The following is a 129,022-nucleotide window of genomic DNA, read 5'->3' as shown; positions in this document are numbered from 1 at the left end:
GCTTGGTGTGCTGTGTGCGTGTGTGTATATGTGTGTCTGTGTGTGCACGCTCATGGGGTGAGTGTGGGCTTGGTGTGCTGTGTGCATGTGTGTGTATGCGTGTGTCTGTGCATGCTCATGGGGTGAGTGTGGGCTTGGTGTGCTGTGTGCATGTGTGTGTATACATGTGTCTGTGTGTGCACGCTCATGGGGTGAGTGGGCTTGGCTGTGCTGTGTGCATGTGTATATGTGTGTCTGTGTGTGCACGCTCATGGGGTGAGTGTGGGCTTGGTGTGCTGTGTGCATGCGTGTGTATGCGTGTCTGTGTGTGCACGCTCACGGGGTGTGGGCTTGGTGTGCTGTGTGCATGCGTGTGTATGCATGTGTCTGTGCACACTGACGGGGTGTGTGGGCTTGGTGTGCTGTGTGCATGTGTGTATGTGTGTGTGTGTGCACGCTCACAGGGTGTGTGGGCTTGGTGTGCTGTGTGCACGTGTGTATGCGTGTGTCTGTGTGCACGCTCACGGGGTGAGTGTGGGCTTGGTGTGCTGTGTGCATGTGTATGTGTCTGTGTGTGCACACTCATGGGGTGAGTGTGGGCTTGGTGTGCTGTGTGCATGTGTATGTGTGTCTGTGTGCACGCTCACGGGGTGTGTGGGCTTGGTGTGCTGTGTGCATGTGTGTGTGTCTGTGTGTGCATGCTCACGGGGTGAGTGTGGGCTTGGTGTGCTGTGTGCATGTGTGTGTGTCTGTGTGTGCACGCTCACGGGGTGAGTGTGGGCTTGGTGTGCTGTGTGCATGTGTGTCTGTGTGTGCACGCTCACGGGGTGAGTGTGGGCTTGGTGTGCTGGGTGCATGTGTGTGTGTGTGTCTGTGTGTGCACGCTCACGGGGTGAGTGTGGGCTTGGTGTGCTGGGTGCATGTGTGTGTGTGTGTCTGTGTGTGCACGCTCACGGGGTGAGTGTGGGCTTCGTGTGCTGCCTGTGGCTCTGAGTGCCTGTGGTTTTCTTCCCAATGAGCCGGGCTGCCTGGAATGTTGAGTCACCAGAGTGGCAGCCTACATCAGGTCCTCAGCGTGGGCATGGGGCCAACTGACCCCCCTCGCTCCACCCTGCCTCCTAGAGGAGGAGGGTCCAGGGCACTGGTTTGTTGGGGGCTTGGCCAGGGCACGGCGATGCCAGTGGCTTTGTTTTGTCCTGGTCTGTCCTCTTCCCAGAGGGAAAAATGCCAGGCCAGGCTGGGAACTAAGTCACATACTCACAACTCTGGCCACGTCCCCGGCTAGCAAGGGCTCCACAGTCCCAGCCCAGGAGGGGACAGGAGGGCACGGTCAGTGGCCATGGGAGAAGCAGGTGGTCTGGTCACTGCCGGTCCTGCTCGCTCCTGTGGCCGTTTCCTGCTGAGGACCTAACAGGCAGGGGCAGGGAAGAGGCCTGGGGCCTCCACGGCCTTTCGCTCCTTGCCCAGGGCCCTCTCAGACTACAGCCTCTGGCCTGCCTCTCAGTTGGCTGGAGCCCACTGCCCAGAGAGGGACGGCTCTGCAGGGCGTGTGCCGTGCCCTGCCCCGAGGCTGTCGTGTGCAGCAGGTACCCCTCTGGGCCTGGAGCAGACCTGGCTCCCCTCCCAGGCCCGCACCTGGAGCCAGGCCCTTCCAGACCCGAGGGCTGACCCTGTCCCCCCACCCGACTCATCCTCCCTCCACAGCGGGGAGAGAGAACAGGGAGTGTGACCGAGGGAGCCAGAGCCGGCAGAGGCCGAGGCCCCAGGGTGTGCGATGGAGACAGACGTGCGGGCAGGCCGCCAGCACTAATAGAAACCAGTTGGAAAAACAGGAGGAGAGGCCAGCGGAGGCCAGGCCTTGAGGCTGCCCAGGTGGGGCTTGTTTTTCCAGAATGAAAGGCCCAGGGAGGGAGCGGGGCTGTCCCGGCAAGTTCCGCCCAGAAGCCGGTTTGGAAAGGGGCCCCGCCCACCCGGCCGGCCACGAGTCTGACAGGTCGGGGGTGGGGGTGGGGGTGGGGTCTTGTGTCCTAACGAGGTCCCTCCCAGCCCTGCCCGTTGCCGCCCCCCCCACACCCTCTCACTGGGGCAGCAGCAGGGCCAAGACTGGTCAGACTGGGTTTCCCACTGTCGGAGGACTTGGGGACCAGAGCGGGGTTCAGGGGCGAGTCCCCCACGCACCCGGGGCCATAAGGAGCTCTCACTCCAAGTGGGAGGGGTGAACTCTGCGCTGAGCGTTTCTTGTGGTGGTTCAGATTTTTTTCTTCTCTTGAGGTTTGCTTAACTAGAAGGCGTGGGTTTGGAACACAGTGCGGCTCTGTCATTTTGCATTTGTTTATGTGACTTTGTGAGTTTTCCCAGAGTTTCAAATTTGTGCTTTCTGCGGTGGGGGCCCACTCTCCCCTTCCTGCAGGAGCCCCTAACCCGGGACCTGGTTTCAGGGACAGCAGGACAGCCCCGGGGGACGGGTCCTGCAGGGGAAAGGTCTGCCACCCCCAGGACCCCCAGGCCTCCCCGTACCAGGGCAAACCCTCCCTGGCTGACACTGCAGGTTGTACAGGGGATGACTGGCCAGCAGCGTCCAGCATCCTGTCCCGAGAGAGTCCACTGTGGCCTCCGAGGACACGGTACCAAGGTCATGCCGGCTAAGGGTTGCAGCTGGAAGGGAATCTGGTCTGAAGGAGGGTGCCAGGGTGTGCAGTGGGTTGGGGGATCCCAGCACTGGGAGGACTTTCTGGGGTCTGGAGCAGGCAAGGGGCGGCCCTGCCCTGAGGTGGCTCACGTCGGGGGAAGCCAGAGGCAGAGCTGAGGGGACACCCGACAGTCCCAACTCTGCGCAGCCCAGAAGGCTCCCAGATGTCAGACACGCCCACACAGCAGCAGAGACCCACGCCCTCCGACCGTCTTGTTCCTCCAAGGGCAGGGTCACTGACCAGAGAAGGGCTGGGCCTCTGCTCCCACACTGCCCCTCCCCAATAGCACAGCAAGGTTGGGGGAGCCAAGGGGCCGGGAGGAGCCAGAGGGGGCGGTCCTCAGGCGGCCGACCGGCCCAGGGCTCCGTGACGTCACCGCGGGTGCTAAGGCGGGGGAGGGGTCGGGCTGTTTTTCTGGAGACAGACTTAGAGCTGAGTGGGACCAAGCCTGGGGCTGGGCGGGGGGCCATGGCGCTGCCACCCCGAATCCTGCTGTGGAAACTGGTGCTTCTGCACAGTGAGTGTGGGGCGCTGGGAGGCGGCTGGGGGGCAGCACATGGGGCCGAGCAAGTCTGTTTCGGACAAAACCGCCTGTCCGAGCTTGGGCCAGGAGGGGAGGGAAGGCCCCACCAGGGAAGAGGACAGGGGACGGGTCTGGGGGCACTCAGGAGAGCGGATCGCGGAGGGTGTGACGTCCTCAGTTAGCCAGCCTCCCCCTGCTAGGGAGTGGAGCCCAGAGGGCCAAGAAGGGCCAGGCAGCCTCTCCCTCAGGGCCCCTCCCGCACCCCAGCTTGCTGGGGGTCTGCGCTTCTCTGAGTTTTAAGGAGTGCGTCAGGGATTGAGGGGAGCCGCAGAACTGTGGGGCCTGAAGGGTCTGTTCCAGCCCCCGCTCCCAGGCCCGGGCCGGCCTGCTGACCGGGCACATTCCTCTGGGAAGCTCCCAGGCTCCCAGCCACATCTCTGGGGCAGTTTGCATGTAGGATCTATGGGAGGGAGCAGCCCCCAGTATCGAGTCATGGGATGGAAGCAGCTTTTATTATCCACAGGCCCCGGGGCGCAGGGCCCGCTGGGAGGCTAGGGAAGTGGGGAGAGACAAGGACCCCCAGCCAGTCCTTTATCACCCAGGGCTTCCTGCACACACGTTTCCCTCAGGGAGCTTTTTTTTTTTGGACAGTGTCTCTCTTGTCACAGAGGCTGGAGTGCAGTGGCGCGATCTCGGCTCACTGCAACCTGCACCTCCCAGGTTCAAGCGATTCTCCTGCCTCAGCCTCCCGAGTAGCTGGAACTACAAATGGTCACCATCATACCTGGCTAATTTTTTATATTTTTAGTAGAGACAGGGTTTCACCACGTCGGCCAGGCTGATCTAGAACTCCTGACCTCAGGTGATCCACTTGCCTCTGCGTCCCAGAGTGCTGGGATTACAGGGGTGAGCCGCCATGCCTGGCCGGGGAGTTTTAACTGGTGGGTTTAAAGCAAGCGGCACGAGCCTGTGGGGACACACTGTGACTCTGTGGGGACTCTGTGGTGTGGCTGTACAGTCCATGTGGAGCTTGGGGTCTTTCGGGACACAGGGGTTGGTCACCAGAGGACGGTTGCGTTGGGCGGGTGTCTGGGTGGGCCAGCTTGGTCACCAGAGGACGGCTGCGTTGGGCGGGTGTCTGGGTGGGCCAGCTTGAGGAAGGGGGACACAAACTGGAGCCTATCTCGGGTGGCAGCCCTGCTTCCGGTCGGAGGAAGTCCAGCCTAGACTCAGGATGGATGCTGAGGCCGCCTAAACCGATGCCAGTTCCCTGCAAGCAGGAACGTGGCCTGGGGGGTGGCCGGGGTCACCACCCACATTCACCCTTCAGCCTCTGCCCCTATGGAAGCACCTCAGGGGCTGTGCTGAGCCTTGGGTATGGTGTGGGGTCCCCATTGTCTGAGGGTCTGAGGACTCTGGGGGCTGGGGCACAGCCCTGGAGAGGGGCACACACTCCCCAGAGGGAGCCTGGGGGACCTCACAGACCCAGCCTCGGTCCCAGCGTTGGTGCTCTGGGTGACTGGGCTGCAGCCGGGCAGAGTAGTTCCAGGGACAAGCACACACCCCAGAACCAGCCGGCTTGGGGCCTGGCCCTGGGGTCCACACCCCCGGCCTGGCTTCCCCACCCCACAAGGGCAGGTGGCATCCACAGCCCAGCAGGGTGACAGGGAGGGCTATCTGGGCTGTGTGAGAGGTGCCCTCCACGCACCTAAGTGGACCTCACAGCACCCACCTTGTCCGGGACCACAGGAGGGACTCGGGGGGTCAAGGGGGGCCCAAGGCCGGGTGGGGCTGCGGGTGGCCTCTCCAGCTCACTCCTCTCCTTCCAGGCTCTGCTGTCCTTCTGCACTCAGGTTAGTGACCCTGGCCACAGCTGCCTGCCCCCAGTCCCCCTCAGCCCCTACCATCTTGCCAGGCCTCTCCCGCGGGGTCATCGGGCCTCACCCCTCCCCACTGACTCCCCCATCCTCCTCAGGACCCTGGGGCCCACCCCGCCCCAACGAACCCCTCTTCTGCACCAGCACCCTCGGCCCGCCCCTCCCCCGCTGACTCCCCCATCTCCACCAGGGCCCTCGGGGCCCGCCGCAGCCGGCAGTTCCGTGGTGTCCGAGTCCGCAGTGAGCTGGCCGGCGGGCGCCCGGGCCGTGCTGCGCTGCCAGAGCCCGCGTATGGTGTGGACCCAGGACCGGCTGCACGACCGCCAGCGCGTGCTGCACTGGGACCTGCGCGGCCCCGGGGACGGCCCCGCGCGCCGCCTGCTGGACTTGTACTCGGCGGGCGAGCAGCGCGTGTACGAGGCGCGCGACCGCGGCCGCCTGCAGCTGTCCCCCGCGGCCTTCGACGACGGCAACTTCTCGCTGCTCATCCGCGGTGCGGGGGTGGGGGGCGGGGACGGGCGGGGGGGCGTGGCCGGCGGGGGGCGGCGGGGGCGATGGGGGCTGCCGGGTCACCGCCGATTTCACGCGCGGCTTCCTCCCGGGTGCGCAGCGGTGGAGGAGACGGACGCGGGGCTGTACACCTGCAACCTGCACCACCACTACTGCCACCTCTACCAGAGCCTGGCGGTCCGCCTGGAGGTCACGGACGGCCGTGAGTGCGCCCCGGCCCACGCCCCCCGACCCCGACCCCCGCCCCCCGACCCCGCCCCCGACCCCGCCCCCCGCCCCCGACCCGCCCCCCCGCCCCCGACCCCGAGCCCGACCCCGACCCCTGACCCCGCCCCCCGACCCCGACCCCCGACCCCCGACCCCGACCCCCGACCCCGACCCCCGACCCCCGACCCCGCCCCCGACCCCCGACCCCCGACCCCGACCCCCGCCCCTCGACCCCCGCCCCGGCCCGCGCGCCGCTGACCGCGCCCCCTTCGCAGCCCCAGCCACCCCCGCCTACTGGGACGGCGAGAAGGAGGTGCTGGCGGTGGCGCGCGGCGCGCCCGCGCTGCTGACCTGCGTGAACCGCGAGCACGTGTGGACCGAGCGGCACGTGGAGGAGGCGCAGCAGGTGGTGCACTGGGACCGGCAGCCGCCCGGGGTCCCGCACGACCGCGCCGACCGCCTGCTGGACCTGTACGCGTCGGGCGAGCGCCGCGCCTACGGGCCGCCCTTCCTGCGCGACCGCGTGGCCGTGGGCGCGGACGCCTTTGAGCGCGGCGACTTCTCGCTGCACATCGAGCCGCTGGAGCCCGCCGACGAGGGCACCTACTCCTGCCACCTGCACCACCACTACTGCGGCCTGCACGAGCGCCGCGTCTTTCACCTGACGGTAGCCGAACCCGACGCGGGGCCGCCCCCCCGGGGCTCGCCTGGCAACGGCTCCAGCCACAGCGGCGGCCCTGGTCCAGGTGAAGGAGGCCGCCCGGGGACCCGGGAAGGCGGGAGCCCACACCCCGGGGCTGCTCTGCCCCCGCCGGAGCCCAGCGGGGGTGGCCTGGGTGGGGCGCAGGTCGCGCTGGGGCCTGACGCCGCCCCCTGTCGCCCCCGCAGACCCTACGCTGGGGCGCGGCCACAGCGTCATTAATGTCATCGTCCCCGAGGGCCGGGCCCACTTCTTCCAGCAGCTGGGCTACGTGTTGGCCACGCTGCTGCTCTTCCTCCTGCTGCTGGTCACCGTCCTCCTGGCCGCCCGCAGGCGCCGCGGAGGTGAGGCTGCCTCGCAGAGCCAGCGGCCCCAGGAGCCTCGGGGGGCGGGGGCGGTCTTCTGGGCTGGGGGACTCGTGGAGAGGGCGGCACTGCCCCTGATATCTCTCCTTCCCAGGCTACGAATACTCGGACCAGAAGTCGGGAAAGTCAAAGGGGTGAGTGGTCCCCTCCCGGCCCTCCTAGGGACCAGCCCCTCGAAACCAGCTGTAACCTCCTCCCACCCTCGCTTTCCAGGAAGGACATGAATTTGGGAGAGTTCGCTGTGGCTTCTGGGGACCAGATGCTTTACAGGAGTGAGGACATCCAGCTAGGTGAGGGGAGCTGGGACACCAAGGCACAGGTGCGGCTCTTAGGCCTGGGCTGGGAAGTGCATCCTGGGAGAGGGGACCTCAGCCTGCTGTCCTCCCACAGATTACAAAAACAACATCCTGAAGGAGAGGGCGGAGCTGGCCCACAGCCCCCCACCCCCCAAGAACGTCGACCTAGACAAAGGTGGGGGGCACCTCAGCCCATCTCAGAGCCTGCCCCTCTCCCCACTCCACCTCACCCGGGACCCCCGAGGGCAGGCCCCAGCCAGCCCCGGGCCCTGCCACCTCCGGCTCAGAAGCTGGGGAGTGCTGCTGGGAGTCTGGGTGCCTCCCGTTGGGATGAGGTGGAGAGCAGACACCAACCCCTGCTACCCTTGGCTTCCAGGATTCCGGAAGGAGTATTGCAAATAGGGCGGCCCTGGGCTCCTGGCTGGACCAGCAGCTGCGCCTCTCCTGTCTGTGCCCCTCAGGGCGTCTCCTGATGTCCCGGGCTCGCCCCCTTCTAGCGGCTGGTCCCGCTTTCCTGGAACTTGGCCTGGGCGTGTGCAGAGGTCGCTTCCACACCCCTCTTCCAAGGGTTTGGTGGCCGCATAGCCCCCGCCCCTTCAGCCTTTGGTCGCGGGTGGCCCTGCCCACCCCTGGCACAACAAAGATCCCCCTGATGCCCATCAAGCCCTCAGACCCTCCTGGCTTCTGCCCGCTGGGGGCTGAAGACATTCCCGGAGGGCACTCCCGTCAGAGCCTGGCAGCCTGGAAGCTGTCATCAGCCTCAGGGAAGGAGTCCCCACTCCTCCCGGGACGCTGCCTGCCACCGAGGGCTCCCAAGGGCTCCTCTGCCTGTGCCATGCACAAGTCCAGGCACCATCTGTTCTGCCCGGGGACCTGGTGACTTGGCGAATGCCAGCCCAGCCCTGGCACGACTGTGCTGCTTTGGGCCACCTGGGGCTGCACACCCCCCCCCCCCGCCCTTTCTCTGCTTCCACCCCTACCCTAGGCTTGCTCCCAGCCACCTGACAGTCACTGGGCTCCCTGTGACTTCTGACTTGACACTCCTCCCTCGGCCCTGCCTGGGCTGGAGTCTGGGGCATGGGGCCACATTTGGCTTCTGTACTGGCTGAGGACAGGGGAGGGGGCGAAGGTGGTTTGGGGTGGCTGGTGTTGCCACCCTCAGCACCCCATGTTTGCACCTGCTGGTGGAGCTCCCACCATCACAATAAAGGCCACATCTGATTTTTGGACTTGGCTCTGGTATGCCTCTGAAATCCCGCCTCATGGGAGTCCCCGCCATTCTCTCTCCACCTGCCATAGCGCAAAAGGTCTGGGTCTGGGTCCTCTGGGAGCCAGTGTCCTGGGAATGGGACATTTGAGCTAGTTCTGTGTGGCCTGCCTCTGGTCGTGAAGGAGTTGAGAGCCTCTTGAGGGTGGACCTGGACGTCGGGAGGGGGCGTGGTGGTGGCTGTGAGGACCCAGGGGAGCAGCTCTCCGAGACACACCAACGGGATGTACTGGGAGTGGGAGTAGCGGGATGCGGGTCAGACGCTTGTAAAGGGGGCGGGAGCAAGGAGGCTCCGGCAGAGGCAGCCGGAACAGCAGGGCAGCTCCAAGCGAGTCCTGGCCGGGCCAGCACGGACCCAGCCCTAGACTCCTTTCCCGCTCAGTTATAGGCTGGCCGGGCCCAGAATCTCAGCACGAGTTCAGCGGGGGAGGCGGGGGGAGAGGTGGGGACAGGAAGGCCCGCGGCCCCGGGTCCTGGCAGCACAGACCAGCGACAAAGGGCTGCTGCTTGAGGCCGGCGTCACCTCCCAACCCCATCCTCCAGTCCTCCCGGGACAGTGGGGGTGGAAAAGGGTATGGTGGCCCACGAGGACCCCACAGCAGCACAGGTGGGGAGGGAGGCTGATCTGGGGAGGTGTGGCTTGAAGATGCACCTCCCTCCCAGCCCGGTGACCTCTGGCCCCACCAGTGCCCACAACGTCACTGGACAAGGTCCCTCCTGGCAGGGCCCCAGCTGGACCACTTCTGCATCAGCACCGGAACCGGCCTCAGGCCTCGGCTTCCCGCCTCTCTATTGACTTGTCTGGGGTGGGGCCCGGCATCTGTGTGGTTCCTCCTCTGCTCTGTGGCCGCTTGCGTCTGGCCTGGGGCAGGGACCGGCTTCCTCCCTTCCTAGGCCCTCAGCGGACGGTCCTCTTAGGTCTTCCCGCCTGGCTTCCGACGTCTGGGGAAACCGAGGGCTGCGGGAAGGCGGCCCAGGCTCCAGGCAGGGCCAGGACACCGGGTCCAGCCTGACCGTCCAAACGCGGGGGCCTGCACTGGGTGATGGGTTTCTCTCCGAGGCGGCGCAGCCCCGGGCACGGTCATGGCCCAACGGATGCGAGAGTCCCAGAATCCTGCCGGCTTTCTGGGACGGGGCCTAAAGGGCCCCACGCGCATCCACGCGCCCCCTTCCCCATCGCTCTCCCCAGCCTGGGTCGCCCTCTAGTGGCTTCCGCGCTGCCTGCTGGGGTCGGGCCGGGAAGGCCTCCAGCCCCGCGGGCCCCGGAGCAGCGATCCCGGACGCCCAGTGGCCTTAGGGGGCTGCTCGGGTCCCCCCTGCCCTGCAGAGGACCCCAGGACGAAATCCCTCCCGCCGCCGCGCGCTCCGACGCCTCCGTGCACGCCCGTGCCCACGCGCGCGCCGCTTCCGCCCGGCCTGCGGCCCGGAACCCTTGGGACCCGGCTGAGGGCCCGCGAGCCGGGAGCCTTGGCGAAGGCGCCGAGGGACCGGGCGCGTCCCCAGGGTCCCTCCGCTCGCCCCGCGCGCCCCGGTCGTCCGCAGGCCCAGGGCCAGGCCACACCGGGCCGCACCGGGGGAACTGCGGGCGCCCGAGCGGCGGGGGCGGGGCCGGGGCGGGGCGAGCGGGCCGGGGCCGGGGCGGGGCGAGCGGGGCCGGGGCGGGGCGAGCGGGGCCGCCTGCGTCTGCGCCTGCGCAGCCTCGCCCCGCCCCCGCCGCGGACTCCCGTGACGTCACCGCCGCGCGCTCGGGCGCCCCCCCGCGGCCGCGCTCAGGGCCCCGGGCCGGGCGGTCCCTTTAACGGTGCGGCCCGAGGGGCGCGGGCGGGAGCGCGGCGGGGCTGAGCGCGGCCTCCGTGCTGCGTCCCTCGCGCCGCTCCCGGGCCGGGGGCGGATGGGCGGCCGTGGGCCGCGGGGCGGCAGTCGGGGCGCGCGCGGGAGCCGGGGGCGGCGGCCGAGGCCTGGGCGGGCGGGCGGGGAGCGCCCGGCGTCCGAGCCCCGGGCCGGGCACTGAGCGCGCGGGCCCCGCGCCGCCGCCGCCGCCGCGCCATGGCGGAGACCAAGATCATCTACCACATGGACGAGGAGGAGACGCCGTACCTGGTGAAGCTGCCCGTGGCCCCCGAGCGCGTCACGCTGGCCGACTTCAAGGGCGTGCTCAGCAACCGGCCGGTGCACGCCTACAAGTTCTTCTTCAAGTCCATGGACCAGGACTTCGGGTCAGTCGGCCGCCGCGGCCCCGGGACCTGCCACCGCGACGCGCCTCCGCCGGGGGCGGCGGGGGTGGCGGCCTCGGCCCGCGAGCGGCGCGCGCCCGCCTGTCCGGGAAGCAGGGCGGCGGCGGGCGGGGGTCCCGGGGTCGGTGCGGGCCGCGGACAGGGGCGTGTCAGTGGGAAGGAGGCAGGGAGGGGTCTCCAGCCGGGATGGGGGACGTGGGGGGACAGGTTCACCGACCTGTCCGCTAGGGTTTATGGAAGCTTCGAGAGGCCCAAGACGGGCAACCCCGGTCCCCTTCTCGGTCCCTCTGACAGGGCCGAGGCCAAGGGCCACTGCTGGCCATGAAACTTTATTCACTCACCCCTGCCCTAGCTCCCTGTCGGCCCTTGTCCCCACTGAGCCACCGAGCAACTCAGGCCGGCGGCTGTTTCCGGGCAGCCCGGGTTAGCGTCTCGGCGCTGGGCCTCGGTGGTGGCAGTCCCGGGTGAGGAGACCCCCGCCGTGCTGAGCTGGGCCCTCTGGGACAGCGAGCAGGAGGCTGGCCCTGCCCGGCCAGCGGTAACCCGAGTCCCGAGTCCCAGCTCAGCCGCACCAGGGACGGTAGGCCCCGTGGGCCTAGCAGGTGAGCCCGGCCGCTCTCCAGCAAGCCGTGTCCTTGCGTGTGGCCGTGTCCTGGGACCGTGACATTAAGGCTGTTTCCTGGAGTCTCTGGTTGCAGGGTCCCCGGGCAGCCCCAGGTCCGGTCAAGCTGGGTCCCCATCTGGACGGCTGTGCTCTCCCCACCCCCCACCAGGGCGAAGCAGAGAGGGCAGGGTGCGTCCTTGGCAGCCTCTGAAGGCCGGGCGCTCCCCGCTCAGCCCGGCGGCCCTCCTGCCCGCTCCCGCGGTTTGTTTTCTGAGTCTGGTCGGTGCCTCCCCGCTGGGGGACCTTGCGGTCCCTGCCTCTCTGGGCCTGGGCTTTGGCCTTGAGCATGGGGTTCGTGTCCGCGCACTTCTGTTTCTGTTAGTGTATTATCATTACGAAAGTTAGCAGAGTCACCAGTGGTCTTTGTCACAAACGTGTGCTGCCAGGAAATGTGTGGTGAGGAGGTGCCCAGCCCCCAGGTTCCCGCCCCTGGACCACGCTCCGGGTGAATCCCTGGGAGAGCTTGTCTTCTGCTTCTGACACCCACCAGGAGCCGCCCAGGGGAGAGACAGCCCGGCTGCTGCCCTGTGCCTGCTGGGCACACGTGGAGGGCCTGCGGGTGCCTGGGCCTGGGAGCAGGGTAGGCAGGTCTGGGTGTTGAGGCAGGTTGGGGATGAGGGCAGGGAAGAGACGGGAGCTTCAGTGTACGGCTGTGGAGGCTGCAGGCTCAAGGGGGCTGGGAGGCACTGGGGCTGCGGAGGTCGGGGCTGGGCTGCCCGTGGGGGTTGGGAGGGACGTACTGGGGTGATGCTGGAGGCACGAGACTGGGGCTTGCTTTGTGTCCTCTGGCTGGTGGCCTCAGGAGCCTACACAGAACCCCCATCAGCTGCTTGCTGGCTGGTCTGCGGTGGCCTCCACGAGAGAGGGAGCCTCAGGCCGGAGACCTCCAGAGGCCCCGAGTCGGGGGTTCCTGTGCCAGCCCCTACTGCACTCAGCCCGGCCCTGGTTCCAGAGCACGGCCGACCACCTTGCAGTTCAGGGAGCCTGGGTCGTGGCCACAGCCGTGTGCTCTGGGCTGGGCCCTACTCCCCGTGCACGGCTTTGGCCCAGTGGGGGAAGGTCCCCCGCCTGCCATCTACTTTTCATGCCCTGGTCACGGGTATTCTGACCCCGGAGAGCAGAACTAGGGAGGTCTCTGCCTGATGCTGGGTTTAGTGGTTGGCAGGGGTCTCACCCAGCCTTTGGCTGAGGCAGAGGAGGGACAGTGCTGGGCTCCGGGTCCCTGCTGCCGGGTGTGTGGCGCATGCGGGCCTGCTGCACTGGGCACTGAGCCCGTCCGCTGGGGACAGCTCCCGCAGTTCATCTCTGAGGCGGGGGTGACCCAGGCCAAGGGGCTGGGGGCTGGGTAGAACCAAGACTGTGGCCTCAAAGCCCCGGTCCCCGGGGCCACCTGCCGTGGGCCTGGGTGCTGTGACAGCCCCTTGTGCCCTGGCTGGTGCTGTGTGCACTGCGGAGTCAGGGAGGCTGTGCCTGGCCTGGACGGCTAGGGGAGCTCCCGCTCCACCCTCCCTGTCCATGCCGCCTGGGGCCTGTAGCTCAGCCTCTCTGTGCCCCGAATGTCTCTCTGGTGTTGGGAGAGTCCAGGCAATGCGCCCGCTGCCCTCAGAGCCACGGCCCAGCAAGGGCACTGAGCCTGTGTGGCCTGAACCTGGGGAGGGGCTCAGAGAGACCCAGGGGACAGGCTGCTGGGAGAGCTGCTGGTTCTGGGGTCAGGGATTGGGAGGCCACAGACCCCCAAGGCTGAGGGCCCCGACCTGGGGGATGCACAGAGGGCTCTGAACGCATGGATGGCTCTGTGCCTCCTGGCCTGGTCCAGCTATCCCCGCCAGCTTCCTGCTCCACCTTGGGAGAACGAGGTGCAGTCGGGGCCATGCCACATGGGGGGCAGCTGGCTGTGGCCTCTGGGAGATCGGAGAGTCTCCTGTGGCCGGCATGGCCATGCTGGCTCCCGTAGCACTGCCTCTGAGTGGATTCCTCCCCGGGGTGGGTCTGTGGAGGCAGCACGCAGAGGTTAGCTGGGCCTCACGGGGAATCCTGAGGTGGGGGCACAGCACTGGCGGGGGCGGCCCTGTCGGCTGCTCTGAGTTTCAGCAGAGGCTTCTCCAGAGGTGCAGGGAGCCCGGGTGGTAGGTACACCCCCATGCCTGGCCAGCCTCCGGCACCCTCCCCCTTCTGGCTGGGGTGGGGAGGGCAGGGCTCTGCCTGAGGCCTGGGTCCCTGCCCCCTGGAGCCCCAGGCAGGCCCCACCCTTCTGCGCTGTTTGGGTTCGGCTGCTGTCCTCCCGACCCAGCCAGGCTGGGGTCTGCACCCTGCCACCGGGGGCAAGGCAGCACTCGTTACCTGGCTGGGCTGAAGAAGTTGGAGGTAGCAGGGCCTCTGGGCCCTGGCTGGGTGTCTGTGCAGGGGCGGCAACAGGGACATCCCGGGCAGCCTGGGGTCTTCGTGAGGCCCTGGCGGGGTGGGCCATGGGGGCTTGGGCCACTCTGGATGGTGGGAGGGGTGGGGCCCTCTGCCGGTGAAGCTGGGTGTGCGCTGCCCTGGGGTCCTGCATGGCCAGGTGTCTCCCTCAGATGAGTCAGAGGGTGCTGGGGTTGGGTGCGGCAGTGGAGAAGCTGCCGGCCGGGCCACCTGCAGCCATGTGTCAGGGGCTGAGGTGGGGACCCTGCCAGGGTCTCTGCTGTGGCCAGACCCCTCAGAGGTGGGGCCTCACTGTGGGCCCTGGCCCCCTGGCTGCAGCTGGCGGTGGCCTGGTGTCCATGGGGCCTGCCTCACCCTGGGTTGCTCCAGCCTTCCAGGTGTGACAGCCCCTCACGGTGGCGCCCTCATCCTGGCATAGGGTCATGGCTAACCTGGGAAGCTGGCCCTTCTCCTCAGGGCTGTGACTCCTGTGTGGGGCAGCAGACGTGAAGGGGTCTGAGAAGTGATCCTCTCTGCACTTTGGGGGCACCCATCTCATGGCGACAGCCTGGCCCTGGGAGGCCTGGGGAAGTGGCTGCAGGACCCCAGAGGGCTGCGGAGGGGTGTCTGCTCCCACTCAGGCTGGCCCTGCCTGCTGTCCACTGTGCCCTGAGGCCCGGGGCCTCCTCCCAGCAAGTGGGTGGGCCAGGGCTTGGGCCCGGGTTTGCTGCTTTGCCAGGGGCTCCTGCTACCTGCTGCTGCTGGGGCCTGGCCGGAGCCAGGGGGCCTGGAGCGGCCAGTAGGGGTGGCCCTGCAGCTGGCAGTGGGCATGGCAGCCACAGGCCACTTCCTGCCAGGTGTGCGCCAGGCTGAGCCCAGTCTCTGGGCTCCCATTTCTCTACTGGGCCGAAGTCCCAGTGTGGAAAATCCTGCTGTGCTGGGCACGGCAGGGTGCCAGGAGGCACGCGTCCAGATCCTACCTGGCCTGTTGCCTGGGCCCGCAGAGGTCACGGTGTGAGTGTTGGCCCCGGCCCTGCCTGCCTTGCCCCTTGGCCCGGGGACCTGCTTCTGCCCAGCCGCCCCCTGCGCTGTGTGAGGTACCACCCTGCCCTCTGAACTCTGAGCTCGGGTCACCCAGCCTCCTCCTGGTTCGTGTCCCCTGACCCTCTGTAGCCTGCCTGGGTGCCCTCTGCCCTATTCCTAAGCCCATCTGACTGGGGGGTGGCATCTGGACACTGGGTGCAGCAGCTGGCCAGCTTGCTCTCCTGGCAGCTCTCCTGGCTCTGCGGCCCCTGCTGCCCTTCTAGGTCTTGAGGTCTGGGGAGGCCTAGTGAGGGGGGTCTTCATGTCCCTGGGTAGGTGGACAGGACACAAGGATGGTGGGCTGCCTCTGGGGGTCTGTGTGCCCTCCCAGCCCACCAGTGTCTGTCTGTCAGGTCTGAGCGTCCTTGTGTGTGGACTGTGAGCCTGACTTGGGGTGCAGGGCAGGAGCCAGGCAGAGTCCCGCCCTCACAGAGCCTGACTCCGGGCAGGCACAGGGCCTGGGACCTGAGGGTGCTCCCGAGACGCCAGGAGGGCAGAGCAGGGCGGTAGGGCGTGGCCGACCTGATGGAGAGGAGGCTGCTGGGGGATTTGGGCTCCTGGTTCGGAGTGCAGGGTCGGGTGCATGTGGCCTGATGCCCTGAGTGCTGAGGGGTGGGGGGCTGGTCTGGAGCTGGCTGGAGGTGGGGCGGTAGACCTGTGGTCCAGGGTGAGAGACAGGGGAGCCTTGGCCCCGGGTAGGTGCAACTCCTGTTGCTGAGGAGGCTGGGGCCCGGCCTTGAGGAGGCCCCGTGTGGGGGCACCCCTGAGGGCTCGTGGCCTCCAGGCCCAGGGGCCAGATGAGGTGGGGGTGGTTAGAGACAGGCCTGGACGGCGTCTGGGGCCACCTCATGGATGAGTCTGAGCTGTGGGAAGCTGGGCACAGGGGCTTTCCCAAGGAGTCCTTACCTTAGTCGTCCCCCACCTGGGGGCTGGGAGCCTTTGGCCGAGCCTCCTCTGTGGGTCTGGCGGGGTGGGGCGGGGGCCCAGGATGTGACGGAGAGGAAGGACGGTTCCCGAGAGGAGAATGCGGTCGTGGGGGCGTCCACAGAGTGACGCTGCCCAGGTGGGGGATGCGCCTGCTCTCCAGGCCCCAGGCTTCGGCCTCGCCTGTAGAGCTGCGGGGTGGGGCCCCCAGGCAGGGCCTCATGGCCACATCTGCCCACAGGGTGGTGAAGGAGGAGATCTTGGACGACAACGCCAAGCTGCCCTGCTTCAACGGCCGCGTGGTCTCCTGGGTGAGCCCCTGTGTCCTGGCCCCGACCGCTCGCCCGGGGGCGTTCCAGGATGGCGCTCTTCCTGGGGAGGCGGTGCGTGTGGGAGGCCCTGGCAGGCTGGATGCAAATAGAGAATGGTGCTGGTCCCTGTGCCCTGACTGCCCTGAGCATGCCTGCTCCCTCCACAGCTGGTCCTGGCTGAGGGTGCTCACTCAGATGCCGGCTCCCAGGGCACGGACAGCCACACAGACCTGCCTCCGCCTCTTGAGCGGACAGGTGGCATCGGGGACTCCCGGCCCCCCTCCTTCCAGTAAGGACATCGCAGCGGCTCAGCTCTGCTACCCCAAGCCATCATGAGGGGCGCTGGTCCAAGGGAGGGAGCCCTGCCTGGGCCAGTGGGCGGGCGTGGCACCTGCTGGGGCTGGGGTCCCATGGCCGAGGGGTGGCTGGGCTGGGAGGCATCTGAGGGGCTGGGGCCGTGGCCTCCCCACCCCGCCCTGCTCTCGTTGCACAGCCCGAACGTGGCCAGCAGCCGTGACGGGATGGACAACGAGACGGGCACGGAGTCCATGGTCAGCCACCGGCGGGAGCGTGCCCGACGCCGGAACCGTGAGGAGGGTACAGTGGTCACGTCTGCCCAGCTGTGGGCCCCCAACCTCCCTGGGACCCCGTGATACACCCACATTCCTACCACCCCATTCCTGCCCCCCGGCCAGCGGAGATGCCTGGTAGAGGCTCAGACCCAGCCGGCGAGCTGTCAGCTCCCAGACCCACAGGCGCGCAACACTGTCCAGGCGGCCCCAAACCCGTGACCTCTGGGAGACCCCCCAGTCAGCTCCCAACCTGCTGCACCCACAGCCGCCCGGACCAATGGGCACCCAAGGGGAGACCGGCGGCGGGACGTGGGGCCGCCCCCAGACAGCACGTCGACTGCCCTGAGCAGTGAGCTCGAGTCCAGCAGCTTCGTGGACTCAGATGAGGACGGCAGCACGAGCAGGTGTGTGTACATGATGCGCGTGGGTCTTCACACTGCACGTCTGCGTGTGCACGCCTGCGAGGTGGTGTGCAAATGTCTGTGTACATGATGTGCACGTCTGTGAGGTGTTTTCACACTACACGTGTGCATGTGTGTCCGTACACATGTCCCTGTGTATGTTGCTCATGTGTCCGCTTGTGCACGTGTGCATGAGGTGTTTTTCCCTGTGCACGTGCCTGCGTGCAGATGTACGTGAGCACGTCTGCTTGTGTACGTGTCTGCGTGTGAGGTGTGCGTTTTCACAGTGTGCACGTGTGTCACCTCACAGCCCCCACAGCTGCGTCTCCCCGAAGTTCCCGCAGACCCAACCGTAGCCTCGTGTGCGCACAGGTGTGTGCTTGCCGTGTGCCTGTGTGCAGGTGTGTGTGCCAGTGTGCACGTGTGTAGGTTTGCGTGTGTGCCAGTGTATGTGGGTATGTGTGTGTGCACTTACGTGCATGTGTGCCAGTGTACATGTGTCGGCAAGTGTGCATGTGCAGGTGTGCTGTGTGCAGGTGTGTGTGCACAGGTGTGGGTGTATGCAGGAGTGCACAGGTGTGTACACACCAGTGGGTGTGTGAATTGTGTGCACGCCATGTGCAGATGTGTGCCAATGTACTGTGCAGATGTGTATAGGTGTGCGTGTGTGCCAGTGTGCATGTGTGTAGGTATGCGTGCATGCCAGTGTGTGCAGGTGTGCGTGTGTGCAGGTGTGTGTCCACTTATGCACATGTGCCAGTGCATGTGTGTCACTACCTGTGTGTGTGCAGGTGTGTGGGTGTACAGGTGTGTGTGCCCGTGTACTGTGTGTAGGTGTGCGTGCCAGTGTGTGCAAGTGTGTGCGTGTGTGTAGGTGTGTGTTCATGCCAGTGTGCACTTATGCGCGTGTGCCAGTGCATGTGTCAGTGTACGCATGCGGGCATGTGTGCAGGTGTGCGTGTGTGTGCAGGTGTGTCCGTGTGCAGATGTGCTTGTGTGCAAGTGTGCACAGGTGTGAGTGCACACAGGTTTGCAGGTTTGCAGATGTGCATGTTTGTGTGCGGGTGTGTGTGCAGGTGTGTGTGTAGATATGTGTGCGTAGGTGTGTGTGCACAGGTGTGCGTGTGTGTAGGTGTGCATGTGTGTGCATGTTTGCCGGTAACAGCTGGCTACATTTGTGTCCCTATTTGCCTATCTCTGGGGTTTTTGTGTGTGTCCATACGCACATCACGTGTGCAGGGCATGGGGTGTGGATGTCGGGCACTGAGCCTGCTCTGGAGCAAGCCTGGCCTGGGCCCCCCAGTTCCCAGATTCAGCTCACCCAGCACTGGGGCAGGGTTCCATCCCCCATTTATGTTCCCAGCTCCTCTGAGCTCTGATGTCCTGTCCCCAGGCTGAGCAGCTCCACGGAGCAGAGCACGTCATCCAGGCTCATCCGGAAGCACAAGCGCCGGCGGAGGAAGCAGCGCCTGCGGCAGACGGACCGGGTAGGGGGCGGCGCGGGGTGGGGCAGGGTCTGCGGGGGTGAAGGCGGCGTCGGGCAGCCCTGTGCCCCTCACACGCTCCCCACTCCCGTCCACAGGCCTCCTCCTTCAGCAGCATTACGGACTCCACCATGTCTCTCAACATCGTCACCGTCACGCTCAACATGGGTGAGGCCTCGGGGCGAGGGTTGGGGGGCGGGGGCGGGGGCTCGGCCATGGCTCACTGTCTTTCCCGCAGAGAGACACCACTTCCTCGGCATCAGCATCGTGGGACAGAGCAACGATCGCGGAGATGGCGGCATTTACATAGGTTCCATCATGAAGGGTGGGGCAGTGGCCGCCGATGGCCGCATTGAGCCCGGGGACATGCTGCTGCAGGTGGGTCTGCAGGGGCCGCAGGGAGACGCGAGGCCGCGGGTGGGGCTGCGGGGTGGCATGCGGCCGTGGGGGCCGTGGGCCGAGCTCACACCCTGCCTGCCCCACCCTAACCCCGGCCTGCAGGTGAACGACGTGAACTTTGAGAACATGAGCAATGACGACGCTGTGCGGGTTCTGCGGGAGATCGTGTCCCAGACGGGGTGAGGGCTCGGGGTGCTGCAGCGGGAGGGGCCGGGCAGGGAGGCGGGGCCGGGCAGGGAGGCGGGGACCGGGTTCTGTGGGAGATCGTGTCCCAGACGGGGTGAGGGCTCGGGGTGCTGCAGCGGGAGGGGCCGGGCAGGGAGGTGGGGCCGGGCAGGGAGGCGGGGACCGGGTTCTGCGGGAGATCGTGTCCCAGACGGGGTGAGGGCTCGGGGTGCTGGAGCGGGAGGGGCAGGGCAGGGAGGCGGGGACTGTGACACCCTTGCTGTGTGACCACCACTGCTGCAGGCCCATCAGCCTTACCGTGGCCAAGTGCTGGGACCCAACGCCCCGAAGCTACTTCACCGTCCCAAGGGGTAAGTGGCCCTTGGAGTACTTGGGGCAGGGTGGGTATGGGGCGCCTGCCCAGCCTGAAGGCCTCTCTCCTCTACCCTGTGCTCTGCCCTCCCACCCTATCCATCTGTCCGCCTGTCATCGCCACGTGGTGGTCACCCAGCTGACCCGGTGCGGCCCATCGACCCTGCCGCCTGGCTGTCCCACACGGCGGCACTGACGGGAGCCCTGCCCCGCTACGGTACGAGCCCCTGCTCCAGCGCCGTCACGCGCACCAGCTCCTCCTCACTAACCAGCTCCGTGCCTGGCGCTCCGCGTAAGTGGCAGCTCCCGAGGGGCCCAGCAGAAACTGAGGCTTGGAGGGCGAGGCTCTGCCAGCCTCCAGCATGGCCTCCTGGGCTGTCACAGGGCCTGTCCCCAACTCCCTGCACAGATGTGTGTGTGCAGGCACCCGTGCCCACCCTAGGCAGCACCCCCCCCCAGTTCACCATCTGTGTGTTGGGAGCAGGAGATGTACGTAGGTCCCTGTGAGGGGTGCACCCAGGGGATCAGAGGCAGCCCCCGGTATCCGCTCTGCTTCCTGCCGCTAACACGACTAACAGCCTGCGTTTTCAGGGGTGGGGCCTGCCCCGTTCTCATTACGCCCTGGTCTGCAGGGAGGGGTGTTCTCAGTCCAGTTTGCACCTAGGATCCTGATGAGAAGTGTCTGCAGGAGTGGGAGACAAATGTGCAATCCCCATGCCCACATCCCAGCCTCACGGGGGTCCATCCTGTGAGGGGTGGGGCCTTGCCGCCGCACAGGCTCCGCCCAGAGGCTGCCCTGGGTGTGCAGGGCCCTGGTCCGGCTGCCTGTCTGCACCGGGGCTGAGGGGGCTGTGCCTTGCAGAGCTGGAGGAGGCGCCGCTGACGGTCAAGAGTGACATGGGCGCTGTCGTCCGGGTCATGCAGCTGCCGGACTCGGGACTGGAGATCCGTGACCGCATGTGGCTTAAGATCACCATCGCCAACGCCGTCATCGGTGAGCGGCCGTCCCCAGGGCCGACGGCACCGGGGGTGGGGATGCGCGCCTCGGGGCTGCGGGCTGACTGCTGGTGCTGGCCAGGGGCGGACGTGGTGGACTGGCTGTACACGCACGTGGAGGGCTTCAAGGAGCGGCGGGAGGCCCGGAAGTACGCCAGCAGCTTGCTGAAGCACGGCTTCCTGCGGCACACGGTCAACAAGATCACCTTCTCCGAGCAGTGCTACTATGTCTTCGGGGACCTGTGTAGCAGTGAGTGGGGGTCCGGGATCGGGGCGGGGCGCCTCGGCCCCTGCGAGGCCTCACCCGCCCTCCCCCGCCAGATCTCGCGGCCCTGAACCTCAGCAGCGGCTCCGGCGGGGCCTCGGATCAGGACACGCTGGCCCCGCTGCCCCACCCGACCGCCCCCTGGCCCCTGGGTCAGGGCTACCCCTACCAGTACCCGGGGCCCCCGCCCTGCTTCCCACCTGCCTACCAGGACCCGGGCTTCAGCTATGGCAGCGGCAGCACTGGGAGTCAGCAGAGTGAAGGTGAGAGCCCCGCCCCTGCCCTGCCCTCTCCTGTCCCACCCTGGCTCTGCCCCACCCCACTGCTGCTCTGCCCCCGGCTATATCCTGCCCCCCAGCTCCGCCCCACTTCGCTGCTGTCCCCCACCCCATGCTCCTGCTGTGTGCTTGGGCCCGGGTGGGCTTCTTCTGGAAGGGGCAGGTGCCAGGGGGACCAGAGAGCCAGTGTGAAAGGGGAGGGACAGGAAAGCGTCTCACACAGGGGCAGCCTGGACCCCACCTCATCTGGGTGGGGTTGGGAAGGGGTCTTCCGGGAGCCTGAAGGCCTGGGTGACTATGCCTGGCAGGGGTGGCGACTGGTGCTCTTCCTGTGGTAGAGGCAGGAGGAGGCCACGTGGACAAAGGCTGTGTGACAAGGACAGGGCGGGGTGGCCACGGTCAGGCAGGGTCACTTTCCAGGCCTCAGGACACAGGAGGGTGGCAGCTGCAGCCCGGGCAGGGAGCCCGACGTGGACGATGCCGTGCACAGCTGCGCGCCCGTGGCTGGGATGTGCTGGGGGGGCTGGAGGATCCAGGGCGTCCCTGAGGCGTGGCCTGGTGGATCAGAGGCCCTGGTGGGTGGGGTTGTCGAGGCCAGTAGGGTTTCTGCAGGCCAGGACAGGGTGCGGGTGGTGGCCCGGAGGGCCTTGGAAGGACGGAGAGAGAGGAGAGGCCCTAGAGGGTGTGGGGCCGCAGAGAAGCTGCGCTGGGGGTCTGCTGACCCTGGACTGGCCCTTGCACCCACTTCAGCCCCACCCGGCCCACAGTCAGGCCCCACTGGTGGCGGGTGGGTGCCGGGTGGGTACTGGGCAGCGGGCGCGTAACTCGTGCTATTCCTTGCCTTGTGCTGAACAAGCCTTAGACTGAAGGACTAGCGGAGTGGAGCCTTGGGCCGGTAAGCCAGGGTCCCTCCCGGCGCCCCTCTCAGCATGTCCCCACCTGGCCACATCCTCTGGCTCCCACTGCATCTCGGGAGCCCGGGACGGGGCTGAGCTGAGTTGTCCGTCGGCCAGGGCCCTGGGTCGGGGGGACAGTGGAGCCTCGGGTGGGGAATCCAGGATGGCCATGGGGGCACTGGGCACACGGGGCCCTCACTGGCACCTCAGTCTTTCAGCCGCAAGACCAGGCCCTCAGCTCAAGCATCAGGGTGAGGCGTGGGGGCGCCCAGCTCACTCCGGAACCCTGCCCGCCTGCCACTACCCCCAGCAGCCCATGCCTGCCGCAGCTGCCCCTGCAACCCTGGGGGTGCTGCCCTGTCCTCGCACCTGCTTGGCTGTCACACCTACCCGGCCTGCTCAGGCCACCGCTCCTGCCCAGTCACCCGGCGTGGGGGGTGGTTCTGGACGTGACCGAGCCTGGCACCGATGGCCTCCTTTCCCTTCCCGTTCTCACCCCCAGGGAGCAAGAGTAGCGGGTCCACCCGAAGCAGCCGCCGGGCACCGGGCCGTGAGAAGGAGCGGCGGGCGGCGGGCGCTGGGGGCAGCGGCAGCGAATCGGACCACACGGCACCGAGTGGGGCGGGCAGCAGCTGGCGGGAGTGTCCAGCTGGCCAGCTCAGCCGTGGGAGCAGCCCACGCAGTCAGGCTTCAGCCACTGCCCCAGGGCTTCCCACACCTCACCCCGTGACCAAGGCCTATACGGTGGTCGGGGGCCCACCCGGGGGCCCACCTGTCCGGGAGCTGGCTGCTGTCCCCCCGGAATTGACCGGCAGCCGCCAGTCCTTCCAAAAGGCCATGGGGAACCCCTGCGAGTTCTTCGTGGACATCATGTGATCTGTGGTGCATGCCCACAATCCTGCCCGAGGCAGGGAGCCGGCCGTCCTGGTGCACGCAGAGCTCGAGAGGGTTTGCCTTAGTGGGGGCCAGGCTGGGAGGCAGCGGGGGCAGGCTGGACCGTCGCAGTCATCTGCCCGGCTCCTGGAAGCAGCCGCGTTGGGGTGCTCCCTCTTTGCTCCTCAGTGAGAGCCTCAGGGACCTCCCAACCCCTTGTGTCTGGTGGTGACCCCTCCTAGGACGAGGAAGACCCCCTTGGGCTCCTGGCTGACCCCATCTTCTGCACAGCTGTGCACAGGTCCCCCGAGTGACCCATGAGGTGCAACCCTGCAGTGCACAGGCCCATCCTTCTGACCCCGACGGGGCCTCCTGGGGGTGAAGAGCCCCCAGGTCCCTCCTGCTGTCTGGGGTAGGGATCTAATTTATTTATTTATTGCCTGGCCGGTGCCTCAGCAGAGGAGGTGGCCCTAGCAGCTGTCCCACCCGCCCCCAACCTTTGGAGCAGCCTGCACTTCCCCCCTCTCCTTCAGCCACACAGTCAAGACTGAACGTGTGGAGGACGGGACAGGAAGAAAAGAGAGGGCCGGACATCCTGCCCACCGCATCCCAGCCAGGGCAGAGAGGGACTGTGGTCCTCGGGGTCAAGGGGCCCTGATGTGCACAGCTGCCACAGGGAGGGAGGTCTTGGGGAGATGAGCGGTCAGCCAGCCCGTCCTTGGTGAACACACACACACTGCCCGCACACACCGCGGCCCGCACACACCGCGGCCTTCCTGGCGTCTCTGGCCCCCTGTGTCTGCGCTGTAGATAATGTATCAAAGTCCCAGCGTCTAGATGGTTAACATAGAGCTGCTTCTGTGTAAATGCTGCTTATTTTAAACACTAAAAAGCGTTTAATTTTATGGGACGGATGTGTGGCCTGTGCCCCTTCTGTCTGGCTGGGCTGTCTTGGAATGAGGCGTGGGGGACTTGGGTCAGGCCTCCACGAGGCCCTGCTGGGAGCTGACCCTGGGACTCTGACCTGAGACCCTGCGTGGGCCTGGGGGGTTGCTGACCTCGGACCCTGGTGTGCAGTTTTCTGTCCATGGTGCTGGCTCCTGGCTCCAGGCCCCTGCCCCCACCCCACCTGGGCTCCGTCCCTAGTTCTGGTGAGTCATGACACTGTACCCACTGGGCCAGGGGCAGAGAAGGAAGCCAGGTGCCAGTCCCACCTGGGGGTGGTCTGCCCTGTGCGAACACCTGTGTCCCCACACCCAGCCTCCGCCTGCTCTGGTGTCTGGGCCCGATGCTGGGTGGGTGGGCCCCCCCCAGGGGGCATGGTCAGGTTAGTAGGGCCTGGCATGGGCTTCCAGCCATCTGGCTAGGGGCCTTCCTGCGTCTTTTTCCTGAGCTCACAGGGTGGGTTTCGGGGATGCTGGAAGCCCTCCAGGTGTCCTGGAACAGTGGGGCTGGGTCACCTGGGCAGGCCTGGTCTGGGTGGAGAGGGACAGGGACAGAGCTCAGCTCTGGGGCCCAGATGGTCACAGGGGCGTCTACATGCTGCAGGCTCAGGGATCACTGTGGGGTCAGGGTCAGGGTCAGAATCTAGAGCTGGAGAGTCTGCAGGGGACACTGGTCATTGCTGGGTTAGGGAACATCTCAACTAGTTCTGGGTTCGCCGGGGCTGAGGACACAGGGTCAGGGTCACTCATTTTTTCCCTGAGCTTCCTCTGTCCCCACCGCCATTCCAGCCTTGGGCATCCGGGCCCCTCCCAGGAAGAACTCGGGGGTGTTCAGCCCCGGCTGCCACAGGAGCAGGTAGCACCTCGGTAGGTGGAAGGCGGCCAGGATGCCCAGGGTGCAAAGCAGGAAGGCGCCCATCTGCATGGCGGGCCTGAGGGCCACCTGCACGTTGGCCAGGAGGGGCACGAAGGAGACCCAGGTGATGAAATAGGCCAGCGTGGCGAAGGTGAGGCCACGGGCGCGGTTGTAGCGGCCGGGCTGGCTCTGCACCAGGAAGGTGCCCAGGAAGCAGAGGAAGGCCAGGATGGCGTTGGTGGCGTGCACCAGGCCGAAGCTGACCCAGGATCGCGTGCGACAGTGCACCAGCGCCTCCGTGGGCAGCACGCGCCAGTCCGTCACCACCTCCGGCGGGAAGGCCAGCAGGTACCAGGCGCACAGCGCAGCCTCCACCAGCATGGCCAGCAGCACCGCCAGCCAGGCCCGGGGCCCCCGCAGGCAGCCCCGCAGCCGGTCTGCCCAGCTCTGAGGCAGCTCCGACTCCACGAAGGTCTCGGCCGCCTGCAGGAAGAGCGTGCTCAGGCAGCCCGTGAGCGGGAGCTGGGATAAGGGCTGCTGGGCTAGGCAGCGGGCAGGGCTGGGCTGCCCAGGGAACAGGAGGACACTAAGGCACACCAGGCCCAGACAGACCAGCCCGAAGCAGGCCAGGGCCCCCCCCGAGGCCTGAACCAGTGGGCTGTCCCGATGGCGAACGAACAGCCCCAAGGCGGCCAGCACAAGCCCCAGTGCCAGGCCCAGCAGCAGGAGCAGCAGCAGCACAGCCGGCTCGCCCCATGTCAGGAACCGGGGCCTGCGGCGGAAGCAGCGTGTGCTCCGCTCTGGGGACCACTGGTCGTGGCGGCAAGGGGTGCAGGCGGGGTCGTCTGTGGGAGGAGAAGAGAAGGGGGCTGGGGGCTGGCCTTGCCCCGCCTCCCCCGCGGGCTCTGGCCTCAGAGCCAGGACTCGGCGGGACCCCGGCGTGCTGCGCTCTGCCCGCGCCTGCTGGGAAGGCGGCTCACCTGGGTTGCGTCGGTAGCTGCCTGCCTCGCAGTCTACGCAGTCGTAGCAGCAGGAGTGGAAGCCCTTGACCCGGCGCACCTGGCCCTCCTGGCACTGCCGCGAGCACTGGGACACGGGCTCCTGGGCACGGGCCTGGGGTCGGGCTCCGCTCGGCTGGGCACGCCCACCAGAGACTGGGACGGCCCCCACCCCCCGGCTGCGCCCTGCCGTGGAGGCTGCCCCGGGGCACGGCCAGCACGCCCGCCCTCACCTGATTGCCGGGTGTGTGCCAGCGCATCTTGAGGCGCTCCGGCCAGAGGCTGCCGTTGAAGACGCCCACGTTGTGCAGCTCGGGCACCGGGCCCCGCCACACCCACAGCTTGAGGTCGTACTCCGCGTCCACGTTCCCGCTGCCGTCGAAGCGCAGCGCCAGCCCGGCCGCGCGGAAGGTCATGTTGTACATGTTGTGCAGGAGCTGTGGGCGGGAGGCGGGGCTGTGGGCGGGGTCGGGGCTGTGGGCGGGGTCGGGGCTGTGGGCGGGGACGGGGCTGTGGGCGGGGTCGGGGCTGTGGGCGGGGACGGAGCTGTGGGCGGGGGACGGGCTGTGGGCGGGGGACGGGCTGTGGGCGGGGTCTGGGGCTGTGGGCGGGGGTCGGGGCTGTGGGCGGGGTCGGGGCTGTGGGCGGGGTCGGGGCTGTGGGCGGGGACGGAGCTGTGGGCGGGGGGCGGGGCTGTGGGCGGGGTCTGGGGCTGTGGGCGGGGTCCGGGGCTGTGGGCGGGGTCCGGGACTGTGGGCGGGGGTCGGGGCTGTGGGCGGGGTCGGGGCTGTGGGCGGGGTCCGGGGCTGTGGGCGGGGGTCGGGGCTGTGGGCGGGGTCGGGGCTGTGGGCGGGGACGGAGCTGTGGGCGGGGTCCGGGCTGTGGGCGGGGGACGGGGCTGTGGGCGGGGTCCGGGCTGTGGGCGGGGTCTGGGGCTGTGGGCGGGGGTCGGGGCTGTGGGCGGGGTCGGGGCTGTGGGCGGGGGCAGGGCTGTGGGCGGGGGTCGGGGCTGTGGGCGGGGCCGGGGCTGTGGGGGCGGGGGACGGGGCTGTGGGCGGGGGACGGGGCTGTGGGCGGGGTCGGGGCTGCGGGGGCGGGGGACGGGGCTGCGGGGGCGGGGGCGGGGCTGCGGGGGCGGGGGCGGGGCTGCGGGGGCGGGGGCGGGGCTGCGGGCGGGGGGCGGGGCTGAGCCGCCAGCCACCCCCAGCCCAGACACCGTGGTCCTGCCCGGCGGCCAGGCGTCCCCCTCCCGGGCCCACCTGCCAGGGCTTCACGGGGTCCTGCGTGGGGCAGCCCGAGGCGCTGCAGCGCAGGGTGTTGTGCAGGGCCTGGGCCACGCCGTACACGGCCGCGTAGACGGAGAACGTCCGGTGGTGCGGCAGCCCGGCGGACACGTTCTGCAGCGTGACGTTGTCACACTGCGGGCAGCGCGGGCCCACCACGTGCTCCTCCAGGCCCTGCTCGCTCTCGCCCAGCGAGGCGCAGAAAGCCGGGTCGGCGGCCAGGGCCAGGTGCGTCTTCACGTACTGGGAGAACTTGGGCAGCGGGGCACCCCTCTGCAGGAAGCCGAGCACCGTGCCCACCTCGGCCATGCCGGGCAGCCCCATGACCAGGTCAGAGGTCAGCCAGGCCTCGCTGGCCACCCACACCTTGGGCAAGAGCCTGCGGCTGATGCTGTAGCTGAAGAAGGCGTGGGCGGCGCGCGCGGAGGCGAACAGCAGCACCACCTGGACGCCGCTCTGGTTCACCTGGGGCAGCAGCTCCTGCACCTTGCCCGCCCACGGGCTGTCGGCACGGGGCAGCGGCACCAGGCCCTCGTGCGCGATGCAGATGCCGCGTGCCGCGGCCAGGCCCGAGAAGATGCTCAGGCCCTGCCGGCCGTACTCGTCATCGCTGCCCAGGGCGGCCACCCAGTTCCAGCCGAGCCGCTGCAGCAGCTCCACGGCGGCCGTCAGCTGCACGCGGTCACTGGGCACCGTGCGGAAGAAGGAGGGGAAGGTCTCCCGCGTGCTCAGCAGGTCCATGCTAGCCCCGTAGCTGACCTGCAGGGGCCGAGAGGCGTCTCCTGACGTGGGGGCTCCCGCGGGAAGGGCTGGGCGGGGCGCGGTGGGGGGGCGCCCACCTGAGGCATGAGGAAGAAGCCGAAGAACTTGCCCGTGACCAGGGCGAGCTCCGACGAGTGCGGCCCGATGACGGCCAGCACGCGGGGCTGGTACTGCGTGTAGTTGCAGTAGGCGGCGATGTCGTGGCTGTTCGCCTTGGCCAGGAACATGAGGCTGGGCTTCATGGTGACCACGGACTCCGAGCACGTGTCAAAGAGGTCGTAGCCCAGGCGCAGCCCCGGCAGCAGGTCTGACCGGTTGTTGATTTCCTCCACTGCCATCTTCATGGTCAGCGCCCAGAGCAGGCCGTTCCAGGAGAACCTGGGGCCACACGGAGCTGCAGGCGGCACCCCAGGCCTGCTCACCCTGACCCCCACCCCGGGCCGTCTCGCCTCCGTACCTGGTGCACACGAGGCTCGTGGGCCGCGTCCGGCTGTGGAGGGCAGCCTCCCCGGCCTCGCCTAGGGGGAACAGGCCCCCCAGCATGTAGTCTCCCTTCATCTTAAGTTGCCGTGACAGGCACAATGGGGCCCCTGTCCTAAGGTGCAGGAGAGCCCAGAGGCTGAGGCCCAGGAAAGCGGAGCCCAGCATGGCAGGGGCAGCTTCCAGCAGGCACGGCGGGTGGCTGCCCCGAGTGGCGCCTTACATGTAGTGAGACCGGGGTGGGGGTCGGGCAGAGGATTTGTTTGGCAAAACCCTTGCCACGCCCTGGGGCCCCAGTGGCAGTCCTTGCTTTCCAGGCCTGAAGGTTCGTGCGCCTCAGACTCTTCCTGCGGCCAACACTGACCTGCAGGCGGGCTGTGCTCAGCCATTGGCCGTGGCCTTGTTCCCTGCCTGTGCCCGAGCCCCTTGGCACCCCCCATTTCTGGAGTTGCCCTGCAGGCTGTGGCGAGGAGCAGGGGCAGGGGGCCTGTAGGGCTCCAAGGTCTCAGCTGCCACGGGAGGGATGCAGAGACACCCAGCTCTGGGCCTTTCACAGGCACACAAACACCTCCTACCCAGCCCTGGGAGCGTCAGGCTTCCAACTCAAGGCTGTGCTGTCAGGAGTGGGGGGCTGCAGACCAGCCAGGCAGTGAGCAGCCGGCCGGCCAGGCCTCCACCCTGCAGCTGGCCGGGGAGGGCCCTGCACTGCGGCGGTGACCTCACAGCCTGCCTTGGAGCAGTGTTCCTTGAGGGTCTCGGCCCTTCTGCTGGGGTCTGACAGCCTGGAAGCTGTAGGAGCTGCATGGCCAGCTGTCCTCATGCTGCTGACCCCGGCCTGGGCCACTCCTGCCTGGCAGGCACACAGGTGGCTCCTGCTGGGGAGAGAGCTCAAGGCTGGGCCCGAAGGAGGGGGCCACGCAAATGAGGGAGGAAGGGCCACAGGCAAACGAGTGGCAGCTGGAACGGAACCAGGTGTACGGGGCGGAGGGGGGGGCCTCTGCCTCACCTCCTGCTCCTCTGCGCAGGGGGGCTCCGCCTCTGCCTCTGTCTCACTTTGGGGGTGCCCTTGGGGACACACCAGGCTCCAGGTGCAGACCCTCCACCGAGGAGAGCTGAGGGGCACTTGACTTCAGCTGGGGCCTGGCAGACCTTGCGGACATTTACCGAGAGGTGCACCCTGGCTGGTGCCTCTTCCCCACAGTGCTGTGAGGGAGGACCCGTGAGGCACACGCATGACCACAGCACACACATACAGCACACAAACTGAACACACGTGCACACACAGGAACATGGTGCACACACAAACCCGGTACACAGGAACACAGGAATGTGACACATGGCACACTGGAGCATAGCACACAACACACAGGGCACATAGGAGCAGGGCACATGCACATGGCACACAATACACGGCACATAGGAGCAGGGCACATACACATGGCACACAACACACGGCACATAGGAGCAGGGCACATGCACATGGCACACAACACATGCATGGCACAGGAGCAGGGCACATGCACACGGCACACACGGCACACGGGAGCAGGGCACATGCACATGGCACACACACATGGCACATGGGAACAGGACACATGCACATGACAACACACACATGGCACACAGAAGCAGGGCACATACGCTCACGGCACACACGAACCTGGCACACGCACAGAAGGCCACACCCAGAGCTCTGCTCTGGGGCCCATCCTGTAGTCAGCAGCCTTTGCCAGCACCACGTGCAGCTCCCACAGACCCTGAGGTTGGGTGGCGTTCAGGAAGACCCCGCCGTACTGCATCCCCTTTCTATCCAGGCCACCGTTGTGGCTGGGAGCAGCCCCCACCTCCACCCACACATCCCACGCAGGACTCTCCTGTTTTGCACGGACAGGACGACCTTCTCTGCCTTCCCAACCCAGCCTCTTGGCTCTGGATGAGTCTGCTTCTCTCTTGTCTCACCTGTAACATGGGCATAGTGACAGGGACCTCTCACCTCTCTCGGGGGGACGGGCACACAGCAGCCCCAGCCCCAAGGCTGGCCTTTCCTCAGGGCGGTCGGCTGCACCTGCCTCAGCTGTGTCCCTGGGGTGAGGACCCTCCCCACCCTCACTGGGTGCCCCTGTTCCCCCCAGGCAATCAGGCGCTCAGCACACCCCAAGGTCCACGTCCTGGGGTGCTGTGATTTATTAACGTTGGAAGACGTCGCACGGGTTGCAATCTAGAAGCCTGCGCACCTGCCGGGTAGTCGGGGCTGTCCCTCTGCCACCCCGAGGCGCTGCGGTCCACTGTAAAGAGCCAGTGGCCAGGCCCCAGGAACGGGCCGGTGGCTGGGCTTGGTGTGGCTGGCTGGTAGCCACTGGCCAGGCCATGGCGTCCAGGCCCTCCTGCTCCATGCCCCTTGTGTCTCCCGGGAAGAGGAAGCGGAGAAGGACACAGCGTTTTGTTGGGAGTAGCAGCGTCCTGGCTGCTGGGGCCTTGGGTGTGCTGTGCAGACCCGTGGCAGCTGCGGGAGGCAGCCTGGTACCCTGCAGGGGCTGCAGGAGACTGTCCCAAGGGCAGGGCCTTCTCCGGCCCTTCTGTGAGGAGCCTTGATCTCAGCTCCTGGCCATCCCACGCCCAGTCTGCCTGGCACGCTGAGGGGCAAACAAGGCAGTGAGAGGTGGGGAGACCCCAAGGGCCCAGACCGCTTGCTGTTCGGGGCTTTCTGCTAGCCTGGGCATGGAGGGGGCTGAGGTCCCTGGACTCAGCGTTGCCCACCTGGACAGACACGGTGTCCCAGGCCTGGGCCTGAGAGGAGGACACACTGGCTGGCAGAGAACGGGTGGAGTCTCCACACCCCGGGACCAGCGACTTCACGCCAGTCCGCAGATCTGCCCCACAGGCTGGGGGGTGGTGACCTTTCGGGCTTTTGCAGGTCCGGCCCCCGCCCCCGCCTCCTCCCCCTCCACTTTCTGCACCTGGCCAGGCCTGGCTGGGGGGAGCCGTGGCTGAGGCGTCCTGTTCTGGAGCGGGAGGGCAGGTCTCTTTGGGCTGGGTGCCGCCTTCTCTGCCACAGTCTGTGGCTCCTAATGAGCTCAGCTCACAGGGACAACAGTGGATCTCCTGTTCCTGGGGCCCCCAGAAAGTTCTGCTGTGGGGCTCGCAGCCCAGATCTGCAGCAGGAAAGCCCGCGTGGCCCTGGGTTCCTGCCACTAGGGCAGGTTCAGCAGGGAGTGCTCCGCATACAGCTTCTGGGAGACATCATAGACGCGCTCGATGAAGGGGAGGGCCTCACCCAGCATCTGCACGGCCTGCTCCGGGGGCCCCACGTTCATGGCCTCCAGGAAGACCTTGCGTGTGGGCAGGGCGCAGAAGGCCACGGTGACGGCGCGGCGCACGATCCAGGGGTGGTAGGCGGCCAGCGAGGCGTTGTAGGAGTCGCTGCAGAGCACGGAGGTGCGCGCGTCCTCGGGGCTGGTGCGCAGGCTCTCCAGGAACAGCTGCAGCCAGTGCAGGGCGCGGTGCAGGCGCAGCACGGTTCGGCAGCCGGACTCGGGGTGGTGGGAGCGCCGCTCCAGGTCCACCAGCTGGCTGCCCAGCTCATGGGCCACCATGGCCTGCAGGGAGCAGTACTGCTCGTGCTGTGGGCCGCCCCTGAGGCGCTCCATGATCTGCAGCTTCGAGACCACGTCCTTGGAGATGAACGAGAAGACGGCGCCCAGGCTGTTCAGAAACCTGCGGGAGGGAGCAGGGCTCGAGTCCTCGCCCGGGCCCGGGGCAGCCTGCCGGGGCGCAGGGGACGCCGCCCAGCCTCCCGAGGACTCACACCCGTCCAGAAACAGGCGGCAAAGCTGGTGAGGACAGCCAGCGGGAGGCAGATACCACATACGGGACTCGGCCAGGTGAGCCCTCCTCAGGCAACGGGCCCTGCGGACGCACCTGACCAGGCCCTTCCAGCTGGCGATGTAGGGGTCCAGCAGGACCTCTTCCTTCTCATTGAGACACTGCTTGAAACTGACCAGGACGACTTTCAGATTGAAACCTGTCTCCGAATCATCCATTTTTTGATAGGAACGGCAATACGGCTGGGCTGGGAAATAGTCTCACCAGGGTCAGCTTGATCTGTGGCTCGTTTTCTCTGCGTGTGGAAGGGAACAAGGGAGCTTCGATCCCACTGCTGCCCACTGAACACTCACGCCCCTTACGGAGCTTCCTCCGAGGAGCTGCCTGGCTCTGCTCCCAGCCAAGCGGCAGGCTCTCAGGCACACCACCCAGACCCACCCTTCACCAGGGTCTCGTACCCATAGACCTTGGCACGGCCCCTCCTGTGGGTCAGCCCCTGACCCCTCTGGCTTTATGAGACCACTCGATCGCGCCGTCTGCAGTGGGCGTCTCTGCTGATGCTTTCCTGCTTATTTGGTTTTGTTTCTCTCACTAGAGGCTGTATCTGTTTTTGCCAGCTGAAGAAATATTTGCCAAGCCCCTGCCTAGAGCCAAGCACTGTCCTAGGCACCCAGGTGCACGGGGCGGGGGGGGTGAGTGGGCAGACATCTGGGGTGGGTTCAGATGACTACAAAGACAGGAAGTTCTGAGGTCATGCGCAAGGAAACAGACACGGCAGAAAGCAGAGTGGGGGGAGCAGGGCGGGGGGGCGGACATGCTGCTGGGGGTGTGGGGCGGGGGCGGACATGCTGGGGGGGTGGGTGGGGCGGGGGCGGACATGCTGCTGGGGGGGTGGGGCGGGGGCGGACATGCTGGGGGGGTGGGTGGGGCGGGGGCGGACATGCTGCCAGGGGGGTGGGGCGGGGGCGGACATGCTGCTGGGGGGTGGGTGGGGCAGGGGCGGACATGCTGCGGGGGTGGGGTGGGGCTGGGGCGGACATGCTGCGGGGGGGGGGTGGGGTGGGTGGGGCGGGGGCGGACATGCTGCTGGGGGGGTGGGGCGGGGGCGGACATGCTGGGGGGGGTGGGTGGGGCGGGGGCGGACATGCTGCCAGGGGGGTGGGGCGGGGGCGGACATGCTGCGGGGGGGGGTGGGGTGGGTGGGGCGGGGGCGGACATGCTGCTGGGGGGGTGGGGCGGGGGCGGACATGCTGGGGGGGTGGGTGGGGCGGGGGCGGACATGCTGCCAGGGGGGTGGGGCTGGGGCGGACATGCTGCGGGGGGGGGGGTGGGGTGGGTGGGGCGGGGGCGGACATGCTGCTGGGGGGGGTGGGGCGGGGGGCGGACATGCTGGGGGGGGTGGGTGGGGCGGGGGCGGACATGCTGCCAGGGGGGTGGGGCGGGGGCGGACATGCTGCTGGGGGGGTGGGCGGGGCGGGGGGCGGACATGCTGGGGGGGGTGGGTGGGGCGGGGGGCGGACATGCTGGGGGGGGTGGGGCGGGGGCGGACATGCTGCCGGGCAGACTGCCCCGTCTTCCTCAGTGCCGCATCCCCGAAGCAGAGGAGAGGCAGTGGGGCCAGCGCTTGCTGGATGGATAAACGCAACTGTTTTCACTACCGTTGCTGAAACTGAGTCCCACACGGATGGGTGGCCGGGCTAAAGGTGTTCCCACACTCAAGATTGCCACAGGGCCCTCCTAGCAGGCCTAGGGAACTTTCCGTGAGTGGCCCAGGCCCTGCTCTGCATTCTGCTGGCATTCACACAGTCACTCCCCAGACATCCAGGCACCCATGCTTTGTGTGGGTGTCACCAAGCACCCTTGCCCCGTCTCCCCAGGTGCCCCAAGGGCCCGAGCCTGCTCTGGGGACCCTGGGACTCAGCTGCATCCCCGCCTCAACCAGGAAGAACCCTCGCCCCACTGGGCCTGGAGGTTCCTGGGCCTCTTGACGCTGGGAACCCTGTCCTGACTTCCCTGGCTGTAGGGACTCCAGCAGGGGCGGGGAGGGCACCCAGCCGTGGTGAGCACTCCTGGCCAGGAGCAGGTGGGCAGGTTGCTGGGCCCTTCATCACTGGGGAGCACAGGCTGCAAGCCCTGCCCGACCCAGGGCCCAGGCTGCTGGAGCACTGTGGCCCAGAGGTGCTGAAGCCTTGCCTCGCAGGCCCCACAGGTTGAGTTGCATGCTTGGCACCAGGCAGAGGCCCCAGATGTGAGCTCACCGGGTTTCAGGTGTGGGGGATGGCTGCTCCTGGGCCTCAGGAAGACGGAGCCCCAGAGACTTCCAGCACGCCCCTCCCCTCCTCGGGCCTCTGTTCTGTCCACTGAGAAGATGGTCTCTGAGGCTCCGGGGTTTCCTTCTTGGTCGCCAGATATTCTTTGGGCCTCGCTTTCCTGCCCAGATCTGAGCCAGTGGCCAACAGGAGCTGCCAGGAGCCTCTCGGGGCTGTGGCTGGTGGCTCAGGGACAACAGGAAGGGCAGTGGCTGAGCAGTAGGCGGGCAGCTCGCCAGCCCAGGAAGGTGACCCAGGGCACCTCCAGGCCTTTCCCAGGGCAGCCCACCGGCCCAAGGTCAGGGCTGGGCGCAAGGGCCGTCTGCGCACACAGTCCTGTGGGGGCCAGCAGGCTGGGAGGCCAGCAGGAGACGCGCCCCCACGGCGCCCCAGGCCTTGGGTGGGACCAGGGCCCTGTCCAGCGAGCGCTGCGAGTCTCACCTGGGAAGGGGCTTCAGATGGTACCGGACTGGGTGGTCACTGGTTCGAGTCCTGCTCCGCCGAGGGGCCCAGGAAGGGGCTGAGGCGCGGGGTGGTGGTGGGGAGGGGCCGACCTGAGACAGCTCTGTCCTGCGCGGGAGCCCGGTCCTTGGCCGCCCGCCCTCTCCAGCCTTCTAGGAGGACGTCCCCTCCCGCTCCCGGCCCCTCGGCGACCGTCGGACCCCACGGGTTGGGTCAGGCAGGTGCGGCCGCCGAGCTCCAGCCGCTCACCTGGGCCGCATCCGGGTCCCGCCCACCGGCCCGCGTCCGCCGCTCTGATTGGTTGGATGCTGCCCAATCAGGGGACCCAAGACGCCGACTTCATTTCCGGCAAGAGCACCGGAAGTCGACGCCGCGGCGGCTGGGCCTGTGCAGCGCGTCTCCGTGTGTGCGGCTCGCGGGTCCGGTATCGCGGTGGAGAAGATGCCTGAGATCAGAGTCACGCCCTTAGGTGAGTGGGAGTCTCCCGGAGGGCTGTGGGGCGGGCTTCGGATGCGGCTCCCGGCGGGCTGGGCGCCCCGCTGCCTCGCGGTTCTCGCCGCGGAGCCCGGTGTGCGTCGCGGGCGTCCGCCCGTCACCTCCTCCCCGCGCGGGCGCTGGTGGGAGCCGGGAGGCGGCCTAGTCCCGGTACCCAGGGCCTCCCGCAGTGACGCGAGAACGCGAGCCCCGAGCTTCAGGCGGCCGTGAGGGGACGACGCAGATGGGGCCGCGGGGCCTCCGCGTTCGCTGTGCGCTTTCCTCGGTGCGTTGACCTCCCTGTGCCGCGCGCTGCCGCTTCCAGTTCCTCAGCCCGCCAGCCCGCCAGCCCCCCAGCCCCCCAGCCCCCCAGCCCCCTAGCCCGCCAGACCCCCAGACCCCCAGACCCCCGGACCCGCAGCCCGCCAGACCCCCAGACTCCCAGCCCGCCAGCCCGCCAGCCCGCCAGACCCCCGGCCCCCCCAGCCCGCCAGCCCCCCCAGCCCGCCAGACCCCCAGACCCCCGGACCCGCAGCCTGCCAGACCCCCAGCCCCCCAGACCCGCAGCCCGCCAGACCCCCAGCCCCCCCAGCCCGCCAGACCCCCAGTCCCCCAGCCCCCCCAGCCCCCCCAGCCCGCCAGACCCCCAGACTCCCAGCCCGCCAGCCTGCCAGACCCCCAGCCCCCCGGACCCGCAGCCCGCCAGCCCCCCCAGTCCCCCAGCCCCCCCAGCCCACCAGACCCCCAGACTCCCAGCCCGCCAGCCCCCTAGTCCGCCAGACCCCAGTCCCCCAGCCCCCCAGACCCCCAGCTCCTCAGCCCCTTGGTCCCCCAGCCCTTCAGCCTTCCACTCTCGCAGCCCGGCTTCTGCCTCCTCACCTCTCACGTTCTGTCCACCACCCTTTGTCCTTACATCTCAGTTAAATCAACGGTCAGTTCAGCTCTTGTTCTCCTTGATCCTTGCAACACTGAAAAGATAGAAAACACAAATGCATACTCCTAAAGGCCCTAACAGACTGGGCACTGTGTCTCACGCTTGTAATCCCAGCACCTTCGGAAGGCAAAGGTGGGAGGATCGCTTGAGCCCAGGAGTTGAAGACCAGCCTGGCCAACATGGCAAGACCCTGTTGCTCCAAAAAAATAAAATAAAAAAGCAAAAATTAGCTGAGCGTGGTGGCTCACGCCTCTGGTCTCAGCTATTGGGAGGCTGGGGTGGGAGGATCGCGTGAGCCCAGGAGGTTGAGGCTGCAGCGAGCCATGATGGTGCTACTGCATTCCAGCCTGGGCGACAGCAAGACCCTATTTCAAAAAAGGGTAAAAGTCGTGCACTATAGAACAATACGAAGAGGGAAAGAATTAATCAAAGTCCAGGGTCTCAGAAACAACTTGGGGGACGTGGTGTTGGCGGCCAACCCTGCCGGTGTCCCCGGGCTTTTTCCGTACATGCCTGCCGTGTGCTGTCTTGGAACCTGGGCCTTCCACTGGGGAGGAGGTCGAGGGCGTCTTCCAGTACAGACACCTGGACGGGACTCCGCGTCCTTCTCTGTGGCGTCAGTGCTTCCTCAGAGGGCGCACCCGCCCCAGCAGGGCCACGGTGCTGTTATTTTAACTTTATTGAGATGGAGTCTCCGTCACAGGCTGGAGTGCAGTGGCGCGACCTCAGCTCACCGCAGCCTCCGCCTCCCGGGTTCAGGTGATTCCCCTGCCTCAGCCTCCCGAGTAGCTGGGACTACAGGTGCGCGCCACCACGCCCAGCTAATTTTTGTATTTTTAGTAGAGACGGGGTTTCACCATGTTGGCCAGGATAGTCTTGATCTTTTGACCTTGTGATCCGCCCACGTCGGCCTCCCAAAGTGCTGGGGTTTCAGGTGTGAGCTACCATGCCTGGCCTACGGTGCTATTAATGGCTGCATTGAACACCCCGGCCTGCCAGGTCAGAGTTCATATCCCATTTTGCAGCATTTCGCAGCTGTTAGTGTGGGCTCTGCTGCCCTCCCCTGCTCTCTGAGGTCTCTGCAGGGTCCTCCCAGCCTGCCCCTTTCCCATTGGGCCTCCTGGCTGCCCACTATCTGGACAGCCCAGTCTTTCTTGTGGCTTCAGTTACCCCAGACTTGCACCTGGGTATCTTCTCAAGTTACCTCAGCCCAGGGATCGTCAAAGCAGAACCCGTCTCACCCTTCCCTGCACCAGGTACGCCTCTTGGGCTCCATGGTCCCTGGGCCAGTGCTGTGTCCTTGCGGTCACTCCCACGCCCTGGCCTTTGTGTGGCTGCTCTCCCACCCTGCCTGTCCGTCCCCACCCTGCTCAGACGTTGGCTTCTCAGGGAGAATTTTTCGTCATGGTTCTGGAAGTTTCAGGGCTTTCTTGTATTCCTACCTTGCTCTCCCTGTCACAGAAGCCTCCGTCTGGCACGCTCGGGACGCCTCGTTGACTTGTCTGCCAGCAGTCTCCTTGCAGACAGGGATGCTCTTCTCTGTCTTCTGAGCCCTGTCCCATCCTCTAGCTCCAGGCTCTATTCCTGCACCTCTGCCGTCTTTCCTTCCTGGGATCAGTTTGGGTCCTGCTGGGAGGCAGGACTGCCAGTGCCTAAGGACTGGGCTTTGGAATTCAGAAAACCAACCCGAGCCCCACATTTCGGGGCTGTGTGCCATGAGTGCCTCTGTGGCCTCAGGTCCTTGCCTGGAAAGAGGGGCAGCCCTCTCCTCCCACAGATATTGGGGGGCCTCTACGAGCCTGGCGTGGCTTGGGGCAGGAGATGCAGAGGGAGGAGACAGCTGAGGCCCCGGCCTCAGAGAGCCCAGCGAGGGCAGGAACAGGCCTGTAAGAGAACCTGAGACCCCCATCTGTGGCAGGCAGGCCCTTGGCCCCATCACCCTGAGGTACAGTACTGGCTTTGGACGCTTCAGGTGGCTGGCAGAGGGAGGTGGGTGGGATTCAAGGGGAAAACCAGGCCGTTTACTGCCATCAGACTCCTGCCCAGGCGCAGGCAGGAGCAGAGGTGCAGAGGCTATGGCCCTTTCCTCATGGGCCCCCAGGCCACATGAGGGGCTGAGTGTGCCTTGCCTGGCCAGGGCCTCTGGCTGGAGCAGCTGGGCAGGGCTGCTTGGTTGTCAGGAGTATGGGAGGGGCGCAGATTAGGGTCTGTGTTGGGGGCTGCATGGTGCCCAATGGTGTGGGGCTTGTGTTGCCCACACTGACCACTGCTGGACTGCCGGCACTGTGTTCGCTGTGGCGTGGCTGAGGCTGCGTGGCATCCCTCCACAGCCGCACCACCAGTAGGCACCCAGTTGCAGCACGTAGGCACCCAGGCCCTTGCCTGCCTGGGGACAGATCCTGGAGGAGGCAGCCTCATTGGTCTGCAGCTCTACTGAGGGTCTAGCCACAGCCCAGGAGTGACCCCGATTGAGATCTTGGCCCCATAGACTAGCACTTGTCTCTGTTGGGCACCAAGGACCACCACACAGTGCCTACTACTCAGCCAGCAGTCCTCAGCCGCTTTGAGAGGCCAGGGGAAGCTGGCAGGGGAGGGCGTGTGGGCTGCTGGCCTCAGCCCTGGGCGTGGTGGCGTGGGGCCGGGTCCCGTGTCCCCCTTCCTGTGAGTGGAGGTGGCCCTGCTTCTTAGCCCAAGTGTCTGTCCACACAGCAGTGCCTCTCACCTGCCCTCTCTTGAGTAGGGGCTGGCCAGGACGTGGGCCGAAGCTGCATCCTGGTGTCCATCGCAGGCAAGAACGTCATGCTGGACTGTGGGATGCACATGGGCTTCAATGACGATGTGAGTCCCTTGGGCAGGAGGCCCAGAGGTCGGGAGGGTGGACCGTCCACAGCAGGACGCTGGGCCTCGGATCTTGGACAGTGGGGCAGTGGGCAGCAGTGCTTGTGCCTGGACGGCTGTACCCTGCAGGGAGCAGGGATGGCTGGGCCCGGTTGACATGAGTCCCTACATGGGGAGGTCCCCTTGTGCTGCACTGGGCCCCAGCCCCAGGGTCCTATAGGGTGGGCTCAGCTTCCAGCTCAGATCTGTCCGTGAGGTTGGGGGGAACCTTGGCCTCTCTGGATGCTGTGAGCAGCCGGGGATCCTGATGCTACCTGCGGGGTGGGAGTGCCCAGCCTGGCCTTGAGTCTGCACACAGAATCCTGCTTCTTGGGAGCCGCTTCCTGGGGTGTGGGTGCTCCCACATGCTGCCTGGAGACCACAGCCACAACCTGACGCCCTCATGCCCTTCCCAGCGGCGCTTCCCTGACTTCTCCTACATCACTCAGAATGGCCGCCTCACAGACTTCCTGGACTGTGTGATCATCAGGTGGGCACCCGCTAGGGGCCTTGAGGGCCCCACGTCTGTGTCTGTGGGGCCTGAGCCCCCGTACTGGGCCTCGGCAGCGTTTGGCAAGGGGCCTGCACCATTCTTGATCCTCAGGGGTCTTCTGGGCCGCAGGATCTGCTCCCTGCTTGCCTTACTGGTCACACACGTGGCCTGGTCTCTGCCTGTTCTTCTGGCCCTGCCCTCTGAACCCGGCCCTGCCCTCTGAACCCGGCCCTCCAGGCTTCACTCTCTTCCATGCCTTCACTGTCTTAGGAGCTTTAAACTCCACTGTCTATTGGCGATTCCAGAGGTCCAAGTCTGCCCTGACTCCAGCCTTTAGGGTCCAGCATCTTATGACCCACTGGTCTGGGTGGCCTTGCCTGGATGCCCACAGCACTCCTGCTGGTCCCCCCTGCCCTGTCCGTCCTCCCCCTCGGCGTCCTCACCCTCGTGGTTGTGGTTTCTTCTCGGACACAGCAGGGCCTCTAGTGCCTTTTTGGGGCTCGCCAGGCACTGTCCCTGCCCTCGGGTCTGTGCCGCCTTCACCTGCAGCTCCACTCAGCCTGTCCCGACCACCTGAAAAGCCAGCGGCTCCCCCTCACGGTTCCTTAGTGGCTTTGCACTGTTTTGCAGGCGTGTCACCATTACTAACACGTCCAGTTTCCCGTTCGCTTACTGCCTTGCTAGATTTTCAGACTGAAGGTTCGAGGGAGACAGTTTTGTGTTTGCTCATTCCTGACTCTTCAGTCCTCGGGACGGGGTCTGATGCACAGTAGGCACTCAGCGAATGAAGGGACGAGTGACCCGCAAGCCCAGGGCGGGGGTGAAGGCTGGGGTAGGGTGGCCCAGGCTGACCTGTGCTTCGTCCCCCCAGCCACTTCCACCTGGACCACTGTGGGGCACTCCCCTACTTCAGCGAGATGGTGGGCTACGACGGGCCCATCTACATGACGCACCCTACCCAGGCCATCTGCCCCATCTTGCTGGAGGACTACCGCAAGATCGCCGTGGACAAGAAGGGTGAGGCCAACTTCTTCACCTCCCAGATGATCAAGGACTGCATGAAGAAGGTGGTGGCCGTCCACCTCCACCAGACAGTCCAGGTCAGGCTCCCAGGGCCACAGACGGCACAGTCACTGCCCACCCCACACCAAGCATGCCTTCTGCGTGCTCTGCACAGCCTTGGGAAGGCTGGGCCTCACTCTTGTGCCCAGCACCATGGGGACACCAGGAGGGGGCACCCGGTGAGCATGCGGGTCCCGGACCAGACTGGGTGCTGGCCCCAGGAGAGTGCACGTGGGGTGGGGGTGTGCCCTGGTCTCTGACCACCGGGCTCTGTCTGCATAGCATCGAAGAGGCCAGAGTGGGAACTCAGAGCACTCGGAGTTGCCAGAGACTCGCTGGAGCTCCTGGGGTATCACCGGGAGGGAGGCAGGGCCCGGAGGGGAGATGGGCCGGCTCTGAAGGGCGCCCGGTTCTGGGTGTGGTAACTCGTGTGTGGGTCAGGGAGGAAGTGAAGTAGGCAAGTGACAGCTTGGATTCGTGACATTTCTCCCAAAGACGATGGATTTGTCTGTCGTACTAGTCTGTGGGCGTTGCTTTCCTATCTTTGATACTGTATTATGTTCCTATATATTTTGGACCATTTCATCTTTCTGCTTGAACTTATCAAAATCAAGTGCATTTATCTTCTTCGGTTTGAAATTTTTTTATTTTTTGAGACAGGGTCTCTGACTCTGTTGCCCAGGCTGGAGTGTGATCTTGGCTTACTGCAGCCTCAGCCTCCCCAGCTCAGGTGATCCTCCCACCTCAGCCTCCGGAAGTACTGGATTACAGGTGTAAGCCATCGCACCTGGCAACTCCCTCACTGTATTTCAACCCAGCAAGGCATGATCTCTAATACCTGGTGACATCAACATGTGCTTAATCTTCTTTTTTGGGGGGGACAGAGTTCCACTCTTGTCACCCAGGCTGGAGTGCAGTGGCGAAATCTCAGCTCACTGCAACCTCTGCCTCCCGGGTTCAAGTGATTCTCCTGCCTCAGCCTCCTGAGTAGCTGGGCTTACAGGCACCCGCCACCACGCCCAGCTAATTTTTTTGTACTTTTAGTAGAGACGGGGTTTTGCCACGTTGGGCAGGCTTGTTTTGAACTCCTGACCTCAGGTGATCCGCCTGCCTTGGCCTCCGAAAGTGCTGGCATCACACGCGTGAGCCGCCGTGCCCGGCGCTTAGTTTTATTTATGTTTGTTTTCTTGGTCGTGCTTCCTGCGTTTTTTCCCATCTTTTACGTGGGATACTTTGCTTTTTGCCTGAAGAATATCAGCATGGGTCTGCTGGTGATTCCGTCAAGTTTTGTTTGCCTGCAAGTGGATTTATTTTACCCTCGCTCTTGAAGGACTTTTTCCTCTCAGGTGTGTAGACTTTTAGTTGACCCTGCACTTCACACGCATCGTCCTTTTTCCTGTCTCAGAGGCCATCTCTGGGCACGGGCACCTGTAGGGTTACGGCCTTCACCTTGGTTTTTGGTGCTTATGCGCTGATGGACCAATATTTTTTTTGAGACAGAGTCTCACTCTGTCTCCCAGGCTGGACCACAGTGGTGTGATCTCGGCTTACTGCAACTTCTGTTTCCTGAGTTCAAGTGATTATCCTGCCTCAGCCTCTTGAGTTGCTGAGACTACAGGCGAGCACCACCACACCGGGCTAATTTTTGTGGGTTTCACCATATTGACTAGGCTGGTCTTGAACTCCTGACCTTGTGATCTGCCCGCCTCAGCCTCCCAAAGTGCTGGGATTAGTGGCGTGAGCCACCGCGCCCGGCCGCCAACGTTCTTCATCTCGTCTTTCATCTCTGGTGCATTCGGAGTCCACGCTGGAAACTCTGCCTTTAGCGCCCTCAGTCTCCGTCTGTTGTTTCCCGTTCTTGGTCCTTGCTGCCTGTCCCTCATGAACTGGGTGCTGTGTGAGAAACAGGGAATGAAGGGCTCAGTGCGGTGCCCTTGCTTCCCACCCCTGCCCCTCTGCTGTGATGGCGGAGCCTGAGTGCGGCCCTGTCCTCCACAGGTGGATGACGAGCTGGAGATCAAGGCCTACTATGCAGGCCACGTGCTGGGCGCAGCCATGTTCCAGATTAAAGTGGGCTCAGAGTCTGTGGTCTATACGGTCAGTGGAAGGGGCTGGAGGCTCGGGAGGGGCTGCCGGGGTGGGAGGCACCCTCGCCATGGCGGCCTCGTTCATTCACCAGGGTGATTACAACATGACCCCGGACCGACACTTGGGGTAAGTGTGCCGAGGCCCCTTGGAGCTCGCGACCCTTGTAGTTGTGGGGATGCTAGCCCTCGAGTGGACAGCCCAGCAGTGTCTCCCAGGTCTGGTGTGGCCCGGAGAGCCCCTTCCTTCTAGGCTCAGTTTCGCGAAGGCACAGGGTCCAGGCGGGGACCTCTGTGCCTCCTCTCTCTTCCCAAGTGTGCTGTCCACAGTGTTTTACCAGCTGGGTCTTTCCAGCCAGAGTGGCCTAGGAAGGCGGCTAGGGTGGGACCGGGGTCCAGCTTGTCACACCCAGCCCTGCAGCTGTGGGGACAGTCAGCCTCGGCTCACAACCCCACCCGTGTTCCAGAGCTGCCTGGATTGACAAGTGCCGCCCCAACCTGCTCATCACAGAGTCCACGTACGCCACGACCATCCGCGACTCCAAGCGCTGCCGGGAGCGAGACTTCCTGAAGAAAGTCCACGAGACTGTGGAGCGTGGTGGGAAGGTAGCCGCGGCAGGGCTGGGACGCGGGCCCTTCTGGGAGGCTTGGCTGCCCTTGGCATGGGGCAGGGTCTCAGGGTGTGGGGTGCTGCATTTTCAGGTAGGGAGAGAGGAAAGTTTGCTCAGCATTGAGGAGAAAAGCTCAGAGACCCTTCCCTAGGGAGGCCCTTTGCCCCTCCTACCTCAGATCCCGAAGAAGCCTTGGCCAGGGCCCCCATGCTGTTCTCTTCTGTCGCCGGAGAGTCGCCGGGATGGAACTGGGAGCAGATATGAGAGGCTCAGGTCCACACGGGGCCGCAGCCCTTGGGCGCCTGGCCGTGCCCTCACTGGACGCTGCCTGCTGTGCTGAGGGGCCGCGAAGCCAGGGCTCCTGCTTGGGCCAAGCCTATGTGTCCCCGCAGGTGCTGATCCCCGTGTTCGCGCTGGGCCGTGCCCAGGAGCTCTGCATCCTCCTGGAGACCTTCTGGTAGGCGCTACCCGGATGGCTGTTTCAGGAGCCCCGCCCCGGGTTGGAAGCTGCGGCCGTGCATTAGCCCAGCGTGCACACAGTTCAGGGCACAACAACTGCTGGGTGTGGTGGGCAGCCCTGCCCAGGGTGCCAGCGGAAGCTCAGCGCCGCTCGCTGCTGTCCTGTGGGGGAGGCCTGTGACGTTCCATCGGTGCCACTGTTTGTGGCTCTTGATGGGGTTCCTGGTCCTCCACCAAGCTGGGCTGCTACAGGGCTTAATGGGACATAGGATGCAGGCACTGGCCTCCTGTGGTCATGATGGGAGACTGGGCTAAACCCGTCCTGTGCATGGGTCGTGCAGATGAGGTTGTGGGGGTGACCTGGCTGAGTCCTGCCCTGCAGTGTCCTCCTGTGGTCCCCAGGGAGCGCATGAACCTGAAGGTGCCCATCTACTTCTCCACGGGCCTGACCGAGAAGGCCAATCACTACTACAAGCTGTTCATCCCCTGGACCAACCAGAAGATCCGCAAGACTTTTGTGCAGAGGAACATGTTCGAGTTCAAACACATCAAGGCCTTTGACCGGGCTTTTGCTGACAACCCAGGGCCTATGGTGAGGCCGTGGCGGGGCTGGCAAGTGTGTCCACATCAGTTGGCCTGTCTACAGGTCCCTGCCCATGGGTCTCTGGGCTGGGCCTGCAGCGGGGGTGGGGGGCATCTCCTGCCCTGACTCGACCCCGCCCCCGCCCCCGCCCCCGCCCCCGCCCCCGCCCCCGCCCCCGCCCCCGCCCCCGCCCCCGCCCCGTGTCCCACAGGTTGTGTGGATGGGCCTCCTGCGGGGGGATGCGGGGCATCTGCTGCCCTGACTCGACCTCCCTGCCCTCTGTCTCTCGCAGGTTGTGTTTGCCACGCCAGGAATGCTGCACGCCGGGCAGTCCCTGCAGATCTTCCGGAAATGGGCGGGGAACGAGAAGAACATGGTGAGGGCCGTGGTGCGGTGCAGAAACCTGGAGGCTAGTGGGTTGTCCTGACACGCTCTCCCTGCGCTCTTGCTGGCCTGGCCCCATGCTGGCCGAGGGACGTGGCTGCTGCCACCAGGAGATGAGGGTGACGTGCCACTGGGGCCTTTGAGTCTCCCCGTGACGCAGCCCGTCCACCTCAGGCAGAAGAGCCCCAGCCCAGCCCTCGACACTCTTGTACCAAAACCTGAGCCCTTTGGAGTCTGCAGCTAGGCTTGGGAGGGCACCACTGGCAGGTGGCAACAGCTTCCAGGGGTTCAAGTTGGGGCATCCCAGGGAAGGCCATGAGGGGCCAAGGCTGGGGTCCTGTGGCTGTGAGCTGTGCCCACCCCCAGGTCATCATGCCCGGCTACTGCGTGCAGGGCACCGTGGGCCACAAGATCCTCAGTGGACAGCGGAAGCTGGAGATGGAGGGGCGGCAGGTGGTGAGTCCCGACCCCCCGCGGACTGGCAGGGCCGAGGGGCACCTCCTGGTGGTAACCGCTGTCCGTGCCCTGTGGCCTGCAGCTGGAGGTCAAGATGCAGGTGGAGTACATGTCGTTCAGTGCCCATGCGGACGCCAAGGGCATCATGCAGCTGGTGGGCCAGGCAGAGCCGGAAAGCGTGCTGCTGGTGCACGGCGAGGCCAAGAAGATGGAGTTCCTGAAGCAGAAGATCGAGCAGGAGCTCCGTAGGCAGCTGGGTGGGCGGCGTGGGGCCCACCTCGGGTCAGCGTGGGCAGCCTGCCCTGAGACTCTCTTCCCCGGGGTTCAGGGGTCAGCTGCTACATGCCGGCCAATGGCGAGACGGTGACGCTGCCCACGAGCCTCAGCATCCCTGTAGGCATCTCGCTGGGGCTGCTGAAGCGGGAGATGGCACAGGGTACGTGGGCAGGGCAGGCCGGGTGCTCGGGGCGGGTGGCTTGGGGCGGCCCTCAGGTTGATGGCCCCTGCTGCCTCCACAGGGCTGCTCCCTGAGGCCAAGAAGCCGCGGCTCCTGCACGGCACCCTGATCATGAAGGACAGCGTGAGTGGCAGGTGGCCTCTGGAGGGGGGAGGGCCGCCGCTGTGCTCCCTGACCTGCCCCTGTGCTCCCTGACCTGCCCCTGTGCTCCCTGACCTGCCGCTGTGCTCCCTGACCTGCCCCTGTGCTCCCTGACCTGCCCCTGTGCTCCCTGACCTGCCCCTGTGCTCCCTGACCTGCCTCTGTGCTCCCTGACCTGCCCCTGCCCCACAGAATTTCCGGCTAGTGTCCTCAGAGCAAGCCCTCAAAGAGCTGGGCCTGGCCGAGCACCAGCTGCGCTTCACCTGCCGCGTGCACCTGCACGACACGCGCAAGGAGCAGGAGACTGCACTGCGTGTCTACAGCCACCTCAAGAGGTGGGCCCCCGGCCCCGCCCTCCATCCCCTCGGGCCCCCGGGGCAAGGCCGGGCCTCACGGAGCCTCCCCACAGCATCCTGAAGGACCACTGTGTGCAGCACCTCCCGGACGGCTCGGTGACTGTGGAGTCCATCCTAATCCAGGCCGCCGCCCCCTCCGAGGACCCGGGCACCAAGGTGCTGCTGGTCTCTTGGACCTACCAGGTAAGGGGGGCCCCCACCCCACCGAGCTCAGCTCAGGTGTCACCACCCCCTCCCTGCCCTGCACTGCCCAGCCCATGGTGCTCTTGCCTCTGCTCTAGGACGAGGAGCTGGGGAGCTTCCTCACGTCTCTGCTGAAGAAGGGCCTCCCCCAGGCTCCCAGCTGAGGGCACTCGCCCAGCCACCCAGCCCACCCACCTCTGCCCTCACCTAGCTGGAGAGACCTGGGCCTGCACTTCAGGACTGCGGGTGCACAGGGCCTGTGGATCCAGTCCCTGGGGACAGAGGCTGTGGGTCATGTGCCCGCCCAAGTGGCTGTTTGCAGCTGAAGAAATTAACTGACCTCTGGGCTGCTTTGCCTTTATTCCTGTTCCTGGCCCCCAAAATGATGGTTAGGGCAGGGGGTCCCAGACAGCAGTTTCCAATAAAAGCTGAACAAAAGACCACTTGCTGCCCCCGACTATGTCCTGCACTGAACCCCGCCCCGCCCGGGACACAGATGGGCATCCAGGGTGGTGGGACCCAGGCAGACGAGGTTGGAGGTCAGGCAGCAGTGCTGTGGGCCCCAGGCGGCCGTGACTGCCCTGGCTTTACGAGCACAGGGCTGGGCCTGGTGTGGCCTGATTTTGGTTGAGCGTCCAGGGTCAGTCGTGGCTCCCAAACTGTGGCCCCTGCAGGGTGCAGGAAGCAGCATCTGTGGACACACCAGACACTGCGTCAGCCTGGGGCAAGGTCAGCCCAGAGCCGTCCCTGCCACTGGGACCACTCCCAGGGCCAGGGCAGGATGGGCTGGGCTGAGGGGCTGCAACCCTGGGGGGACACCTTCACTCCTGCAGCCTCCCCACCCCACACCTTCACTTTCTGGTTGGGCAATGGCCAGATTCCTGCCTGGCTGGGTGGCAGGAAGGCAGTGCCTTCCCCCGTGAGGACTGGGCCTCAGCAGTCAGCGGGCATACAGCAGAGCCCTTCTTCGGCCCGCTGCTCTTACCAAGGCTCCCATACAGCACTGACTTCAGGAATAAGCCGTGGGCTGGGGCCAGGCGTGTCTGGTGCTTGCCCAGGGGGTCTTGGCTCTCCAGAATTGTCTTCACTTGGGCAGGTGCCAAAGCCCCCAGCCCCACGGCCACCAGCACAGCTGTCATCCTCCGTACCTGTGACCCAGAGCCGAGACTGCACAGGGGCCTGCACACCCTCAGCCCCACCCCCAAGGGAGGGCCCAGAACAGAGCCCACCTGTCTATACAAGAAGGACCGGCTCTCAAACTCTAGGCTCCAGAACTGCAGCTTCCTGGAAAAACAAGTACCTGTAGGTGCCTGTGGGGCAGCTCACCAGCGTCAGACACGGAAGTGATAGGACGGGGCCTCAAACAAGCCTGGTTCCCACTAGGTCGTCCACCAGGGGCCCTGGCTGACCCCATCCCCAGTGAGGCAGGCGGGCAATGCCCAGGCATGGAGGTGGCAGGACTCCAGAGGCTGGGCAGGTAGCCTGGCCATCCCTGAGGAGCTTGCCCTGGGACCTCACCTGCTGTCCTGCTGCAGGAACTAGGAGTGTGGCCCGTGCATGTGCCAGAGGCCCAAGCCCTTTACCTGCGCTCTGCGTGGGAGTCTGGGGCTGGCAGAAGTCCTTGCTTCTCTCAGGGCTCACCCCAACGGGAGGTTCTGTGGTCAGAAGCTGCCACCTTGTGAGTGGCTCTCTGGATAGTACCGGGGGCAGCAGAAACCAGCCATGGCAGGCTGGGCCAGAATCACTGGCCCCAATGAAACCTTTCCAGTAGCTGCCAAGATTCTTTCGTTAGGCAGGGCAGGGGTTTTTCAAAGAAAGGCAGCCTTCCCTGTGCTCTGTTGCTCAGCCTGAGGGGAGGGCACAGCTGCAGGCTGGGGGGCGTCCTGGCCACTCGAGTGTCCCACATGCTCCAGCTGACCAAGCTCTGAGGATGCCTGGTTGTCCCCGTCCCCCCGGCCTTGCCTCTGCCGAGGGAGGTGCTGGAGCTAAAATTAGTGCTGTCAGCCTGAGGGCAGGACCACAGCGTATGGGCCCTTCCTCACCTGCTCTCCTGGGGGCTAAGCAAAGGGCTGGCCAGGCCTGGGGACACAGAGACACGGCGCAGTGTTCGCACGGGGCTTGGTACCGGGCTGCCGGCCGACTGGAAGGCGCTGAAGTCGTGTGTGCCGAGGAGGTGCTGGGCCGCTTCTTGCATGGCGGCCACGTCTAGGCGGCTTCAGGGGTCAGGGGAACTGTCAGGAACGGGGACCGGCCTGCCCCCTCCCCGCTCACCGTCAGGGCCACACTCACTCTGCCCGGAGAGCCCAGCACAGGTTGCGTTCAAACACGGGCAGCTCGTCAGACCGGTGACAGCCAGTGACCAGGCGGTACAGGTAGGTCCGGGACGTGGCTGCGTGGCGAGCGTGGAAGTCGCTGGGCACTCGGAAGGCCCGCAGGACCCTGGGGCAGCAGGTCAGGCTCGCGGGGGAACGACCCCGCCCACCCGCCCGGACCTCCGGCCTCGTCCGCGACAGACGGAGTCGGGAAGGCAGAGCCCCGGGGCCGCTCGGTTCGCGGGCTCACCTGATGGCCGGGTGCCGCAGGTGGGTGTTGAGGGCCTCGGTCAGGACCTCAGGCGGGAAGGGCGGCCGGCCTGAGCGGCGCTGGACGTCCAGGTGCGCCGCGTTGCTCAGGGCGTGGACCCCGGCGTCCGTGCGGCTGGAGATGGTGAACCGGACCGGCTCCACGGAATTGAGCCGCTCGGCGGCCTCCTGCAGGACCGAGCGGCGGGGGACGGGCGGGTGGGCGGGGGCCTCCCCCTGCCCTTCGCCGGGCGTCCCGGGACCGCCGAGCTCACCTCCAGGTAGTTCTGGACTCCGACGGCGCGCTGGGCGCCCCTGACGGCCGCCACCCCGCTGCGGGTAGAGGCGGGCGGAGGTTACCGGGGCCGCCCGCCCTGGGGTCTCAGCCGCCCTCTGAGGCCAAAGCCGCTCCCTCCCCCGAACGTTTGGAACTCGCTTCCGGAGACCTCCGTCTGCCCTCCCGCGCCCTCCTTCCCGCCTCCACCCGGGCCCACGTAGTGGTCCCCGCCGCGCCCGCGAAACCTACTTAAAGTCGGTGCCCACGTACTGGAAGTACACGAGGTAGCGCGCGCGCACCGAGCCCGCGGCCGGCGCCGAACCCATGGCCGAGCGCAGCCGGCGGCGCGGAAGGCGGTCTCCAGCGCGCGCACGCGGCACGGGTACGCTCTCGCGCATGCGCGGTTGCCCCGCCCCGGCAGCGCGCCACGGCGGCCTGGGGCGGGGAGCGGAGGCGGGGCCGGGCTTAGGGAGCGGTTGCAAAGTGCGTGCCCGCCCGCCGCCGAGCGCAGGGGCTTTACCGCCACCGCGGCGCCCCGGGAGGCGCGCTCGCAACCACGCGGTGACCCCGCGCTCCCGCGGGCGTGCGTTCGTTAACTCGCTCATGCATTCGCCGCCGCCCACACTCCCCGAGCGCGCTCGTTTGCCGCGTTGCGGCCAAGTCCTCCCAGACGTGGTTTTTGCAAACGCCCTGAGTTGCGCAACGGTCAGGATGGCTGGAGCGGGCGGGGTCCGCGCCCTCCCCGCGCCCCACGGCCCGGCCGACCCTCCCCGAAGTCGACCGTTGTGGTCCCCGCCTCACTTCCGGACCCGGGTGGTCCCTGGACGCTGCGAGGGGCGTTTGGCGACGCTCCCCGGCGGTGACGTCGGGCGGCGCGCGCGGGCGGCGGACTTTGGCGACGCTCCCCGGCGGTGACAGCGGGCGGCGCGCGCGGGCGGCGGACGTTGGCGACGCTCCCCGGCGGTGACAGCGGGCGGCGCGCGCGGGCGGCGGACTTTGGCGACGCTCCCCGGCGGTGACAGGCGGGGCGGGGCGCGGTGCGGCGGCCTCATTCCCGGGCGGGCGGGCGCCGAGGCGGCGCGGGCGGGACAAGCGGGCCGGGCCGGCGCGGCTGCCGCTCGGCGCCGCGGTCCTCGTGCCAGTGAGCGCCGCGGCCGCCGCAGCCATGACCGTGGAGTTCGAGGAGTGCGTCAAGGACTCCCCGCGCTTCAGGTGCGCCGCCGGGGGCCGCCGGGGTGGGCGCGGGCCGGGGCCGTCGCTGCCGCCTTTGTGCCCGGCGGCGGGCTGGGGAGGTCAGCTCCGGGCCGGGCCGCGGCCGCCGGGGAGGGGCTGGAGGACCGGCCTCGGACAAAGCGGCGGCCCCGCCCCGCATGCCCCGGGGGCCGGAACAAAAGGCGCCCCTGTGCGGCCACCCCGGGACCGTCCGCCCCCGCTTTGTGTCTGCACCTCCGCGGAGCTGAGCCCCTCCCGGGCCCTGCGGTCCAGCCCTGGCCGGGGTCGTCTGGGTCCGTGGGGGCGTCGGCCCCTGGTCTGTGCTTCGATCTCGTGTCCGGAGCAGCGCGCGGGGGACAGTCAGCTGGAGCCGCGTTTAAGGCCTGGGGCGGGCTGCGTGGAAGCCTGAAGCGGTTTGAATGGCCCAGGGGCCTGCAGGGGAGGGGCTGAGCAGAGCGGCGGGAAGGTGAGGTGGGGGGCAGGGGCGTGTCCACCCTGAGTCTGAGTGCTTTCCATCATTCCTGGCGTGCAGGTGGACACACCTGCGGGAACCAAGTGTTCACAGACGTGTGCACCAGGGTGCCTCAGCCTCGCTTGGTGGACATTTGGCAAACGACAACGGAGGCAAAGAAGCCTCTCTCTGTCCTCAAGGGCGCACCTGCGTGAGGCCCCCACCTCTGCCCATGCTTGTGCAGGGCGCGCCCTTGTGAGCGCCGCCCCTCTGTGCGCCTCCGTCGGGGCGCCAGGCCTTGCACAGCACGTGGGGGTGAGCTGTGCCACTGGGCTGTGCGTGGTGCCTGCATGTAGCCTACCGATGGATGCACGCAGGCGTGTGCACGCGCCACTTCTGTGTGGGTTCACGTACTGTTAGCCACGTCACCAACAGACACACGTCAGCATGTACACGCGTGTGCCACCACTGGGTGTGCGTCGGTGTGTGTGCACTCTCCTTAGACACACTTGTATGTGTGGTGCCACTGTGCAGGCATGTTTGTGCATGAACGTGTTTGCACATGCGTGCTTGGTCGTGTGTGTGCGTGCGTGCGTGCGTGTGCTGGGTCTCTTGGGACCTGCTGGCAAGTCAGCCTGTGTGTGGAGGCATGGGGGGCCTCAGGATCCCTGGAGCCGTCACCAGGAGGCCGCAGGAGCCTTGGAGTGGGAGGCTCGAGGCCAGCCAGAAGAGTGGTCCCTGGCCCTGGGCAGAGAAACTGGGGTGCCCTGTGCTCTCCCGTCTTCCACTGTTGACCGGGGAAAGGGGTTGAGCCCGGCACCCCACGATCCTGTGTTGAGGACCCAGGCTGCTGTGGGGAGACGTGGGATGGCCTCCCTGCTGGGGGCTGGGCCCTGGCTGAAGTACCCACCTTCTCCCTGCATCCTCTCTCAAAAGCCTAATGGACCTCCTTGCCCACACAGAGGGGCTGCGCTGCTCCTGCCCGGTCAGGTGCGGGTGCTGGAACCCACTCCCCTCCGACGGGCTTCTGTGAGAGCAGGTTACAGGAGCTGGTTATGGGGCCCGTGGGGCTGTGGTAGGTGCTGCGGGGCGGCTGGCCAGGCTTTTGCAGGGGGGCTGCCATGGGAAACTGCTTCACCCCCAACGGGCACGGACTGCACTGGACGCTGTCTTGGGCCGCAGAAGCCTGGCCCAGTGAGTTTAGGGGTTAGGCTGTGATTTACTGGGGTTTAAGGGGCTCCCGGAGGCTGACCTGGGGGTCTCCTGAATTGCCCATTCTCAGGGGCCCCTGAGGGTGTAACTTGAGCTTCCTGGCCTTCCACGGGGCTGGGAGGCCGGGCAGGGTGGGCCAGAAGACGTGGTCAGTAATGTGGAGTCTGGTCGCCCCCACCCTGGAGAGGGGGACCCTGCCTGCACCCTCCTGGTTTGGGGAGGGCCTAGTGGCAGCCCGGGTACAGTGGGCGGGTGGCCAGGGGAGCCTGCCTAGGGGAACCGCCTGGCCTCTGTTCAGCGTGCCCCTCCCCTGGGTGGGGCTTCAGGCGCTGAGTCACGACTTTGGAGGTGGGGGCAGCCTCACCCTCCTCCCCATCCTCCAGGCTGCTGAGGAAGCCTGGGCTGAGCACGGTAGAGGAGGCCTAGGTGCCCAGGGCTGAGGATGGGAGAGCTCAGGGGCTTCCAGCAGTGGGTACAGCCCTCAGGGCTTCTGCCAGTGACTACCCTGTCCGCATCAGCATGACTGTGAGCTCCGGGGTGCAGTCCCCCTTTCCAGCTCTCCAGGGACACAGGTGCTCCTGGCCCAAGGGCAGCAGCTTTGGGTGCAGCTGTCTCTGCATCCGGCCCTGCTCAGGGGTGGCTGCAAATTCTGGGGTGTGGCTCTTTCTGCCACATTCTCCCAGGCGATGGTCTCTTCTGGGTTCTGGGATCCTCCAGGGGAGGGGAGAAGCTGAGGTAGAGGCCGGGCTCCAGGGGGCTGCAGGCTGAGCCCCGGTGTCAGCAGGTACCACGGCTAGCTTCCCTCCATTGCCCCCTGCTTTGGGATTCAGAGTCCTTTTAGCCATTTGGGAACAGGTGAGGGCTGCTCAGAGAGGACCTGCTGTCCTGCTGGGGTGGTGGGACCCTCCGAGGTCCCTGGCTGGGGCAGCCTGGCGCCCGAGGCCCCAGCTCTTAATTGAGGACACGCCCCATGCAACCTGAAGGCCCCTCCCCAAAGGCCTGGGACACTTGGCAGCAAGGGGTGAAGCACCGTGGGCCCCGATGGCTTCTGCTGCCCGACCCCTGCCCTGGACCTGTCCCTGGAGTCCTGCGCCCCGTCCTGGCCCCAGCCCGGGCCCTGTGGTGCCCAGTCCCCAGGAGGCCAGATGGCCCGGCCGGCAGCTGAGCTGATTGTATGAAGTGCGCGGCTGCCGGGATCCTGGCCCTGTTTCCCTGTTTCCTGCTCCCGGAGTGGGGTGGTCACGTGCCGATCCGTCTGCCTCCCGTCTTCCGGGGATTCTCCCGCTGAGGCGTCTCTGGTGATGTCATGGCTTAACTCCTCTCTCCCCAGGCAGCCCCACTGTCAGGCTGTTCTGGTGGGAGTGGCTCTGAGGAGGACGGCCCACCCCTCCTTCTGGACTGCGCCGCTTTGCAGTTGTGAGGTTGGGGGAGCCGGGGGTGTCTTTCCTCAGCTGGTCTGAGGCCATCTGGCGCTGCCAGGACCAAGAGCAGCCACCCTGCTGCCCCCACCCCGTCCTACAGTGCACGGGCACCAGGCCTGGGTGGGCTGCAGGAATGCAGAGGGGTGAGGGGCAGGCGCCGCAGGGTTGGGGGGGTCCAGATGGGTCCAGGGTCAACTCTGACCTCCTAGAGGAGGGGCCGGCAAGGCTGGCACAGCCCTTGGTGCGCACTGTCCCTGAGGGACTCCCAGCAGCTGGCTGTCCTGGTTAAGGCTGGTCCATCCTTCTGCCCCAAGGGCACAGCAGTGCAAGTCACAGCCCATCCCACCTCTTCCTGCCTGGGGTGGGGGAAATGCGCTGGATGGGCGTCCCAGTCCTGCCCCGGGAAGCAGGCAGGCACCTGCGTCTCCCAGCCCGTTTCCTGAAAGCCCCTTCCCGTGGCGGAGCCCCTCAGGGAGGTCTAAGGGGGGCGAAGCCAAGCCTGACCCCAAGGGGGCCAAGGCTGCAGGTGACCCCAGCCAGCCCCCTTCTTGCCTCAGGGCGACCATTGACGAGGTGGAGACGGACGTGGTGGAGATTGAGGCCAAACTGGACAAGGTGAGGGGGGCCTGGGGCTCGTGTGTCCAGGACTGCTCTGCACCCCATGCCCAGCCAGACTTAGGATGGCCACGGGGCGGGACTGGCCCTCCGGGCCTTACTAAGCCACACCCCCCATATGTGGAGCACACTCTGGTGCTCCAGGACCTGGCCAGTGTGTCTCAGCACGTGTGTTCCAGGGTGCACACGTCACACACACATCCGTGGCTGACCCTGAGTCTCATCCCAACCAGGAAGGGCTGGGCCGTGGTGAGTCCCCGACCCACGGTGACCGCCTGTCCCTTCTGCTGGCTGCTGGGCTGGGGATGTGGGGACAGCTGCTGTGTGGGCCCAGTCTTGTGTCTCTGGGCTGGGGCTGGGGCGGAGAAAGGAGCTGGGAGTGAGAAGCCTCGTCCACGAGCCCCATGCAGGCCGGTCCTGCTGGCTCTGGGTCCTTTGCTTGGCTCCCGGTCCCTTCCGGCTGAGTGAGGCCCTGGCGGCCCCACCCCCTCCTCGCAGACCGGCCTCCCAGCCCCAGGCAGGCCCAAGTGTGAGAAGCCTGAGCAACAGCCGGGAGCTGGGCTGCGGGCACTGAGTCCTGGGTGCCGACAGCCTGAGCGGAGCCCACCCTGGGCGCTCTCCCTGCCTGTGAGGCCGGCCCGTGTGGTGGCGAGTGCAGGCGCCAGTGCCCACCGTACTCACCACGCCCTGCCGGCCCGCAGCTGGTAAAGCTGTGCAGCGGCATGGTGGAGGCTGGCAAGGCCTACGTCAGCACCAGCAGGCTGTTCGTGAGCGGCGTCCGAGAGCTGTCGCAGCAGTGCCAGGGCGACACTGTCATCTCGGTGAGGGGCTGACTGACCTCTGACCTCAAGGTGGGGTAGGGGAGAGGCCGAGTGAAGCAGCCCCTCGAGGGCGCCCAGGCCCGGGAGCAGGCGGGTCTGTGCGCTGTTGAGGGGGCTTGGAGGGCGTGGCTGGGTGGCCTGGGCCGGAATTGCCATCTCAGCGCAGGTCCTCATCTGCTCCTCCAGGAATGTCTGCAGAGGTTTGGTGACAGCCTGCAGGAGGTGGTGAACTTCCACATGGTGAGCCTGGCCTGCCCAGCCTCCTGGCCACCTGCGGGCCCCGCCCAGCCTGGAACTGAGCTGCGTGGGCTCACTGGGAGGCCATGTTTCTGCTCCTCCAGTCTGGGGGCGGGGGGCGTCCCAGGTTTTCGCGTCATTATGGGATGGGGAACAGCCCCGGGGCTCTGCCGTGTCCCAGGCAAGGGCTGCACTTGACCCTGGGGTGGGGGTGGTTTTCCCAGGGCTCCCCCAGCTGGGCAGGGCTCTCATCCCAGGCTGGCCTGGCTGCCATTTGGTTCTGGGTGGACCCCGGGGACGGACACAGGACAGGCTGTGAGATGTGGGGCCGAAGCCTGGGAGCCTGAGCCACAGACTGAACAGGGGCCCTACCCCACAGGGGAGGTCCCGAGGTAAACCCAGCAGGAGGGCTCCGCGGCCCCTTTGCTCCTGGTCATGTGCGGCCCTCCTCTACGCAGGGCTCTGATTCGGAGCCCAGGATCTGGCTCCGCAGTCCCAGCCCCAGGTGCTCCCGGCTCTGACCCAGTGCTCCCTGCTGCAGGGATGGGCACCCCAGGGGGGCCGCCCAGAACCAGGAGGCAGTGGGGCTCAGGCTGTGCCCTGAGTGCCTGAGCTGTCTGGGCCACATGAGGGGCCAGGTGGGGCAGAAGGGCAGGGCCACAGCCACCGCCACTGGGTGCCAACTCAGGCCTGGGGGCTGCTCCCCTGACCCCCTGAGGCCGGTCCTGCCGGGTGGGGCCCACCCATGTCTGGGCCTGGGGGCAGTGCCCTCTGCTGGCGAGGAAGGGACCTTCTCTCTGGGGCCCTTTGGGGACCGACCCCAAGGATCTCTGCCCTCCCCCGCCCCTAGATCCTGTTTGACCAGGCCCAGAGGTCCGTGCGGCAGCAGCTCCACAACTTTGTCAAAGAGTGAGTGGCTCCCAGGCCCTCGGGGCCCCCAGGGCTGGGGAAGAACACTGAGACCACGCTCCCTCACTTGGAGGGGAAGGAGGTCTGGGCTGGAACGGGGGCACCCTGGCCCCAGGCCTCCAGGCTTCGCTCAGGTTCCGAGAGGCAGAAGGCTCAGAGGCAGACAGCTGGGTGGAGCACAGGGGCCCCACGCCCTGCATGTGTGGGTGGGGGTCCAGCCCCACATTGGAGATGTCCAGTCTACGCTGAGTTTGTGGGTCTGGAGTCTGGGTGTGGCTGGTGTCTGGGCTGGACAGATCCTGAGAGCGAGGTGGGGAGGGCTGGGAAGGCCTGGAGCAGATGGGAGGGGCAGTAGGTGAGGAAGGGAGGCTGTGCCCAGGAGCAGAGAAAGGGCCCGGAGTGGAGGAGGGTGGGGCTGGGCGTGGTGGCTCACACCTGTAATCCCAGCATTTGGGAGGCCGAGGCCAGAGTATGCCAGGAGTTTGAGACCAACCTGGGCAACGTAATGAGGCCCTAATCTCTACAAAAAGTAAAAAATATTAGCTGAGTTTGGTGGTACATGCCTGTAGTCCCAGTTACTCAGGAGGCTGAGGTAGGAGGATCACTTGAGCCCCAAAGGCGGAGGCAGCAGTGAGCCATGATTGTGCCACTGCACTCCAGCCTGGGCGACAGAGAGAGACTCCATCTCAAAAAGAAAACCCCAAGAACCAAAAATTAGCCAGGCATGGTGGCACACACCTGCAGCCTCAGCTACTTGGGAGGCCGAGGTGGGAGGATTGCTTGAGCTCGGGAGGTAGAGGCTGCAGTGAACCACGATTGTGCCAGTGCCCTTCAGCCTGGGCGACAGTGGGCAGTGGGGAGGGGTAACATGGGGAGAAATGCCAGATATAGGTGATGGGGAGGAAGGCAGCAAACCACACTGCCATATGCGACAATCTTACATGTTTTTCACATGTACCCCAAAACCTAAAATGCAATCAAAAAAATTAATTAATTAATTTTAAAAAAACAGGTGGGGCTCAGTGGTGGCTCATGCCTGTAATCCTAGCACTTTGGGAGGCCAAGGCTGGTGCATTACCTGAGGTCAGGAGTTCGAGACCAGCCTGACCAACATGGAGAAACCTGGTTTCTACTAAAAATACAAAATTAGGCAGGCGCGGTGGCGCGTGCCTGTAATCCCAGCTACTTGGGAGGCGGAGGTTGTGGTGAGCTGAGATTGGGCCATTGCACTCCAGCCTGGGCAACAAGAGCAAAACTCCATCTCAAAAAAAAACCAAAAAAAAAAACCCACGAGGGTGACTGCAGAATCCAGCAGGTGCCCCTCCCTGACCTCTGACCCCACCTGGCACTTGGCCTCCAGGGATGTGCGGAAGTTCAAGGAGACAAAGAAGCAGTTTGACAGGGTGCGGGAGGACCTGGAGCTGTCCCTGGTGAGGAACGCCCAGGCCCCGAGGCACCGGCCCCACGAGGTGGAGGAAGCCACCGGGGCCCTCACCCTCACCAGGAAGTGCTTCCGACACCTGGCACTGGACTACGTGCTCCAGGTCAGCCCCGGAAATGGGGCGGGGGGTAGGGACCAGTTGTAGCGAATGGAGGCCTCGGAGACCTTGTACAGCAGGGCTGGAGGGATTTGAGCAGGAGTGACATTCCTGCTTTGCCCACGGGTGGGACCTCCGGACATGGGGAAGGACTCCAGGACCATGGGAGGATGAGGCTGGCCCAGGGCTGGGAGCTGAGGACGACCAGGGGGTCTCAGGGAACCACAAGCAGCTCAGGTGGACTCCACAGCAAAGTGCAGGGCTGGGGCTGCCTCAGCCTCGAGGGCTCACCTGTGGGCTCCCCCTCTGGCAGATCAACGTCCTGCAGGCCAAGAAGAAGTTTGAGATCCTGGACTCTGTGAGTGCGTGGGGGCTGCCCATGAGCACGGGCTGCTGGGTGGGGCTGGAGCGGGCGTGCTCGGGCCTCACCTGTGCTGCCCCCGCAGATGCTGTCCTTCATGCACGCCCAGTCCAGCTTCTTCCAGCAGGGCCACAGCCTCCTGCACCAGCTGGACCCCTACATGAAGAAGCTGGCGGCCGAGGTGAGCCTTTTGGAGGGGCGGGGCTGGGGCGGGGGCGGGGCCTCCGTGGCCTTCCCTAATGCGGCCCCCAACAGCTGGACCAACTGGTGATTGACTCTGCGGTGGAAAAGCGTGAGATGGAACGGAAGCACGCCGCGATCCAGCAGCGGGTGAGGCCGCGCAGCCGGCTCCCTGCACTCCGGGTGCCCGGGAGGCCCCTGCGTCCTCACCCCATGCCCGGGCATACACTCCCCGCCTTGTCCTCCCAGCCTGTCTCCCACCTGCTCTGCCCATGCCCTCTCTAGGGCACAGAGGCTGCTGCCCTGTGATGTGTGCGGTGGAGGGGCATATGTGGGTGGGGTCTCTGCTGGGCTGCAGCTGGGACCCGCCTCTGCTTCCTTTGAGGCCGTGGTCACCTCTTTGGCCTCAGTCACCGGCCCCTTGTGGGACCTTTGCTTGCCTGCGGGACAGCAGCCCCGGCCACCACCCAGGGCAGAGGTTGGCTGCAGGCAGGAATAGCTATTTTGGGATAAAAGAGAGCCCCGCAGGAGTTGGGGACGGGTCGCCAGTTGCCAGGAGTTGGGGGCAGCTGTCACTCACTGGCTCTCTCCCCACTCCCGCCTGCTCCGGCCCTTCAGACACTGCTGCAGGTGAGTGAGCACTGGGCCTGGGCCGGGTGTGGCTGGGGGCGGGGAAGACCAGATGAGGCGGTGCCTTTCCCTACCCTGCCCCAGGGCCCTTCAGCACCAAGGACACCTCCTGCCAGCCTCACTGCTCTCTGCAGTCGCCTGCACTGTGAGAGGGGCTGGCTCTGGCCAGATCCCCACATCCCCCGTGCAGCTGTCCCTTCCTGCCCCACGTGGCCTGGGGAGCAGGTGGCCTCGCCTCCCCTCCACTGCCCTGGCTTGCCAGACGGCGGGACACACAGGGCCCTCAGTGGCTCCCAGGCCTCCTGAATGGGGCTCTGTCTGCCCAGCTGGCCACATGAATGGGGCACTTAGGATGCAGAGGGCGGGGGGCAGCTTCCTTCCTGATCACAGCCTGCTTGTCCCTGCAGGGCTGGGGTGGGGCCGGCACTTTCGGGCCCCCAGCTGTGAACATGAGGGGTTTGCCCATGGGTTTCAGGGCTGGGGTCCTGGCTGAGGTCAGGAAGTGGCTTTGGTGAACCAAGGTCTCCCGCCTGAGTGTGTGGCCCAAGGCCTTGTGGCAGCCTCAGACGAGGACCCCACCCCAGCCTGTGCTCCAAGGAAGCCTAGAGGGTAGCACGTTCCCCCAGGGTGGGTGCTCAGGGGGTGGGCTCCATCCCCTCAGGACTTCTCCTACGATGAGTCCAAAGTGGAATTTGACGTGGACGCGCCCAGTGGGGTGGTGATGGAGGGCTACCTCTTCAAGAGGGCCAGCAATGCCTTCAAGACCTGGAACCGGTGAGGGGCCTTCCTGGGGGGCAGGGGTTACAGCGGCCCTGGGGTGGCTCCGCCTGACTCCCTGAGTCCCCCCACCCACCCAGGCGCTGGTTCTCCATTCAGAACAGCCAGCTGGTCTACCAGAAGAAGCTCAAGGTACATCCTGGGCCTGGGCCCTGATGGCTGGACGCCCCACCTGGGCCACAGGGCAGACTGGTCAGTTGGGGTTGGCATGGGGCTGGAGCACTAGTGGACGCCGGAGGCCAAACAGTCAGGGAGCAGAGAGCTGGAGATGGGGCTTGGGGCTTGGGGCTTGGGGCTTGGGGCTCGGGGCTTGGGCACTCAGCCTCCGGTCTCTAAGGCAAAGCAGGAAGGGGTCGGTCTGGGCTGGGGTGGGGGCTGAGGGCAGGGGTCACAGCAGTGCTGCCCACAGGACGCGCTGACCGTGGTCGTTGACGACCTCCGCCTGTGCTCCGTGAAGCCCTGCGAGGACATTGAGCGCAGGTTCTGCTTCGAGGTCGTGTCACCCACCAAGTGAGGAGGCCCAGCCCGGGGGGGGGGCCGTGGCGGGCGCGCCTGGCCACTGGAGCTAACGCTTGCTTCCCCCACCAACCTGCAGGAGCTGCATGCTGCAGGCCGACTCCGAGAAGCTGAGGCAGGCCTGGGTGCAGGCTGTGCAGGCCAGCATTGCCTCTGCCTACCGAGAGAGCCCCGACAGCTGCTACAGCGAGGTGTGGCCCTCGGCGCCCCGCCTCATGCCCATCCACCTGCATGCCACCACGGATGGCCCTGCCCCATGCCCATGCACGCGCCTGCCACCGCGGATGGCTCCTGCCCCCACCCCTGCTGGTGCACACGCCTGCGTGCCACTGCAGACGGCCTCCGCCCCATGCCCATGCACACGCCTGCCACCGCGGGTGGCTCTTGCGGGTGGTGTGCTGCCTGTGCAGTGTGGGTGTGCATGTGTGTGCGCGCAGTCTCTGCCCACGGGAGGGTGTGCACGTGCTTGTGGAGGTGTGTGCTCGGGGGGCCCTGGCCCGCGCTGGCACTTCTGGCTGGGGAGGAGGGGAACTGCTGGGGGAACCACGCTGGCCCCCTGTGGGACCGAGCAGCCCCACCCCATCCCTCAGAGGCTGGACCGCACAGCATCCCCATCCACGAGCAGCATCGACTCTGCCACCGACCCTCGGGAGCGCAGCGTGAGGGGCGAGAGTGTGCTGCAGCGTGTGCAGAGCGTGGCCGGCAACAGCCAGTGTGGTGACTGCGGCCAGCCGGACCCCCGCTGGGCTAGCATCAACCTGGGCGTGCTGCTCTGCATCGAGTGCTCGGGCGTCCACAGGTGGGCCCCTGAGGGCTAGGCTGGGACTGGGGGTTGGGCGGGGCTGGGGGCCTTGCCTCGCCCTGACTCGTCTCTGCATCTGCCCTCCAGGAGCCTGGGTGTCCACTGCTCCAAGGTCCGGTCCCTGACACTGGACTCGTGGGAGCCAGAGCTGCTAAAGGTGGGTGTGGGACTCCTGAAGGCCATGGGACCCCCTTTGTGGGGACGGGAGCTGGGATCTGCAGGTTTACACTGATGCCCGCTCACCCTGTCTCCCACCAGCTGATGTGTGAGCTTGGAAACAGCACCGTGAACCAGATCTACGAGGCCCAGTTTGAGGGCACAGGCAGCAGGAAGCCCAGCGCCAGCAGCCCCCGGTGAGGTGGGGTGCAGTCTGGATCATCTGGGAGCCCCAGTCTGGGGGCACAGCCTCATGTTCACCCCTGGTCCAGGCAGGACAAGGAGGCCTGGATCAAGGACAAATACGTGGAAAAGAAATTTCTGCGGAAGGCACCTGTGGCGCCAGCCCGGGAGGCCCCAAGACGCTGGAGGGCGCAGAAGTGCCTGCGGCCCCATAGCTCTCCCCGTGCCCCCACTGCCCGCCGCAAGGTCCGGCTTGAGCCCGCCCCGCCCTGTGTGGCCGCTCTGCCCTCAGGTGGGAGGCTGTGCCCCGCAGGGCTGGGAGGGGCTTGCTTCGGTGGGGGATGGACTCCGTTGAGGTGCTGGGCAGGGACTCTGGGGGTGAGCTAGGGTTCCCTGCCCCACTCTAAGCACGTGGCTGCCCCTGCAGTGGGCACTCTGGAGCACAGGTTCCGCCGGGACTCCCTCTTCTGCCCTGACGAGCTGGACTCCCTCTTCTCCTACTTCGACGCAGGGGCCGCGGGGGCTGGCCCTCGCAGTAAGTGTGGGGTGGGCCCAGCCAGGTGGCAGGGCAGGGCCAGGGAGGCTGGCCTGGAGGGCGCCCATGCGTGGACAGCCCTTGCTGGGGAATGGAGCAGCATCTGGGTGGGTGGGGGGCCTTCTGGCCATAGAACTGGAGGCTGAGGCCCTGTCGGGGGTGAGCTGTGCAAATGTGCATGTGGGCTGTGTGTGCCCAGTGTGTGCATGGAGCAGGTGGCCCCGGGGTGCTGGGCAGCAGAGGGTGCTGCTGGCTGGCCCTCAGCCTGGGGCTCTTCCGAGGCCACGCTGCGGGGCAGTTGGGTGGAGACCTTTCAGGCTGGGGGCCCACTGCGGAGGGTGCCAGGTGAGCTCCAGTGACACCTCCCGAGTGGCGAGCAGGAGGGGCAGGCTTCCCGGTGGGCCTGGGCTTGCTACCCCTGGTGCCTTTGAGCTGTCACTTGGTTTTTCCTTCTTCGCTCCTAGCCTGCAGCTGGCTCCTCCCCAGCCCCAGGTGGGAGCTGGCCTTGTCTCTAGGGGTAGCCCCTGGAGGGTGAGTGGGGTTCTGGGTGGAGTCGAGCCTCCCACACTCAGGACTCCCTTCCCTGGGCACCTGCAGGTCTGAGCAGCGACAGTGGCCTTGGGGGCAGCTCAGATGGCAGCTCGGATGTCCTGGCTTTCGGCGTGGGTTCCATGGTGGACAGCGTCACTGAGGAGGGTGGGTGGCGCCTTGCCCTCGGCCGAGGCCCCTGCCCAGCCCCGGGGCAGCCCCAGGGAGGTCGCCTTCCCTGACCGCCCCCTCCCCACAGAGGGCGCGGAGTCAGAGGAGTCCAGCGGCGAGGCGGACGGGGACGCTGAGTCCGAGGCCTGGGGCCTGGCGGACGTGCGGGAGCTGCACCCGGGGCTCCTGGCACACCGTGCGGCGCGCGCCCGCGACCTTCCCGCACTGGCAGCGGCGCTGGCCCACGGGGCCGAGGTCAACTGGGCGGACGCGGAGGACGAGGGCAAGACGCCGCTGGTGCAGGCCGTGCTAGGGGTGAGCATGGCACGGGCGCTGCGCGTAGGACACAGGTGCACCCTCGCGTTTGCATCTTCTGTGGCTCCACCACGAGGGCTGCCTGTCCGCCGTGGGGACCAGGTTCGGTCCCGGCTGGGGCGCCCAAGGCCGGGGTCGGGCTGCAGAGGCGCTGCGAGGGGCCGGTATCACGGCTCCGTCTGAGTCGCTCCGGCTCCCCAGGGCTCCTTGATTGTCTGTGAGTTCCTGCTGCAAAACGGAGCGGACGTGAACCAAAGAGACAGCCGGGGCCGGGCACCCCTGCACCACGCCACGCTGCTGGGTCGCACAGGGTGAGGCGCGCAGCCCCCGCCCCGCCGGCCCCGCCCCGCCCCGCCGGCCCCGCCCCCGCGATGGCGGACACGCCCCCCCATGGCGCACACCCCACCCTCCCCCTCAAGCCGCGCCCGTGAGCGCACACGCCCCGTCCCCGGGCACGCCCCTCGGCCGCACACGCCTCGCCCTCCCCGCTTAAGCCCCGACGCGCCCCTCTGCCCTCGCCCCTCAGCCAGGTCTGCCTGTTCCTGAAGCGGGGCGCGGACCAGCACGCACTGGACCAAGAGCAGCGTGACCCGTTGGCCATCGCGGTGCAGGCGGCCAATGCCGACATCGTGACCCTGTGAGTGCGGCTGGGCCCTCGGGGCGGGGACTCCGGGGGTGGGGCGGGGGCGGGGCGGGCTTCCGGTGTGGGCGGGGCTTCAGGGAACTGGGCCTGTGGGACAGGGTGGGCTTCCGGGGCGGGGCCTTCAGGGCTGGGCTTCCGGGGCGGGGCCGTTTCACGCTGCGCCTCCCCGCAGGCTCCGTCTGGCTCGCATGGCCGAGGAAATGCGGGAGGCCGAGGCTGTGCCCGGCCCCCCAGGCGCCCTGCCGGGCAGCAGCCCCACGGAGCTCCAGTTCCGCAGGTGCATCCAGGAGTTCATCAGCCTCCACCTGGAGGAGAGCTAGGACCGGGCAGGCCGGGCAGTTGCCGCCCCGCCCGGCCCGAAGCCCCCGGCGCCCACCTGGCCGCGGCCCTGCCTGTGACCCGCGGGCCAATGCCCCGCAGACCCAGTGCCGGGGTGCTTCGGGCCCCGCTCTCCCAGGAGGAGAGCGAAGCCCCAGCACTGAGTCTTGGAGCTTCACGTTTCCCTGGGGGTGCTGCATTGTCGGGTGCCCGACCCCACCTGGGGAACCTCTGTCTTCAGGTCACCCCTTTTCAGAGGCCTGGGTTGCTCATGTCACAAGCCACTCGAGGCCCGTGTCACCTGTGCCCCCTGTCCTCAGGGCCTGTCACTTAGTGCCCCACTTCTACCCAGAACACTGACCTGCTAGCTGGGTCCCTCCCGCACACCCCGGAGCCCCTCCCAGGGCAGAAGGGGTGGCCCATCCAGGGAACCAACGAGTACCTCACTTAGTGACCCCAGCATTCAGGCTGGCGTCACGGGTGCTGGGCGGAGGGGCTCTGGCCTGGGTCCTCAGCCCTGGCTGGACGCGGGCGTCCCAAGGCCACGTGGCTGGCCACGAAGGTCCCCGTGCCAGACTGCCCCAGCACGTCCCTGCCTCCTCTGGAGGCCCCTTCTCCCGGTACTCACCCAGAGCCTGTGCATAAAGCCACTTTGCCACTTTCCACCCAGAATCTTACGTTCTTTGTAGCGGATCGAGGGGGTTTTCTACAGACCTTGTCTGTCTTGCGTCTTTTCTCTATGGACTCTTGAGGACGCCTCAACCCCAGCCCTGCCCCTGGCCAGCCTCACCCTTGGGTCCAGGGGTCCCTCAGCTCATTTTGCAGGGGTCGCCAATGCCTTCACGCACCCCTTCCCCGAAGACGCCTGGCAGGGAGGCGGAGCTTCCCCAACTCCGCCCATGTCAGGCTAAGGCCGGTTGGCTGGTCACTATGCAATGCTGCCCCGGGTAGGCTCCATGAGGGCACGGTGGGTGCTGGGCCTGGACCCCCAACTCCCTTGCCTGCTGCCTGTGACCCTGAAGAACAGAAATGACTCTTGCCCCTTCCTGCGTGAGCTTGGCCCTGCCTCCTGCCCCAGGCCCCTGCTGGCGGGTCTCCCCCATCCCGCTGTGAATAAATCGCTTCGCACACCGCCTGCTCCTTGGCTCCCGTGCCTCGCTCTGCTCTGTCTCCGGGGAGGGTCTGCGTGCCCTGCCCTCCCTGAGGGGCGGTCCTGAGCCGGCTGGCCCTTCACCCAAAGGGATGCAAATCAGACTCCCACAGGCCAAAAGGGGTCTGCTGGGGGGTCTGGGGGCTTTTGTGACAAAATCTGGCTCCTGACACCCCTGGCCCCCATCGTCCTGCTCCTCTACCCTTCTGTGTACTGAACTGCGTCCCCTGGTGGGAAGAGAGGTGGACGCGAACCAGCGAGGCCAGGCTGGGGCTGCTCCTGTCCCAGGCCCTCTGCCCAGGGTGGCTGCTGCGGCCCCAGGTGCGGTCAGGGTTTCAGTTTCCCTGGCACGGGGTTGCTGGAGAGGCGCACAGGCAAACACTGGCCACCAGGTGGAGTCAGCAGCTTTATTTCAGAGCAGCCCGAGCTGCCGTGTGTGTCCTTGGGCACCCCCTGCCTTCTGCTTCCACCACAAAAGCTGCGGCTGAGGCGGCTATGCCTGACACGCACACGGGTGCATCAGACGTGTGGACACGCAGAGACAGACATGCACACGGGTGCATCAGATGTGTGGACACACAGAGACAGACATGCACACGGGTGCATCAGACGTGTGGACACACAGAGACAGACATGCACACGGGTGCATCAGACGTGTGGACACACAGAGACAGACATGCACACGGGTGCATCAGACGTGTGGACACACAGAGACAGACATGCACACGGGTGCATCAGACGTGTGGACATGCAGAGACAGACATGCACACGGGTGCATCAGACGTGTGGACATGCAGAGACAGACATGCACACGGGTGCATCAGACGTGTGGACACACAGAGACACATGCACACGGGTGCATCAGACGTGTGGACATGCAGACGTAGGTGCGTCAGACGTGGACACACAGAGACACAGACAAGCACACGGGCGCACCACTGCACGTCAGTACCTCCAGCCTCACTCATGCACGTGGAAACCCCCCCCAGCCCTGGGCCTCCCGGAGACCCACCCAAGGCAGGGTGGGTGGTTGGCCGGAGGCCCTGACATGCCCGGTGCCTGCCTGCCCACGGGCCACGTGTGCTACTCTAGCCGCTGGTCTGGCCCACTCTGGGCAGCCGGGCAGCCTGTTGCTGCCACGGCTCCAAGGACCAGGCTAAGAGATGAGAGAGCCCTGGCGGGGCCAGTTCAGGTGTCGGGTCTCAAGGGGCCCGGGCCTAGCCCAGCTCTCTTTGGCTGAGACTCTCGCCAGAGCCTGTGAAGCACCATCCATGGGAGATGAGGCCTGCCAGGCCCTGGGTGGCTGACGTCCCGCCTGCAGGTGTGGGCATCTGGCTGGTCGCTAGCTTGATGTCGGACAGCCCCGAGGCAGGGCGGGCCCTCGGCCGGGAGAACCACACCCTGCGGAGCCTGCGGCCACCCAGCAGCAGGGTGAGGGCCGAAGCATCCAGCAGCAGCTCTAGGAGCTCCAGGAGGGAGAGGACAGAGGCCCCAAACCAAAGGCTGCAGAGACTGCCCATGGCGGAGAGCAGCTGCGGCACCTGTGGGGAGGGGGCGTGAGGGCGGGCCCGGGCCCCTGTGCCCCTTCTGTTCGGGGCGGGGGCGTGAGGGGCGGGTCCGGGCCCCTGTGCCCCTTCTGTTAGGGGCGGGGGCGTGAGGGGCGGGCCCGGGCCCCTGTGCCCCTTCTGTTCAGGGCGGGGGCGTGAGGGGCGGGCCCGGGCCCCTGTGCCCCTTCTGTTAGGGGCCAGCCACTGTCCCTGCCCTATCCCGGCCCAGGCTGGGGACGAGGCTCACCGAGTACAGGGGCGCCTCCTCCACCGAGCGGTAGTTGAGCTCCTGGTAGACAATGTTCATTTTGGCCAGGTTGCTCCTGGGGCGGGATAGAGGTGTGAGGGTGCTGGCCCAGACCTTCATGATGGGGGGGTGCAAGGGGAGAGAGGCTGCGATGCCCCCGTGTAGGGTGAGGGTGCACCCACCTCTGCCCGTGGCTCTCACGTGGCAGTCCCTGTTCACCAAGTGCAGCCAGAGTCCAGTCCTGCACACGGAAGGTTTGCTGTGACCACGGCTCCCCCACGCCCCTGGCCATCCTGGCACCATGGGTGGATGTGGGGCAGAGACCACGGGGCACAGGCTGGGTCGGCCCGGCCCTCCTTGTCTTGGGTTTGCTCTGCGGGGCCTGCCTGGCTGTCCACACCGTCGCCCCACCCCTTTGGGCTCTTTGGGGACTTACAGCCGACTTGGCGGAAGGCCACCTGGAGGTCCCAGCAGAGACCTTGAATGCAGATTCCCTGAGAGAAACAGCCGGGTGTCACCTGCCACGCTCCCTGGAGCAGGGACCCCTGGCCCCGACCCCAATAGCCCCGTCTCACCTGCAGGGCCTGGGGCAGCGGGAGGCACAGGGGAGCCGGTGGGTCTCCAAGTCCTGGTAGAGGCGGTAGAAGCAGTGCCCTGGGGGAGAATCACAGGCACATGTGAGGCTCGCCGTGACCTCCCCTCGTGGCTGGCAGCATGGGAGGCCGTGGGCAGGACTCACCCCAGGCAGGGTGCCGGGCAGAGCTGCAGTGCTCAGCCCCAGCCGGCAGTGGATACAGGGAGTAGCCGCAGGAGCAGGTCTCCACCATCAGCTGCTGGAAGCAGGACACCAGGCAGGCCTGGGGACAGCGGGGACGGAGCGGGGGCATTGGGGGAGGAAGCAGAGACGGGGGACAGAGCTGGGACGTGGGATGGAGTGGAGACAGGGGACGGAACTGGGACATGGGGGACGGAGAGGGGGCCTCCATGGAGACTGCCTCCTGCCGGAGCCTCCCGGACCCCAGACTCCCCCGTGCCCCGCAATGCGCCCCACCAGCCCAGCCTCACCTGCCTGGTGTAGGAGGTATTGTGCAGCAGTTGCACCTCCACGCCCTCCCCGCCTGCCGTGCAGTGGCCGTAAGGGCCCCCAAGCCGGTGCACCTCGTCCTGGGAGAGACACTTCAGTCCCAGGGGTCCTGCCCTGAGGCCCCGCCCCCACCCCCCAAAGCCCAAGTTGGGCTGGAGGCCGGGCTTCAGAGGCCAGCGCACCTCTCGGATGCTGATGGTGGTCTCTGTCCCTGGCCGGATGCTGAAGCTGTGGTGCTCCAGGAAGGGCGTGTGATTGTGGCCATGGACCATGACCTTGATGCCGGCTTGTGTGGACAGCAAGGGGAGGTGGGCCTGCTGCTCAACCCTGAGGACCAGGCCAATTCCTGGGAGGCCAAGGGCTGGTGTGAGGCCCCTGACCTGCACCCCTGCCCCAACACCGGCCACGGACTGGCACTCACCGTGGGTGATGCCAGGGCGCTGGGCTGTCCAGATGCCATCAACGGTGTAGCAGCTGCCGTGGATGGGGTGGTGGAAGGTCCGGAACTGCCTGGAACGTGAGGCCAAGCTCAGACCCTGAATGCCAGCCACCCGCCACCCGTCATGCACGGCCTGAGAGGCCATGGCCTGCCCTGTCTCTGCGGAAAGCTGCTCATGGCCAGCCTTGGGCAGCTCCCAGCATTCGGCCAGAGGGACCCCAGGGGTGTGGCCACGCTCTGCGGGGCGGGATGGAGGGAGTGGCCCCCTTCTGCCACACTCACCAGTCCTGGCAGTCCTTGCCATCATAACTGCAGGAGAGGACAAAGCGGCCATCGTGGCTCCCGTGGCTCCCGTGGCCGTCCTCCCACGCCGCGGGCAGCAGGGCGAGGATGTCCACGTAATGGAAGCGGTACCAGTCCCGAATGGCCGCCACGCCTGATGAGTAGCCGCGGTAGAAGCAGTCGCCGCCTGTGCTGTTGCACTGGAGGAGGGGAGGGGAGGTCAGTTCTGCGGCCACAGCCCGGGGGTGCTCCCCACTCAGGCTCCAGCAACCTGGGAAGTGCTCCCCGCTCAGGCTCCAGCAACCTGGGAAGTGCTCCCCACTCAGTGCTCCGGCAACCTGGGAAGTGCTCCCCGCTCAGGCTCCGGCGACCTGGGAAGTGCTCCCCGCTCAGGCTCCGGCGACCTGGGAAGTGCTCCCCGCTCAGGCTCCGGCGACCTGGGAAGTGCTCCCCGCTCAGTGTCCCGGCGGCCTGGGGTGTGCTCCCCACTCAGTGCACCAGCAGCCCGGGGCGCGCTCCCCACCTGAGGCCCTGGCAGCTGCAGCCCCACACCAGCAGTCCAGGGAAGCGCTCCCAGCTTGAGGCCCTGATGGCTACAGGCCCCAGCTGGGACTCTCACCAGTCTGAACCCCACTCTGACTCGGCTGCCCGAGTGGCTCAGCCTCTGCAGACGGATCTCCCGGTCCAGGTGGAAGTGGGGATCAAGGCGGGAGATGGAGGCAGCGAGGGCGTCTCTCCCTTTGCTGAAGTTGACGTTGTACAAGGAGCGGATGTTCTCCTGGGCGAACTCGTCCAGCACTTCCAGATGGCGGAGGACGGGACTCGGCCTGGGAAGCAGGGCCAGGGAGTCAGAGCTGCCGGCCCGGGGGGCCAACACTGGTCACCCGGGTCACTGGCTGACGGCGGCTGTGTGGCCCCAGCATTCCAGTGCGTGCCGCCCGACAGCAGCGCCTCCCCACTCAGGACACCCAGCAGGGTGAGCCGGATGCGGAGCTGGAGTCTGGCACGCTCACAGGGCCTCCCATCTTCCCTCCCGGAAAGCCTCAGCCTCCTCCACCTCCCCTCCCAGGCCCCCGAGGGCCTGGGTGTCCTTCTAGGGTGAGTCCCCTCCTCGGCGGTCTGAGAGGTCCCGGCTGGGCACAGAGGTTTGGGGAGGTGAGGTCATGGTGATCGGGCTACGTGAGCCAGCGGGGCTTCGGTCAGAGATGGTCACAGGCACAGGAGCCGGGGTGGCCGCCCCTCCCGCCGACAGCCCCGGCCCTCACCGGCATGGGTCCCTCACCGGTGTGGATTCCCGTCACACAGGGTGACCAGGGGGAGCAGCTTGCGCTCCGAGTGCACAGAGACGGCCATGAGGACCGGGCGGAGCCAGTGGTGCTGGATGAGGATCCCGAGCTGCCAGCAGAGCGCGACCAGGGCACCCAGGAGCAGCAGCGCCCAGGACGTCATCTTGAGGCGGTTCCCACTGGAGCAGACCAGGCGGATGGCGCCATGGATGGTGGCGTTGGTGCAGAAGAAGGTGAACAGCTCCCGGAACGAGGCGGGCAGCTCCACCAGCCCCTCCTGGTGCCCCTCCTCGGGCGTGGGCGTTGGCAGTGATGATGGCCCGGGCCCAGGGGGCGTCTGCGCTCCAGCCTGCATGCGAAGAGCGGCCTCAGCAGGGCCCAGCCTGCAGCCACCCAGGTCTCCCCACCCCCCGCCCGGGCCTGTCACGTCCCACAGCCCCCAGCGCCCGGCCCCGCCCGCTCTGACGCTCTGACAGGCCCCTCCAGGTGCTCCCGCACTGCGCCCCTGCTTCTCCCCGACGCTCGGCGCCCGCCGTGGCACGTCTCAGTGTGGCCTTGGAGCTGAGTCTGGGCGGCGGGGGCAGCAGGATTCAGGGAACAGGGTGTCCAGGCCCTGCCTGGCCCAGTCTGCGGGCAGCCTTGTGCTGGGTGGGTCCCTCCACGCGGCAGGGCCTCCGGGGAGACACAGGCCAGGTGACCCGCAGAAGAGGTAGGGATCGTGGTGTATCCATGAGCCCAGATGGAGGTCTGGGGCCCTGGGGAAGAAGACTTGCCCTTCTTGGCCTTGGTGACTGCACCCCCCCAGCCGCCAGCGTGGCCATGCCTGCTGAGGACTGACTGTGCCAGGCCCATCCAGCCAAGTCCGGGAAAGAGTCTGGTCTGGACACAGTTCAACACGTGGGCCCAGGGTGGCCCTGCTGAGCCGAGTGCCGGGGCCGGCTTCGGAGACACGAGGGCCCCAGGACGTCCAGCCGTGGTCTGCCCAGTTCTGCGCTGGAGGCTCTGGGTTCCCGGGCCAGGCCCAGGGTGAGTGCCCGCAGCCAGCAAGGAAAGGGGGGCGCAGGCGGCAGGGCTGCCGGCCACGGACGTGCTCTGATTCCCACCACACCGGCTTCCGCTGCGTTTCGCGCGTCCCGTCTTGGTCTGCGTCAGTGAGGCCTCCCACGCCCGGGTCGCCTGCGGAGCTTCAGCCCGGCCCGCTGCCCAGCCTGCTCTCAGGTACTCTGGGGAGGTGCTGGAGCGAGCCAGCAGCTCAGGGCCAGGGCACACCAGGTGGGGGCGGCTCCCCTCGGGTGTGTGGGCCTCACATGCCTCCAGGCAGCCTGGCCAGTTCTACCACCGGGCACAGGGCCCCACTTGCCCTGAGTCCCCACGGCCGGGCTGAGCCTTGATGCGGGGTGCAGGGAGAGTAAGAGGCTCAAAGGCTCTTTTGCTGTTTCTTTTCCCCTTGAGATGGAGTCTCGCTCTGTTGCCCAGGCTGGAGTGCAATGGCGCGATCCCGGCTCACTGCAACCTCTGCCTCTCAGGTTCAAGCGATTCTCCTGTCTCAGCCTCCTGAGTAGCTGGGATTACAGGCACCCATGACCATGCCTGGCTAATTTTTGTATTTTTAGTAGAAAAATACAAAATTTTCTATCGTCATTTCATGATCCGCCCACCTCAGCCCCGCAAAGTGCTGGGGTTACAGGTGTGGTCAGAAGGGTCTTTCTGACTCATTTCCAGTCCACCTGCTGCACAGATGGGGCAGCCCCTTCCCCCTAGCTGGGGCTGCCAGGCCAGGAGAAGCAGGAGCTCTGGAGAGGGGTCTGGAGGGCCAGTCAGGGCCCCCAGGGTTTCTGAGATGCAGCAAGGCCTGCACCCCGTTCAGTGAGGAGCCAGACCCCACCCTGCGTGGGCTGCGTGCCCTCCTGCCTGCATCCTGCGTGTGTGCGTGTGTGAGATAGGACCACACCGGCCTCTCCGCCCCGCACCGTCTGGTTCTGTGTCGAGCCGTGTGGCCAACACGTGTTCACATGTGGACATCCTGTGGGGTGTGTGTCGCCTTCACACACATGGTGTCTGCTGTGTTCTTCAGGGGTCCGTCCAGCACACACTATGTGCCCCAATGGGACACAGTCCCTTTCAGAATAAGGAGGCCCTCAGGGATGACCTGGCCCATGGCCACAAAGTGGCCCTGTTCCTGGTGGCACATGGGGCCAGGCATGGGAAGGAGCCCCCCCACCCCACCCCTCCCCACATTTCCTCCAGGCAGGAACCCTCCCACCCCGCCCACACCCTCCACTGTACCTCAAGGTGGGAACCCTCCCAACACCCCCACGGTTCCTCTAGGCGGGAGCCCCCACCCACCCCAACACCCCCCCCATGGTACCTCCAGGCAGGAACCCTCCCAACACCCCCAGTACCTCGAGGCGGGAGCCCCCACTCCCACAGCCCCACCCACGGTACCTCGAGGCGGGAGCCCCCACTCCCCCAGCCCCACCCACGGTACCTCGAGGCGGGAGCCCCCACTCCCCCAGCCCCACCCACGGTACCTCGAGGCGGGAGCCCCCCTGTGCGGCCACTTCCATTCTGCCACCTGAGCCGCGGAGCTCAGCCATTGCAGGGGCGGCTGGCAGCTCTGGAGCAGGATGCAGTCTCCTATTTAAAACAGGACGGCTGGGCGTGGGGCCATGCTGCAGGCGGGGGAGGGCCCAGCCAGGGCGGCCACACCTGCTCCAGACCCAGAAGGGGAATTCCTGGGGACAGAGATGCCCGTCCCTCTGCCAGGTGAGGCTTTCCCATCCTGAGCCCTGCAGGGGAAGCCTGGGGTCCTGACCCTGGCTGAGAGTAAGGGGCGGCAGCTTCTGGACGGAGAGGAGGGCAGTGCGGGGCTGAGACCCCCTGGGAAGCCCCATCTTTGTCTGCCGGCTCCTGGAACTCAGATCCGGGGCCGTCGTGGACTCCCAGAACTCCGTCCCTTCCCTTCCTGCAGCTCCGACCACAGGAGTGTGCAGCTGACGGACACTGGGTGGGGACCTAGCTCCCAGACCCATGCGTCTCTCAGGACCAGCCACCCAGCCTTTGGGACAGGTGCTAGCGTGGGAACCACCATGGGCCTGGGTGTGGAGACGGCACCGGCTCCCCTGAGTGGGTGCTGGGGCTCGCCCTGACTGCTGGACACTACGGCCACCACCAACCACACCACACACTAAGATGACACGTCACATGCTGAGACGACACATCACACTGAGATGACACGCCACGCTGAGATGACACGTCACACGCTGAGATGACACGTCACGCTGAGATGACACGCCACGCTGAGATGACACGTCACACGCTGAGATGACACGTCACACGCTGAGATGACATGTCACGCTGAGATGACGTGCCACAATATGAGATGACGTGCCACACGCTAAGGGCACAGCACACTTTCAGTCCACACCCACACCACACCACCAAGATGCCAGCACACATGAAGGGGACTCACCACATGCTAAGACCCCACATACGCTAAGACCACATGCTGCCGTCAGAGTCCAAATCAGTGTCCCAGGCTGACGTCTCCAGCCCCAGTGTGGTCATGTGGGGAAGGCAGCTGCCCCTGTCCCCTGAGATGCCCCATCCCTGGCTCTACCATGGGACCCTGTATGTCCAAGCAGCCTCACCATCCCGAATGGCCAGACCCCGGCCGGGCCCAGGTTGGAAGGGTGGGCTCTGCGTTCCTGAGGCCCTGTCCCGAGTGGTGCTAAGTCCCTGGGCTTGGCTGGGGGAGCCCACCGCACTGGGTCCAGCAGCAGACCATGGATCTGAGGAGGGTGAGGTCACCTGCCTGCCAGCTCTGGAAGGAAGCAGCTGCCACCGGTGATGTCCCGAGAGGGAAGTCATGTGGAGTCACCCGGGCCTGTGCGAGTCACAGCTCCGTCACGGCTGTGTGGCCTTCCCGAGTTACTCAACCTCTCTGAGCTGACTTCCTCAAGTGCCAGACGGGGCCGGGGCGCCTCTCCACGCTCGTGACGGGGCTAGCTGATGTTACGGAGACCCCACAGGCCAGTGGCAGGGCCCCCGGACACAGCACGGGCCTGGGCCGTCTCCCCCCCCACATCTGGATGGCTTTGCTGCCAAGGAGAGGGACACCCACAGCCTGGGGGCTACCTGGCAGCCGGGGGCAAGGCGCTAGACGCCTGCCGGTGATTGTGGCTGGAAGCAGCTTGTGTTTCCCTGCATCCCTGGAAGCGGCCTGGCAGAGAGCCCGGCCTCGGTGCAGGGTGCAGAGAGGGAAGGAGCTCAGGTCTGGCCAGAGGGGCCCAGGCCAGCCAAAGGGCAGCTTGCAGGGAGCAAGGCCCTGGCTTCCTGTGGGGGGGAGCCCTGGCTGGAGGAGGGCACACCTTCAACTCCCTGTGCCCTGCAGGGCCTGAGTCTGAGTGCATCTTGGCTGGACCACGGAGCTCCCGGCTCCACTCCCCTCCCTCCTCCCCAGGGAAGCCCTTGAAGGCCTGAGGTTCAGTTACCCACACCCTGTATCAGGACGGAGAGGAGGCAGAGGAGGTGGCCACAGAACACATATCCAGTGCTGCGGAAGCTAGACGGTCCTTCCCTCTCTTCTGGGCCATCCCCTTCCTGGCCCTGTGCAGGGCGTGTAGGGGGTGGGGGTGTGAACCCAGTCCCTGGCCCATGGGGCTGCTGTGGTCACTGCACCATGGCTGCGTGAGCCTGAATGAGAGAAGGGACAGGCAGGCACCCCTGGCTCCCGTCAGCCCCGCGCCTCTGCTCGCTCCCTTGAAGGACTGAGCGTGGCTGTGAGCTCACCCTGTCGGGCTGCCGCGGTGGCCGGGCCACAGGTGACGAGGAGCGGTGCTGCCTCCCACGCCAGCACTGTCCCGGAGACCACAGGCACCCGTGGGACCCCAGTGGGAACTCCTACCGGAGAGCCCAGTTTCCTCTCTTGGGGAGGAATACATCATAAAGTGTGCTAAGAACTCTCTGTGAAGCCCCATCCTATGTAGCTGTTAGACATGCCGTGCTCACAGGCACATGGTACATTCTATGTCCTTGTACTTTAGCCAGGATATCTGTGCCGGACGTGCTCACAGGCGTGTCCCAGCTCTCCACTGCTTTTACCTGTTTTTGTCAGCCAATCGGGTTTTAGTTTAGGTTGTGAGGTCTGGCTCCAGCCAACGGAGATCAGACACAGCGGTAAGGACGACCCCAAATGCGTAAGGGATGAATGTGTGTGTTTTCCTTTGTTCGTTGTACTCTGGTGGCACAATGGCTAATGAGAGTCCGCTGCCTGCAGTCCAGGATGTAAAAATTGTGTTGCTGAAAGGTCCTTTGTCTCAGTGCTGTTTTTTCTTTGCAGCACCAAGCATCTATTTCCAAAAAGGACAATTTACTGAGGCCTGGGGTTCCCACAGAATCCTTGCTCTCCCAAAGTCTGGTTGAGATCTCGTTTACTTTGCTGTACAGCTCCTTTTCTGGGGCTTTACTTACTTCTATGACAATGGAAAGCGGGCAACGTCTGGAGTTTGAGCTCACAGCCCACAGGGAAGGTGAGTTTGAATTTTATTTCCTATTTCTAGGATGGTAGACCGCAGTCTTGAATGGGGTGCCATTCCTAGGTAAGTAGCTGAATTGGGATTTTTGTCTTGGAAATTCTCCTTAATGACTAAAATTGACAACCAGGTGGTCTTTTTTTTTTTCCAGATGGAATCTTGCTCTGTGGTCCAGGCTGGAGTTCAGTGGCACAATCTCATCTCACTGCAACCTCCATCTCCTGGGTTCAGACAATTCTCCTGTCTCAGCCTCCTGAGTAGCTGGGACTACAGGCGCCCACTGCCAAGCTTGACTATTTTTTTTTTTTTAAGTAGAGACGGGTTTCACCTTTTTGGCCAGGCTGGTCTTGAACTCCTGATCTCAGGTGATTCACCTGCCTTGGCCTCCCAAAATGTTGGGATTACAGGTGTGAGCCACCGCACCTGGGAAATGGCCTTTTTCTTAAGACAAGGAGAATGACCCCCTTTTGGGCCCCCGTTTGCTTTCTAGATTGGAAGTGCATTCCTACGGGTCTTCTCTGTTGCTTTTTCTCCCAAAATTAAGCCCAACTGGCTTGTCTGTGCACTTGCATGAGGAACTGAATTGTTGTTTTCATAGATAAATGAGAGAATGAGTTTTGTCAGCTCCAAAAAGGGCAGTTTGCTTTTCCCAGCTGAGAGGTGCCCCGGGTGACTGGGAAACAAGTGGGCGTGTCTTGGGTCTGATCCCCTGTGATGTGCGCAGCCCTACAGGATTAGTTTAACCCCAACACAATTAGTTTAAAAAGTCTCGTCCAGGAAGCGCACGTAGGAGCTGTCACTCTGGGGTTTTGAGTCCTCTTGGGGGTGTTGGACTTCCAGAGAGAGAAACTGAGACATGTCAGAGGGCAAAGATGACTCCGTGGTGACTCACTGTGGAGTCCCGCCCACAACCAGCACACTTCCACTGCCCCACTGAACCCGGGAACTCAGCTCAGCTCCTCCTTCTGAGAAAAAAAAAAGTGGGAAATAAATCAACTGAGACTCAGGAAAGACAAGAGAACGGCCCCCTTTTGGGCACCTTGATGGTTTTATGGCGCTGCTACTGGCAAGTGTTTGTATAAAACTGAAAATTTTGAGGGCATGCCAGGTTTCTTAGGGCCCAGCTGGTTCCATATTATGGTCTTTTTGAAACATTTTAAACTGATGGGCACATTCCATCCAGGAAGCATTCAGAGCCCAAAGGTCAGCCTTAAACTACAGAACTATAGAGTTCCTGGCTGGGCGAAGTGGCTCACGCCTGTAATCCCAGCACTTTGGGAGGCCGAGGCGGGTGGATCACAAGGTCAAGAGATCGAGACCATCCTGGTCAACATGGTGAAACCCCGTCTCTACTAAAAATACAAAAAATTAGCTGGGCATGGTGGCGCGTGCCTGTAATCCCAGCTACTCAGGAGGCTGAGGCAGGAGAATTGCCTGAACCCAGGAGGCAGAGGTTGCGGTGAGCCGAGATCGCGTCATTGCACTCCAGCCTGGGTAACAAGAGCAAAACTCCGTCTCAAAAAAAAAAGAAAAGAAAAAAAAAAGAATCGCTACAAGAAAAATAATTTTATCTGAGAAAGAATCTTGTATGGCAAATTTTCGTCCTAAAATAAATGACTAGGCTGGGTGTGGTGGCTTACTCCTGTAATCCCAACACATTGGGAGGCCAAGATGGAGGATCATGAGGTCAGGGGTTCGAGACCACCCTGGCCAACATAGTAAAACCCTGTTTCTATTAAAAATACAACAATTAGCTGGGCATGGTTTTGCACGCCTGTAGTCCCAGCTACTCGGGAGGCTGAGGCAGGAGAATCATTTGAACCCAGGAGGCAGAGATTGTGGTGAGCCGAGATTGAGCCACTGCACTCCAGCTTGGGCATAGAACAAGACTCCATCTCAAAAAAGATAAATAAATAAATAAAATAAATAAATAAATAAATAAATAAATAAATTACTGGTTGTTTAAGAAAGAGATGTTCAGGACAAACTAGAAAGTTCAAGCATGTCATAAATGGTCTGTGTACGTCATAATAAATTTAGTAAAAAAGGAATTTATAAAAATGTTACATGATAGATTGGTCATGGTGGCTCACGCCTGTAATCCCCCCAGCACTTTGGGAGGCTGAGAAGGGTAGATCACTTGAGGTCAGGAGTTCGAGACCAGCCTGGCCAACAAGGTGAAACCCTGTCTCTACAAAAATACAAAAATTATCCAGGCGTGGTGATGCATGCCTGTAGTTCCAGCTGCTCAAGAGGCTGAGGCAGCAGACTCACTTGAGCCTGGGAGGCAGAGGTTGCAGGGAGCCAAGATCATGCTGTTGCACTCCAGCCTAGGCGACAGAATGAGACTCCATCTCAAAAAAAAAATTGTTTTAAAGGGTAATGAATGCCAGTCCATGTCCATTCATATCTGGCCCAGAAAATTTAATTGGCTGTAAATCTTTTGACTCTAAGTTCCTGGGTCATAGGGAGTCCCACCAAGAGACAGGATTGATCCAGGGCTGGCAGCCACGCTAGCCCAGCAATCCTATGGGACACAGTAAAGATCTGGTAGCCATTGATGTTGGCTCTGGCACATCTCGGCCAGAAAGGGGTGAATGTAAATAAAAAATGAAATTGTAAGGCCCCCAACCTTCCGAATGGACCCCTCCTCCCGGCCACAGGCACTCCAGTGTTAACCTGTTAAACTTGTCCAGCTGTGATGGGAAGGGATTGTGGGTCATGCATCATGCCTCCTCTCTCTTGGAATTCAGGAAAAGCTGACCAGCATTCACATCAGCACAGGCCTGAAGTCTGATAGGAAACATTTACAATCTATTCTCTCTGAAGCCTACGACCTGAGGCTTCTGCTGCATGGAAAACCACGACCCCTTACGGCAACCCAGACATCTTTTTCCACTGATAATAGCTCTTTCGACCAATTGTCAATCAGAAAAATGCTGAATCTACCAAGAACCTAGAAGTCCCCCCAAACCACCCCACCTTCTCCTGCCCTTTCAGGTTGAACCCATGTAAATAAATCATGTCTTCCTAAAATGTATAAAAGCAAGCTGGGCCACAGGCACCTTGGGCACCTGTCATCGGCACCTCCCGAGGCTGTCATGGGCGTGTCCTTAACCTTGGCAAAACAAGCTTTCTAAAGGGACTCAGACCTGCTTCAGATGCTTTTGGGTTTGCACCCTCCAGGCTGGGTTTCTCTCTCCTTCAAGCCCTGGCCAGACAGTGCCTGCTGGCCAGAGGCAGCCAAGGCTTTCTGGTCTGACCCTGGGGGCTGGAGTAGAAGGAGTCAGGAGGTAGCAACTGGGCAGGGGATGACGTTTTCCTGGGACCCCAAAGCAGAGTGTCCCCCCCGCTGCCCAAGACGCTGGGTGGTCCCCGTTGTTCTGACAGCTGAAGCCCTCCTGAGGTCTGACCCACAGCAGAAGGGCAGCTCCTGGCCTCGGAGGGCAGTCTCGGGGTAGAGAAAGTTACAGGTACCGTCTACCACCAACCTAGCTGCTTGTGCCGTTCCCGCTGGCTGAGGCCATCAGCTCTATGGCTAGAGGCCTGGGCAGCCTGAGTCCTGCTTACCGGAAGGCCACAGATGTGGGTGGGTGGGGTAAGGGCCATGGTAGGGTCTTGGCAAGACGTGCTGGCCACACCTGTCCCGGGTACCTTCCCTGGGGTGTGACTCAGCTGCGCTCCTGAGCAGGGGCCTCTGAGCTGAGACTCATGCTGCAGCCTCCTCACCTGCAGGGACTCCCAGGTACGTTCTCTTCACACTCCTTGTTACTGAGGGACAGATGAGGCAGGGGCGGGCCTTGAGCTGCCATGGGCCACAGCTGTGAGTGTGCACACAACTGGACATGCTGCTGCCTGCATCTGTGGCCGGCGTGGCTTCCCTTACATAACTTTCCATGCTGTAATAGCAGCTCGCCCTGCCCTGCGTGGGAACGGCAAAGGCCTGAAAGGAGGCAGAGGAAGGAGGCTTGACGCTGAGATGTTTTCTGAAGGTGGAGCCGGTGATGGCAGGCGTGGAAGCAGGCTGGATTCCCACGGGCTGAGGCCGCGTGGACACTCCTCCTGGCTTCTGCCCCGGGGCCTGTAGCAGTGTCTCAGACCCGCTAAGGTGTCCCGAAGGGGCAGAGTCGGGGCTGAGCATGGACGCCACCTGCCCTCTGCTCACAGCCACCGTGGGACGACCCTCAGTGTTCAGCCACCTTGCTGACCTGTGGTTGTCTCCGAGGGGCAGTCAGGGTTGGGGTGAAGGAGAAGGCCACGGGCAGCCTGGTGGCGAGGTCCACCTCCTGATCCCGCATCAGGGGATCACCCTCAGCTCCCCACTGTCCTCGGCTGCCTCTCAGGGAGGCAGTGGGCCGTGTGCCCGCCCTCAGCGTCCCATCCCAGCGCCCCACCACCTCTGCTCCCTCCCACTGCGTCTGGGGTCAGAGAGACAGGTGGAGAGGACGCAGTGCCCGGCACTTTCTGAAGTCTGGCCAGGGGGAGGCCAGGGGCGACCTGGGCTCGGACAGACACCTGAGGGGAGGGTGCTGGGGCGGGGGCGACCCGGGGCTGGACAGACACCTGAGGGGACGGTGCTGGGACGCGGGCGTGGGTTGCAAAGCGATCCCACGCGTGACACTCTCGAGTCGCTGCACGAGAGAGCTCTGAACTCCCTGGCGCCCAACCCTCCGCCCAGCCAGGCCTCCAGGGCCCCGGGACGCTCCACGCCCGGTCCGCGCAGCGCCTCCCCTCGGGGCCGGGCGGGGCGTGGGAGCGGAGGACAAGACGGGAGCCCGGAGCCGGGAGGGGGGAGGGTTGGGGTCCCGTCTCCGCCGGGGTCGCCTTCAGCCGGGCCTGCCGCCCTGGGCCGGGGCACGTGGAGAGGGGAGCGCGCGGCCTCAGGGTCCGGGACTCAGCAGCAGCTCACGGCGCCCGGAGCCGCCCTCCAGTGCGCACGCGCCGACCGTCCCCTCCCCGGGGGCGTCCAAAGGCAGTCGTGGGCGCAGTCCGCCAGGCCGCCTAGAGCGGCCGCCCCGCCTCCGTGCCGCGCACCAGAAACGGAAGCGACGCTGGCCCCGCCCCGCGAGCGGCCATCTTGGAGGCTGAGGCGGCGGAGGCGCTGCGGCGGGTGCGGTGGGCCCAGTCCCGGCGCGGTGCGGCTGTTTCGGGCGCGGGCCCCGCTCTTCCGCACCCTGCTCCGGCCTCGACCACGGCGAGCCCGAGCGCGGCGGCGGCCCACGCGCGGCGACAGGGAGAGGTGAGCGCGCTCTCCGGCCTGCGCCGGGTCCTCGGGCCCGCTCGTCCGCCCCGCGGGGTCCCGGCCCGAGCTCGCCTGCGCGGAACCCGAGGTCGGTTAGGCGGGCGCCCGGAGCTCCGGCTCGGGGTCAGGTCGCGGCGGACTCGGCCCCTGGTCCGTCGGGACACTTGCCGCGGCCGCCAGGACGGGCAGCCTCGGTCCTTTGGTGACTGGATCCCGGGAGTCTGTCGGGGGAGGGCCGCCGTCGAGCCCCCGAACCCCGAGAGAACGAGCGTGCCCGGGACACGGCGCTGGGCTGCGCGTCCTCCCCGCCGCTGGCCGGTGTCGCCTCCCGGCCTCCTCGGTGCCTGCCGCTTGGCGCGTGTGTTTCACTCGAGGCCGGTCGCCGGCCTCTTGCGGGACCCAGAGAGGAAGCGGCCGAGGGGTCGGGTCTCAGCTCGGTGGAGGGACGGCGAGGAGCGCACGGAAGGCTCGGCTGGGGCTGCCGGCGGCCCCGCGCCCTGCTCCGGGGGAACCGGACGGTGTGATCTGGCTTCCGAATAGAGGGTCGTGAGGACCTCAATTAATGCAGAAGTCCAGCCCGTGAGCCAAGGGCGTGGTTGGGTCTGGGTGCCTGGAACTCGCAGTCCGCCATCTGCGTGGCCTGGCACCGCTGACCTCCACTCTAGGCGGGGGCGTGCGTACGTGAGGGGGCAGGTGACGGGCAGGTGCGCCGGGCAGGTGCGTGCATGAATGAGTGACAGGTGAGGGTCCCGCCTCCACCGGCCCGGGCTCCCGTCCTGTGTCCCGAGCAGTCCTGGTGGAGAAGGCAGAGACTTCCGTGGATTCCTGGGCCAGGGTGTGCCGCTCGCCCGGCCGATGGGTCAGGCCAGCGTTTCCTGCCACATCCCCTAAGCAGGAAAGAGCTGTCCAGAGAAAGGGGGCCGGGGTGACGCTGGGCAGCCGCCGCCTCATAGTGCCTGGCACGGTTGCTGTCTGCGATTCACACCGCTTTAATGCGGTTTCCGTGTGTTAACTTTTTTTTCTGTGCCTTTTTGTTTTAAAATCCCCAGCTCTTTCAGCAGGATGACACCATACACACGATGTCCCTCGTCTGTGGGACGTGTCTGAAGGAGCCTGAGACGCATATCCTTCAAACCTGTTCTCAGAGTTTGCTTCTTTTGCGGATTTTTTTTTTTTTTTTTTTTGAGGCAGGGTCTTGCTCTCTTGCCCAGGCTGGAGTGCAGTGGTGTGATCTCAGCTCACTGCAACCTCTGCCTCCTGAGTTCAAGTGATTCTCCCACCTCAGCCTCCTGAGTAGCTGGAATTACAGGCACCCGCCACCACACTTGGCTAATTTTTTGTATTTTTAGTAGAGGTAGAGATAGGGTTTCACCATGTTGGCCAGGCTGTTCTCGAACTCCTGACCTCAGGTGATCTGACTACCTTGGCCTCCCAAAGTGCTGGGATTACAGGCGTGAGCCACCGTGCCCGGCCCCTTTGTGGATTTTTATTTTCCTTGTCCTTCCTGCTGTCGTTTTGGCATGATAAGAATTGAGGGAAATAGCCCTCTGGTTTCCTGAGGCATGTGAGAACGCTGTTCTGTGAGAAGCTTAGGAAGGGTGACTGGGAAAACAGCAGTTGAATCGTGAACATGATTTTAAAAGCCTCTCAAAGCAAGTATGGGAGGGAAGCTTTCTTGTGGCTGACCAGATGGAACCTGTTTTATTTTTGCATGGCTGTCCATAAACTTTCCTGCAGCCTGGCCACTTAGCTAAGTCCAGACACAGCTGCAATAGAATTGTCCAGTGCATTATTTTGTATATGGCGGAGTGTTAGCTTCAGGGTGAGCTTTTGAAAGGACAGCCCTTGTGGCGGTGCTGCTTGGGGTCATGGCTGTGCCCATCACCAGGTGTTGGCCCGAGGGGATCTCCCTGGCCCATTGGCCTCTTGAGCCAGGAGCTGGGGATGCTGCTGTGTGGGAGCACTTCCTTCCCGGGCATGACCGTAGCCCTCCTCCTGGGGAGGCACTCCTTAGGCAGAGGAGCCTGCCCTTGCCTGTACTGGGGCCCAAAAGGGCCCTGCGTGGTGTGTGGGGTCACATGGAGGCCAAGAGGGAGGCATTTGGCAGGGAAATCAGGGAGGCCTCTGAAGGCCACGACTCCAGCCAGGCCTGGAAGGGCCTAGGAGAGTTTACAGTACAGTCTGGGCTGGGAAACAGCTGTGAGAAGGAGTGAGTGTGTCGGTCAGAGGTCTGGAAGGGGGCCCCGACCGTGCTTGGTCTTGGGAGTTGGGAATGAGGAGGGCTGGCTGGGCTGCTCTGTCAGGGGCTTGGCAGGCAGGAGGAGGTGCTGATGTTTGTTTGCTTGGCTGTGGGGGTATCCTGGGGGTGGCTGGGCGAGTGGGTGATCTGAACAGTGTGTTGACTTAGGGGGTACAAGAGGGCCTTGAAATGGGGAGAAACTAGAAGCTCAGACCTTCTGGACCCGTGGCGTTGGGCGGGGGCGGGAGGCTGCTGGAGTGTTGATGGAGAAGGGACGACATTCTGCGTTTGGACAATGGGAGTGGGAAGGATGTGGTGAACAAGGCTTACAAGGGTCAGGGACCCCAGAACAAGAAGCAGAGGTGGGGTGCTGCTGAGGCTATGCATTTGGGAGCACGCTGTGGGTGCCCTGGCTGAGCCCTGCTCTCCGGGTCCTGAGTGTGTGGGGTGAGCAGCCAAGCCCTGGCTGTTACCATCCTCAGGTTGGGAGCAGACATTAAGCAGGCTGGTGGTGATGGTTCTCTGAGGAGGAATAAACCAGGCAAAGAGGCCAGGAGTCTGGAGATCTCTTGTGGGTGGAGACTGAAGGGAGGCGGCGTGTATGGCCGTTCTGCAGGTGTGCGAGTCGGTTCTCCCACTGTTGTAAAGACGTATCCGAGACTCGGTCTTTTTTTTTTTTTTTTTTTTTTTGAGATAGAGTCTTGCTCTGTTGCCCAGGCTGGAGTGCAGTGGCGCGGTCTCAGCTCACGGCAGCCCCAGACTTCTCCTGCCCCAGCCTCCCGAGTAGCTGAGATTTCAGGCACGTGCCACCACACCTGACTAATTTTTAGTAGAGATAGGGTTTCACCGTGTTGGGCAGGCTGGTCTCGAACTCCTGACCTCAAGTGAGCCACCGTGCCAGGCTGAGACTCGGTAATTTATAAAGAAAAGGGGTTTAATAGACTCACAGTTCTGTGTGGCTGGGGAGGCCTCAGGAAACTGAAAATCATGGTGGAAGGGGAAGAGGCACATCTTAACATGGTGGCAGGTGAGAGCGAGCGAGCAAGCGCAGGGAATACCGCCTTAGAAACCATCAGAGCTTGTGAGAACTCACTATCACTGGAACGGCATGGGGCTGACCACCCCCATGATCCAGTCACCCCACCAGCTCCCTCCCTGAACATGAGGGATTATGGGAATTACAATTCAAGATGAGATTTGGGTGGGGACACAGCCAGACCGTATTAGCAAGGGTCCCCAAGTGCAGGAGCTGGAGTGAAGCTGACTCCAGGTTTGTGCGAACTGGGAGGTCAGGGTGGAGATTGTTGGTCACTGGCTGTTGTTGATGGCCAGTGATGTCCAGGGACAGTATTAAGGCACGTGGCCATGGCCGGGTGTGGTGGCTTACGCTTGTAATCCCAGCAGTTTGGGAGGTTGAGGCAGGCGGATTACTTGAGGTCAGGAGTTTGAGACCAGCCTGGCCAACATGGTGAAACCCCGTCTCTACTAAAAATACAAAAAAAATTTGCTGGGCATGGTGGCATGTGCCTGTAGTCCCAGCTACTTGGGAGGCTGAGGCAGGAGAGTGGCTTGAACCTGGGAGGCGGAGGTTGCAGTGAGCCGAGATCACACTACTGCACTCCAGCCTGGGCGACGAAGAGTGAGACTCTGTCTCAAAAAATAAATAAATAAAATAAAAATAGGTTTGAGTTGGAGTTGGTCTGATGCAGTGGGAGCCCTGTGTTCTCATCAGCACCCCTCTCCCCAGCCTCAGGCATGGCTAGGGGCCTTGGGGTGCCCAATCCAGCCTCTTCTCTTGCATAATGGCACCTCATGCCCTGTGCTTGGCCTTCGGTGCTGTCTTGAACGTCCCTCATGGAGCCACCAGAGCAACCTTCCTAACAGAAGATAGGGTCTGTTTAAGGCTTGGACCTAAAACCCCAGCGGGGCCGAGGGTGCAACGGCTCCTGCCTGTCATTCCAGCACTTTGGGCGGCTGAGGTGGGAGGATCGCTCGAGCCGAGGAGGTCAAGGCCACCATGACTCAAGCCTGGGCAATAGAGAAATATCCTGTCTCACAAAAAATAAAGGAATAAAACCCTTTTGCCCCGGCCCCGCCTCCCTGGGCAGTCTCACCCTTGCCCCTCACTGTGCTTGGGCCCAGCCACACTGCCCTGTCTCACGTGTGGCCTGTTCACCTGTGCCCTTCTACCAGGAAGACAGCTGCTCCTCTGCCCAGCGAGTGCCTTGGAGTCTCCAGAGCCTTCGTCACTCCAGCCGCTGAGCCTCCCCTTGTCTGCAGTTCCTTTTGCTTGTGGCCAGCAGAACATGTTGGGCAGCAGGTCCCGGGTGTGTGGAGGGGCTGGGGGTGGTGCCTGACCTTTTCCGTGGAGTGGATTCTCCATCCGTGAGGGATCTTTGAGCTCAGAGTTGGCAGGTGTGAGTAGCTCCCCTCGGAGCCAGCCTGAGGCTGTGGCCTTGGCACCACCGCCTCAGGCCTTGTGAGTGTGTCCCTGTGTGAGTTCTTTGAGGACAGGGGCGAGGATTTGGGTTTCTGCTCATCTTTGAACCTGAGCTGTACGTTGTGTCAGTGAAGGTGGTGGCAGGACAGATGGGAAAAGAAGCCGCAGGGCGGGTGGCGAGTCAGGGTGACCCGTGAGCTGTGACTCGGTGACAGGGCTGGGGCCCAAACGAACGGCGGGCCGAAGAAACAGGAGCCGGGGTGCGCCGGGGGAGAAAGCCGTGGTAAGCGTTGCTTTCCGTCGTCAGCGTCGATGTTGTTTTTAACAGATGAGCAGCACCGGCGCTAAGAGGGCTCCAACCACAGCGACCCAGAGGCTGAAGCAGGACTACCTTCGCATCAAGAAAGACCCCGTGCCTTACATCCGCGCTGAGCCCCTGCCGTCGAATATTCTCGAGTGGTAAGGCTCCGCGCCGCTGATCACCCCGCACTGACTGTCGCCGTCACTCAGGCCTCCGCTGGCCTGTCTGGGTGAGCCTGGTGCCCCGGTCATGGCATTGGTGAGGTGCTCCCGCACCCTCCCAAGGGGTGAGTGCGTGCCCAGGGGCCTGTGTACACACTCTGGTAGTTTTCCCAATGGACGCGTGCCGGGGACGTCGCAGAGCCCTGCTTGACTCAGGCTGGGGCTGGAGAGCATCTCTGGTGTGGGGTCATTGGCGGGGGTGGGGTCCAGGTTGACTCAGGCTGGGGCTGGAGAGAACGTCCAGTGTGGGGTCCTTACGGGAGGGGCCCGTGTGCGGGGCTCACAGCTGCTGCTGATGTGTGCTCTGGGGGCTTAGAGGAGAAACTGCCTTTCTAGACTGCACTCTTTGCTTCTGGATATGGGAATTAGCCTGTTTTGGGCGAGTGGAGGACTAGGGTTTGACACTCCTGTCCCTGGTGCTGGCATGGGCCGGGTGCCCCGACCCTGAGGCTGGTGACGAGAGGACGTGTGCCTCGTAAGCATTCACCTCAAGGGGACTTTCTCGCTGAGGTCTGGGGCTCTGAGAGCACATGCCGCTCTGCGGAAACGCCGCTGTTGCAGGGCTGCTGGTGATTGTGAGGATGTTTTATATTTTAGTCTTAAAAAAATTAGTTTTTAGATTTTTTTGATTGAGAGAAAAGATATTTCAGTGAGTTGAAAGGAAGTGTGTTTTGGCCAGGGGCCGCTTTCTCTGGCTGACAGAGGAGGCCCGGCACGGGCAGGCAGAGGGCACCCAGGGTGAGGCAGAGCCTCGGCCACCAGAGTGCTCTCTGCGCCCAGTGCTGAAAGTCAGATGCAGCCCCGGGACATAGTTGGCAGGTGCGAGGGACACGTTCCACAGTAGCCACCGCCTCCCTGACTGCGAGGACACCCTCGACGTGTGGGGAACCCTCCCCAGAAGTCTGCGGGTCGAGCATCCCCAAGACCCTGCGCGGGTTCAACGATTGGCAAAGAATACTCACCTTAAAGTTATGGAGAAGAAAACAGCAGCCAGCCAGCGGAAGAGGGACGTGGGGCAGAGTCCGCAGGAAGCTCAGCACAGGCCCCGGGCCTCGCGAGGCTGCGCCCCAGTCCCAGCAGCAGGCTTGGGTTTGGACAGCGTGTGTGGAATGTTGACCAGAGAAGCTCATTGGAGACTAAAACATATTAGGGGAAGGCCCAGGGATTTTATGGGGCTGCTCCTGCAGGTACTGTCTGCCTGGCCCCTGCCGAATACTGGACCTGCTGGAGCAGGGGCTCAGCGTAGACCATGTTACTTGTGCTGTTTTGGCGGTAAGCCCTGTCGTCAGGTGGTGGCAGCTGGCCTGGACGGCAGTGTCAGACCTATGCGGCGAGAGCCCCTGGTGCGGCCCGCTAGGTGTCCCTCCCTCCCTGAGAGAAGAGTGCTTTCCCAGAAAATGCCTGTGGGGCTACGGGCCACGTGGATCCCGTGTTATCTCGGCCGCTGTGAGACTGCTGGGCTGTGTCTCCGGCAGAGGACGACTGCTTCGTGTCTTCCCAGTTTTCACGCGTCGGGCACGGTAACAAAAGCAGAGCACGTTCCCGGGTACGTTGTGTGCTGAGCTCAGAGCCACTTGGTTCCTGGGCCTCTGACACGACAATGGCAGTTTTTGAGTAAAAATATCAGCTGGCAGATAGCAGGTGTCACAGACAGAGTCTTGCCCTGTCACCCAGGCTGGAGTGCACCACCATGCCCGGCTAGTTTTCTTTTTTGTTCTTTTTTCTTTTTTTTGAGATGGAGTTTTGCTCTGTCGCCCAGGCTGGAGTCCAGTGGCACAGTCTCGGCTCACTGCATCCTCCGGCTCCTGGGTTCAAGCGATTCTCCTGCCTCAGTCTCCGGGTAGCTGGGACTACAGGTGCCCGCCACCATGCCCGGCTAATTTTTTTATTTTATTTTTGGTAGAGATGGGGTTTCACCATGTTGATCAGGCTGGTCTCAAACACCTGACCTCATGATCCACCCGCCTCAGCCTCCCAAAGTGCTGGAATTACAGACGTGAGCCACCGAGCCTGGCCCCAGTTAGCATTAAAGTGACAGCACACGTGTCCCGTGGGAGAGCACGGGGAAGGGTGACGGCTGGGGCTTGCGGTTGGCAGCAGTGTCTGGTTCTGGCGTCTCTAGCTGGTTTTACTTTCTTCTCCGTTCTGTTTGGGAATCTGTAAAGCCCAGACACTGCTTTACATAAAGCGAAAGCCTTCGTGTGTGTGGAGGAGTGCGGATCCATTTGCTGTTGCTCCTGGTCTCAGGGTGAGCTCTGTGTGGGGAGTTTGGCTTTGGGGAGAATCACGGCTGTTCCTGTTCCTTCCGCTCCAGAGCAGCTGCTCAAGGTCACTGCTGGTGTTTCCAGGAGCGTGAGAGGGGCTGGGTGCAGAGCCGGCGTCGTGCCACTAGCTGTGTTCTGTTTAGCCTACATGCATGATACCAAAGAGTATATTATACGTAAGCATATTTTTAAAGATATAAATTTTGTTTTTTGGGGGTTTTCTTTGTTTTGTTTTTTGTTTTGTTTGTTTTGAGACGGAGTCTTGCTCTGTCACCAGGCTGGAGTGCAGTGGCACGATCTCGGCTCACTGCAACCTCCACCTCCTGGGTTCCAGCGATTCTTCTGCCTCAGCCTCCTGAGTAACTGGGACCACAGGCGTGTGCCACCATGCACGCCTAATTTTAGTATTTTTAGTAGAGACAGGGTTTCACCATATTGGCCAGGCTCATCTCAAACTCCTGACCTCGTGATCCGCCTGCCTCAGCCTCCCAAAGTGCTGGGATTACAGGCGTGAGCCACCATGCCCGGCTAATACAAATTTTAAAATACAATTTTTTTTTTTTTTTTTTTGGAGACAGGGTCTCTGTTGCCCAGATGGATGGAATGTGGTGGCACAATCGTAGCTCACTGCAGCCTTAAACTCCTGGGCTCAACGATCTTCCCACCTTGGCTTCCCAAAGTGCTGAGATTATAGATGTGAGCCACCGCACCCAGTTTTCAAGTACATCTTAATAATGTACTATGAAATTGAAATTTATTTAAAATTTCAGTTTTTTTTTTTTTTTTGAGACAGTGTCTCGCGTTGTTGCCCAGGCAGGAGGACAGTGGCGTGATCTCGGCTCACGGCAACCTTCGCCTCTTGGGTTCAAGCAGTTCTCTGCCTCAGCCTCCCAAGTAGCTGGAACCGTAGGCGTGTGTCACCATGCCTGGCTAAGTTTTTTATTTTTAGTAGAGACGGGGCCATACTGGCCAGGCTGGTCTCAAACTCCTGACCTCATGATCTGCCCGCCTCAGCCTTCCAAAGTGCTGGGATTACAGGGGTGAGGCACCGCGCCCAGCCTCAGTTGTTATTAATGATTAGAGAGGATTAGCTTCGTGCATGTTATGTTGTAGAAACAAAGCTACTTTATGGTAAACTTATATAGTCTCTAAGATCCCATTACACAGAGACTAAAAGCACCCGTAGCAGAAGAGACCGGTGGCTCTGAAGCCGTGTTGCTGTGTGACATTCCACCTTCCTTTGTTCACCTTCTCCCTGAATGTGAATGTAATTTTGGCTGGGTCCTATGAACCCCAGGCTTGGAATTTTCAGATTTTGGAGAATTTGCTGTCCTCAAATCCCAAGTAATTTTCTTCTCTCCCTTAGGCACTATGTCGTCAGAGGCCCAGAGATGACCCCTTATGAAGGTAAAGATTCTGTCCTCAGGTGGCAGGTTTTATGTTCTGTAACGGCCTTGCCTGTTAAACATCTTTTATTTGCAAACAACAGCCTTTCTACCTTGGATGGATGTGCCTTAGTTACATAGGCTTGGCTGGAACTCACCCCCAGCTGATCCTCCGAGCCCTGGAAGTGTTGGCTCCGCGTGCTGTTGGCTGATGTCTGCCAGTCTGCAGCCGAGGCCTGTAGTGTCACTGTTCACCAGCCTCCAACACCGTAGGGTCAGAGCCGAGAAACCAGACCGGGGTAAACACTGAAGCTGGCCCGTTTGCTGTTTCTTAAGACCTGCTGAATATCATCAAAAGGAAAGAAAGGCATGTTATTCAGTGTGTCTCTGTGCTGGGCGCTCTCAGGGTCTTGTGATCCTCGGAACGGTCTCTGAGCTAAGCGGAAGTCTCCCTGTGTGTTGTGGCACCTGGGGCTTCCGGGGGCTGCAGGGCCTGCCCAGCACCTCAGTCCTTCATGGGCTGCCAAGGCCAACCCAGGTCGACAGCTGCCACCTAGAGTCCCAGGTGTCGTTACAGAGCAGACACTGGAGTGGTCAGCAAGTTTCTGGGGCCTTGGGGGGTACTGGCACCAGCTTCAGGGTCTGGGCCAGGTTAGGAGTCGCAGTGCCCACGGACGCCGTCCCTCCGGCAAGTGCAAGGCAGAGCAGGGCCAGGTCGGCAGCTGCTTGGCTCTCCAACCGCAGGGCCCCGGCTTCAGGGGACTGGAGCAGCAGGCTCTGTCCGCCTGCGTGTGGGGCTTTGGGTGAGATTTCACGAGACAAGGGTGCCGCTGCTAGAGATGGTTTGCTAACCCCTCTTTGGACTGTTGGGAGGGTGCGGGGTGTGTAAGAATGAAAAGGGTCAGGCTCTCCTGAAGGCGCTTTGGCTGAGTTATCACAGCCTTACCCGAGTACTCTCCTTTGACCCAGGAACCCCAGGTCCGGGGTGATCTGCAGCCAGCGTGCAGGAGCACAACTAGGGTGGGCGCGTGATCACAGCGTCACTGATGACCGGCACTGCGGATGCCGCAGGCCGAGGCGGGATACGGCCTGGGAGCGGGTGTCCGGGGCGTGCGTGTTCAAGTACTGCTGACATATGTCTGGGTGCCTTCAGCTGGTGCGAAGAACATAACCACAAAATGAGGAGTGGCCTTTGACAAGCAAAATTATGCCAGCTTAAAATTTTTGTTTTGTTTTGTGGTTTTAGTATTTTTGTATCTTTTTCTTTTTTTTCGGACGGAGTTGCCCAGGCTGGAGTGCGGTGGCACGATCTTGGCTCACTGCAACCTCCGCCTCCCGGGTTCAGGCGATTCTCCTGTCTCAGCCTCCCGAGTAGCTGGGACTACATGCGCCCACCACACCCAGCTAATTTTTATATTTTTAGTAGAGACGGAGTTTCACCACGTTGGTCAGGCTGGTCTCTTAACTCCTGACGTTGTGATCTGCCCGCCTTGGCCTCCCAAAGTGCTGGGATTATAGGTGTGAGCCACCAACGCCCAGCCAGTTTTAGTATTTTTGAAATAAATGTTGAATATTTATTAATTCTGTCACCACACCACACCCCACAGTCCCCATCATCACGAGCCAGGGCAGCTGCTGGTGCAGACAAGCCGCTCCCTCGACAGGGCGGGACACCGTCTGGAGAAGGGGGCAGCCTGGGGGCGCGCAGGGGTGCGGCCATTGCCAGCCCCAGCCCTGTCACTTGTCCTTTATCTTGGTCCCCTCCCATCCCTTCGGTGGTTGCCCACACCTTGGGTGGCTCTGCTGGTCCCGGGTCTCAGGAAAGCCTCCCTTCAGAGACAGAAGGCGCCTTCCTGCGGCCCTCCCTTTCCCCTTTCTGTGGCATGCTGCTCCCGCCCGGCCCTCCCCTCACTGGGGCTGCCTTCTGCTGTTTGCAGCCCTACCCTCTGCCCTCCCTCAGCGTCTCCAGGGAACCAGCCCCTCCGAATTGCCACTTGCCAAGGGGCTGTTCTCAGGCCTCAGTTTCTTGGCCTCTGGTATCTGATGCTGCTGCTGCCGCTGGCTTCCTTCCTGACTTCGGGATGTTCTGACCCCTCTTCCTGCCTTTGGCGGCTCCTGTGTGGGGTCCGTGTCTTTTTGCCCTGGCGTGCGTTAGCTGCGGCCCCTCCACATGCTGGGCTCTGTGGCCGTTCTGCCCCTGGTGCTGCCTGACAGGTCAGAGCTGGCTTCCTACAAATGCTGCTAAATAACTCCCCGAGTTAATCTGTAGATTTCACACAGTCCTGGAAAATTTCAGTAGTTTTTTTTATGAACACTACACAAGCTTATTCTAAAATTTACATGTAAAGGTAGAGGACCTAGAATAGCTCAAATAACTTTTCCAAAGAATAAAGTGGAGTCCTTGGTTTCAAGACTTACCCCAGTGATGAGGGTCAGGCAGGGGTAGGGGAGGGACGGGCCATAGGGCAGAAGAGCCAGCTGGGCCTTCACCTCAGGCTTTTCAGCAGATGGTCTGGGGTGTGGGGACATCCCTGGCCACCGTGTTCAAGTCACCAGGGACCCACTTCAGGACGAAGTGGGCGTTCCCTGATTTTCACCTGTGCAGATGCCTGGTGCTGTGAGTATCCGTGTGTGTGGCTCTGGGTGCGTTTGTCTGTGTTCCTTTGGTTGGTGGCAAGCAGTGGGATTGCTGTCTGGGGCTTCCTGACAGGTCTGTGCTCAGTGAGGCAGCAGGGCGCCCATCTCCCGGCACCCTCTCCACTCCACATGGCCCTTTCCTGCCGTGTAAATCACACTTGCCTGTCGGTACCGAGCTAAATGTCATCCCAAACTGGCTTTGGCTGTTCCTGCTTCCTCTTTAGACACCAGCCTGTTTCTTTCACTCATTGTTCCATTCGGCCTTTCCCGATGATCTCGTGTGTCCTCTGGGTGCCATTCCTTGGGGTTCACCTCTCTCTGGTGCATGTGTCTTCTCACCAGGGTGGGTTAGTGACATTCACTCGTGCCGGCTCTGCACTGTCGCCTGCACCGCTGTTCTGTGCGTCCTCGGGTGCCGGCCCCGGGCAGAGTGCGGAGAGGATGTTGCAGCGCCCCCATGCTCAGCAGTGTGTCAGACGGTGAAGCCGTTTCCATCTAGGATCTGTGGGAGGGAGAGCAGCCCCCAGTGATCGAGAGAGACACAAAGGAAAACAGCTTTGATCGCCCTCGGGCCCTGGGGTGCCCGGCCCCCTGGGAGGCCACACACACAGGGAGGCCAGGGAAAGAGGAGAGATGGGGACCCCCAGGCCGACGCTTTATTGAGTCTAGGGCGTTCTGCACACAGGTTTCCCTCGGGGAGGTTTAAATGGTGGGTTTAAAGCACACGGGCACAAGCCCCGAGGGGCCACACTGTGACTGCGAGGGACTCTGCGGCCCGGCTGCATAGTCCACACGGGGCTTGGGGTCCACGGGGACACAGGGAGGTGGTCGCCAGGGGGCAGTCGTGAGGAAGGGGGGATGTGAGCTGGAAGGTGTCGGCGAGGGGGTGGTCCCGCTTCGGGTCGGAGGAGGTCCAGCCTAGATTCAGAATGGACGCCGAGGCAGCCCGGAGCGATGCGACGTGGCCGCAGGGCAGGGGTGCTGCTTCCCACACAGGCTGGCTCTGGAGCAGAAGAGCCGTGGCCGTTTGGGACTCACGTTTCCTTGAGGCAGGGCTGTGCACAGGGAGCCCGGGGGGAGGACAGGCCGGTGCTCCTCAGACCTGTGGCATGTGCAGGTACACAGGCGGCATGCACGCACACACGTCACACACGCACACGTGGCACGCACACGTACATGACACGCACACGTGGCACGTATGCAGGTGTGTCCGGGGATGGCGCGCACACACGTGCACACAGCTGCATGCATGTGGATACACGCACACACCCGTCACGCACGCAGGTGTGGCCGAGAAGTCCTGCCTCGCACGCTTCTGCTCCACTGGCTTGGGTTGGCCCAAGCTCTAAATTTCCAGCCGACTCCAGGTGCAGCCTGGGCAGCCAGGGTGTGGGCCTCAGACTGGGGCGGGGCTGCCGTGAGGCAGCTTGTGGAGGGTCTGGGAGCAGGGGCTGGGGGAGGCCACCCAGGGTGACGGACTCTAGATTGATTTGAAGGTGGGGCCAACAGGATTTGTTCACGGGTTGGGTGTGATACCAGGAGGTATTTACCATTTGGTGGAAGTGGCCGGAATTCTGTCCTGAATGGGGGCGTCTGGGTGCTGTCCTGTGGATGGTCATGGTAGTGGCCTGGAGTGTGCAGGGGGCCTGTGCATCCAGGGTGGGGGTGCTGGCTGAGTAGCCATTCCAGGGCTCCTGATGGGAGGCGGTAAAACTGGGGTGACCCCAGGAGTATGCCAGGACTGAGAGGAGAGCGCCCTGTGCCTGGGTGGGTGAAGAGGGGCTGGCTGGGGTGGGAAGAGGGGGCGAGAGGGAGGAGCCACACCAGGGTGGGGCTTTGAAGAAGGAGCCAGGAGTGGCCCCTGATAAGGCCAGGCCAAGGGGTGGTCAGAAACCAGTGGGGACGTGTGGGTGACCCTGAGGTCGACCTTCAGGTCAGGTTTGGTAGAGCAGGGAGAAGGCCTGGTCAGGTGGACTTGAGAGCTTGGGAGGGGAGGATGTGGGGACAGCCACAGACAAGGCCCTTCTCCAGGGGTTCAGGTCAGAGCAAGGGGCATTTGGCAGCAATTGGAGGGATGTGGGGTAGAGAGTGGTGTGTTTGAGGTGGGTTTTGCTGGCCTCTGGGTGCAGTTGGGTCAGGGAGGCGGACGGTACTGGAGAGTTGCTGGGTCGGGACCCCAGTCCTGCGAGGGGCAGCCTCAGCTGGACCTGGAGCTCCTGATACGCTGGGGGCTTTGCAGGGAGGCCCTCAGGCCCCCTTCCGACCCCTCCGCTCCCGGTTGGGGTGTGTGTGTGGACATTCTAGGGAGAGAGGTGTGCGGGTATAGGTGGGGTGTGGAGGGGCGTTGGGTCTGAGTGGTCGTGACAGTGGGGTGGAAGTGGCACTGGAGAGTGGGGGCGTGTGGGAGGGGCAAGAGCTCAGCCTCCTGCCCCCGCTGTGGAGGACGACAAGGCTTTTTCTGTTTTGTTTCCATGTAGGTGGCTATTATCATGGAAAACTAATTTTTCCCAGAGAATTTCCTTTTAAACCTCCTAGTATTTATATGATAACTCCCAATGGAAGATTTAAGTGCAACACCAGGTAAGGACCGGGAGGGGCCGAGGACGCTCTCTGGCCGAGGAGGAGTGTGACCGGCCCCTGTTTTGCAGGCTGTGTCTTTCTATCACGGATTTCCACCCGGACACGTGGAACCCAGCCTGGTCTGTCTCCACCATCCTGACTGGACTCCTGAGCTTCATGGTGGAGAAGGGCCCCACTCTGGGCAGCATAGAGACGTCGGACTTCACGGTGAGGTTCAGAGCAGCTCTCCCCGGCGGGCCGTCGGCCTTGTGTCTGGGGCTGTTTCTGCTCCTGAGGTGCAGCTGCCTTTCCTCTCAGCAGGCCGGGCTGGGTGGAGTTCCTGCCTTGTCCCCGGCACCGTCACGGAGACCGCTGCACTCCGGGCGTCCTCGACACGCTCCACCTCGTGTTCCCCTCTGCCTCTCGGTCTCGCTTTTATCCGCATCGGGCCTCGTCCACACCCACCAGGGGCTCCGCCTTGGGATCTTGGGGTGGGCGGAGGCAGTGCCAGTTGCACAGCCTGGGGGGCCTTGCCAGCAGGGAGCACAATGCCTTTCTCGCTAGCTTGTTTTATTTTTCCGTTTTTAGTAGGAAATCAGCTGTTGATACCATTAATTGATAATGGAAAGATCAGCACGCCTTTGTGAGGGTCTCAGTTTGCTGTGAAGAGCCTGCTTCTTAAGTGCTTTCTACGGCATGAAGACTGCAGCTCTTGACTTTGAAGTAACCTGTTTTTAGAAGTTTGAAATAATTGAAGTTAGTTTTCTGGCTGATTTTCTTCTCTTTCTTCCTAGAAAAGACAGCTGGCAGTGCAGAGTTCAGCGTTTAATTTAAAAGATAAAGTCTTCTGTGAATTATTTCCTGAAGTTGTGGAGGTAAGAGAGAAAGTAGGAAGTGGGTTTTGCCTTCCCCTGTGTTAAAAACACTGTCAGTTTCACTTCTTTCCAAAGCTTGAGGTTTGTATCCTGGAGCTGCAGACCTTCCCAGAGGATGGCTCCTCTCCGGGAGCCCTGAGGCAGGAGAGACAGAAGGCCTGGGCCCTGAGGGGTGGCCTGCCGACCACCCGGGGGCTGGAGGCTGGGCCTGTCCCACAAGGGCGTGGAGCTCGTTGGCTTGAGTGGCCCTTACATGGTCTGGGGATGGCTGGGAGGCACAGCAGCTGTCTGAAGCCATGTGGGACTGGAGTGGACCCTGGTCTTGGCCTGTGACTCAGCCTTGCTCTGATCTGACTGAGTGCAGGGGCCCACAGGGACGGGCGCAGTGAGGCCGGCCCCTGGCTCAGGCCCTCACCTGTGAGACAGGGTCAGGATTGGACACAGCCGAAGTCTTTGTTCTCGATGGTGGACTGTGGGCTCCTAAGAGTGGGGGTGCTGGTCCTGAAGGCGCTGGTTGGAGACCAGCCGAGTTTCTCGCTGTTTCTCTCTCAGGAAATTAAACAAAAGCAGAGAGCAGAAGACGAGCTCAGCAGCAGACCCCAGACGCTCCCCTTGCCAGACGTGGTTCCCGACGGGGAGACGCACCTCGTCCAGAACGGGATTCAGCTTCTCAACGGGCACGCGCCAGGGGCTGTCCCAAACCTCCCAGGGCTCCAGCAGGCCAACCGGCACCACGGACTCCTGGGTGGCGCCCTGGCGAACTTGTTTGTTATAGTCGGGTTTGCGGCCTTCGCCTACACCGTCAAGTACGTGCTCAGGAGCATCGCGCAGGAGTGAGGCCTGGCACCGAGACCAAGGCGCCACTGAGGGCGCGTCGCACGAGCGTGACCTGGGCCGGCCGGACGTGCTGCCCGGCACAGGCAGACCCACCGGGCTCCTGGGTTTAGGTTTTAAAAACCTGGAAAGGAAAGGAAAAGCCAAAATGTGTGACTGGGCTTCGGAGGAGACTGGAGACTCAGCCCTGCCCCGGCCACGTGCCGCCGGGGCTGGCGTGGAGGGGCCGCCGGCGCGCTGGTTTTGTAGCTTATCTTCCGTGTTGTCTTTGGATCTGTTTTAGTAAACCCGTTTTTCATTTTATCAGATTTGGTCACTTAGAAATACAAACGCGATGCCGACTGCGGGTGGGATCCTGGGGCCTGCTGGCAGGGCTGCTGGCCGTGTGGTGACGGCCGTGGGTCAGGATCCAGGGAGACAGGATTTGTTCTCAGCAGTTTAAAACGTGTTTACCGGCAGTCAGAATGAGACGCATTCCTCCTAGAGCGTGCTTGGGCTTTTTTGCTGCAGTGGAAGTCGGGAGCCCGCTCACTGTGGCCACGAGGGGTCGCCCTGGACTGTGGCTTCCATGGGGCGGGGGGGCCTCGGGGACCTGCAGAGCCTTTTCTCTGAATTCCTGAGGTCGGGGGCCTAAAGCCCCTGCTCCCCTGCTGGTGGAAGGCGCAGGGCTGGAGTCCCTGCAGGAGGCCCCGCGGCCAGAAGGCTGGCTCTGCGCTCGGGCTCGCACGGGGCTTCCTCCCGCGCCGGCCACGGTAGGTGACGGCTCTGCGCCGCGTTCACTCTTCACGGGAGATGGCAGAGGGGACCCTGGCCCGGAGTGCGCCCGAGTCGGCGGGGGCTGTTTCGGGCCCACGGCTCCCCGCATGGCGGTCGCCTTCCCGCCGCTGCGTCCGTCCGTGGCATTGCCGCGTGGGATGTGTGGAAGGTGGGTCGTGGCTGCAGGCAGGAGCCCACCCATCCCAGAGGCGGCGTGAGACGGGCACAGCCGCACGCCTTCACCCCTTAGAATTGCTTATGACTTAGCACTTGTGTATTGAACCTATTCTTGTGGAAAAGTCTTGTCATGTCTTTGTTTCTGAATTTCAAGCCGCTCGTGTCTGCTGGCCACGACACGTGTCCACCTCTGTGCTCAGGGTCGGGGTGGCCGTGACCGGGGGTCACACCTGCTGGCGTGGGGGCGGCGTGGCCACTGCAGGGCAAGGTGGGTCCCAGTAGGGAGCCCCTGCAGGCCTCTGCCCCCATCCCGTACTGGATGCCAACCCCGCCGCAGCCTCGGTGCCTCCGTGACCGGCAGCATCAGGTCCAAAGCCTGCTGTTTCCCGAGGGTCATGGGGGAATGCTGGCAGCATTTACTCGACATGTTACTGTCAGCTGCGGTGCTCCCGCCTGTAATCCCGGCACTTTAGGGGGCTGAGGGGCGGATCTCTTGAGCCCAGCCTGGGCAACGTAGACCCCATCTCACAAAGAATGCAAAAGACGACCTGGCTGTGGTGGTGCACACCTGTGGTCTCAGCTACTCAGGAGGCTGAGGCGGGAGCACTGCCTGAGCCCGGGAGGTGGAAGCTGCAGTGGGCCGTGTTGGTGCCGCTGCACTCCAGCCTGGGTCACGGCGAGGCCCCGTCTCAGACGTTTCACTCCTTTTCTGTGTGTGAAATCTCAATTTTTTTTTTTCTTTTTTTTGAGACAGAGTCTCGCTCTGTCGCCCAGTCTGGAGTGCAGTGGTGCCATCATGGTTCACTGTAACCTTGACCTCCTGGGTTCAAGGGATCCTTCAAACTCCTACGTAGCCCCCTACGTAGCTGGGACCACAGGTGTGAGCCACCATGCCTGGCTAATTTTTGTACTTTTTGCAGGTATAGGGTTTCGTGATGTCGCACAGGCTGGTCTCAAACTCCTGAGCTCAAGGGAGCCAGCTGCCTTGGCCTCCCAAAGCGTTAGGGTCACAGGCATGAGCCACCGTGCCCTACTGAAGTCTCGAGTTTTTTTTTTTTTTTTTTTTTTTTTTTTGAGACAGCTTCACTCCGTCACCTAGACTGGAGTGCAGTGGTGCAGTCTCGGCTTACTGCAACCTCTGCCTCCAGGGTTCAGGTGATTCTCTTGCCTCAGCCTCCATAGTAGCTAGGACTGCAGGTGCTGCCACTGTGCCCAGCTAATTTTTGTATTTTTAGTAGAGGTGGGGTTTCACCATATTGGCCAGGCTGGTCTTGAACTCCTGACCTCATGATCTTCCCTCCTGAGCCTCCCAAAGTGCTGGGATTACAGGTGTGAGCCACCCCGCTTGGCCTTGAAATCTCAACTTTTAACGACCTGTGGTCAGCAGTGGAGGTGGCCCGGCGGCGCCCACGGCCTGTTGTCTGCACTGGCCCGTTGTCTGCACTGGCCCAAAATAGAAGATGATCTTTTGCCGGTGGGGCCGGGCTTGTCTGACCCTCCATCCCCATGTCCCTTACAGGAATCGTGGGCTCCCCTGTTCTTGTGGCGCCACCGGTGGGGCCGACGTTGACCTCCCCCCTTCCCCGCCGTGAGCACGCTGTGTCCACTCGCCGGGCAGACCACACTGTGAAGCCTTTTAGTGACGAGAGAAAAGCCCCTGAAAAATTGACATTTCCCCAGACGTGTGCAGCTCGTGGTCCCAGAGGAAGGCGTTTCCCGTGCGCCGTGGCACCCTGGAGCTTCTCCCTGAGCGCGTGCCCGGCCGGCCTGATCGCTGATTACCAGCTGACGCCGAAGAGTGCTCTGGGTCTGAGGGAGCTGCTTTCCCTGTGTGGCGGGCGGGTGGGCAGAGCACCGTGCTCCTTTGCCATTTTTCCAGGACCTGGGGGGCGTCAGGGTGTCTGGTTAGGGGCGTAGGGGTGGGCAGAGCCAGCAGCTGCACCTGAGCCTCCCCGTGGGGCAGCTCGTGGCTGTGGCCCAGGGTACCCCGGAGCCTTGGTGGGCAACCAGAGGGTGGGGGGTCCTGGTTGTTTTCTGGAGGGGGTGTGGGGGCTTCGGCATGGGTGCTGAGTATCCCTACCTGGGTGCCAGGCTCGGCTTGTTTTAAAGGCGCCTGCGGATGGGAACAAGGAGCCATGTCCTTCCTGCTCCCGAGTGTTAGGTCCAGCCTCCCTCAGCCCAGCCTCCCGGGGCTGCCCATTTTCCTGCCTGTCGGGCAGGGTTGGAGGTGCAGCCTGTCCTATTTGGAGTCACAGGGGAGCACATTGCCAGTGGGTGACAGAAGTGTCGGGTGCCCTGCCTGTGAGGTGGGGTCTGGTAGCCCTGGGCAGGGGTCTCCTTGGCCAAGGCACCTGCCCACCCCTCTGTTTGCCCCAAGCCTGGAGTGAGGGGTATGGGCTCTGCCTTTCCCGACCCACGCTGGATGCTGGTCACATCTAGGGCTCACCCGCGGGGTCCGGCGGGGCTGGTGCAGTGTGGGAACTTTGTCGTGCCCCCAGAGTTATCCACGACCTTTGTGGACGGGGGGCCGGGAGGCTTCACCACCTTCCCCAGGGGACAGGGGCCCGGGAGGCCTCACCACCTTCCCCAGGGGACACGGGCCCGGGAGGCCTCACCACCTTCCCCAGGGTACACGGGGCCGGGAGGCCTCACCACCTTCCCCAGGGGACAGGGGGCCGGGAGGCCTCACCACCTTCCCCAGGGGACACGGGGCTGGGAGGCTTCACCACCTTCCCCAGGGGACACGGGGCTGGGAGGCTTCACCACCTTCCCCAGGGGACAGGGGGCCGGGAGGCTTCACCACCTTCCCCAGGGGACACGGGGCTGGGAGGCTTCACCACCTTTCCCAGGGAACACGGGCCAGGAGGCTTCACCAGTGTGCTCTGGAGATGCTAGAGTCAGCTTCTGAGGGCCAGAGGTCGAGGGGGCAGCCAGGGTCCCTGGCAGGTTCCCAAGCATCATCCCCACCCCAGCCTGGTCCCTGGTGGCTCGGCCTGTGGATGTGGCCGCCCTTGTGTCTGGCAAGTTGGGGAAGAGTCTGGAGTGTTGAAGCTGTCCATCAGGGCTGGCACATTGAACTTCCTGTTAATTTGGGGACCACTCTTAGTCTCAGCCAGGACCAGTGGCTGGGGGTTCTTCCAGCCCCACCTGGATACCCTTCCCCCAGCCGCTGGGCCCAAGGGGCCTGTTGCCTTGACCTAGCCTCACCTGACCCAGGCTGTAACTCAGGGCCCTGCCTTTGCAGCCAGGCCCGCCAGCATCCCCAGGAGCCTGGGCTGCGCTGGGCTCTGAGGTCAGGGCGCCGGGAGGGCCTGGGTGAGGAGGTTGTGGGAAGGGGCTGGGCTCTGTCCGTGGCTGGTGGCCGCGGCTACCAGGGAGGCCTTGGACAGTTGCTCCTGGCGGCTGGCTGCAGAGGCTGGCGCGGGAGGGCCAGCTTGAGTTCAGCTGGGAGGGAGGCTGAGGGGTCAGCTGTCCTCACGGTTCCCAGGATGAGGCGGACCTCTGGGGAAGGGGGGAGGGTCAGGGTGGGGTCTGGGGAGGGGAGGCAAGGAGCGGAGGTGGGGGTCGGGGGTCTCCGCCTCATCGCCCCTGGCCGTTGGGCACTGGTCGGCTGGCAGCTCATCCGAGTGTGAGCCCTCCCCTTGGAGCCCGTGAGGTCTAGGGAGGAGGGGGAAGGGGAGGATTTATTTGGCGGTGGAGTGAGCAGGCCAGAGGGCTGCGACACTGGGGACCTGAGCGGGACCATCGCGCTGCAGATCTGCGCAGATCCCTGCAGACATGCAGCGGCGCAGGCCGGACGTGCCCCTGTGCCGTGTCCCTGCTCGGGGGCTCTGAGCGCCGGCCGCCCCTGTGACTGCGCCCTGGCACCGGGACTCACCGCGGGATGGAGCCATGCGGCGCTGGGCCGGGGCCGTGGTCGTGGCCCTCCTCTGGCTCACTCTGCCCGGGGGTGTTGGGGCCCGGCGGGAGGCCAAGAGGACGCGGCAGCCCAGCCAGCGCGGGGATCCCCCCACCGCCGCCGCGTCTTTGCGCGAGGGGATGCCGGAGGCCCCTAAGGTAGGCGCCCGGGTCGCATGTGGGTGCGGCCGTCGGGGCACTCACTTGCTGTCGCTTGGAGCTTCGGCTGTAGGCTGTCGTCCCCCAGCAGGCCCTGTCACTTCTCCAGGCCTCGGCCATGAGTCCCGTCGTGGGGATCTGCTGCAACCCGACCCGCCGGCCTCTGGGAAGCCCTCTCCTCCCCTGCGCCCAGGACCTGGCCCCCAGCTGTCAGGTGGGTTGGCGACGGGGGCTTCCCGCAGGGGTTGGGGGCCGCAGTTAGCCTTCTGAGGCCCGGGCCTGCCGCGTCCTGAGCAGCCTTTGCTATTGGCTATAATTGCTGATTTCCGGGTGGGGGTGAGGAGGGGTGAGGCAGCTTGTTAGACGGTTCAGCAGACCCCGAGAGCCCGGCGCCCCGTAACTCCTGTGGCTGGAGACACCACGGCAAGCCTGTCGCTTGTGCTTTTGGGGATCCCGTGTAGCCAGCACCCCCGCTTGCAGGTTAAATCCTCAAGCCTGGCCAGGCATCCTCACAGAGGCAGAAGGCCCTGAGCCCCCCTCACCCTGGGCTTCCTGTCCTGCCGAGGGTCCCCCGTGGGTCTCCAGCTGCTGCTGTCGGGCACCAGGACTGGGAGGGGAGACGCAGTCACCAGAGTGGCCCCTGCCCGCGGCCCTCACACCTTTGGTGCCTCCCGCCTCCCAAGGGCGTCTCTGCAGCAGCCAGTCCGGCTGCCTCCCAGCCCCTGCGGCCCCATTTCTCAGATGGGCGGGCTGAGGAAGGTTGAGGCCTTGAGGCCGTGGCTCTGCCAGCTGAGGAAGAATGGGCTGGTTCCCGGCGTGAGGGCCAGGCTGGCACTGCTGGCAGGGGTGGGGCGGTGGAGGGGTCCCAGGGAAGGGAGGGTCGCCCCCTGCCCAGGCTGCTCCAGGCCTCCCTGGAAGGGTGTGGGCTACAGGTGCGTGCTCAGGCTGACCCTCCAGGTGTCCGGGGTGGGGTGGTTCTCCAGATAGGCTGATGCACACACCCCTGCAGGGCACCGGGTCCCTCCGGCATGTTGCAGGCCGCCAGGAGTGCCAGCAGATTGGGGGTGCATGAGGAGTGGGGGGTGCATTCGAATGGTCTGGGCTTGTTTTTCCCTGGGCGGGCCCGGGTCAGGGACGGGGACGTGCCCACCCTCCTGTCCTCCACGTTCCCATGGTAGAAGCCTGTCTGGTCCACTGGGAGGACCCCCTGCTGTGTCCACTCAGGAGGCCGAGGCCGTCTTCAGAACCTGGCCCTGCTGTGTTTGGGGCTAGGCCAAGCTCAGGATGGGACTCTGCCGTGGGCCAGTGTCCCTTGGCTCGCCCTGCCCTGGGGAGGGGCTCTCTCCCGGTCATGCCACACACTTGCTGTTGGAGCCTGGCACTTGTCCGCTTGCGGGCCAGGCTGCCCCAGCCCATACCCCCTTAACGCTCCTTCTCTGACTGTGGGGGCTGGGATGGCTTAACGGGGGGTGATTGGAGGGGGCAGCTCTACCCCACCGTGTCTGGCCATTGCTTGAACCAGGTGGGCTGGCCCCAGCTGCCTGGACCTGACCCCGAGGAGTGGGGTGAACTGGAAGTTACAGGGTCCTTGGAGGGAGGGTCCATGCCCCCTCCCCCGCTGTGAGCCACTTGGCCTGGTGCCTCTGGGACTCCCAGTAAGCCCCATGGAAAAGTCTCTCCTGTCTTCCCCACAAGGTCCCATCCCCGCCTCAGCCAGGGCCAGGCCCCCGGCTGGGCTCAGGGCATCAGGGTCCGGCCGTGTCCACAGAAGCCCTGCGTGCTTGCCCTGCCGGTGCCCGGCATCGGGACAGCTTCTGAGGCCCCCATGGCGGCTGTTGGTCTTTCTCCTGCCGCCAACGGCCTGTGGCATCTTCCCTGTGTCTGCACTGGGGTTCCCAGCTTTCTGCAGGGCACGGCCTCAGTGCACTCGCCCCGTCCCGTCCCTTCAGCCCTCCCAGGCCTCGGGACCTGCGTTCTCAGACGCCCGCAGGACATGGCTGAACTTCATCGGCGGCCGGACGCCGGCGCGTTGAGGAAGCGGTGCCGAGGCCGGGACACGAAGCCGGTGAGCCTGGCCGCTGCAGGGCCTGAGCCAGGACGGGGTGCGGTGCTGCCTCCCACGGGGTCCCAGCGGGGCCTCTTGAGCCCCTCAGGACCTCCGGGTGCAGAAACTACCCCAGAGACCCTGCTCCGGGAGTTCCAGGAGATGCTGAAAGGTCGGCCGCCCCAAACACCCCAGGCTCCTGAGGGGCCCGGGCCCCGAAGTGACCCCGCTGGCCGCCTGTGCCCTCCTCCCTCAGAGGCCGCGGAGCACCGGTTCTCAGGGCTGCTGGTCCCAGTGTGGCCCCCGGGGGTGGGCCCGAGGCTGCTGGGCGAGGCCTTTCACTGCCGGCTGAAGGGCCCCCGCCAGGTGGGCAGGTGGACGCTGGTGGAGCGATGGCTTTCAGGCTGTGAGTGGGGCCGGGGCCCAGCCCGGTCCAGAGTCAGGGAGCTGGGCGGGGCCCCAGGTGGGTCGGAGGTCTGCAGGGGGCTTGGAGGGCAAGGGGCTGCCTCGGGTCAGGGTTGGGAGGCCCAGGCCAAGGATAGGTCCCGGCGGCCAGGAAGCAGGGGCATCCTCCTGGGTGTGGGCTGGAGGGTCCGCCTGTCGGCACCCACGGTGAGAGGGACGGTCCCGGGGAGGCCTGCTCCGGTGAGGGGCTGTCGGCTGCAGGCGCCTTCCCCGGGAGGGGTCTGTGGGGCGGGGCCCAGGCCCTGTGCTGGCTGCTGACCCGCTGCCCTCACAGCCTGCCACCCAAGGTGCCTTCCTGCGAGGCTCCGGTCTGAGTCTGGCCTCAGGTCGGTTCACGGCACCTGCGTCCAGCATCTTCCAGTTCTCTGCCAGCCTGCACGTGGGTGAGCCGGATGGGGCTGTGCTGTGTGCTGTGACGGGGCTGGGGCTGAGCTTCCCGGGGTGCCTGCCCCTGGGCACGGGTCCCATTAGAGAGCTGCCCCCTGCCCACTGGGGCCTTGGACTGGGCGTGGGGTCCCTGCTACACTCTGGGCCTCAGGCCCACCCTGCCCAGTCCCAGTGCCCCAAAGCCCCTGCCCTCCGGTCCCCGCCCCACCCCCCATGCACCGCCCTCCCCAGGGCTGTCTCCGCAGAGCACAGTGAGCTGCAGGGCAAGGCCCGGCTGTGGGTCCCTGGTGCCGTGCGTGTCCTCATCTGCATGGAGTCTCTGTGCCAGCGCCACATGTGAGTGACCTCAGCCCCCACTCCAGGCACAGCCCCTGGGGCCACCGTTGGGCTGGGCGGTCACAGGCCCGAAGGGGTCTCTGGACACGGGGGTGGGTCTGGGCCCCATGGACCTGCAACGCCTCCGCCTTGCCCTGCGGGGCTGTGTTCAGGCCCCTGGAGGCCATCTCAGGCCTGGAGAGCAAGAGCAAGGTCTTCACAGCCCAGGTGCAGGGTCTGCTGCAGCTGCAGGTGAGGCCGGGACGGGGGCGGAGGGCGGGTGGGGAGTGCGGGGAGTGTGAGGGCGGGTGGGAGTGTGAGGGGGGAGAGTGTGAGGGGGGAGAGTGTGAGGGGGGAGTGTGAGGGGGGAGAGTGTGAGGGGGGAGTGTGAGGGGGGAGAGTGTGAGGGGGGAGTGTGTGGGGGGGAGTGTGGGGGGGAGTGTGAGGGGGGAGAGTGTGAGGGGGGAGTGTGAGGGGGGAGTGTGAGGGGGAGAGTGTGAGGGGGGAGTGTGAGGGGGGAGTGTGAGGGAGGAGAGTGTGAGGGGGGAGTGTGAGGGGGGAGAGTGTGAGGGGGGAGTGTGAGGGGGGAGAGTGTGAGGGGGGAGTGTGTGGGGGGGAGTGTGGGGGGGAGTGTGAGGGGGAGAGTGTGAGGGGGGAGTGTGAGGGGGGAGTGTGAGGGAGGAGAGTGTGAGGGGGGAGTGTGAGGGGGGAGTGTGAGGGGGGAGTGTGAGGGGGGAGTGTGAGGGGGGAGTAAGGGGGGAGTGTGGGGGAGAGTGGGGGGAGTGTGCGGGGGGAGAGTGTGAGGGGGAGAGTGTGAGGGGGGAGAGTGTGGGGGGGAGTGTGAGGGGGGAGAGTGTGGGGGGGAGTGTGAGGGGGGAGTGTGGGGGATAGTGTGAGGGGGAGTGTGAGGGGGGAGAGTGTGGGGGGGAGTGTGAGGGGGGAGAGTGTGAGGGGGGAGTGTGAGGGGGGAGTGTGGGGGGAGTGTGAGGGGGGAGAGTGTGAGGGGGGAGTGTGAGGGGGGAGTGTGGGGGGAGTGTGAGGGGGGAGAGTGTGAGGGGAGAGTGTGAGGGGGAGAGTGTGAGGGGGGAGAGTGTGAGGGGGGAGAGTGTGGGGGGAGTGTGAGGGGGGAGAGTGTGAGGGGGGAGAGTGTGAGGGGGGAGAGTGTGGGGGGGAGTGTGAGGTGGAGTGAGGGGGGAGTGTGGGGGAGAGTGTGAGGGGGAGAGTGTGAGGGGGGACAGTGTGGGGGGGAGAGTGTGAGGGGGGAGTGTGAGGGGGGAGAGTGTGGGGGGAGAGTGTGGGGGGAGGGAGGGGGGAGTGTGAGGGGGGAGTGTGAGAGGGGAGTGTGAGGGGGGAGTGTGAGGGGGAGTGAGGGGGGAGTGTGGGGGAGAGTGTGGGGGGGAGTGTGAGGGGGGAGAGTGTGAGGGGGGAGTGTGAGGGGGGAGTGTGAGGGAGGAGTGTGAGGGGGAGAGTGTGAGGGGGGAGTGTGTGGGGGGGAGTGTGGGGGGAGAGTGTGAGGGGGAGGGAGGGGGGAGTGTGAGGGGGGAGAGTGTGAGAGGGGAGTGTGAGGGAGGAGTGTGAGGGGAGGAGTGTGGGGGAGAGTGTGAGGGGGGAGTGTGAGGGCGGGAGTGTGGGGGGGTGTGGGGGGAGTGAGGGGGGAGTGTGAGGGGGGAGAGTGAGGGGGGAGTGTGGGGGGGAGTGTGGGTGGGGAGTGTGAGGGGGGAGTGTGAGGGGGGAGAGTGTGGGGGGAGAGTGTGGGGGGAGGGAGTGGGGGGGGAGTGTGAGGGGGGAGAGTGTGGGGGGAGTGTGAGGGGGGAGTGTGAGGGCGGGGAGAGTGTGAGGGGGGGAGTGTGAGGGGGGAGAGTGTGGGGGGAGAGTGTGGGGGGAGTGTGAGGGCGGGAGTGTGAGGGCGGGAGTGTGAGGGGAGTGTGAGGGGAGTGTGAGGGGGAGTGTGGGGGGAGTGTGAGGGCGGGAGTGTGAGGGGGGAGTGTGAGGGGGGGAGTGTGAGGGGGGAGTGTGAGGGGGGAGTGTGAGGGGGGAGTGTGAGGGCGGGTGGAAGTGTGAGGGTGGGAGTGTGAAGCCGGGGTGTGAGGCTGGGAGTGTGAGGCTGGGCCAGGTGTGAGCAAGAGGGCTTGGGAGCACTCGGGGCGCAGACCCCTGGGGCCTCAGCACCTCCTAGCACAGGGCAGGTGGGCAGACGTTGCCCGTCGAGTGGCTGGGGGTGGCTGCCCACCGTGGTGACGTCCCCGTGCCTCTCACAGGCTGGGCAGTACGCCTCCGTGTTTGTGGACAATGGTTCCGGGGCCGTCCTCACCATCCAGGCGGGCTCCAGCTTCTCTCGACTGCTCCTGGGCACGTGAGGGTGCGGAGGGGGCCCGGGCGAGGAGCTGCCGCCAGTTTGGGGATCCTCCCGTGGGTGCCTGTGGTCATCACAATAAAGAGCCGTCACCCCGGCTGCCACGCTTGAGTGCTGTGTGGATGTTTCAGTCGGGGTGGAGGCCGGGCTGCCGAGGCCTGGGGAGGGGCCGGGTGAGGGCAGAAGGGTGCTGCTCATGCAAAGCCCCGAAGCTGGGACTCTGGGCCACAGAACCTCAGGGCAGACTGCGCGGCCTGGGGTGGCGGTGGTGGGAGGCCGGGCTCTGCCACGTCGGCCCTGAGGATAAGGACCACCGTCCGCGGAGGCGCCGCTCAGCCCGTCCATGGGCCTGTCCAGCCTTTGGGGGCCCTGGAAGCTGCGAGGTTGGGACACGGCACAGCTCTGGGCTCTCGGGAGGCCTGCGTCCTGTGGGGGGGATGTGGGGGGCGCTGCGTGGGACAGGAGGGCATGCAGGCCACACCCGGGACCGCGTGCTCACATGTGCTGGTTGCCACAGGTGTGCGGAGCTGAAGGGCACCCCTGTGGGCTCAGGTTGGCCCAGGCTGTGCGGTGGGCACCCAGGTGGAGCAGGGGCGGGACCAGCAGGCTTCTCCCCGCCTGGCCCAGGGGCAGGTGCCCTAAGGACCAGCCTCCCAGATGCCAGAATTGCCCGTGGATGGTTGGGTGGGCCCCACGTGCGGCCCCCATGCCGCTGCCTCCTAGCAGGCCCTGTGGATTTGGGCCCTGTCGCCCCGCCCACCCCATTTTGGCTCTGGGAAACCCAGACCAAAGAGAGCAAATCGGCCTCAGGATGTCTGGGCCTCTGCTGAGCTGCAGAGATGTCATCTCAGGGCCCTTGGTGGGTGGTGGGGTCGGGGAGGTTGAAGGAGGCTGGAGTCCACGGCTGTTACCCCTCCCCCGGGACCTGGACCTGCCTGGGCTGGCACCTGGGCCGTGAGGCAGGACGAGCGAGGTGTGTGGGTGGGCACCCATCAGCAGGGGGTGGGCCTGGCTGCTGACCTGTCCCACCTCTCTCCCTGTCTGGAGGGCCTCTGCTTCACTTGCTCAGCCTGTAGCCACCGGCCTGGGGACGTCCAGCCAGGCAAGGGCTGGAGACCGGCACCACTCTGGGGCCGCATCCAGGAGGCGGGTGGCGGGGAGGGTCCCGAAGCCCTGATGTGGGGTGTGGGATAGCAGCCTGGATGCACAAGCCCTCTCTGCTCTCAGCACCCCCTTGATGGGCACGGCCTGCCCCTGGGGCCCAGACCCGGAGCTCAGGGCCTCTCCCCTCTGCAGCCCCTGCCCTGCTTGGCCAGAGAGGCGTCCCGGAGCTGGGTGGCGGGGATGGCCGTGTTGCAGCCCCAAGGAGGCCGGGTGTGGCCTGCACTCTCCTAGTGTGCGTCAGAACCAGGGCCGCAGACACCCCCGTTTGCTTCAAGTTTTCAGCGGCTCTCCCCCCGCCTGGCTGGGCCTGGCTCACCCGTCCTGCCCTCTGCTCCCCAGCCCTGGGCGAGAATGGGCTGTGACCGGGCACCCCGGCTCAGGCGGCACCCAGCCAGGCCCTTCTGAGCACCGCCCCGGCCTCACCATCTGGGAATGGGGGCCCTCCAGGTCCTTCAGCGGCAGCCTGTCCCCCACCCCACCCAGCCCCGGAGCGGGGAGCTGTGATGACAGATGGAGACGCCGAAAATGGGACCCAGGGCCCTGGAGAGCTAGACGGAGACAAGAGACAAGGAGATGGGGAGGAGGGGCTGGGGCAGGGGTCGGGGGTGCCAGGCTGAATGATGGGGGCTGGGGTGGGGGCCGGGTGGGGGCTGAATGATGGGGGCTGGGGTGGGGGCCGGGTGGGGGCTGAATGATGGGGGCTGGGGTGGGGGGTGCCAGGCTGAATGAGGGGGGCTGGGGTGGGGGCCGGGTGGGGGCTGAATGAGGGGGGCTGGGGTGGGGGCCGGGTGGGGGCTGAATGAGGGGGGCTGGGGTGGGGGCCGGGCGGGGGCTGAATGAGGGGGGCTGGGGTGGGGGCCGGGCGGGGGCTGAATGATGGGGGCTGGGGTGGGGGCCGGGTGGGGGCTGAATGAGGGGGGCTGGGGTGGGGGCCAGGTGGGGGCTGAATGATGGGGGCTGGGGTGGGGGGTGCCAGGCTGAATGATGGGGGCTGGGCTGGGGGCCGGGTGGGGGCTGAATGAGGGGGGCTGGGGTGGGGGCCGGGTGGGGGCTGAATGAGGGGGGCTGGGGTGGGGGCCGGGCGGGGGCTGAATGAGGGGGGCTGGGGTGGGGGCTGGGCGGGGGCTGAATGAGGGGGGCTGGGGTGGGGGCCGGGCGGGGGCTGAATGAGGGGGGCTGGGGTGGGGGCCGGGCGGGGGCTGAATGAGGGGGGCTGGGGTGGGGGCCGGGCGGGGGCTGAATGAGGGGGGCTGGGGTGGGGGCCAGGCGGGGGCTGAATGAGGGGGATGGGGCATCCTGGTGCCGGTGCCACCTGCCTGGCTTCTGCCTCCTCGTCCTCCTGGTTTCTGCCCCCGTCAGAGGTGATGAGCCACTTAGCCACAATTCCCCTGGAATGTGCTGTTTCTAACCACAGCGGCTGGGCACCCAGGAGCAAAGGAATGGGCAGGTTGGGGCGGGGTGGGCGGCCTCACTGGAGGCTCCAGGCCCCCCGGCCCACCCAGCCCAGGCTCCACCTGGACCCACACTGCAGTGTTTGCCGGAGGAGGGGCCCTGGGCTCTGAGGGAGGTGGGAGATGCCTGTCACTCACCCAGCCTGAGTGCGGGGTCCCCAGGGCAGGCGCAGACCAGCCAGAGCTGCTGTTGCTCAGGGCCTAGGCTGGCTGGGGGTGGGGGGCCGAGAGGCCCAGGGAAATGGAATTCTCCTGGCCTGTGCCCCACCCCGGTTTGGGAGCTGGGCTGTTGTGTCCCAAGCGTCTGGTAGCTTCCTGGACCCCGGCGGGGGCACAGCCAGAGCAGCCAGCTCAGCCTGACCCCTGACCCCTCTGTGACCTCCACCAGGGCTGGCTTCCCAGAACTGCTGCTGTGATCCTGGGAGGGGCCGTGCCTGGCCGGGCCGCCTGTGGTGTTTGCTCTGCAGGACGAGGAGGAGGTCCCAGCAGAGCCACACTTGCGACCCCTGGCTTCTCGGCAGCGGGTGCTGTCTTGCATCCCGGCCGGCTGAGTCGAGGGGGCTTTGTGGCATCTGTAGCCCCGGCCGGAGCCCCAGTCCGAGGAGCGGCCCCGAGTCCACACTGCACAAGCCCTCCAGCCTCGTGTGCACGCAGGGCGAGCCCTTCCCTAGGGCCCCAGCTGCACCTGCCCGGCCCGCCCTGGCACGGCGGCCCCGGGGCTGCCTCGGTGAGGTCAGAAGCAGTATTCCCGGCCCATGGTGCTGTCCTGGTGTTGAACTCAGAAATGTGGATGGCAGCTCAGGGCAGCTAGAACGTCCTCTCGGGGCCAGGAGCACCGGCCCCCTCAAGGGAGGCAGCCGGAACCAGGGAGAGGCGGGGTGGGGCTCCTGACTGGGAGGAGGAGGCTGGGCCCGGCCCCGGCCCTGCGTGTCAGGTGTGGACACCCTTGTCCATCCGTTCCTGGTGCCTCGAGGGCCCCACTGTGGGGGCATGTGGGGGATCTTGCAGCCATGGCCTGGCACCTGGGGGTGCCTGGGCATGGACCCTGGCACTGTAGCCAGGACAGGCAGGCGCTGTGGGGCCCGGCTTTGGCATCTAACTTCGCCCCCTCTCCCCACCCCTGTTGCCCTGCTGGGAGGGGGTCTGCTCCAAGGGCCCCTGGGCTGCCCGCCAACCTCTGAAGTAACCTCAGCCTGTTTCTGCGGCCTGTCCCGAGCCCCAGACCGCACCACACGTCCTGACGACTGTCACCTGGGTTTTGGGGCAAGCGTGGCCTGGGGGTGTGGGGGACATCTGGGGGCCACGTGGGAGCCAAATAGACCTGCCTGTGCTTCTTTTTAAATATCTGTTTGCCCAGGTGCTCGGTGTTGACCCGGGTTGAGAGTTGTGTGTTCCTGTGACTGGTTCATGGCCTGTGTGTCTTCGGGTCTGTGTGGGGCTCTGCCCTGGGGCCGGGACTCTCTGCACAGCCAGCAGCTTGGCCCCCTGGGAGCAAACCCAGGGCAGCTGGCCAGGGCCTTGGGGCCTGAGCCCTCAGCCTGCTACTCAGTGCCCGGAGTGGCCGTGGGCAGAGTTCCTGGGGTCCAGGCCACAAAGCCTTGGTCCTGCCAGGGAGCCTGTCACACCAGACAGTCAACAGGGGGCCCACGGAGCTGTGATGGCCACCCTGGCATTTTGGGCTCCCTGAACTGGGTGAGGGGGTCCAGAGAGGGGTCTCCCACCCCCAGCTAGGGGCTGCTCAGCGAGCCGTCCTTAGGGGAAGCCCCTGAGAGGCTTCTTTCCTGTCTGCAGAGCGCTGCCCTGGGACCTGCCGTGCCAGAGGCTGCTGGAGCTGGAGCCGGAGCCGGGGGCAGAGCTGCGGCTGGAGGGGGAAGAGGGGACTGGATCCAGGGGATGGAGCTGGGGGCTGGAGCGGTTAGGGGATGCAGGAGGTTGGAGCCGGGGCAGAGCTGGGGCTGGAGCTGGGGGCGGGGAGAGGGGCTGGAGTGAGGTGGGGGGCTGGAGTCGGGGGCAGAGCTGTGACCCGTGGCTGTAGCTCGCGGGCTTGGCTTCGCCAGTCTGCCCTTGAGGCCACTCTGAGCTGTGGCAACCTCAGGGCCTGTCCCCAGGGGTCTCCTGTGGCCTGACCCTGGAGTGGCAGCGTGTGTGGGAGCTGGGAACACGCCCAGCCCTGCCCGTGCCTGCTGAGCCACCGGCGTGTCTGCCCGCCTGCGCGTCTGACAGGTACACAGGTGGGCCTGGCACGGAGGCCTGGGGACAAAGGGTCTTTGTTTGGGAGGCCAGGGCAGTCCCCGCTCTGGGGCAGTGACTCACGGGGCCTCGGCGTGATGACATCTGTGTCGCAACAGCCGTGTGTCATGCATACGACACGGGGCCTTCCACCCACCCCATGCCCACGGCCCTCACGTGGGCTGACGAAGCATGACAGGTGGCCGGGGCTGGGAAAACCCCGCCTTGGTCTCTGCAGGGAGGTGCCTCCAGACCCCTCAGCCCCCCACCCGCCAGGCCTCTCCCTGCCACACGGCGGGGGTTGGGGGGAGCGGGACACCCCTCGGCAGCGGAAGGCAGAACCTCCAGACTCAGGCCCTCGGGTCGGGTGCCTTTTAGGCTGAGTTCCAGTGCCTGGGCCAGTCTGCAGAGGCAGTGGAGGGTGAGGCACCGTGACCACCCCCCCGTCGCCCCCGTGGGGACTTGGGCCTGGCTCTGCCCATCATCACTCCCTCTCGGTCCGAGGTGGGTGGCTGCGGGTGCAGAGCCCCCGGGGGAGGCTGGGCCTGCCAAGACCTTCAGATGCCTCCAGAGGGCGGGGCCGGGGCTTGAGTTTCCTTTTGCTTGGGTCACTGGGCTGGGTCAGGCCCCGGGTCTGTGGGGAGGGGAGGGGACTGCGGGCCTCCTGGGCCCCTATCCTGCCCGCCCGGCCAGCCCTGGAGGGTCCGAGGCTGCCTGTGGTGTTTGCTCGGCAGGACGAAGCTGAGGAGGTCTGGGCAGAGCCACGCTTGCGACCCCTGGCTTCTCAGCCGTGGGTGCTGTCTTGCACCCTGGCCAGCTGAGTTGAGGGGGCTTTGCGGCATCCGTGGCCCCGGGCGGAGGAGGATGCCCCAGCCCCAGTCCAGGGAGAGGTCCCGAGGCCATGCTGCACATCTCACTGGGCAACAGGACCAGGGCAGAGGCCAAGGCTGGGTGGGGGGGAATGCCTGCCCCCCCACCTCCACCTCCCTTCAGGCCCCTGAGCTGCAGCCCCTCCTCCACCGTCTACCTCTGCTGGGAACCCCGAGGAGGGAGGCTTGGATCCCTGCGGAGGGAGGAGGGGGTGGGTCCCAGAGAGACCCTCTGAGAAGGGGATGAGGCCCAGGACAGGGTGGGGCCAGACCTCGGTTCTCTTCCTGGGGTGGTTCTGACCCGGCCGGCCGGCGCAGTGTGGGGCGGTGGGCCTCCCGGGTGCAGCATGGACATCGGGGCAGGGAGGCCAGAGGGAGGGGCTGTGAGGTCTGGGGGTGCAGAGGTCTGAGGGAGAGGAGTGTGGGCACCCAGAGGCCAGCTTGCTGGGGTGCCATGGGTTCCAGCTCCTGGGCTGTGGGAGCGTCCAGGGTGGGTGGCTGAGACCTCAAGGGGAGGCCCAGGGGTTTGGGCTATGCCCCCTCAAAAACCTCCTCTTTGAGGACCCCAGAGACTGGCCAGGCCTGTGGGATGGACAGGCCAACGGGGACACGGCGGTCTTTCCCCTCGGCCCACAGCGGGAGAGGGAGATGCCAGCTCACCCCAGAGCAGGAAACCAGGAGAAAGGGCCGAGCCCCTCCCAGGCCCCTGAAACCAGGGAGCAGGCCCCACAGAGCCAGTCTGTGGAGCTGGAAACGTTTTCACTGGCTGTTGGCGGGCCCAGGAACAGGGCCTTGCGTGAACAAGGGGCCTCCTCTCCCCTCCGGGGCCCGCTCTGGGTGGGCCGGGCCTGCCCGTCTCGGTGGCCACCTGCTCCCCAGGGTCCCCAAGCTGTCTGCTTGTCAGCTGGTCTCACGGTGGCACGGCTGGGGAGCCTGGGGCTGGTGGGGCAGCAGGAGGGCCATGCCCCCTAGATCTGAGGACTCTCAGCCCAGACTGTCGGCCAGGAAGTGGGTGGAAGAGTCTGGGGTTACCCAGGTGGCAGGGGCCGGACAGACAAAGGCCTGCCGGGCACGGGGCGTGCGCTGAGCCCCGGAAGGAGGAGGAGGAGATCTGGACCTGTCAGTGCTGGGTGTCTGCAGCGCCTGCCCACATGGAGTACCGAAGAGACCCGGGCACAGGTTGCTGGGCTGGCACCCGGGGCTGCTGGACGGGGCGTCTCCCCTGGGAGACCTGGAGGTCACCCTCCTGAGGTCCTGGGAAGAGACCTGTGGGCAGAGCTCCCCCACCCCCTGCCTGGTGGGAGGCGTCGCCTGGGTCCCGGTTTCATGGCCACACAGCGGCCTTCTAAGGGTGCCAGTTACATGGGAGTAAGACCGCCTCGGCTTAATGTGACTCCGCCTGCAGAGGCCTGGATTCCAAACAAGGTCGGTCTGCAGCTGCTGTGTTGGGCTTGGAACTCAGTCCAGAACAGGAGCCTCCACCACCACCATCCCAGCCAGGCACAGGGGGCAGGTGGAGGCCTCAGGGCTGGGGGTGCCCCCAGGCGCAGGCAGCGCTTTGCATCTTGGGGGCGACTGCCCAGGCCACAGGCCCTGTGGGTGCCCAGGGCTGGCCCAGAGAGCTGGAGCTGATGTCAGGGGGCAGCCTCCAGAGGGTGGGGGCAAAGGGGCAGGACCAGGGTCCCCAGGAGGACGGCAGAGGTGGGTGCTCTCCTCCTGAGGGATCCTGAAAGGACCAGAGCCCTCCCTCTTGGCTTGACCCACATTCCTCGCCGGCCACGCGCCTCCTGGGGGCTGTGCACGCACGGCTGCTCCATGCCTGTCCAGCCCCAACACCGTCCCCTCCACGGTGGGCCCTCAGGCCACTGGAGGAGATACATCCGTGGGGCTCAGGAACAGTCAGCTGTCTTGTATCCCAAGTTCCCACATGGAAAAGAACCCGGTGACTTCCCGTCTCCCGAGGGCCCCCGGGTTCAGCCCTGCTCTCCAGGAACTGAGCACGTTGGTGGGTGGGGAGTTGTTTGTGCTCAGCCTGGGGGAGGGGATGCCACGGCACGTCCACCGTCTAGAGGAGCCACGGGGCAGGGAGCCACCAGCGAGCAGGGAGGATCCACAGGGAAGTTCAAGGTGAGGCCAGAGAGCTGCAGCTGCCCTGGCTCTGGAAGCCCCCAGCCCCCGCCCCAGGTCCAGGTCCAGCCGTCAGGCCACGTGTCCTCTGAACCCGTCAATCACCGCACGGATGGGAGCGTGAGCCCAGGGCAGGCTTTGTTCTGATTGAAAATTTAATGTCTTGGGTTGAAAAACACTACCTTCCATTTTTGTAGGTCAGAAGTGGTTGCAAATGGGACCGGTAGACTCTTTCTACTGGGGGGTCTGGGGCATTTGCACTGTGCATTCCCACGGGGGCAACTCTGGGGAGCCACGAAGAGCTGGGCAGTGCAGGGCGAGGTGTGGGAGGCCAGCCCTCGGTTCACATCCCGCTCTGCACGGTCCACGAGGTTGTCAGCCAGTCCTCTGGCCTCTCCAAGCACACGCAGGTTTCCTCAAGCAATTCCAAACGCCGAGGAGACGTCCCACCCAGTAAAATCGGCAGGCAGGGATCGCGACACCCATGACGGGCAGACCCTGGGCTCGAATGTGCGACCCCTGTGGGAGGGGAGGGCCCCATCCCGCTCACAGAGGGGCCGTCAGTCCCAGATTCGAGGTGGCTCATTGGAGCTTGAACTCGTCTGCCTGACCTAGGGACGCCTCTGGTCCCGCCCGCGCCCCCTGGGGGTGGGAGGACCGCCGTGCACATCACTGAGCAAGCACCCCCCACCCGAGTCTTTCCTTCCTGGGACCACTGCTGCCTTCAAACAGAAATAACCCAAACCTGCTCCCAAACCCATGGCCTGAGCTTGACCCCGACCCAAGCCTGACCGTGACCCTAACGCTCCAGACTGGATCCCGCCCCAAAGTAGGACAGCAAAGGCCACAGCAGGGACCACCCCGGTTCTCCAAACGGAAAACCCCAGTGGGACTCCGGGGCTCACGGTCACCCCTTGTCCTGGGGCCACTTTATTTCACTTTGGCAAGGACTACAGTGATCCCTTTTCTCAGTCAACGAGGCGGCTTCCCAGGACGCACGAAGGTAGTGGGAGGTGGGCCGGGTGCGCCGGCTGGACCCGTTTTCTTGAGGCGGAATTTGGGAGGCCTCGTCAGCACTCAAGGGTTCGATTCCTGGGACTTGGGCCAGAGTGTGAAGCGAAGCGGCACTGCCTCTCTGTGGCCACGGGAAGCCTTAAAAGGAAAGTCTCTTCAGGAAGAAACAGTGCGGCGACTGATGCGTAAACCGAAACATAAACGGCCAGTTGTAAAGTTCTCCTGCGTTTGTTTAAACGCCAAGTTCTGACCTAAGAGTCTCTCCTGAAATCGTGTAAGAAATGCCGAGACCAGCACGCTGCCAACTTAAACTTACATCGACGAACTTACAATAAAAAGTCACAAGCGAACACCGAGTTATATTTACCACGAAGTCACCGGACAGAGACCGAGACCAAAACACCGTGAAAGCGAAGTGATGTGGAAGCGCTCTGCGTCTCAGACGCACCCGGGAGAAACGCCACTGGTGAGAGACGCGGAAGAACGGGGGACGGCACGGGGTCAGCGGGCCGGGGTGCAGCCGGCCGGGCTCGGGCCCGCTGAGGTCCAGGAACGGGGGGCGCCTCCCCCTGGACACGGCGCGCGGCCCCGGCGACCCCCGGGGGTCTCCCAAACGCAGGCGTGCGCGCCGCGGTGCACCGGGTGCCCAGAGGCCCGCGCGGCGGCGGCGGCTCAGGGGATGCCCTCCCTCCGCTGGCAGCACTGCGAGGGCGGCGCGGACCAGTCGTAGACGTAGGACAGGCGCAGCTGCACCTCGCGCTCGCACAGGCGGCCCTCCCGCGCCAGCGTCGCGTGCTTCCGCAGCATGTCCTCCGGGCTCTGCTTGTGCGTCACCAGGTACTGGTTGCTGCAGCCGCGGGAGCGGTACTCGGTGTCGAAGCGCGGGTCGTGCTCGCGCCGCACGTCCACCGGCGCCAGCCAGGCGCCCAGAGACACGTCCTCGCTGTGCCAGGCGCGCAGGTAGTCGCGGCTGAGGCGCAGGTAGCGCACCAGGTCGGCCGAGAGCACGTAGCCGCCGCCCAGCGCGTAGGGCAGGTAGTGGTCGCAGAGCTGCCAGGCGGCCTCGCGCCAGCGGCCTCCGGGCTTGACGCGGCCGCGGCCCGAGAAGAAGCCCCAGTAGAGGCGGCGCCGGCGCGCGGGGTCGCGGGCGCGCAGCTCCGCCAGCAGCGCGTCCAGCCGCGCGAAGGAGTCGTCGTCCGCCTTGAGCACGAACTCGAAGGCCACGTGCTCGTCCAGCCAGGCCAGCATGGCCAGCACCTTGGCCGTGAGGTTGTCGTAGGCGTCGCGCAGCGCGGGCAGCAGCAGCAGGTCCCCGTGCCGCGCCTGCTCGCGCTCCAGGGCGCGCCGCTCCTCGGCGCCCAGGCCGGCGGTGCCCACGGCGAAGCGCGCCCACACGTCGCCCGGGGCCCCGCGCCGCGTCAGCCACGTGCTGCGGACCACGCTGCGGCGCTCGGCGGCGCGGGGCGCGCTGGCCACCAGCACTGCCAGGAAGGCGGCGGCGCGCGCGGGCGCGGGGGGCTGGGGGCTGCGGCCCGGCGCCGCCCCGGAGTCCCCGGGCTCGGACGCGCAGCGCGCCAGGTAGAGCAGCGCCGCCCCGCACAGCACCAGCGCGCCCAGGCCCAGCGCTGCCCGCCGCCGCCACGCGCGCCGCAGCAGCTTCATGGCGCCCGCGCCGGGCCCGCGGCCCAGGCCGGCCGCGCGAATGCGCAGGCGCAGCCGGCTCGGGGCGGTGCGCCTGCGCACGGCGCTCTGGGGACCGCGCCGGAGCCTTCCGAAGACGCCGGGTCTCGGGGGCGCTCGGAGGCCGGCGACCAATCGGCGGCCGCGGCGGTGCCAGGAGCGGCCGTCACGTGGCCTCGAGCGCCCTTCTCATTGGCCGACCTCGGAGCGGCCCCGCGACCGCTTCCGCCCGAAGGAGAGATGGCGGTGCCGGCGTCCCGGCAGTGAGGTGGCGCTCGTTCGCGCCGCCCCCGCCCGCAAGAAAGATGGCAGCGGCCTGAGCCAGGCCCGTTGGTGGCGTCACGGGCGCTCTGCTCCGCTCGTCGGATCCCGGGTGCGGGGAGGCAGGCCGGTGAGTGAGGGGCCCCAGGCGGCCTCTGCAGGCCCCGGGGTCGAGTGTCCCCGCCGGCCGGACGGCGAGGGCGGGTCTGGAGGCCGTCGCCGCCTCCCGCCCTGGGCCGGGACACCGTCGGTCCGCTTGGCCTCGGGCCCTAGCGAGACTCCGCCGTCACCGGGGCTCCTGGGGGCGGGGACGGGCCGACGACGCGGGTCTCCCCGGCCGAAACCTAGGAGTGCCACCGCGAAACGGAGGCCGAGGGGGTCTGGCTGGACTCGCGTTTATCAGCGGGCGGCCTTGGACGAGCCGCCCGGCTTCCCTGCGCCTCCGTTTCCGCTTCCGAACCGCGTGGACCCTCGTCCGCACTTAGGAGGATTTGGGGATTTGACGTCGGCTCAGAGGCGGCGTTGGGAACCCTGCCGAGCGTTCGGAATAAGTGCGTGTGTGTTTCACCGCCAGAGGTAGCTTCGTTCCGCCAGAGCCGCAGCCGGGGATGGCGGAGAAGTACCGCCTCTGCCTGAGCCGCTCCCCCGTTCACTTCGCAGGGGCGCGTCGATCCCTTGCTGGGGACGGAGGCCAGAATTCCGGGGGATGGCGGTTCCGCAGGACCTGAAAATCCCACCCGGGTGCGCGGGACAGGCCGGCCCAGCTGTGACTCCAGGAAGTTCCACGTGATGGACTCCTGATTTTTAGAGTTATTTTTTGATTACTTTTTTAAAATTTCCTTTTTTGAGACAGGGTCTCATCTTTTTGTTTTTGCTTTTTAAAGAGACGCAGTCTCGGCCGGGCGCGGTGGCTCACGCCTGTAATCTCAGCACTTTGGGAGGCCAAGGCAGGTGGATCACGAGGTCAGGAGTTCAAGACCAGCCTGCCCACCTGGCCAAGGTGTGAAACCCTGTCTCTACTAAAAATACAAAAAAAAAAAAAAAAAATAGGCGGGCGTGGTTGTGGGCGCCTGTAATCCCAGCTACTCGGGAGGCTGAGGCAGGGGAATTGCTGGAACCTGGGAGCAGGGGCTTGCAGTGAGTTGAGGTCGCGCCGCTGCACTCCAGCCTGGATGACGGAGCAAGACTCCATATCAAAAAAAAAAAAAAAAAAAAAAAGCGACCCACTCTCACTGTGCCACCCAGGCTAGTCTCACGGCCCTCCTGCCTCAAGTAAACTTCCCTGTAACTCATCAAGACAATGTAGAATCGAGAGCTGGCTCTGTTCTCCCTAGGAACAAAGTGCAGTCTCTTTGCACACAGCATGTTTTACGACTGTAGTTAGTGGACTCAGCACCAGGAAGAGGTGTCTGGTGAGGCAGGACGACAGGAACAGAATTATGCCACCAGGAGGGAAGTAAAAAGCCCTCGGCCATGTTAAGAAAATCAGGCCGATGGCCGGGCATGGTGGCTCACACCTGTATTCCCAGCACTTTGGGAGGCCAAGGTGGGAGGATCACCTGAGGTCGGGAGTTCAAGACCAGCCTGACCCAACATGGAGAAACCTCGTCTCTACTACAAAAATTAGCTGGATGTGGTGGTGCATGCCTGTAATCCCAGCTACTTGGGAGGCTGAGGCAGGAGAATCACTGGAACCCGGGACGGGGAGGTTTCGGTGAGCTGAGATCATGCCATTATACTCCATCCCGGGCAACAAGAGTGAAACTCCATTTCAAAAAAAAAAAATGAAAAAAATCATAAAGAAAATCAGGCCAGGTGCCCATGACTCACACAGGACTTTGGGATGCTGAGGTGGGAGGATCACTTGAGGTTAGGAGTGTGAGACCAGCCTGGCCAACAGGGTGAAACCATATGGAGAGACAGAGCTGGAAATTCAGTGTCTGTAAAAAAAAGGGTAAAAAGAGTGGGCGTAGGCTGGGCGCGGTGGCTCACGCCTGTAATCCCAGCACCTTGGGAGGCCGAGGCCAGAGAATCGCTTGAAGCCGGGAATTTGAGACCAGCCTGGGCATTACATCGAGACCTGTCCCTACAAAAAATGAAATGATAATAACTTAGCCGGGTGTGGTGGTGCATGCCTATGGTCCCAGCTGCTCAGGTGGCTGAGGCAAGAGGATCGTCTGAGCCCAGGAGTTCGAGATCTTGGTGAGCTGTGATCGCCACCACACTCCAACCTGGGCGACAGACCAAGACCCTGTTTCTAAAAAAAAAAAAAAAAAAAAAGAGAAAGATGCCGTGTGTGGTCTGGAGCCTGTAAACCAAGGACGTGTTTCCTGTTGCAGATGGACGTGCTCAGGGCACGCGAAGTCTCACTAACGACATGTCTGTCTTCTTCGCAGACCGTGAGCTGCTCGCCGTGTGGGCTTCTGGGGCCGCGCTGCCCGTCCCCAGCCTGTGGCTATTGTGGGGACACAACCCTCTTCAGTGCCTGGGGCTTGGACTGGAGCCAGACCTCACTTCCTCCTCTACCCCTGCCCCTGCCCCTCCCAGCACCTGGCCCACACCCTGCGGCCCACCCCATGGTCTGGCCCTGGGTGGCGATGGCGTCCAGGTGGGGTCCCCTGGTGGGCCTGGCTCCACGCTGCCTCTGGCTCCTGGGGGCGGTCCTCCTGATGGATGCGTCTGCGAGACCTGCCAACCACACGTCCACTCGAGAGAGAGCTGCCAACAGGGAGGAGAGCGAGATCCTGCCCCCAGACCACCTGAACGGCGTGAAGCTGGAGATGGACGGGCACCTCAACCGGGACTTCCACCAGGAGGTCTTCCTGGGCAAGGACCTGGGGGGCTTCGATGAGGACACGGAGCCACGGCGGAGCCGGAGGAAGCTGATGGTCATCTTTTCCAAGTAGGCGTCGCCCGCGTGGGCCCATCCCAGCTCTGCGTGGTGGGGGTCGCTGGGCCCTGTGTCGGGACCTGCCGGGCTGGCAAGGCGTGCCCATGATCGGCGGCACTTCCAGCCTGCTGTTTGCACCAAGGCCTGTGCTGGCAGCCCAGAGCTGCTCCTCGAATGCCCTGGGTCCTCTGGGGGCTGAGAGGGCTGGAGTTGGCCTGTTTGGCCATCCCTAGGATAGCAGGAGGAGGCGCCCGCCGGCACTGTGTGGTCAGCGTCCTCTGTGCCGAGGGGCAGACGGGGGCCTCCGCAGCTGCAGCACCAGCTAGACAAGGCCTGGCTGAGGAGCAAGGGCCAGCCGTGGGCAGCCGGTGCCTCGCGCACTGGGCTCCTCCTGGCACGCCCTCTACCCCGTGTCTGCGGTCCCTGCCGCACGCGGTGGGGAGCATGTCACACGCAGGTGTGGGGAGTGTGGGGTTGGCGTGTTTTGCTGGCCCGGTCAGGAGCAGAGCTGTGCTGTGCCTGTGCCCCGTCCTTGGCTGTCACTGCCCCTGCCCTGCCGAGTCCCCGATCCCCTCTTGTCTCTGTGCCTGGTGCTGAGCTTTCTCCCCTCACCACGTCCCCCAGTCTCGGGAGCCTGGTTTAAGGGGCCCAAGATGGGTCAACCTGACCGGTCACCCCAGAGCCAGGTCCCGCGGCAGAGCCGGGGTGCCCTGTGGGGTGGTCCTGGAACCCACACGCACTCAGCGCTGGCCTCACCCCTGGAGGATGCCTGGCCACAGGGCAGGGTCAGGACATGCCCTCAAGTCCTCTAGGCCAGCTGAGGTGCCGGGCAGGGAGCCAGGGTGCAGGTGAGAGAACAGCCTGGGGCTTCTGGGGCCTGCAGGACCCGGGCACATGGAGGCAGCCCCGGCCTTACCGTCCTGCAGGGCCTGGTGCTCCAGGGCCAGTGTGCAGAGGGGCGGGTGGCAGAGCTGGTGAGCAGGGGGGTTGGGCAGGGCCGGGGCCCAGGGGAGCAGGTGCAGGCAGAGAAGGAGTGAGGATTGGCCTGACTCTGCCGGGGCCCTGGCTGAGGGTGGGGATGGGCCTGGCTGTGCCAGGGACCTGGGCTGAGGATCCAGGCTTTCGGGCGGAGCACAGGTGAGCTGGTGGGAGGGAGGCGTGGTGCCAGCTGGAGGACCTGGATACTGGGCATGGCGTCCCTTTGCTCCTCTCCCCAGATGGCACGATTCAGGGTTCCCTGTGTGGCCTGTGTTTACTCAGTAGAGGCTGCTGGTGCTCCCGGGGTCTGTCAGCATCACCACCCACGAGCTCACAGAGGTGGGCGTTGGGGGGGCTGTCCCTGCCCGCACGGTGCTGAGAGTGGACTGCCCGCCTGGCGAGGGGAGTCGAGGCATCTGCTCGGTGCGTCTCCAGCAGGATCGGGGTTTCTTTTTGCTGCCTGTAAGGAAACGCTGAGCCATCTCATTTGAGGAGGGGGGTGCAGGGAGTGGGAAATGGCAGCGGGTGTCCCTGACACCAGTGCTGAGCAGTGACTTCGCTCCTTAGCACGGGGTTCCCTGCTCACCCTCTTTCTGCACGGGCCCCGTACCGCAAAAAGTGACCTACGTTCACCAGCCTTCCGATCTCCTCTGCCTCCTCTGGGCAGGGCCAGCATCTGAGGCTCCCCCATTTTTTCATGGACGTAACACTTTTTTTTTTTTTTAAGACGGAGTTTCACCATGTTGGTCAGGCTGGTCTTGAACTCTGGACCTCAGGTGATCCGCCCGCCTAGGCCTCCAAAGTGCTTGGATTACAGGTGTGAGCCACCACACCCGGCCAATGTGATGAGGAGGGCTGGGCAGGAGGTTCTAGAATGTCCCCCTTTGGGCTCGTGGGGTGTGTTTCTTCCTGACAGGACGGAGCTGAGGGATTTGGAAAGGACACCCAGAGGGGAGGTGCCCTGTCCTAGGGGGTCCCGGGCACCACGTGCCCCCCCCGGGGATGCTGACCTGGGTGACCCGAGCGGAGCGTCTGTGGGCGACTCCCCGGGGAGCCGTCTCTATCCCTGTCCCTGCCCCTCCCTCCCTGGCATCAGGGACCAGGTGCAGGGGCAGGTGATGCCTCCTCCCATGGGCCGAGTGTCACAGCCACACGGATTCTGTGGGTTTCTGCCCCCTGTGCATTTACTTACCAGTCAGGGCCCTTTTTGTTTTTGTGTCTGTGTTTGCTTTGAGGTCGCGCTGTGTCACCCAGGTTGGAGTGCAGTGGTCGGATCTTGGTTCACTGCAGCCTCAAGCTCCTGGGCTTAAGCGATTCTCCCGCCTCAGCCTCTTAAGTAGCTGGGATCATGGGTGCGCACCACCACACCCAGCCAACTTTTAAATTGTTTTGTAAAAACAGGGTCTCACTATGTTGCCCAGGTTGGCCTCGAATTCTTAGGCTGAAGCGATCCTCCCACCTCAGCCTCCCACAGTGCTGAGACCACAGGGGTGGCCGCAGCGCCCAGCCCCGCGTGGGTTTGCGTCCTGCGGCGTGGACGTGGCCGCGTGCTTTGGGCCCAGCACTGCTCGCGTGGTGTAGGCTTTGGCTGCTGGGAGCTGTGACTCGTGTCTTTGGCTTTTGAGCTCACTTTGCCTCCCTGCTTCCTGGCACCGCGAGATGCTCCAGGCTCGCCTCCACCTGCCCAGTGCACAGCAGCCGCCTTTCCAGCGAGCCCCGGCCCCTGTGGCCGGAGCTGGAAGCTGGGGTCTGGGCGCTGGGGGTCTTGGCCTTGTCCTTTCGGGGGCCAGAGCTCGGTACCATGAAGCTGACCTGGCCCAGGTCCCCGACCACGCACGCCTGGCGAGGGGCCGGGGCACCCTCCTCTTGGGACGCCTCTGGCAAGTGCAGCAGCCCGTCCCGGAGACCACGCCCCTCTCAAAGCCCCGCCCCCAGCGCTGCTGCCCCGGAGACCACGCCCCTCTCAAAGCCCCGCCCCCAGCGCTGCTGCCCCGGAGACCACGCCCCTCTCAAAGCCCCGCCTCCCAGCACTGCCGCCCTGGGGGTTGTTTCCAGCAGGTGAGCTCGGACCTCAGCCGCATGTGACGTTGAAGCTGAGCTCTGTGAGGCTGGGACCCAGTGGCCTGCCCCGGGGCCGTGGCCTCCTGGCCTGTGCTGGCCCCGTGTCTCCGACCTGTGTCCTGGTTCCCCATGTCTGTGGTTCCCTCCATCCTTGGACACAATGCTAAGTCCCCACGTGGTCTCTCTCCTGTCTCGGAACTTCACACTTACACGACGGAAGGATTTTGTTTTGTTGAGTTAGGGTCTCGGTCACCCAGGCTGCAGTGGTGCCATCACAGCTCACTGCAGCCTCCACGTGCCGGGTTCAGGCAGCCCTCCCACCTCAGCCTCTTGAGTAGCTGAGACCGCAGGTCCGTGTCACCACACCTGGCGAATTTTGTAATTGTTTTTTGTAGAGATGAGGTCTCCCTGTGTTGCCCAGGCTGGTCTTGAACTCTTGGGCTCAAGCGATCCACCCGTCTCGGCCTCTCAGCGTGCTGGGATTGCAGGTGTGGCCGCCGCGTCTGGCCTGTCTGAAGGTTTGTGTGTAGCCATACCTGAGGCATCTAAAATAAAACGTGGGCCGGGCCCAGTGGCTACACCTGTAATCCCAGCACTTTGGGAGGCCGAGGTGGGTGGAATCACTTGAGGTCAGGAGTTCAAGACCAGCCTGGCCAATGTGGTGAAACCCCACTTAAACTAAAAATACAAATATTAGCTGTGTGTGGTGGCGCACACCTATAATCCCAGCTACTTGGGAGGCTGAGGTGGGAGAATCCCTTAACCCGGGAGGCGGAGTGTGCAGTGAGCCGAGATTGTGCCACTGCACTCCAGCCTGGTGACAGAGCGAGACTCCGTTTCAATGAATAAATGAAAGTGAAGACTGTGACTTTTGAGAGCTGTTGGAGAGAAGGGTCCGGTGGTGATTCTGTACCGCTGTGATGGAGTGGGAGGGTCCCTGTGTCTTCCTGGGGCAGGGACTGTGGCACCCGCCTTCCCCAGTGTGTCTGGCACGGCCCCTGCCCCTACGAGCCCCCATGTCCCAGAAATTTCTCACGGCACCCCGGGGAGCCTTCACTGTTGGTGATGGGTTCACACTGCGTGGAGTCCTGGGCCCGGTGCCATCCATCTGGCAGTTTGGGGTCCTGGGGCCGGTCTGATGGCCGCCTGCCCACGTGCCGCCTGCAGGGTAGACGTGAACAGCGACCGGAAGATCAGCGCCAAGGAGCTGCAGCGCTGGATCATGGAGAAGACGGCCGAGCACTTCCAGGAGGCCGTGGAGGAGAGCAGGACGCACTTCCGAGCCGTGGACCCCGACGGGGACGGTACCGCGGCCGGGCCGGCGGGCAGGGTCTTGCCTGGGGCCTGGAGGGCAGACAGGCCTGGTCTGAGGGAAGGGCGGTGGGGAAGTGTCAGCTGGTGACCCGAGGTGTGGTGGGGCACGCTGGGGTACGCGGAAGCTGGGTTCGTGATGCCCGAGGCTTGGTGAGGAAAACGTGCGCTGAGCACCGGGTGTGGCCACGGAAGGCGCCGCTCAGGACTTGGCGCTGCCTGTGCCTCTCAGTGGCCCTGGGCACAGACGTTCCCAGCTGGCTTCACAGGTGAGGAGGGCGCGGGCGGCTGGCCTGGGCCCCAGGGCTCCAGACACGCATCCCGCTGCCTCCAGCCCGGGCAGCAGAGCGAGACCCCATCTCAGCTGAAGAGGCAGCTCAGCTCGGTGTCAGACGTCCTGACGGGTACGACCTGCTCCCTGCTCTTCCAGGCCACGTGTCATGGGATGAGTATAAAGTGAGGTTTTTGGCGAGTAAAGGTCACAGCGAGAAAGAGGTTGCTGACGCCATCAGGCTCAATGAGGAGCTCAAAGTGGACGAGGAAAGTGAGTGCTCACCGGGCTCCTGCGAGGGTCTCAGGCATCCCCTGCGTGCGTGTGTGTTGTGCATATGTGAGTGCACCGTGTGTGTGCTCGTGGGTACACGTGCAGGTGAGTGTGCCATGTGCTCGTGGGTACATGCAGGTGAGTGTGTGTGTGCTCATGGGTACATGCGGTGTGTATGTGCGTGTGCTCGTGGGTACACGTGCAGGTGAGTGTGCGTGTGCTCGTGGGTACATGTGGTGAACCTGCGCACGTGTCTGCATCACGCCCATTGTGTATGCGCACGTGCACGCGTGTCCTGACCGTGTATTCCAACATGGGTAGTGGTAGCCGTGAGGAGGGAAGAAGCCATTGCTGGGCCAGGCGCCACCCAGGGGTCAGGTGGGGAGCGTGTGAGCCGTGCCCGGCCGCTCTCAGCACACCGTCTGCTGGTCACGACACCATCGTGGTGGTTACCCAGTTAGCTCCTACAGAGAATCTGAGGCTCTGAGGCCGTGAGTCTGGTGTGGAGCTCTGCCTGACACTCTGAAGGCCACGTGAGCCGGGGTTTCCCAGGGAGAGGGAACAGCCTGTGTCTGAGGGCCTGGCCCTGGGGTCTGAGGTCTGCTGAGACATCTGTGTGGTCACCAGGTGGTCACCGGGGAAGCGGTCAGGTCCCAGGGAGAGGCTCTTCCTTGTGTCGGGGGCGCGGCCGTTGGCCTGCAGGGCACCCCGGGCATCCGCAGCCCTGGCTGGGTCCGAGCTGGTGCCTCTGTGAAGAGGGTGGAGCGAGGTGGGGCCTGGCCCCTGGGTGAAGGGCGGATGAGAGGAGAGTCCGCCGCCCTGCACGGGGCCAGTTCCGGGAGAGCCGTCCGGGCAGCAGCCCTGCTGGTGCCGTGGTGGCGCATGGCGGGGTGCGTGCCACGGTTGCCGCTGCCCTGGGGCTCTGTGCCCTTGCCCGTCACGCTCGCTTTCTGGTTCGGTTTGGGGCTTTGCCGGGAGTCTGAGGAGGTGCCTGCCTGTCCCATCACCGCTCTAGTTTGTGGGGTGGTGTCTCTGCCGTCCTGCGTAGCACCTGGGACTGGTGACGTGATACGCGGCCGTTCCCGGCAGGCTGGGCGTATCTTACACCTTCATGTTTTGTGCCTGCTCAGCCTGTCAGACGTTTCCTTACCAGAGGCTGACGTCAAACCACCTCTTAGCCTCTGTTCTCGTGACACTGTCTCTCTTACCCAGCCTGGAGTGTAGTGGCGCAATCTCGTCTCACTGCAGCCGTAACTTCCCGGGCTCAGGTGAGCCTCCCACTTCAGCCTTCCAGGTAGCTGGGACCACTGGCGCCCGCCACCGTGCCCGGCTAACTTTTAAACTTTTTCGTACAGACAGATTTTGCCATGTTGGCCAGGCTGGTCTCAAACTCGTGGCTTCAAGTGATCTGCCCACCTCAGCCTCCCACAGTGCTGGGATTGCAGGCGTGAGCCACCGCGCCTGGGCTTAGCCTCTTTCTTTTTTTAGTTTTTAACTTGTTACTGTTTTGGGGAGAGGGTCTCGCTCTTGCCCGGGCTGCAGTGCGGTGGCACGATGTCAGCTCACTGTGATCTCCACGTCCTGGGCTCAATCTGTCCTCCTAGGAGAGTAACACAAACGAAGCTGTGAGACGTGTTCCTGCCAGGAATGGCCCCATGTCGTGTGACCAGCCCCATGGGGCGGCCTCCTGAGTAACTGGGACCACCAGTGGGTGCCACCAGGCCCAGCTGATTTAAAAATCGGTATTTTTTGTAGACGTGAGGTCTCCCCATGTCACCTAGGCAGGTCTCCAACTCTTGGAGTTTGAGAGGGTTTAAGTGACCTGCCGCCTCGGCCTCCCCCTGTCCCGGGGTGTGGGTGTGAGTGACCCCCCGTGTCGGCCTCCCCGTCTTGGGGTGTGGGTGTGACCCCCTGCCTCTGCCTCCCTGTCCCGGGGTGTGGGTGTGAGTGAACCCCCCACGTCGGCCTCCCCCTGTCCCGGGGTGTGGGTGTGAGTGACCCCCCGTGTCGGCCTCCCCGTCTTGGGGTGTGGGTGTGACCCCCTGCCTCTGCCTCCCTGTCCCGGGGTGTGGGTGTGAGTGAACCCCCCACGTCGGCCTCCCCCTGTCCCGGGGTGTGGGTGTGAGTGACCCCCCCGTGTCGCCTCCCCATCTTGGGGTGTGGGTGTGACCCCCCGCCTCGGCCTCCCCCTGTCCCGGGGTGTGGGTGTGAGTGACCCGCCACGTCGGCCTCCCCCGTCCCGGGGTGTGGGTGTGAGTGACCCGCCACGTCGGCCTCCCCATCTTGGGGTCGCAGCTCGAGCTCCTCTGCCTGCCCTCGTCCTAGAGCGACGTGGAGACCTGTCAAGCCCGTCGGCCTCAGTTCGTGTGCGCTCATCTGGAGTTTGGTCTTGTCCTTTCTAAATCGTACAAATTAGACATTAAAAAGACGAAAACTAAGAGACAGGATCTCCCCGTTTGCCCAGGCTGGCCTCACACCCCTGGCTAGAGGGACGTGCCCACCTCGGCCGCCCAGGTGCCGGGAGCCCCTTGTTCCCTTTCTAAAGAGTGGTTCCCATTTTCCTCACCGCGCCTAATCGGCGCCTCCACCCTGGGCCCTGCGTTTCACCTTCGTCCCGCTGGTGAGCTCCGCGCAGCAAGTCCAGCCTGCTGGCGATTTGCCGGGTGGGAGGCCCATGCCTGTGCTGGTACCCCGACCCCTGTGATGTCTGTCTTTCCTGGGTGCCATTTTATTTGGGTCTCTTCTGCCCAGGACACGTCCCACCTGGACCTAGAGCTTCGTGGCATCTCCGTGAAGCCACCGTCCACCTTTGGGGCTCAGCAGAGGTGTATTTAGAATTTGCTCTGCATTCTCGGGGTCCCCGTGCACCCTGAGGCGCCCGCCCCCGCTCAGCCATGTCTGATCCGCCTTCGCCTCCCCGACCTTAGGCTGCTTAGAACCCCCTTAGCCCTTCGGGGATTTGGCTTCTGGATCAGGAAGAGCAGCTGCCGGGTCCTGGAGGGAGGTGCTGGGAACCCCTGGCAGGTGCCGCCCCACCCCCCATGACCTCCCACCCCTCCCCTGCGACCTCCCACCCCTCCCCTGCATGGCTCCTTCAAGGGCCACGTGTCGCCCACAGCATGAGTCCTCACGTGATTCTGGAGGCTGTGGTGAAGGCGTGGCAGGCGGGCGTCACCCTGTCTCCTGCCTCCATCGGGGTCTGTGTCCTCTTCCCACAGGGACAGTGGTCCTTGATCTTCCCTGATCCAGGACGGTCTCTCCAGATCCCTCACTAACAGTGGCAGCAGAGACCCAGCTTGTCGGGGGGGCTGGGACCCGTGGCTTCTCCGGGGCCCGAGGTCGGTGCTGGGGCTGTGGCTATGAGAATCCTGTGCTGGAGAAGGTGCCTCCCGGCTGGCCTGTTGCAGGCGTCTGTGCCTGCCCCCGTCCTGGTGGGTCAGTTCGGCCCTGTCCATCCTTCCCAGGAGCCGTCTTCCTTTAAGTGAACTTGTCACGTAGAAGGAGGTTGTTCAGAGGGGTGAGATGTGATGGCAGCTGGGTCTCGTTCTCCGCAGTGACCGTGACCCAGAGGTTGCTGGGTTTGTAGCCGGGCCTCCCTCGCTGGACTGAGCCACTGACTTGGTGAGGTTGTGTCCTGCCCTGGAGACCAAGACAGGCCCTCGGGGTGCGTGGGGACTTGGGGTGAGAGGGGACGTTGGGGCTGGGTGAGCACAGCGGGAGAGCAAGGGCCACACACACAGGCCGCGCCATGTCCCAG

The 129,022-nt window shown here is 64.7% G+C and overlaps 12 protein-coding genes and 1 long non-coding RNA gene across 28 annotated transcripts in view; 7 read left to right on the top strand and 6 right to left on the bottom strand.

Annotated features, from left to right (window-relative positions):
• The first annotated feature begins 3,068 nt into the window (after positions 1-3,068).
• MXRA8 (matrix remodeling associated 8) lies at positions 3,069-8,100 on the top strand. Of its 3 annotated transcripts, none has more exons than XM_021667446.2 (10): positions 3,069-3,186; positions 5,022-5,045; positions 5,260-5,562; positions 5,680-5,781; positions 6,062-6,532; positions 6,675-6,830; positions 6,946-6,985; positions 7,065-7,141; positions 7,224-7,322; positions 7,819-8,100. In XM_021667446.2, exons 1-10 carry the CDS (start codon positions 3,138-3,140, stop codon positions 8,025-8,027), a joined length of 1,530 nt encoding a protein of 509 aa, XP_021523121.2. In that variant the 5' UTR covers positions 3,069-3,137; the 3' UTR covers positions 8,028-8,100. The 3 variants fall into 3 exon arrangements, with proteins under 3 accessions (XP_021523121.2, XP_021523122.1, XP_021523123.1); XM_021667447.2 differs by having other exon boundaries at positions 7,242-7,322; positions 7,524-7,906; XM_021667448.2 differs by lacking the exon at positions 5,260-5,562 and having other exon boundaries at positions 7,242-7,322; positions 7,524-7,906.
• A 2,355-nt stretch (positions 8,101-10,455) lies between these two features.
• On the top strand, positions 10,456-23,638 carry DVL1 (dishevelled segment polarity protein 1). Of its 4 annotated transcripts, XM_064371964.1 has the most exons (16): positions 10,456-10,630; positions 15,958-16,027; positions 16,195-16,316; positions 16,521-16,624; positions 16,865-17,003; positions 18,394-18,487; positions 18,583-18,652; positions 18,723-18,862; positions 18,986-19,062; positions 19,352-19,419; positions 19,560-19,712; positions 20,283-20,414; positions 20,499-20,666; positions 20,738-20,944; positions 21,816-21,854; positions 22,358-22,374. In XM_064371964.1, exons 1-15 carry the CDS (start codon positions 10,461-10,463, stop codon positions 21,824-21,826), a joined length of 1,725 nt encoding a protein of 574 aa, XP_064228034.1. In that variant the 5' UTR covers positions 10,456-10,460; the 3' UTR covers positions 21,827-21,854; positions 22,358-22,374. The 4 variants fall into 4 exon arrangements, with proteins under 4 accessions (XP_064228034.1, XP_021523140.1, XP_021523139.1 ...); XM_021667465.2 differs by lacking the exon at positions 21,816-21,854 and having other exon boundaries at positions 19,560-19,637; positions 22,358-23,638; XM_021667464.2 differs by lacking the exon at positions 21,816-21,854 and having other exon boundaries at positions 22,358-23,638.
• On the bottom strand, positions 23,153-29,975 carry TAS1R3 (taste 1 receptor member 3). The gene is made up of 6 exons (XM_012467909.2): positions 28,029-29,975; positions 27,649-27,949; positions 26,786-27,568; positions 25,760-25,963; positions 25,509-25,629; positions 23,153-25,373 (listed from the first exon to the last, which is right to left on the bottom strand). Exons 1-6 carry the CDS (start codon positions 28,217-28,219, stop codon positions 24,415-24,417), a joined length of 2,559 nt encoding a protein of 852 aa, XP_012323332.2. The 5' UTR covers positions 28,220-29,975; the 3' UTR covers positions 23,153-24,414.
• Positions 29,976-30,217: 242 nt separating this feature from the next.
• Positions 30,218-34,824, bottom strand: CPTP (ceramide-1-phosphate transfer protein). Of its 4 annotated transcripts, XM_012467915.3 has the most exons (4): positions 34,624-34,823; positions 34,132-34,368; positions 31,970-32,168; positions 30,218-31,765 (listed from the first exon to the last, which is right to left on the bottom strand). In XM_012467915.3, the coding sequence occupies exons 3-4, from the start codon at positions 32,089-32,091 to the stop codon at positions 31,243-31,245; spliced, it is 645 nt and encodes a 214-aa protein (XP_012323338.1). In that variant the 5' UTR covers positions 32,092-32,168; positions 34,132-34,368; positions 34,624-34,823; the 3' UTR covers positions 30,218-31,242. The 4 variants fall into 4 exon arrangements, with proteins under 4 accessions (XP_012323338.1, XP_012323341.1, XP_012323337.1 ...); XM_012467918.3 differs by lacking the exon at positions 34,132-34,368 and having other exon boundaries at positions 34,624-34,824; XM_012467914.2 differs by lacking the exon at positions 34,624-34,823 and having other exon boundaries at positions 34,132-34,485.
• A 191-nt stretch (positions 34,825-35,015) lies between these two features.
• INTS11 (integrator complex subunit 11) lies at positions 35,016-46,641 on the top strand. 2 transcript variants are annotated; one of them, XM_012467919.2, is made up of 17 exons: positions 35,016-35,113; positions 38,793-38,890; positions 39,346-39,419; positions 40,294-40,522; positions 42,483-42,581; positions 42,664-42,698; positions 43,036-43,174; positions 43,572-43,636; positions 44,041-44,230; positions 44,514-44,597; positions 44,972-45,061; positions 45,144-45,306; positions 45,390-45,497; positions 45,580-45,641; positions 45,852-45,994; positions 46,069-46,198; positions 46,297-46,641. In XM_012467919.2, the coding sequence occupies exons 1-17, from the start codon at positions 35,086-35,088 to the stop codon at positions 46,360-46,362; spliced, it is 1,803 nt and encodes a 600-aa protein (XP_012323342.1). In that variant the 5' UTR covers positions 35,016-35,085; the 3' UTR covers positions 46,363-46,641. The 2 variants fall into 2 exon arrangements, with proteins under 2 accessions (XP_012323342.1, XP_012323343.1); XM_012467920.3 differs by lacking the exons at positions 35,016-35,113; positions 39,346-39,419 and having other exon boundaries at positions 38,811-38,890.
• LOC110567592 (uncharacterized) lies at positions 42,126-44,348 on the bottom strand. Its single transcript, XR_002477968.2, has 3 exons — positions 43,353-44,348; positions 43,091-43,258; positions 42,126-42,377 (listed from the first exon to the last, which is right to left on the bottom strand). It is a non-coding gene; the product is annotated as an uncharacterized LOC110567592 (long non-coding RNA).
• On the bottom strand, positions 46,542-49,403 carry PUSL1 (pseudouridine synthase like 1). Of its 2 annotated transcripts, XM_021667463.2 has the most exons (8): positions 49,286-49,403; positions 49,035-49,092; positions 48,761-48,948; positions 48,488-48,637; positions 48,241-48,411; positions 47,428-47,482; positions 47,184-47,346; positions 46,542-46,889 (listed from the first exon to the last, which is right to left on the bottom strand). In XM_021667463.2, the coding sequence occupies exons 1-8, from the start codon at positions 49,360-49,362 to the stop codon at positions 46,840-46,842; spliced, it is 912 nt and encodes a 303-aa protein (XP_021523138.1). In that variant the 5' UTR covers positions 49,363-49,403; the 3' UTR covers positions 46,542-46,839. The 2 variants fall into 2 exon arrangements, with proteins under 2 accessions (XP_021523138.1, XP_064228035.1); XM_064371965.1 differs by having other exon boundaries at positions 47,184-47,482; positions 49,286-49,362.
• Positions 49,404-50,201: 798 nt separating this feature from the next.
• Positions 50,202-63,569, top strand: ACAP3 (ArfGAP with coiled-coil, ankyrin repeat and PH domains 3). 3 transcript variants are annotated; one of them, XM_064371928.1, is made up of 23 exons: positions 50,202-50,248; positions 53,890-53,947; positions 54,649-54,768; positions 54,955-55,008; positions 55,856-55,914; positions 57,275-57,458; positions 57,766-57,810; positions 57,899-57,994; positions 58,069-58,143; positions 59,285-59,397; positions 59,481-59,532; positions 59,810-59,910; positions 59,996-60,107; positions 60,507-60,715; positions 60,806-60,875; positions 60,977-61,071; positions 61,147-61,349; positions 61,485-61,592; positions 62,190-62,288; positions 62,380-62,606; positions 62,808-62,917; positions 63,133-63,243; positions 63,422-63,569. In XM_064371928.1, exons 1-23 carry the CDS (start codon positions 50,202-50,204, stop codon positions 63,567-63,569), a joined length of 2,496 nt encoding a protein of 831 aa, XP_064227998.1. The 3 variants fall into 3 exon arrangements, 2 of the variants coding, with proteins under 2 accessions (XP_064227998.1, XP_064227999.1); XR_010340940.1 differs by lacking the exons at positions 62,380-62,606; positions 62,808-62,917; positions 63,133-63,243; positions 63,422-63,569 and having other exon boundaries at positions 59,996-60,715; positions 61,151-61,303; positions 62,190-62,279; XM_064371929.1 differs by lacking the exons at positions 62,380-62,606; positions 62,808-62,917; positions 63,133-63,243; positions 63,422-63,569 and having other exon boundaries at positions 59,996-60,715; positions 61,147-61,303; positions 62,190-62,279.
• Positions 63,570-65,934: 2,365 nt separating this feature from the next.
• SCNN1D (sodium channel epithelial 1 subunit delta) lies at positions 65,935-72,199 on the bottom strand. Its single transcript, XM_021667445.2, has 13 exons — positions 72,134-72,199; positions 69,599-69,951; positions 68,936-69,143; positions 68,317-68,516; positions 68,017-68,105; positions 67,778-67,941; positions 67,577-67,675; positions 67,251-67,368; positions 67,087-67,165; positions 66,948-67,005; positions 66,694-66,752; positions 66,512-66,587; positions 65,935-66,258 (listed from the first exon to the last, which is right to left on the bottom strand). The coding sequence occupies exons 1-13, from the start codon at positions 72,197-72,199 to the stop codon at positions 65,935-65,937; spliced, it is 1,893 nt and encodes a 630-aa protein (XP_021523120.2).
• An 8,146-nt stretch (positions 72,200-80,345) lies between these two features.
• Positions 80,346-96,359, top strand: UBE2J2 (ubiquitin conjugating enzyme E2 J2). 2 transcript variants are annotated; one of them, XM_064371976.1, is made up of 7 exons: positions 80,346-80,375; positions 85,386-85,516; positions 89,210-89,250; positions 94,343-94,445; positions 94,514-94,652; positions 95,219-95,299; positions 95,852-96,359. In XM_064371976.1, exons 2-7 carry the CDS (start codon positions 85,386-85,388, stop codon positions 96,134-96,136), a joined length of 780 nt encoding a protein of 259 aa, XP_064228046.1. In that variant the 5' UTR covers positions 80,346-80,375; the 3' UTR covers positions 96,137-96,359. The 2 variants fall into 2 exon arrangements, with proteins under 2 accessions (XP_064228046.1, XP_012323345.2); XM_012467922.3 differs by lacking the exon at positions 80,346-80,375 and adding an exon at positions 84,926-84,944.
• Positions 96,360-100,957: 4,598 nt separating this feature from the next.
• Positions 100,958-106,690, top strand: C1QTNF12 (C1q and TNF related 12). Its single transcript, XM_064371934.1, is given in 10 exon segments — positions 100,958-101,122; positions 103,072-103,126; positions 103,129-103,187; positions 103,254-103,338; positions 103,423-103,555; positions 103,557-103,572; positions 103,906-104,014; positions 104,264-104,354; positions 104,507-104,585; positions 106,592-106,690. Coding segments are annotated over 10 exon segments (891 nt in total).
• A 9,522-nt stretch (positions 106,691-116,212) lies between these two features.
• On the bottom strand, positions 116,213-117,202 carry B3GALT6 (beta-1,3-galactosyltransferase 6). The gene has a single exon (XM_021667438.2). It carries the CDS (start codon positions 117,200-117,202, stop codon positions 116,213-116,215), a length of 990 nt encoding a protein of 329 aa, XP_021523113.2.
• Positions 117,203-118,314: 1,112 nt separating this feature from the next.
• SDF4 (stromal cell derived factor 4) overlaps positions 118,315-129,022 on the top strand; it is a 12,872-nt gene continuing 2,164 nt past the window's right edge. The window contains exons 1-4 of one of the 3 annotated variants that reach the window (XM_064371926.1): positions 118,315-118,481; positions 119,878-120,383; positions 124,578-124,714; positions 125,152-125,265. In XM_064371926.1, coding sequence (XP_064227996.1) covers positions 120,058-120,383; positions 124,578-124,714; positions 125,152-125,265 — 577 coding nt within the window. In that variant the 5' untranslated portion in view covers positions 118,315-118,481; positions 119,878-120,057. Of the gene's footprint in view, positions 118,482-119,774; positions 120,384-124,577; positions 124,715-125,151; positions 125,266-129,022 lie in introns of those variants that run through there. The other 2 variants (XM_064371924.1, XM_064371925.1) reach the window with 2 other exon arrangements.

This window comes from Aotus nancymaae, unplaced genomic scaffold, assembly GCF_030222135.1.
Source record: "Aotus nancymaae isolate 86718 unplaced genomic scaffold, 86718_ANA_hifiasm-v0.15.2.pri h1tg000250l, whole genome shotgun sequence".
Classification (NCBI taxonomy): domain Eukaryota; kingdom Metazoa; phylum Chordata; class Mammalia; order Primates; family Aotidae; genus Aotus; species Aotus nancymaae.
Note: the sequence above shows the minus strand (reverse complement) of the source record. Positions and strands in the feature narration are given on the sequence as shown.

What these genes read in the sequence shown, in the direction of transcription:
- MXRA8 (XM_021667446.2), top strand. Translation starts at nt 3,138, where the DNA reads ATGGCGCTGCCACCCCGAATCCTGCTGTGGAAACTGGTGCTTCTGCAC. An exon ending in CGCCCGCAGGCGCCGCGGAG is followed by an intron (nt 6,831 to 6,945) that starts GTGAGGCTGCCT and finishes TCTCCTTCCCAG; the next exon opens with GCTACGAATACTCGGACCAG. An exon ending in GAGTGAGGACATCCAGCTAG is followed by an intron (nt 7,142 to 7,223) that starts GTGAGGGGAGCT and finishes AGGGGACCTCAG; the next exon opens with CCTGCTGTCCTCCCACAGAT.
- DVL1 (XM_021667464.2), top strand. Translation starts at nt 10,461, where the DNA reads ATGGCGGAGACCAAGATCATCTACCACATGGACGAGGAGGAGACGCCG. An exon ending in GAGGACGGCAGCACGAGCAG is followed by an intron (nt 17,004 to 18,393) that starts GTGTGTGTACAT and finishes TCCTGTCCCCAG; the next exon opens with GCTGAGCAGCTCCACGGAGC. An exon ending in CACCGTCACGCTCAACATGG is followed by an intron (nt 18,653 to 18,722) that starts GTGAGGCCTCGG and finishes TCTTTCCCGCAG; the next exon opens with AGAGACACCACTTCCTCGGC.
- TAS1R3 (XM_012467909.2), bottom strand. Translation starts at nt 28,219, where the DNA reads ATGCTGGGCTCCGCTTTCCTGGGCCTCAGCCTCTGGGCTCTCCTGCAC. An exon ending in GGCACACACCCGGCAATCAG is followed by an intron (nt 25,630 to 25,759) that starts GTGAGGGCGGGC and finishes GCCCGTGCCCAG; the next exon opens with GAGCCCGTGTCCCAGTGCTC. An exon ending in CAGCTACCGACGCAACCCAG is followed by an intron (nt 25,374 to 25,508) that starts GTGAGCCGCCTT and finishes CTCCTCCCACAG; the next exon opens with ACGACCCCGCCTGCACCCCT.
- CPTP (XM_012467918.3), bottom strand. Translation starts at nt 32,091, where the DNA reads ATGGATGATTCGGAGACAGGTTTCAATCTGAAAGTCGTCCTGGTCAGT. An exon ending in AGCTGGAAGGGCCTGGTCAG is followed by an intron (nt 31,766 to 31,969) that starts GTGCGTCCGCAG and finishes TCCCTCCCGCAG; the next exon opens with GTTTCTGAACAGCCTGGGCG.
- INTS11 (XM_012467919.2), top strand. Translation starts at nt 35,086, where the DNA reads ATGCCTGAGATCAGAGTCACGCCCTTAG. An exon ending in CAGAGTCTGTGGTCTATACG is followed by an intron (nt 42,582 to 42,663) that starts GTCAGTGGAAGG and finishes TTCATTCACCAG; the next exon opens with GGTGATTACAACATGACCCC. An exon ending in CTGACAACCCAGGGCCTATG is followed by an intron (nt 44,231 to 44,513) that starts GTGAGGCCGTGG and finishes TGTCTCTCGCAG; the next exon opens with GTTGTGTTTGCCACGCCAGG.
- PUSL1 (XM_064371965.1), bottom strand. Translation starts at nt 49,362, where the DNA reads ATGGGTTCGGCGCCGGCCGCGGGCTCGGTGCGCGCGCGCTACCTCGTG. An exon ending in CTTAGCCCCCAGGAGAGCAG is followed by an intron (nt 47,483 to 48,240) that starts GTGAGGAAGGGC and finishes TTGTTTTTCCAG; the next exon opens with GAAGCTGCAGTTCTGGAGCC. An exon ending in AGTGCTGTATGGGAGCCTTG is followed by an intron (nt 46,890 to 47,183) that starts GTAAGAGCAGCG and finishes GTGTGTCCACAG; the next exon opens with ATGCTGCTTCCTGCACCCTG.
- ACAP3 (XM_064371928.1), top strand. Translation starts at nt 50,202, where the DNA reads ATGACCGTGGAGTTCGAGGAGTGCGTCAAGGACTCCCCGCGCTTCAG. An exon ending in CCGACAGCTGCTACAGCGAG is followed by an intron (nt 60,108 to 60,506) that starts GTGTGGCCCTCG and finishes CCCATCCCTCAG; the next exon opens with AGGCTGGACCGCACAGCATC. An exon ending in AATGCCGACATCGTGACCCT is followed by an intron (nt 63,244 to 63,421) that starts GTGAGTGCGGCT and finishes GCCTCCCCGCAG; the next exon opens with GCTCCGTCTGGCTCGCATGG.
- SCNN1D (XM_021667445.2), bottom strand. Translation starts at nt 72,199, where the DNA reads ATGGCTGAGCTCCGCGGCTCAGGTGGCAGAATGGAAGTGGCCGCACAG. An exon ending in AGGGGGGCTCCCGCCTCGAG is followed by an intron (nt 69,952 to 72,133) that starts GTACCGTGGGTG and finishes CTTCGCATGCAG; the next exon opens with GCTGGAGCGCAGACGCCCCC. An exon ending in GCGCCCTGGCATCACCCACG is followed by an intron (nt 67,942 to 68,016) that starts GTGAGTGCCAGT and finishes TTGGCCTCCCAG; the next exon opens with GAATTGGCCTGGTCCTCAGG.
- UBE2J2 (XM_064371976.1), top strand. Translation starts at nt 85,386, where the DNA reads ATGAGCAGCACCGGCGCTAAGAGGGCTCCAACCACAGCGACCCAGAGG. An exon ending in AGATTTAAGTGCAACACCAG is followed by an intron (nt 94,446 to 94,513) that starts GTAAGGACCGGG and finishes CCTGTTTTGCAG; the next exon opens with GCTGTGTCTTTCTATCACGG. An exon ending in TAGAGACGTCGGACTTCACG is followed by an intron (nt 94,653 to 95,218) that starts GTGAGGTTCAGA and finishes CTTTCTTCCTAG; the next exon opens with AAAAGACAGCTGGCAGTGCA.
- B3GALT6 (XM_021667438.2), bottom strand. Translation starts at nt 117,202, where the DNA reads ATGAAGCTGCTGCGGCGCGCGTGGCGGCGGCGGGCAGCGCTGGGCCTG.